At 42.7% G+C, this 110,841-nt stretch overlaps 1 protein-coding gene across 3 annotated transcripts; it reads left to right on the forward strand.

Moving 5' to 3' along the window:
- The first annotated feature begins 13,388 nt into the window (after positions 1-13,388).
- On the forward strand, positions 13,389-80,893 carry RNASEH2B (ribonuclease H2 subunit B). 3 transcript variants are annotated; one of them, XM_068984535.1, is made up of 11 exons: positions 13,389-13,515; positions 42,820-42,891; positions 44,814-44,921; positions 47,413-47,489; positions 51,628-51,751; positions 60,317-60,381; positions 62,181-62,286; positions 64,982-65,063; positions 66,504-66,546; positions 78,009-78,089; positions 80,502-80,893. In XM_068984535.1, the coding sequence occupies exons 1-11, from the start codon at positions 13,452-13,454 to the stop codon at positions 80,607-80,609; spliced, it is 930 nt and encodes a 309-aa protein (XP_068840636.1). In that variant the 5' UTR covers positions 13,389-13,451; the 3' UTR covers positions 80,610-80,893. The 3 variants fall into 3 exon arrangements, with proteins under 3 accessions (XP_068840636.1, XP_068840634.1, XP_068840635.1); XM_068984533.1 differs by having other exon boundaries at positions 13,410-13,515; positions 51,637-51,751; XM_068984534.1 differs by having other exon boundaries at positions 13,471-13,515; positions 44,800-44,921; positions 51,637-51,751.
- The last annotated feature ends 29,948 nt before the right edge of the window (positions 80,894-110,841 follow it).

The following is a 110,841-nucleotide window of genomic DNA, read 5'->3' on the forward strand; positions in this document are numbered from 1 at the left end:
CTCAAATTTGACTGTACACATTTTAAGAATAAGCAATGATGGTATTCTTTCCTATATTCACTCTGCAGAGCACCTTATACAGTATGGAATGTGAATGATCCTCTACAGATGCTTGTTGATGATGGAAAGAAATAAACTGGAATACAGGTGAAGAGGCACCTTCCCCTGCATCACTGGCCCCCAGAGCCTTGGCTGCCTTGGTCCTGCTCAGGTACCACTAGCATCTGTTATAAGCTCTTATGAGGACTGACGGCCAAGCTTTCTTGTTCTCTTCCTCAGTGTCCTTCTTTCTTTGTTGCATATTCTGAGTAGATCAGTAAAGATCAGTAAAGAGTAGATCATAAAGATCAGATCTATAGAGTTGGCGGACAGAATCTCAAATTTCAGAGGACATCTGTGACATTGGTAATCCCTTCTGGTTCCAAGTAGGCTAGAATCTAAGCTGTTTCAGCAAATCTCTTATTCTCAAAATCCCCAGGCAGTCCTGAAAGTCTTACAGAGATCTGAAATTATTTCTTATGTCTAATCTAAATCTCTCTGACTTCAACAGTTTGTTGAAGTTTATTTCCTTCAACATAGAAACATTCCAAAGCCTGTTTCCTTTATCACAACCCTAAGGATTGATAGAAATAGAGACGAGGGCTTTCTTTGCTGAAAACCATGTCCACACCCTAAAACTGATTTTTTTTTAATGTATTTATCAGGCTATCTTCTTTACAACATGAGCTGTACCTTTTCAGCCTTTACATAATATTTATAAATGCTATCTGTTTGGAATAGTGTAGCTGGAGACTTGAAGTGTGAACCCAGTGTGCAGTGTGCCCTGACTCGCTCCTTATTGGCATAGCTGAGAGGAGATCTGGAGGATGGATGAGAGGCATGGCCTCGGTGGACTTAATTTAGTAAATAATTTAATAACTAGCAGGAATTTGGGCACAGAAGATGAAAATCAATGAGTAGTCACTTCACCAAGACATTCTAAGAATTCATAGAGTATCAATAAATTCTTGATCCTTGAGAAATTGTAATTTGGACTCCATAGGTTGTCCTTGAAAAGTTTAAAACCTTTAGATAAAACTATCTTTATTAGTCAAAGGAAATCATAATTAATACTCACTGATGAATTTTCCTTTCATAATTATTCTACAGTAATTATTCTAATTTTTAGACTTCAAAAAATCTGCTTATTCATCCGCTAACAAGAATTTACTGAGCATTGATTATGCACCAGAGTCTGTGCTGTGAGGAAATAAGACAAGATAGATGGGTCCCTGCCCCCATGCACCTTATACACCTCAAGGAAATATGTCATCACAGGGACAAGTTTAATCTGTGCTGTGACAAGGGCCCTCCAGCACCCTCTTCCTCTTCTTCACACATGGGGCTCCTTTCTTCCCTCAGGGTCTCAGTGAAACTGTCATATTCTCCAAGAATCCTCTCCCCACCAGCGACTAGTCTCTGGTCCAGCTCAGAGCCCTGACTTAAGATGCTATCCCCACTTATTCTCGTTTGGGTGTTTTTAGACAGTCTGTCATCCTAACGAGACTAAGAGCTCCACAAGGACTCAGAGCCTGTCTCTTGTCCTGTCATCTTTGCTGACCCTCGCCAACATCTAGCGCAATGCCTGGCTCATAGATGGAACTCAACACACTTGCTAAATGAGTGAATGAACACATGAGCCAAGAAGAGGAGATCAAGGAAATGAGTTGGCTTTGTCCAGGAAAGAAGGACATGAGAGGAGTGTTGGATGGGAGTGGAAACAATTTCCTGGCAGAGGAAACACCCTGTGCCTGATTTTTGAGGCTGGAAGGAGCATGGCATGCTGCAGAGGCAGAAAGAAGACCAAGAGACTGGAGCTGCAGGGACCCAGTGGTGGGCAGTGGCTTCCCTCATGGCTCAGACAGTAAAGAATCTGCCTGCAGTGCAGGAGACCTGGGTTCAGTCTCTGGGTTGGGAAGATCCCCTGGAGGAGGGGATGGCAACTCTCTCCAGTATTCTTGCCTAGAGAATTCCATGGACAGAGGAGCCTGGCAGGCTACAGTCCATGGGGTCACAAAGAGCTATACGTGACTGAGCTACTAACACACACATACACAAACACAAACACACAAACACACACACACACATAGTGGTGGGCTGGGGTCGGTTTGTCTTGGTTTTGAATGCCAAGCTGAGGATTTTAAATTTTGAAACATTGTTGGAAACCGCTGAAGGGGTTTAGGCAAGGCAGTGATTTGTTCAGGTTCTCATACCATCCACATCAGTGCTCAAAAGCGTAAGTGGCTAGTGGCTACCCTAACAGAGAAAAACAGCTATAGAGCATTCCCATCATTGCAGAAAAATCCATTGGGTAACACTGTGGAAAAAATTGGCCACTCTTGCTCTGTGGCCAATGACAAATCTAAGAACTTTTTGCAGTGGCAAATATATATATATATTTAAAAGTACAACCTTGTTGAAAATGAATTCTGAGTTTTGAAAGGGCAATTTGACGGTTCAGAAAAGTACCAGTCCTTATGTATTCATAAAACCAAGCTGTTCTCAAACATTTTGAAAAACTTTAAAAAGATTTTTGAGATCTAGTTCTAAAGTTTGCACTGTTTTCTAAAACAACTATATCCAAACATTGAGATAATGAACAGAAATCTATTAGCAAATTTACTAATTAGGGTCATGTCTACACTTTTATGGAAACATTAAACATTTGTTTATTTGAAGTAAAGTCTCTTTAGTCAGCTACCATAAATATTGGCTGCCTGTCAGAAATGATGTGCCCAAATTTCACGTTTTACTTTTCCTAACAGTGACCCAGCACACACAAGATTTTTATATGACTACAACTGTCATGAAAGCAGAATATCTTATATATACATTGGCTTTTGATTAATGAGCTAACGGTGGTTCCCTGTTGAAAGTCATTAGGCCTTATGTGCGTTTAGCCAAATCTCACTCAGAGTTGACAAAGATGATGATTATGTCATCCACATGTTAGGGTGTAGCCAGAACGGTCACATTACCGATTAGCCGTGCTCTTTTAACTGTATATCACAACCCATTACTAGATTGTAAAATCAACTTAGTCATTGTTACCAGCATTGAATAAGGAAAAGAAACCCAATAGCCTAGATTCAGAGTCCACTGAACGTTGATGTATGTAAGTTTGGGTTTGTGTACCTTTTATTTGTATGTGTGCCTTTTGTGTGATTGTTGGGTCATGCTGTAAAATACGTTTCTTATGGTGGATGACAGTGGAAACATTTTGAGCAACACTGGGCTTTTCTGTCATGTTTTTAGTTGCAACTATTCTTGATTGTTCTCCCTTTTCCCCTTTTCTTCTCCTCTGTTACACTCTTTTAGCTTTCCTTGGTCAGCCCTCTGGAGAATCCCATTTTACCTCTTCCCATGGCATATAAGGGTTTCCCTGGTGGCTCACACGGTAAAGCCTCTGCCTGACCCAGGTTCGATCCCTGGATCGGGAAGATCCCCAGGAGGAGGAAATAGCAACCCGCTCCAGTACTCTTGCCTGGAAAATCCCATGGACGGAGGACCCTGGTAGGCTGCAGTCCATGGAGTCACAAAGAGTTGGATGTGACTGAGCAACTTCACTTTCTTTCTTTCTTTATGGCATATAAGGTCCTTACTTCTCCATACCTGTCTCCTGCTTCTCTTCCCCTTGCTCATTTTGGTCAAGCCACACAGCCTTGTTTGCTATCCTGTAATATGCCATAAGCTGTAGGCTGGAGGTTTTGCACTGGTTGTTCCCTGTGCCTCCCCTTCCCTCAGATATATACACACCTAACTTCCTTTTCTCCTTCAGGTCTTTGCTCAAAGTTTACCTTCTTAATGAGGCTGACACTGACCACTTTATTTAAAACTGCACCCCTCCTCGTCCTCATGAACCCCTTGCCCTGCTGTCCTTCTTTCCTACAGAGGACTAGCCCCCTTCTTTTGCACTATAAAATCTATTTATTATGTGTGTTGCTTGTCTGTCTCCCTCCACTAGATGTAAAATCCAGGAGGACCTGCATTTTAATTTATTTATTGATATAGCCCAAGGCACCAGAACAGTGTCTAAAACAGAGTGGGTATCAGTAATATTATAGAATTAATTTAGATTTGCCCATGCAGGGAGAGAGAGAGAGAGAGAGAATGAGAAGGAGCAAGCATCAAAGTAACCAGGAGACGGCATGCGTGCTTAGTTGCTCAGTCATGTCCAACACTTCTGCGACCCCATGGACTGTAGCTTGCCAGGCTCCTCTGTCCATGGCATTCTCCAAGCAAGAGTATTGGAGTGGGTAGCCATTCCCTTGTCCAGGGGGTCTTCCCAACCCAGGAATTGAACCCAGGTTTCCTGCATTGCAGGCGGATTCTTTACCATCTGAACCACTAGGGAAGCCCCTAACCAGGAGATTGTTGCATTATTAGGTCATTTCCTGCCTTTTATCAAAACTTTCTGAACGCTGAAGTTTGTAAGCACTTTTAAAGGACAATTGCTTTATGACACTCTTAAAGAACTGTTGTTTAGTCACTAAACAGATAAGTTGTTTCTGACTCTTTTGTGACTCCATGGACTGTAGCCCACCAGGCTCCTCGGCCAAAGGGATTTCCCAGGCAAGAGTACTGGAGTGGGTTACCATTTCCTTAAAGAATTAGGAATGCTTAATAAACTAATAAAGAAGACTCTAAGTTTTCAGGAACGTTACATGGTCAATTTAACTACTAAAGTCAGTATGAAATTGAATATTATTCTGTTGAAGATGCATCAGTTCTTCCTTAAATAGTCAACCATTACTTATTTTTTCTTTTGAAAAAAATCAGGTGGAATTCACATTACTAAGAACATTGTTAATCTTTTGCAACAGATCAGCCATATTTAGCAATTGCATTTCTTATTTTTTGCTAGTTTGACAGAATGAATTAATAAAGGATCACATTACTATTTGAAGAGTATTTTATTTGTAGGGAGAGAAGAGCAGAAATGTACTGCTTAGATGTTATAAATGAATGTGTATCTTTTTGATATTCAGTCGTTCAGTCGTGTCTGACTCTTTCTGACCCCATGGGCTGCAGCATGCCAGGCTTCCCTGTTCCTCACCATCTCCTGGAGCTTAAACTCATGTCCGTTGAGTCTGTGATGCCATCCAAGCATATCGTTCTCTGTTGTCCCCTTCTCCTCCTCCTGCCTTCAATCTTTCCCAGCACCAGGGTTTTTTCTAATGAGTAAACTCTTCACGTCCTGTGGCCAAAGTATTGGAGCTTCAGCTTCAGCATCAGTCCTTCCAATGAATATTCAGGATTGATTTCCATTAAGCCTCTTGATTATGAGATCATCAGTAAAAGTTATCAGAACTAACCACATGAGAACCAGAATGTTACTGTTTTAGTAGCTAGGAGGAAGCACAGAGTCTAAAAAAAAAAACAAATAGAAATGAATTATATTGCTATTATCAAATTTAAATTATTAACTGAACAATTTTTAAAAATATATCAAAGTAGAAAAAAATGATTAAAGGACAACTATGGTTAGATGTTAGTCACCAGTCTTTTATTTTTATCATTCTTCTTAGCTGTAATCATGCCCTCTATACAAAGTTTGTATCCTGCTTTTGAAAATAAATATTTACCTGAAAAAATAGCCAACATTTTGGCATTTCTCCATTTCTCCTGGTCAGATAACTCATAACTTAAAAGATACATCTCTGTACTATATAAAATATTAAAAGCACATATAAAAGCAAAGTGGGAATAAATAGAGCATCAAGTTACTGAAAGTTTCTGAAGTGATTGCTTAGGCTGTCAGGAAGCACAATATGTAATTATTTGACTGTCTGCTTCACTTGAGTAGGAAATGGCAACCCACTCCAGTGTTCTTGCCTGTAGAATCCTGTAGATGGAAGAGCCTGGCAGGCTACAGTCCATGGGCTCACAATGAGTCAGACACGACTGTGCAACTGACCTATTGCTTCACTTGAACGTGGCAGCCTAGCTCTATAGGCTGCAAAAGTACATTTTGGAGCTTAAATTGCCTGAATTTTCATACTACCTTAATTTTACGTAAATATATGTAAGGTTTATGACTGTACGCACACGCAGAGAGGAAATGTGTAAACACAGTGTCAAGCCCAAGTTTAGCCCAAGAACAACCTGCGCTTGATCAAGCAGATCCAATACTCAATTGCAGGAGGCGGAGCACAGGCCATGGGAAGTCAGGGCTTGTCGGGAGCCGCGTTAGGCATTACTGACAAAATAGGGGCACGGCCCTAAACCCTCTCCCTTTGCTCCGTAGGCACGGACCCGGAATGAGGGAGTTAGGTTTTGTGATTCTGACTTGTTTTTTCCTTTCCTCGGCTGAGTTGACTGAGGAGACTATTAAGGTACTTATTGTTTTTGAGAGGAGCAGGAGAAGGCATAAAGCCTTCTGCAGCTGTGCTCAAAGAATAATTCTTAAAGTTAATCACTGACATTTGTTCAAGGACTTTTACAAAAAAGTGTTGCAGGGTGAGCACAGAGGCCGCAGCTTGAGACCATGGGAGGGATTCCTATCTGAAGCCTATTTGTGAGAAAAGTGTTTATGGCCAAGGAGTTTGCTGAATTTAGGGCTTAGGAATAATTAAAATAGTTAGAAGCTAAAGATTTAAGGATGGCTGTAATGTTACAATATTCTACTACAGCTTATAAAAATTAGGAACTTTAGAGATATTATTTAGCTAGAAGCCCTTTCTAAGAAATAGTGAGCTTAGGATACTAGGGGCAAACAGGACTTAGAAAGATAAGAAATAAACTGAGGAATGCGGTATGCAGCCCAGACATTAGCGTGAGTTACAGTGTATTCACAAGGACACATGAGAAGAAGTAGATAAGAGAATCGCTGAGGAAGGAACTCCTTTTGAGGGGCAACAATGATTTTTGGAGAAAAATAAATCTGGGTCAACGGGAACTAAAAATATCAAATCTCTGACCTAATGCTTTTGTAAAAGTATAAAAGAGAATCATAAGCTTCAAATAAACAAGCAGTCCAAGAAAACTGAGAGGCTGCCTCAGTTTCTCTTGCCGACACCGCCCACCCCTTCAGGGTGAATCCCTGGCTGCTGGAGCTGGACTCTGGCAAGGGGTGTTGAGTAGGAGGGGGCTGGGAGGAAGCTTGGGAGGGTTGGGCTCTGGTTGGGTGACCTGGGGAGGGTCTAAGGACACAGGGATCCACCCTGGCTCTGGTGCTATGAGAAGGCAGGGCAGATCTACCATTGGTGTCTCCTCTACAAGGAGGGGAAGCTGGGGGAGGATGAAGCTGTAATTGCAAAGAAGTAGCAGTCACTCATTTCGGCTAGGAGAGGAGGTTTCAGTATTTTGCAGGTCAGCCAGTGACCTGTTTTTGTCTTTGCTTCACCCAAATCGTGAAGCGGCCTTACTCTCTCGTTTTATTGTGGTCTCGGGGCAGCCTTGTCTGAGGCTAGTATGGTCCTGGGAGAGTCATGGATTCCAGGGGGGCCAGGTTCTGAATGTCTGAGGCTGCTGTTCTTTCTCTCTCAATAGCTTCGATCATTCTTGTTCTATAACTTGCAGATCTCAGTTTTATATGTGGGTATTTGCATATAGGATATGCAGCCTTTTGCAACAAGTACGATCCTGTTGGGTTGGATAAGAGAGTGAATATAAGAGGAAATATTATCCCCAGAAAGAACAGCTCAGTACTACTCCTTGGTCTCCCATCTAAACAGTTGGCCCTTTCGAGAACTGATGCCCTTCTCCTCCCCATCTTTTGCTTGGGTACCACGTTGCCTTCCTTGATATCCCTAGATGAATGCTTGGCAACAGGACAAAAACACAGCAACAATCCTTTCTCAGGATAAGAGTGATGATAAACTAGGATTTTCATTCTCATTTTGTTTTGAAAGAAGGATTCTTGTGTTTAATAATTTATAAGAGGAAAAGAATTTTATTTCATTATCAGTTCAGACTCTGTGTTCTGATCATCATTAACCATTGCTAGAGGTCACTGGACTGTGAACTGTCTTTAAAATTTTTTTCCCCAGTTCTTTTTTTTCTTCTACTAGAAAATAAACATTTCTTATTTCTGGTATTTAGAAGAGGTTTTTTTTTTTTTTTTTCTTTCTACTCAGAGGTATTAATGTTGCTATTCCCTTCTTACTCCTTGGAGAATGACCTGTTGGTCTCTTTGTGTGTCAGTATAACTAGTACAAAAATTAATTTATGGAATATTTTATGATATACTAAATATAATCACTTTGTTCTTGCTTATGAAGCTTAGGAATGCCACACTGACTTTTACGATAACTGCCTATCTACCCACATGCATGTTTACTCAGAAAATATTTGTGGGGCATATGCTATGTGCCCATACAGCTTTGTTCCAGGCACTGGGACACTAAGAAGGGAGGGAGGGGAGGCCAAGAGTCCAATGTCTGGGTTGGAATTCCTGTTCTGCCACTGCTGGGTAATTAGTTGACCTCGTTAAAGTTTGCATTCTTTCTCTGTAAAATCTGGGGATCACACTGCTCCTTCCGCTTAAGACTGCTGGGAGGACTCAAAGAATCAGTCACATGTTCACTGCCATGCTTGTCACAGTTAGTGTGCAGTGAAAGTCATCTCCCGCTCTCTTTTTTTTGAGGATAAACTGTTGAATTATTAGATGCTGTCCCTCCTCAAGGAACTGACTGACAATCAGGCTCACTCCCTTGTAAGGAGGCATCTCACTCATTCATGGGGAGGGTGTTTGGAGAGAGGAAGGGGAGTGCTAATGAGAAGTGAGCCTGATGGGTGAGGGTCCAGGCTAAGTGGAGAGTGAGAGAAAAAGTGGAGTCGAGAGCTTAGTCCATAGTTGTGTGTGTGTGTGAGTGTGTTAGCCACTCAGTCATGTCCGACTCTTTGCGACCCCATGGACTGTAGCCTGCTAGGCTCCTCTGTCCATGGGATTTTCCAAGCAAGAATACTGGAGTGGGTTGCCATTTCCTTCTCCAGGGGATCTTCCCAACCCGGGGATTAAACCCGGGTCTCCCACATTGCGGGCAGACGCTTTACCATCTGAGCCACCAGGGAAGATTTAGTCCATAGTTGAGAGCGGTGCAGTTCCAACATTAGGGACACAGTGTCAAGTGCTGACAGACAGCAGTCTCTTAGGACCTGCCAGACTGTGGTCAAGGTGGGGAGGGAGGGAGGCAGTGGAAACTGACGGGAGAGGCACGTGAGGACCAGATCTCATGGGCCATGTATTCCAAGCTTAGGACCTTAGACTTTACCCTGAGGACAGTAGGAATCTGGAGCCCGTCTGGAACATCACCACTTCCAGGAAGGTCACCCAGTTGTGTCAGACTCTTCACCACCCCATGGACTGCGGCACACCAGGCCTCCCTCAGCACACAGAGTCTGAACGGATAATGTCCTTTGCATCCAACCATCTCATTTTCTGACGCCCTCTTCTTCTGCCCTCAGTCTTTCCCAGCATCAGGGTCTTTTCTAATGAGTCATCTCTTCGCATCAGGAGGCCAAATTAATGGAGCTTCAGCTTCAGCATCAGTCCTTCCAATGACTGGCATGTGAATGTGAAGTTGCTCAGTCGTGTCTGACTCTTTGCCGCCCAATGGACTCCAGCCTACCAGGCTCCTCCATCCATAGAATTTTCCAGGCAAGGGTACTAGAGTGGGTTGCCATTTCCTTCTCCAGGGGATCTTCCCAACCCAGGGACCAAACCCGGGTCTCCTGCATTGCGGGCAGACACTTTACCATCTGAGCCACCTCAGAATAATCCAATGATTATTCAGGGTTTATTTCCTTTAGGATTGACTGGTTTGATCTCCTTGTTATCCAAGACAGCAAGGGTTCCAAGAAGGTACTTAACTAATTTTTTGATGGATAAATGAAATTGCATAGAGATGTTTGTTTCAGCACATTAAAAAAGAAAGAAAGTTTTCATACTTGGACCTACAGTGAATTATATTCTCATTCACAGGACATAGTGACAGTCATCCACGTGCCCCTCCAACCCCTCTTTTGATATTTCTTGCCTTCTCATTCCTTATCCCATTCTTTTGTCGATTAAAGACACCCATTTCTTATGTGTTTGATATATAGCCTTAAATGTGCATGTATCCTTCTAAAAGATATGTTGTCTTATGTAGTTCTAATTTACCGATATTTTTTTCTGCCCTAAATCTTTTCCTACTTCTCTTTTTCCCTCTTGATAGAAAGCATCCACGTTGCCATGTGTACATTAGTTCACTATGTATACCTCTAATTCATTGCTTGGCTCAGTGGGTAAAGAATCTGCTTGCAGTGCAGGAGACTCAGGTTTGGTCCCTGAGTCAGGAAGATCTCCTGGAGGAGGGCATGGCAACCCACTCCGGTATTCTTGCCTGGAGAATCCCATGGATAGAGGAGCCTGGTGGACTATAGTCTATGGGGTCGCAAAGAGTTGGACACGACTGAAGTGACTGAGCACACACTCCTGCTGCATAGTCCATATATAGTATACAGAAAAGGAGCACGTCAAGGCTGTATACTGTCACCCTGCTTATTTAACTTATATGCAGAATACGTCATGAGAAACGCTGGGCTGGAAGAAACACAAGCTGGAATCAAGATTGCCAGGAGAAATATCAATAACCTCAGATATGCAAATGACACCACCCTTATGGCAGAAAGTGAAGAGGAACTAAAAAGCCTCTTGATGAAAGTGAAAGAGAAGAGTGAAAAAAGTTGGCTTAAAGCTCAACATTCAGTAAACGAAGATCATGGCATCCGGTCCCATCACTTCATGGGAAATAGATGGGGAAACAGTGGAAAGTGTCAGACTTTATTTTTTGGGGCTCCAAAATCACTGCAGATGGTGACTGCAGCCATGAAATTAAGAGACACTTACTCCTTGGAAGAAAAGTTATGACTGACCTAGATAGCATATTCAAAAGCAGAGACATTACTTTGCCAACTAAGGTCCGTCTAGTCAAGGCTATGGTTTTTCCTGTGGTCATATATGGATGTGAGAGTTGGACTGTGAAGAAGGCTGAGCGCCAAAGAATTGATGCTTTTGAAGTGTGGTGTTGGAGAAGACTCTTGAGAGTCCCTTGGAATGCAAGGAGATCCAACCAGTCCATTCTGAAGAAGACCAGCCCTGGGCTGTCCTTGGAAGGAATGATGCTAAAGCTGAAACTCCAGTACTTTGGCCACCTCATGCAAAGAGTTGACTCATTGGAAAATACTCTGATGCTGGGAGGGATTGGGGGCAGGAGGAGAAGGGGACGACAGAAGATGAGATGGCTGGATGGCATCACTGACTCAATGGACGTGAGTCTGAGTTGGTGATGGACAGGGAGGCCTGGCGTGCTGTGATTCATGGGGTTGCAAAGAGTCCGACACGACTAAGCAACTGAATTGAACTGAACTGAACTGATAGCATTGTTTGATGGTGTCCCTGGTGGCTCAGAGGTTAAAGCATCTGCCTCCAATGCGGGAGAACCAGGTTCGATCCCTGTGTCAGGAAGATCCCCTGGAGAAGGAAATGGTAACCCACTCCAGTATTCTTGCCTGGAGAATCCCATGGACAGAAGAGCCTGGCAGGCTACAGTCCAAGGGGTCGCAAAGAGTCAGACACGACTGAGCTACTTCACTTCATAGCATTGTTTAGAATAACTGTTTGAAATAACCTAAATATTGCAGGTTAAGGAATGGGTGAGTAACCATGGTACATTAGCAGTGTGAAATAGCCTGTCTCCAATGATGGTTCTGGATGCCATGGGAAAGGTATTTATGGCAATCTTAACGGAGAAAAGCAGACAAAAATAGTTTTGCACTGTCTATTCTAAAGGAGATCAGTCCTGGGTGTTCTTGGGAAGGACAGATGCTAAAGCTGAAACTCCAATACTTTGGCCACCTCATGCGAAGAGTTGACTCATTGGAAAAGACTCTGATGCTGGGAGGGATTGGGGGCAGGAGAAGAAGGGGATGACAGAGGATGAGATGGCTGCATGGCATCACCGACGTGAGTTTGAGTGAACTCTGGGAGTTGGTGATGGACAGGGAGGCCTGGCATGCTGCGATTCATGGGGTCGAAAAGAGTCGGACGCGGCTGAGCAGCTGAACTGAACTGAACTGACTGTGAAAACAACCACATAAAAACACATATTCAAACAGCCAATGGCTGGGAATGTTCAGAGAAAGATGAAAATAGCTCTAGAGCAATACCTCTCTGCGGCCTGCCCCAGAGCTGGCCTCTGGGTGCCCCTCCTCTACCAGAAAGGCTTCCTCTCTGCCAGGTGCTTCCTGCAGTCACCTTCAGTTGCATTTGTCTGCCCTGGTGGGAAGTAGGATGGAAACAGAGAATCTTTTCAGAAGGCCGAGATGATCTAGTGCTGCAGCATTTACCTATCTTCAAGATTAAACAAAAACCGATAAGTGCCTTAAGAGTTATGCATATTACTCTTTCATTTGTGCAAAATAAGAGTAAGACACAGGAGCTTGTTTGTGAATGGAAAAATTCTGGAAGAACAGATAAGAGACTGATAACAGTAACTACCCTGGGGGAGGGGGATTGGGGGTCTGGGGTAGCAGGGTGTCAAACTTATTCTTAAGTAGGAGACACACACTTGGTACCTTTTCTAAAACCGTGTACAATTAAAATTTTATTTTTGAGAAGTTTAAATACGTAAATATCATGACTCTGACTTTGTAAACATCGCTTTTAAAAAGTCTTGACTTGTTACAAATCAACGTCTTCCAAAACAACAAATGTATATTTTGGGCCTCAAACTGTGCCCCTCTTTGGAGTAATGAGGACTAACCCCAATTTGAGGTCTGCTTTGCATGCATTTTGTCATGAATCACAAAGCACACCAGATTCTGGCATTAATTCCAACGCAGAATGCAAGCGCTATCCAGAAACGTTGACGAGGAACAGCGGCATGAGGATTCGGGTGTGACGGTTCTCGTCCTCAGGAGGAATTTGCGCCAGGCTTTGCGTCCGGCCAGGTGTGCGCGCGTCCGCCAGCCTACTGGGGCGGCGAGCGTCAAGCCTCCGGGGGCCCCATGGCCCGGGACCCGGCCTCGCCGCGATCTCCCCGGGCCGCGCGCGCGGACCGCCGCTGGGAGCGCGGACCCGGAGCCTCCGGGCCCAGGCGACCCCGCCCCCGGGCCGCGTCACGGGGCGCCGCGGGTGAGCAGCTACCATTGGCCGAGCCGCGGAGGGGGGAGAGGCCGCGACCCTTCCCTGCCGGCGGGCGACGAGCCAGGGGGCCGGCAGCCTGGGCCCGGCGCTCAATTTAAACTCTGAAATCTGGGCCGCTGGCGGACTCCGGAAACGAGACGACGTTCGCCCGGCCGGCCGCGCGCCCCGGGCCCCGCCGCATTCCCGGAATCGACCCTTCTCCCGCCATTTGCCACCCGCGTCTCGCCGAGCCCGCGCTCCGAGGGCTGAGGCCCGCGGCCGCCGGGAGCGGACGAGTGGCATGGCGCGCGGCGCGGACGGCGGGGACGGGGCTCGCGTCTGGCAGCACGTGTTCCTGCTCCCAGGTAACCACGCCGGCCCCGGGGCGGCGGCGCGCGGGCGCGGCCCGGGCTCCTGCCCTGGGCGGCCCGGCCCGAGAGCGCGCCGGGCGGGTTCTCGGCGACGGGGCGCGCCCCCTCCGGCCCGCGGTCCCTCGCGCGCGCGCGAACCCTGACTGTTTGCGAGTCAGCGCCGAGTCTAGGGGCTGCCGACCCCGGCCCTGCCCCCGCGGCCGCGCGTGGGGGACTCGAGTGTCACCCGGAACACGTGGTTCCTCCTCTTGGTCACAGTGCCCTCGGTTTCGCTTTTTTTTTTTTAAACCTGAGCCGGAAGCGCAGAAGCAGACCGAGTGGATTTTCCCCGTTCGGATTCTTTGTGGATCGGGTGGCCTGGAGGGAGCGGCGCAGGCTTGGGGAGGGCCGCGCGGGTTCAGGACCTGGGGGCCAGCGGCGAGGCCTGGAGGTGTCTGCTCTTGGGGTGTAATTTGGTATGTCCTAGTCGACAGTTGTCTTAGCGTCTGAGCCCTACTAGATCGGAACCTAGAATCCAATAGGTTCGCATTGACCTGAAGGCTGTGCTGTCTTAACACTTTCCCTCCACTGGACATGCCTTGATTTGTGAGGCTGCATGGTGGTGGGGGTTAGGACAAGGGTGATTCGGAGAGATTCAGGCAGGTAGCTAAGGATTGGAGTCAGCCTTGTCACCTCCCCGGGATGGTGACCACATCCAGGCCTGCAGGGGCTAGAGATGATGGACGTCAGTTGCCACCTATGATGGCATGAAGTGGCAGAATAAATGGAGTTTGGGACCAGGGAGTGCAAGCCAGAAAGTTTTGGCCTTTTCAAAGGAGGATACATTGATTTGATGGCGTAATTGAATATAGGAAAGCCCATTCTTCTCTGTATCTAATTTTGAGATGTAGCTCAGCAAATGCAGTATTTTTGCAGTAAATGATACTCTGATGTCAGATGTAGTTGCCCAGTAATTTAGATTTTTATGTGTTCTTAGTTGCTCAGTCATGTCTGACTCTGTGATCCCTTGGACTATAGCCCGCTAGGCTCCTCTGTCCATGGGGTTTTTCAGGCAAGAATACTAGAGTGGGTAGTCATTTCCTTCTTCAGGGGATCTTCCTGACCCAGGGATGAAACCTGAATCTCTTACGTCTCCTACATTGGAGGCTGATTCTTTACCTTCTGAGCCATCAGGGAAGATTTTTATGATAGATATTGAAAATTATTACAGGATAATCTGTCAAGGATATTTTGTGTGTGTTTAACTTTTCTTCTCTTTGTAGAGAAGTATACATATCGTTGTCCCTTTATAAAGAAATATAACATATATATTGTTGTTTAATCATTTGGTCATGACCGGTCCGACTCTTTGTGACCCCATGAACTGTAGCCTGCCAGGCTCCTCTGTCCATGGGATTTCCCAGACGAGAATACTGGAGTGGGTTGCCATTTCCTCCTCTAGGGGATCTTCCCGACCCAGACCCAGATCATACCTGCCTCTCCTGCACTGGCAGGCAGATTCTTTACTGCTGAGCCACCTGGGAAACCCATGTACATATAGTAAAGTGTAAAAGTTTTAAGTGTGCAAGTCCATGAACTTTTCATATGTGTACACCCGTGTCACCATTCCACACATCAAGACCTAGAACTTATCCTGTGAGCTCCTCTTGCCTGTTCTAGATGGCCTCAGTAACCTCTATGCTGACCTCTGTCACCAGGTATTTGCTCTGCCTGTTTGGTCAAGCACGTGATTCTTAACCCCTTGCATCTTTTACTCAGCGTTACGTCTGTGAGGCTCATCTGTAGTCTGTAGCAGTGGTCAGGATTGTTGGTTCATTTGTGTTTTCCTTGCTGTGTCTATTTTATTGTATGCAGAGTCATATTATTTTTTTCCACTACTGAGGATGGATATTTGGATTATTTTTTCCTGATTGTAACTATTACGAGTTGCTGCTACTGCTGCTAAGTCACTTCAGTCACGTCTGACTCTGTGCGACCCCATAGATGGCAGCCCATCAGGCTCCTCCATCCCTGGGATTCTCCAGGCAAGAGCACTGGAGTGGGTTGCCATATCCTTCTCCAGTGCATGAAAGTGAAAAGTGAAAGGGAAGTCGCTCAGTCGTGTCCGACTCTTTTTGACCTCATGGACTGCAGCCCACCAGGCTCCTCCATCCATGGGATTTTCCAGGCAAGAGTACTGGAGTGGGGTGCCATTGCCTTCTCCATATTAGGAGTTACACTTCTACGAACACTTTTATGAGGCTTTAAGTAGCAGGATGTAATCATTTCTCTGTGGTGCAAACCCAGGAGTAGAATTGCTGGCCCTGGATATTGTGTTTAGCTTTGGTGGACACTGCTCAACAGTTTTCCAAAGTGGTTGTACCGATTTATTTGCCCAGCTGTGTGAGAGTTCCCGTTGCTCCACATCCTCACTGGAGATGTTTGTAGTTTGTGTAAGGCAAATTAATGCAAAATTCAGGGTTTTCATAGAGTCTAGTAAATAGTAAAGGGATGCCTGATACCCGAGATTTTAATGGTGGGAACTCTAATCATTCAGAGTGCATAAAAATAATTCAGATACACATAATGGCTGAGAATAATTTGAATTTCTTGTTCTATTTAATAAGTATTGAAATTTTCATTCTTCAAGTATGTTTGTATCCTCATAGTATTAAACACAAAATCTTTAAGATAATTAAATATTGATTGCATCCCTGAAATTCATAGGGTCAATATTTCTTCTTTCGGACCACAAGAATTTCAGTCCAGTTCCTGTTCAAAGCTGGGACGTACCGTGACCTTCAAACTCATTGGAGGAGGCTGAGCCAGCTGTTAAGAAACTGTTGAACAGGGTGGTCAGGCAGGCTGGCTCTGGAACACTTAGAACTTGAGCCTCTAGTGCCTGTAATTCTTCTAACTGGCCTTTACTGCCACCTGCAGGCTCTGGGAATTACAGATGCCGGTGGTGTGATAGTTACCTCTGTGCAACTGTACTTCTCAAACTTGGGGGCATCAGTCACCTGGGGAACTGAGCCTTGGAGAGTCTCTGACTCAGTAGGTCTGGGGGCAGAATGCGCATTTCTAACAAGGTACCCAGTGATGCCAGTGGTGCTGGTCAGAGGTTCCACTAGGAACCACTGCATAGGCCAGCCCTAGGGAGCTGGACTGGGAGATAGAAACAGCCAGCCTCAGGTTTAGCTGTCTTTATCTTTATGGTGGGTCAGAATTCCCACAGTCACGGGAGTACATGTAAGTACAGGGTATGAGGCCCATCTTCACAGACTTCTTGTTTTTCTTCCAGTAGATGAAAAGTCTGCCCCAGTAAGTTATGCATTTGAGTGGAGGAGAACCGTACCCTACCGCTGTTGTTTGCTTGGTTGCTAAGTCGTGTTCAACTCTTTGTGACTCCATGGACTGTAGCCTACCAGGCTCCTCTGTCCATAGGGTTCTCCAGGCAAGAATACTGGGGCGAGTTGCCTTTCCCTTCTCCAGGGGACCTGACCCAGGGATCAAACCCATGGCTCCTACCGAATCTCCTGCATTGCAGGTGGATTCTTTCCTGCTGAATCAGTGGGGAAGCCCATACCTTGCCATACAACTGTATTATATCTTAAAGGACACAGTAAAGGACGTATTAAAAAGTACTAGTTAGGTCTCTCTGCTGCTAGTTTTCAGTTTGTCTGAGAAGTCCAATATCCCAGAAAAACAAGAGCTGAAACTTGGAAGGGACACTTGTGAGGTAGTCAGACGTGGGGCCTTGATTTTTATAGGCCAGTGGAAACAGAACGGCCTCCCGTTTCAGCAAGGTAAGCGTTTCTTGCAGTTTGGGTTGGTCTTCAACATTTCTCCCACATGGCCTGGAACACTAGCTGGTTTGCACTTTTAGTTGCTACAAGAGACCGTGAACATCTCTACTTTTTGGAATAAGGTAGAAGTTTCCAGCTCTCTTTGCTGCCCTAAAAGTAAATGTTTTAAGTTATATTTTTAATATTTTTCTCTAGTCCAAGTTTTGTATGCTTGTCGGTCCTAATAAGTTGGAGTGGATGCCAGCAGGAACGGATTCAGTGAATGCAGGAGCGAAGACTGGGTAGACTGCTCCTGTGGCTGAACTCTGTTACTTAGCCATCCCCAAGGAAACATGGAAGGGTTGGGAAACCCTAACGTTATGTGAGGGAAAAATAAAGTACAGAAATGATCTCAGGGATCACGCTGAAATCTTGCCTTAGTCAGCTGCTGCCTGATTGGAGAGTCCAGGTCAAACTAGGGCTTCCCTGGTAGTTCAGATGGTGAAGAATCTGCCTATAATGTGGGAGACCTGGGTTTGATCTTTGGGCCAGGAAGATCCCCTGGAGAAGGGAATGGCAACCCACTCCAGTATTCTTCCCTGGAAAATCCTATGGACAGAGGAGCCTGGCAGGCTACAGTCCATGGAGTTATAAAGAGTCAGACATGACTGAGCGACTAACACTTTCCCTTTCAGGTCAAACTGGATTAAACATCTTCAGCTGTAGACAAATTCTGCAATAAAGTTATTTCCCTTTACTTTATGGAAATACACATTTTAAAGTATTTTAGGTATTTGGTATTTTTCCCTCACAGATCGCATTAGCAATGCCAGCTTTTGGAGGCGGAGTGCAGATGGAGTGCTGTCTGGGAGATTATTCCAGGCCTGCCTGCCTTAGACATTCCAAGTACAGAAACGACCCTTGCGTGTGAGGTGCCGTGTTAATCACACATAATAATATCAGATTTGTCTCTCAAGAAGAAACACAAAAATAGATTTGTATGACTGCAAGCTTTAAAGCTATATTCTAATTAATGGATTAAAAAAGATTAAATTAAAAAGGAAAAACGAATTTCTTATTTAATAATAGACAAAAATTTATATTAATGTTACATTTGATTAGAGACTCATAGCTATTTTTTCATAGACCCACAAGAAACACCTCTTGTTTGAAAAGTAAAAGTTTAATGTGGCAAAGAAAGAATTACTATAGACCCAAATGACTTTTCAATGACCCTAAAAAAATAAAACTTTCTTCCTCTTTTTACCTGAAGGCATATGGCTAGCCTCAGAAGAGTGTAAGCAGGTTATTTTGTTCTTTGTCAATACCGTTTGCATGTATGTGTGTCTGTACTTAGAATTACACCTTGTGGGCTGGAAGCTTCTCTGCTTCCAGAAGAGCTTGATCACCTGGGGGTAACCTGCGTTAAGTTGGACAGAGACAGGGAACCTGGCGGGTTCATGTGCTGACTTTCCACAACTCCGAATCATTCAGCTCAGCTTCCTGGAAGATGTGTCATTTACCGAATAGTAAGGCTGATGGCCGAGAGGGAGTCTCTGAGTTTTCCAGCAGAGTGTTTTTCACATGTTCCATACAAATCCTCAATCTGGTTTTGTCTTTATGAAACGTTTTTGGAGTTAACCTGGCTGACCTTTCTCCGATGACCGCTCACTGGACACGCTCCCCTTGCTCTCTGAGCACGTTCTGGAGTGAATGGACCCCATCAGTTGCCAGTCAGTATAATCCGGCGGTTTCCAGAGCTTGATCCGGTCCTGCTAGCAATTGTTCCAAAAGGCCTTGGATGTTTGTAAGTCAGGACTCAAGATTCCCACATATTTATCCTCCAGGGCAGAAAAGAATTCATAAAAGGAAAGTAAGACATGCTCATGATTTTTTTTTTTTCCACTTGAATAGCAGAATAGGGACTGCTTGGTTCTCCCCCCACCCCCGCCACGCTCTGAGCGTTAACCATGATGTTTTAAGAAACAAACAGCTCATCAACGTTCTCAAAAGCCTGGCAATAATAAAAACACACCTAAAAAGTAGATGTATACTATTTATGAGCTCTGTGTCCTTGGAAAAGCTGCTCGTTGTAAAGCCTCCATTTCCTCATCTCTGCAGTGGGGAGAATAGTACTGGTCTCACGGGGTTGTTGTCTGTTGGCTTGAATTAAATGTCAGCCCCCTCCTGGACCCCAGCCTCTTAGCTCCCAGACCTGGGACAGAGGAGGCGTGCAATGAGCATTTGCTGAAGAACAAATGCCTCTCATTCTATTTCTCCCCACAGCCTTTGTCTTTGCTCATACTGTCCTTTTTCTTCCCTTTCCCCTTCCATCCAAATTCTACCCTTGATTCAAGGCTTGGTTCGCCTTTGTCTTGCCATTTGTATGTATCACAAAATGAATTCCAGTGTTCTCTTTTCTGTCTCTGCGTTGATTTCACTATTACTCTTACTGTCTATTTACTGGATTCCTCAGTGAGATACTTAGCACTACTTTGGGGTTACACAGCTTCCCTTTCTTTGAGTGCCCATGACTTGTGCCTGCCTGGACCCCTGCACACTCTTTTCGACATACTTTGCTTGGCAAAGAAATGTTGAAGAACTCTTATCTCTAACCCAGCGCAGGTGTCACCTCCTGCAGGAAGCCTGCCTTCGGGGCCGCTCCCACTGTTAGTGTGCGACTTAGCCACACCTCTCCCACCACCTACACGTTTCATCACGGTTGTTCAGTTCGTTGTCGTTTATATATGAGTGTGTGTTGGATGCCCAGTGCGTGCCTGAAGCTGGGGAGGATCCCGGCACTTTCTCCCCGGTGGCCCCATTAGTTCCTCAGTGGTAGGCTCGCCTCTGAAAGCATACATGCCACCAGACCCTTCCAGCGTTTTTTGTTCTGAGGTCCTCCATATGTCCTTTTAAAATACCTTTAAAAGGAAGGGCCTTTCTGTTCTAGGTGTGGCTGTTTGCTGAAGTGGAGTGAGCCCTCTGGTGAAAGGTTCTGACCTGCTCTGAGCCCATTTTCTACCTCCTGAACCTGCAAGGATCCGGGCCACTGAAGGCTCTCCAGCCAGAGTCAATCCCCCTGTGAGGGTTTGATGTCCCCACAGCTTTTGACAGGGCTCTCTGCCATCTCCAGCTGCTCATTTAACCTCGGTTTTGACCATTTAACTGTTTATTTAACCACATTGTTCTCCAGTGTTTTTTTTCAGTAACATTTTTTAAGTTAGGACGGTACATAGTGCAGAAATTTTAGTAATGCAGAAAAATATACAGAAAAAAGAGATTTGCCCATCATCCAGCCACTTAAAAATAACAATTTTAGGAATATTTTTTCTAACCTTTTTGTGTTTTTGGTGTTGTAGAATAAATCCCAGTGGCATTTTTTTTCCTCATTTTTCTATTCCTGCTTTTATTTCACTGTTTACTCTTATTTGCTAGAACAGTGACTAAAACACTGAGGGACATTGAGGTTACACAAGAGTACTGTGTGGCTCTGTGTGCTATACTTCTACACAGAATTAGGGAAGGATGGCTAGACTGATTTAATGCAGAGCTGTGTGTGTGCTGAGTCATTTCAGTCGTGTCTGACTCTCTGACTCTCTGTGACCCTGTGGACTATAGCCCACCAGGCTCCTCTGTCCATGGGATTCTCCAGGCAAGAATACTGAAGTGGGTTGCCATTCTCTTCTCCATGGCATCTTCTAGGGGGCCAAAATTTTTTTCTCCTTTTTTTTGAGAAAGACAGAAACTCCATGACATGAATAAGCTGACAAAGAGAATCTGTAGGTCATACTTTGAGCATTGAAGAGGCTTGTGACGAGCCAAAATCAGATGGTGACTGCAGCCATGAAATTAAAAGACGCTTACTCCTTGGAAGAAAAGTTATGACCAACCTAGATAGTGTATTCAAAAGCAGAGACATTACTTTGCTGACTAAGGTCCGTCTCGTCAAGGCTATGGTTTTTCCTGTGGTCATGTATGGATGTGAGAGTTGGACTGTGAAGAAGGCTGAGCACCGAAGAATTGATATTTTTGAACTGTGGTGTTGGAGAAGACTTGAGTGTCCCTTGGACTGCAAGGAGATCCAGCCAGTCCATTCTGAAGGAGATCAACCCTGGGATTTCTTTGGAAGGAATGATGCTAAAGCTGAAGCTCCAGTACTTTGGCCACCTCATGCGAAGAGTTGACTCATTGGAAAAGACTGATGCTGGGAGGGATTAGGGGCAGGAGGAGAAGGGGACGACCGAGGATGAGATGGCTGGATGGCATCACGGACTCGATGGACGTGAGTCTGAGTGAACTCTGGGAGATGGTGATGGACAGGGAGGCCTGGCGTGCTGTGATTCATGGGGTCACAGAGTCGGACACGACTGAGCGACTGAACTGAACTGAACTGTGACTAGTTTATTTATACTGTGAGAAATCAACCAAATAAGAATTGTCACTTCGCAGGGTGCTGCTGCTGCTGCTAAGTCATGTCAGTTGTGTCCGACTCTGTGTGACCCCACAGACGGCAGCCCACCAGGCTCCCCCGTTCTTGGGATTCTCCAGGCAAGAACACTGGAGTGTGTTGCCATTTCCTTCTCCAATGCATGAAAGTGAAAAGGGAAAGTGAAGTCTCTCAGTCGTGTCCGACCCTTAGTGACCTCGTGGACTGCAGCCTACCAGGCTCCTCCATCCACGGGATTTTCCAGGCAAGAGTACTGGAGTGGAGTGCCATTGCCTTCTCTGGCTTCACAGGGTAGGCAGTACATATTAGGAATGGCTTATCTTTACGAGTGGACAAAGAGAGAAAATTCAGTCAGATGCCAGAAGGGTGAAGATAAATTCATAGACCCATAGTGAACGTACAGCCAGGCTAGGATGTTTTGGAAGCCATTTGAGCTTGAATTTTTGAAGACAAGTGTGGTTTCCTGCAAGCGACCCTGGCACATTTGCCATAAGTAGGATGCTTGTTTGAATGGACCATGGGTCTACCTTAGTCTGGAAATCACTCTTTCTTTCATGTGGGACCAACACATCCTGATGGTGTGTTAGAAAACCTGACTGTGCTTCTTCAGGACTTCCTTAGCAGGGCCATGTGTGCTTGGCAAAGGCTAGCTGTGTGGGGCAGGGTGGCGGGGTGGTGGAGAGCTCTGAGACCTCGGGAGTAGGGCGCCCCAGCACCCGGAGGTCCAGGGTGTGTTCCTGTCTCAGTGGTCACTTCGTCTTTTTAAACCAATTTCCTCCAGTCAGTATGAAACAGGCTGCATACACCCTGCACCCAGGCCTCAAACCTCCTGGTGTCTGCTGGCAGAAGCTGCCCCCTTCTCTTAGCTGTCTGTCTTCAAGACAGCCTTCTGACTGGTTCCCTGTGACTGCTTGTAACCCAGCCTCCACCCCCCGTGAGCTGTAACGGAGGAGCTGTGAGCTCCATGAGCAGCGTAGGTGGGAGAGGAGGACCACAGAGGGTGCTGAGGGCGTCCCCTTTGTCCAGAAGAAGGAAAAAGTGCAGGGCGGATGGCCCAAGAGCCAGCCCCTGCTTTCACTCAGCCGTGAGACCCAGCTCCAGCCAGGAGCCTCAGCCACACGTGACCTGGCCTGTCCTGGTAATTGGTAGTCTTTGAATGGCATAGAGGTACGGCAGTGCCTGTGTGCCCAGTCACTTTAGTTGTGTCCAACTCTCCTTGCTTTGCCAAGGTTTATATCATTTTTAGGAAACCCACCTGCTAGGCCCGTATCTTCCATCTCTTACACTGTTATAGTACACGCTGGCATATGTTATTGTATTTGACCCTCACGGCAACCATGGGAAGTAGTCCACAGAGGCTTTCCCCATTTTAAAGACTTCAAGAAGTCAAATAATCTGCCCAACGCTCAATAGGAGTTAAGGGGCAGAGACCGCCAGCTCTCCCAGGTCTTCCAGGCCCTCTGCTCTGTGTGCAAGGCCACTCTGCCTGCAGCTGATGGTCCTCTCCCCCATGGGGGCAGTGGGAGGGCCAGGCTGCGTGCCCTCCGTTGTCAGTGTGATGACCGGGAGCCAGACTCACCTCCTTTCCATGAACCAGCGCTGTTATTGGACATCCCAGCCAGGTCTATCCTTTCTACCTCTCTAGGATTCTCCTGCGTCCCACGTATTTCAAGGCCTCGGCTCCATCTCCTTATGTTGCTGACCTTTGTGGCTTTGAGTGGTTGCAAACCTGGAGTTCTGCATTAGTTTAGTGCACAAGCCATTCCTAGAAACATGGCCACTGATAGGTCAGCCTTAAAAGAAAAGAGATTTTATCTCCTGTGGTCTTGGCTCAGGAGGTCTTGGCACTTTTATTTTTTCTTCGAAACTTCAAAATGAAAAGATATTCTTAGAGGAACCCGTTACTGGGAAATTGTTTTCCCTAGTCCATGCCACTCCAGCTTTTCTTGGTTTGCCTCCTGTAGTGGTTGAGCAAGCTGAGAGCTTCAAAGCAGGGAAAATGACCCAGATCTCTTTGATAATAGTGCTGACATCTTGGGAAGGGAAGGCGTATAGTTGTTACTGAAATTAGCATTCCTGGAAGCGGCAAGTAGCTTGAAAACTGTGCTGATTTGTCTTGCATGCCTTATACTTGTGTCCTAGCAAAGCCTTCCCAAGGAGATATCCCTGGCTATCAGGCAGAAGGAACCAGCGGATCTGAGTATATTCTAATGACTAGAGTCTAAAAACGAACTGAGACCTATTTTAGAGCACAGCATTACATGAGCATGAGAGTGATAATCTTTTTTTTTTTTCCCCTGCTGGGTCTTCTTAAGAAACCTGAATAGCCTTGATATGGTATCTAAAAATAAAATGAGTGGTGCTTTGATGTCTGTTCCTTCTTCTCCATGTAACAGTGGGTGTGTGTTTCTCAGCGCTTATCTGCTATGTGCCAAAAATCAGACAGGGTCAGGAACAAATGCGCATGGCTTCCAAGTCATGAGAACACTTGGCAAAAAGGTGGCTCTTCTCTTTTCCCCTGTTTCGTATCTTTGAACGGTATGAAGAAACTTGTCTTAACCAGGAGAGGGATAAGAAACAGCTGCCAGGTTTAAAAACTAGTTGATAAATATCTGCAGATGAAAAATAATGTTCCATTTTGGCTTGTGTAGTACTTTCCAAGTAACCTTTCAAAATTACTGAATGGTTTTATTACAGATTAAATATTTAGAGAGGAACATAATCGTGTAACTGAAAAATACCTTGATTTGATACATTGAACTATTTTATATTTTGTATTTGCTGTTATCTACTGAATTTGCTTTCACTTATTTAAAGCAATGTCAGTTACCACTTGTAAATATTGAACTTTGTTTTCTTCCTAATGAACATGTTTTGTCATGTACTATTCTTTTCTTACCCTCTGAAATCACCATCTACACATATTCATTAAAAATTACTGAATGTTAAGTCTGTGCTTTTGATTATGTGCTGTACCCTCATTTTTAAGCATTAAAATGTCATAGATAATTGGGGGCAGGGCTGTATACAGCTGTGCATAGGATATTGTAATAGGAAGATCAGTTTCTTTTCTTTTTTTTTTTTTACCAAACTTCACTTACCTGTTTTTATCACCAGTGTTTCTTGTATCTCACAATAGATTTCTCTCATCCTTCTTTTATATATTTTCTGATCCTGTCTTTTTCTCTTTCTCCCTTTCCTCAGCTCCCCCTCCTTCCTCTTCCTTTCACTTCACCCCTGGCATTGTGGGGTACGGGCTGGCTTGGAGTGAGGGCAGCTGTTTCAGCAAGAAGACTCTAAGAAGGACAGGATAGGGCTTTGAGGTGTTAGTGTCACAGGAGAGCAGTTATACCAAGATAATTATTGTGCTTCAGAGCTTCCTTCTCATTTCCTGAGTTAAGAAGGAAGAGTCTTCAGATTAAGAGTTTCTCTAAAGGATCATAGTTTAAAAATGTTGCCTGATTTAAATATTGGCTCCCTGTATAGCTGAATAGCTCTATGACCTTGGACAGGTTTCTTAACTTCAGTCAAATTTTTCATTAAAAAATTGTAAGTTAAAATTGTACCTCCCTCATGGAGGTATATTACGTATATGTATATGTGCGTATGCATATCTGCGTGCTCAAGTCGCTTCAGTCGTGTCCGATTTTCTTCGTGACCCCGTGGACTGTAGCCTGCCAGACTCCTCTGTCCATGAGATTCTTCAGGCAAGAATACTGGAGTGGGTTGCCATGCCCTCCTCTGGGGGATCTTCCCCACCCAGGGATTGAAATGGCAGCTCCTGCAGCTCCTGCATTGCAGGCGGATTCTTGACTGCTGAGCCACCAGGGAAGCCTATGTTTATTGTATATGTATATAAAGGTCTAAATGCTATATACAAATGAGCTATTATTTTACGTTTACTGTACACAGTTGTCTCTGTGTCATTGTATGTTTTCTTTAAAGTTCACGTGTCAGGAAAGTAGCAATCAGAGTTCCCTCTTTGTTGAGGGGTTCAGATCGGGATGGTAAACAGATGGAAGGTTTGCCTGTAGGGTTGATGGCGACCAGTAAGACATAAGGTTGGATCTTTACAGGGAAGACGGAGACCATAAGGAAACTATGTGGAATTGGTTAGACACAAGAAACTTAAGTGGCAGGGCTTGAGATAATGGGGAAGTTTAAGATACTATTGAATCTAAAGTGGCACAAAAGACTCAGTACCCGCTTCTGATTTGTCTGAATTTTTTGTTTTTGTGAAAACAGTTTTAGCCAGCATAGCTTATGATGTCACCTCTTATGTAAGAGAAAACAGTCAAAAAAAAAAAAGAAAGAGTAAAGCTTACTTTTAAAAAAATATAATGTGAAGTCTTATTTTACTCAGCATGGTTTTAGAAGGTGTTCCACATGAGTAAATATTCCATATAAATGAAGTTTGGCTCATTAAATATAAAAAGTTTCCTTTATCATTTCTTACTGAGAAATTTTTCTAAAAATCAAACAACACATTCATGTAACATTTATCAAGCACATTGAATGTGCCAGAAACTGCTGAGTATTTAATATATGTTATCCTAATTTTTGCACATAAAATGCTTTGCGTTCTGGTTTCTTGAATATGTTTTTGTTGTTTAGTTGCTAAGTTGTGTCCAACTCTTTTGCGACCCCACATACTGTAGTCTGCCAGGCTCCTCTGTCCGTGGAGTTCTCCAGGCAAGAATACTGAAGTGGGTTGCCATTTCCTTCTCCAGGGGATCTTCCCCACCCAGGGATTGAACCTGCATCTCCTGTGTCTCCTGCATTTGCAGGCAGATTCTTTACCACTAAGCCAGCAGCAAAGACTATACAGGCATAATTTTATTGTGTTTTGCTTTCTGTGCTTTGCAGTTACTGCATTTCTTTTCTTTCTTTTTTTTTTTTAATTAACAGTTTGTGGCAACTCTGCTTTGGGTAAGTCTATTGGTACCATTTTTCCAACAACATTTGTTCAGTTCATGCTTCTGTGTCACATTTGGTAATTTTTAGAGTATTTCACACTTTTTCATTATTGTTATATTTGTTGATCAGTGATCTTTGATATTACTATTGCAAAAAGATTATGACTGAAAGAGCAAATGATAGCTTTTTTAGCAATAAAATATTTTTAAATTATACTTTTTTAGGCATAATGCTATTATACACTTAATAGACATAACTTTTATGTGCACTGGGAAACCAAAAAGTTTGTGTGACTCACTTAATTGCAATATTCACGTTGTTACAGTGGTCTAGGACTGAACCCACAATATCTCTTAAGATGTGCCTCCACTGGTACTGATTTAGCCTCCTCTTGGAAAGCTAATTGTTAGGCCCTTTGGTCAATTCTGTGCATGGATTCTTGACTTTTATATTTTGACCTGAATATTTCTAGCACACTCTTAATGTTTCCACAGAGTTAAGAGCAAGGAAACTGATTCTTAACTGAGTGCTTATTGCATGTTCTAGGCACTTTCACATTGAGTTAAGCCTAACAAAAACCTATAAATTAATTATTGTGCCCATTTTGTAAATGAAATAAGTGAGGTACAAGAGATTGAATATCTTGCCCAAGGCTGCAGTGCTGAGTAAGAAGAGGAGCTGGGAATAGATTATGGATCTGTCTGACTTAAGACCTTATGTTCTTTCTGTGCTGACCTGATTAAAGAAATAGATATCAATTAAAAATAGTTTATAGAGGAAAACCCTTCTTAACACTCCTACTTTTCTGATTCTTTCCGACTAGTCTAAAAGCAGACTTTTTTCTTCCTTAATTAATTTAGCTGTCTTTCAGCTGTGCTGAAGGTACACAGAAAAGTTAAAGGAAAAAACGGAGATTTCAAGCTTGATAGGTAAGGGACTAGCCCAAGGGATGACCCAGGATTTTCCTAATTTAAATGAGAAATTTTAAACTCTGTATCTTTGACAGAGCCTTTAGTTTAGAGTCAAAACTAACCTTATGTGCTTCAGGCACACACAAAATTATCAACTAAGCATTGTAGCAATAAGAGTTGTTTTTTCATACCAAGCCTTCACAATCTGATGGTGGTAGATTCATCCCTCCTTAAAAGCAGTGAAAACATTGGCAGAGATGGCCAAAATCAGCTATTTCAGAACTCTTGAAATTTGCCAAAGGCTTCCAACAATTGAGGAGTATTTATTCAAGAAAAACTGCTGAATCTCATTGAGCAGGGTTTGTGGCATTGCAACTTGAACTGCGCTCATCTCTCTTTGCTCAGGTCTGCAGTAACCTTGAAAACCAGCAGGCTTGCAACCACTGGATGGGCAGGGCTTGTTTGGGGCGCCTCAAAAAAAAAAAAGACCTATTCCGAAAGCATTGTCCCTATTTGACCTGTTGTCCAGCTCCCTGGAAAAGCCCTGTTTCATTGTCACTTGACCTGACGGGAGCTCAGAACTTGATCTTCAGGAAAACCCTGTCCTCAGGGCCTTGGTCAAAAACAATCAGTGGCAGCTGATACTCAGCTGCTGAGGGGTCAGTAGCAGTTGTGGAAATAAGAACCTGACCCAAAACTTAAGAGGAGGATATGAGAGTTAAACCTCCATAAGACTTCGAAAAGCCGTTAGTATAGCCACTTCAGCTGTCCTTGCCCATCAGCAGAGACTCCTGCAGGTGGTAAATGTATTAAACATTCCTATTAAAAAGGTGGAGACTGACAGGATGGAGAGGGAGGAACGTGATCCAACTGTGTGCTATCTACAGGTCACACACTGGAGAGTCAAAGACACAAACAAGTTGAAAGTAAACGGATAAAAAAGATACACTGTGGAAATGGTAACCACCAGAGAACTGAAGTGGCTGTACTAATATCAGATGATATAGACTTTAAAGCGTTGTTACTGGACAGAAAGAGGGATGCATTGTAATGATAATTAGGAAGCTATAACAGTTATAAACATATGACCTAATGACAGAGCCCCAAAATGCACGAACCAAAACCTGACGGAGTTGAAGGGTGATAGGGAAATTTGAACAGTAATAGTGGGGGATTTCAATCATCCATTTCAATATGGACAAAACAACTAGGAGGAAGATCATTGAGGAAATAGAAGACTTGGCAGTCTATAAACCAGTAGGACCTAAGAGACATCTATAGAATGCTCATTCAAGAACATTCTCCACAACAGACCGTATTCAAGACCATAAAACAAACCTCAATAAATGTCAAAGGACTGAAATTGTACAACGTGTGCTCTCTAAAGATAGTGAAGTGACATAGGCAATTACTAGAAGAAAATGTGGGGAATTCACAAATATGTGGAAATTTTAAGTTTGCATGCTTCTAAAAATCAGTGAATCAAGGGAGAAATTACAAAGGAAGCTAGAAAGTACTTTGAAATGAAAGAAAATGAAGCACAGTGACATAGGAATGCAAGTAAAGCAGTGTTCAGAGCAAAATGTTTAGCTGTACATGCCTATATTAAAAAAGAAGAAGGATCTCAAGTCAGTAACCTAATCTTTCATCCCAAGAAACTAGGAAAAGAAGAACAAACTGACACCGAAGCATTCAGTTCAGTTCAGTCGCTCAGTCATGTCCAGCTCTTTGCAATCCTATGAACCACCGCACGCCAGGCCTCCCTGTCCATCACCAACTCCTGGAGTCCACTGAAACCCATGTCCATTGAGTCAGTGATGCCATCCAACCATCTCATCCTCCATCATCCCCTTCTCCTCCTGCCCTCAGTCTTTCCCAGCATCAAAGTCTTTTCAATTGAGTCAGCTCTTCGCATCAGGTAGCCAAAGTAATAGAGGGGAAGAAATAAAGATTAGAGAAAAACAACACAGAAAAGAAAAAAAATCAATGAAAACAAAAGTGGCCCTTTTGAAAAGACCAGCAAAATTTTGCAAATCTTTAGCTAGACTGAAAATTAAAATTACTGTTTATCAGTAAAATCAGGAATGAAAGACAGTGCACCATTACTAATCTTATAGAAATTTAAAAAAGGAACATAAGGGAATACTGTGAACAACCAACAAAGTAGGTAATTTAGATGAAATAGGTAAATTCCCAGAAAATCATAAACTACAAAAGCGGACTCAAGAAGAAATAGACGATTTGAACAGACCCGTAGCAGATAAAGGCTTCCCAGGCGGTGCTAGTGGTAGAGAATCACCTGCCAGCGCAGAAGATGCAAGTGACGTGGGCTCGGTCCCTGAGTCGGGAAGACCCCCTGGAATAAGAAATGGCACCCCACTCCACTGTCCTTGCCTGGAGAATCCCATGGACAGAGGAGCCTGGTGGGCTACAGTCCATGGGGTCACAAAGAGTCCGACACAGCTGAGCGGCTGAGCACACAGAGCAGGTGAAGGTGCTTCCCAGGTGGCGCTACTGGTAGAGAACCCACCTGCCAGTGCAGACACGGCAGAGAGACGACGTAATCGCTGGGTCGGGAAGATCCGCTGGAGGAGGGCATGGCAGCCCACTCCTGTGTTCTTGCCTGGAGAATCCCATGGACAGAGGAACCTCGTGGGCTATGGTCCATAAGGTCGCCAAAAGTTGGGCATGACTAAAGTGACATTACATACACACACACACACACAGAGCAGGTAAAGAGATTAGATTAGTAAATTAAAACTCTTCCATAGAAAAAAACCCCAGTCCCAGAGTGCTTCACTGGTAAAACCTAAACACTGAACAAATTAAAACCAACTCTTTACAAGCTTTTCTCCAAAGACAAATAAAGAGAGACTACTTCTCAATTCACTCTGTGAGGCCAGTATTACCCTCATACCAAAACCAGACAAGGATGTCATAAGAAAACTACAGACTATCCCTTATGAACATAGATGCAAAAATTCTCAAAAAGTAACAAATCGAATCCAGGAGTGTGTAAAAAGGATTATACATCATGACCAAGTAGGATTTGTCCTAGGAATATAAGGTTGGTTCAACATACCAAAATCACTTAATGTAACATACTATTTCAGAAAAAAAAAAAAGACCCCAAACCACATAATCATCTCAGTAGCCATAGGAAAAATATTCAAGAAAATACTCTTCATGGTTACAAACACTCAAAAAATTAGGAATAGGAAACTTTCTTGGTCTGTTAAAGGGCATCCATAAAAAATCCCCACAGCTAACATATATCATATTTTTTATGTATTGAAGTAAAGATCCTTTAGATACATTGGGTTAAATATATCACTGAAAATTTATTTTACATATTTTAATGTGACTTCTAGAGAATTTTTAATTGCATTTGTGACTCATGTTTGTGGGATGCATTTTATTTGTGTTTGACAGTGCATTTCTGGACACGGGGCCTGTCAGATCTGAGTCCTACTCCCTGCCCTGTAGGACTGGATTATGAGACACAGGGCAGAGGCTTGAGGGACTCAGGTGAAGAAGCAGCGGTCAGAAAGATGAAGGGGCGTCTGAAATGCAGTTTTTCTCAGAGGGGTTTGTTTTATTCACGGCTCTATCCTCAGTGCCTCGGATAGTCAAACTGGTAATAGAGTGGGTTTTGATAAGAGGATAGTATTCATTACTAAATGGTTATTTAGTCAGCATCTGATCTTTGCTGTAGGTACCTAGAAAATGAGAATAGTGCAGTTTAGTGAGCACAGACGTGGCTTTTGATAAGCATCCAGCCATGAGATGAGTGTACAGACGCCTTGGAGGACGCAGGGAAACTAGACAGTGGTAGCTGCCATTTAACAAAATCTTTGTTGCCAGGTGTTTTGATAGTCCAAGGCAAAATCTTTGCCTAATAATTTTTTTTTCAGTATTTAGGGAGACTATATCTGATGTAAAATTAACTGATTTCCAAATATTGGCACCTAATTCAATTTTTTTTTAATGTGTATATCAAACAAAACCTGCCTGTACACTGGATTTGGCCCAAAAGCCAACGGAATGTCTGACTGGTAAAGTGAATATATAGTTCCTTTGAACTCTTAGGCATCAAAGCAAAGGACTCAACCAGTGCTACACACAGGAAGCCTTCCTTCCCAGACCTCCTTATCTGTATTATATCCTGTCCCAGATCTCATAGTCCATGTATTTCTTCTTCTCAGCAGTTGTTACGTTTGATGTCTACATTTGTGTGATTATTTGATTCTAAGATATGTCTCTTCCATAGGACATCCAAACACTCCTCATGGGCAGGACCTGGGTCTGTTTTTACTAACCAGTAATTAACAAATAAATGAATAAATTGAACAGGAGAGATGAATTTTGAAATGCATTCTGTATTTTAGTTAAAGAGTATAGCATCTTACTTGGAATTCTGTGTTGAAAGATTACATCCAATAACAAGTTGTTTTGTTGGCTCTGTATGAGAAAAGATGACTTTTTTCCCCATTACACGGACATTTCACTGTTATCTACATTATTATATCTTAAAGCATATTTCAGAGCACTCTGGCATTTGCAGCAGAACACATTAATGTCAGTATTTATTTGTACTTAGTAATTCCAGAGTTCTTATAGTCTGACATGTTAGGCTATAGCTAATCCTCTGGACTTACTGCTCTTCCTGGGAAAAATAGAAACACTGCTTCCCTTGAATGGTTATTACAAATATCTTTTTAAGATTTTGGATATTTGTAAAGTTTGATTATTTTAAGCTCTGGGAGGGGAAGGGAAGGGTGGGAACTGGCAGGCATCACTAGAAGCACAGTTTTCAATTGAAAAACAGAAAGAAACAAGAATCAATAATAATCTGCCACGTTCAAGTTGAAATATTTACTGTCATACCAAAATAAAATAAAGTCTGTCTTGCTGAAAAAGAGAGGTCACCTTTTCTCTGCCTTAAGACAGAATGAAGGAATGTGACTCTGGGGAAGTGAGAAACAGCAGGCAGGAGGGGGAAGGAGAGGAGACCGCAACCGGCTGCAGTCTCCTGGAATCGTCGTTAACAGTGCTAACCCTTATCCTTTATGTTTTTGTAAGCTGCAGAAAAGAAAGCCTTAAAAGATTTCTTAGAATTGAGTCTGTATGGTTCCGTTTACATAGCATTCTCAAAATGACAGCATTTTCGAGACGGAGAACGGATTAGCGGTTGCCCAGGATTAGAGGTAGGGCAAACGGTTCTGTCAGTTTCTGCTCTGTGTATCTTAAAGCTCTCTGTGTGTGTAACTGGAAACATCTAGGGTATCCTCCTGATCCATCATTATGAAATAGCCTTCTTTATCCCTGGCCATATCTTTTGTCCGTTATTAACAGAGCCATTGCATCTCTTCTTTAATTAGTTTAGCATGATAACCACACTCATTCTTCCTCCTTTCAGTCAACATGTGTCTTTAGATATAAAACGTGTTTCTTATAGGGTGCATATAATTTTATCTTACTTGTTTACCTGGTCTGACAATTTCTGCCCTTTCAATGGAATGTTCACTCCGTTTACCTTGAATGTGATTACCGATGTGGTTAGGTTTGAGCCTTTTATTTTGCTATTTGTTTTCATTTGTTTCATCTGTTCTTTGTACTGCTTTAACTCCCTTTCTGCCTTCTTTTGAATTCAGTGCTTTTCATGATTCTGTTTCATCTCCATTGTTGTCTTTTTAGTGATACCATTTTTGTTTTGTTTTGTAGTTTTTACTGGCGCTTTTGGGTTTACTGTCCACATATTTAAATGATTACATCTACCTTCAAGTGATGTAACACCACCCCACATATAGTACAAAAAAACGTTCAATGGTGTGTTTTCATTTCTCCCGTCCTGGTCTTTATGCTATTATTGTCGTATATTTCATTTATGCATAGATTATAAACCCTGCTGCACGAAATTGTTATTTTTGTTTAGCCAGTGATCTTTAAAGAGGTTTAAATAATAAAAAAAAGTTATTTACCTCTGCAGTCACCATTACCAGTGTTTCTCATTCCTTTGTTTAGATTCCTGTTTTCCTGGGGTTTCCTGTTCCTTCTAGCAGAACTTCCCTTAGCATTCCTTGTTGTGTGGGTCCATTGATGATTATTTTTTCCAGCCTTTGTATGTCTGAAAGAATCTGTTGACCACCTCCACTTTTCAAGGGTATTTTCTGTGATTTCATCATGTGTTCTTTTAGTATTTTTTTTTTTGAAGCTTCTAGTTCATCTTTATTTATTTAATCTTTCACTTCTTTTTTTTTTTCTTTTTTTTTAATTTTAAAATCTTTAATTTTTACATGTGTTCCCAAACATGAACCCCCCTCCCACCTCCCTCCCCATAATATCTCAGTGAGTCATCCCCATGCACCAACCCCAAGCATGCTGTATCCTGCGTCAGACATAGACTGGCAATTCAATTCTTACATGATAGTATACATGATAGAATGCCATTCTCCAAAATCATCCCACCCTCTCCCTCTCCCTCTGAGTCCAAAAGTCCGTTATACACCACTGTGTCTTTTTTCCTGTCTTGCATACAGGGTCGTCATTGCCATCTTTCTAAATTCCATATATATGTGTTAGTATACTGTATTGGTGTTTTTCTTTCTGGCTTACTTCACTCTGTATAATCGGCTCCAGTTTCATCCATCTCATCAGAACTGAGTCAAATGTATTCTTTTTAATGGCTGAGTAATACTCCATTGTGTATATGTACCACAGCTTTCTTATCCATTCATCTGCTGATGGACATCTAGGTTGTTTCCATGTCCTGGCTATTATAAACAGTGCTGCGATGAACATTGGGGTACATGTGTCTCTCAATTCTGGTTTCCTCGGTGTGTATGCCCAGCAGTGGGATTGCTGCTGTTCTATTTGCAATTTTTTAAGGAATCTCCACACTGTTCTCCATAGTGGCTGTACTAGTTTGCATTCCCACCAACAGTGTAGGAGGGTTCCCTTTTCTCCACACCCTCTCCAGCATTTATTGCTTGCAGATTTTTGGATCGCAGCCATTCTGACTGGTGTGAAGTGGTACCTCATTGTGGTTTTGATTTGCATTTCTCTGATAATGAGTGATGTTGAGCATCTTTTCATGTGTTTGTTAGCCATCTGTATGTCTTCTTTGGAGAAATGTCTATTTAGTTCTTTGGCCCATTTTTTGATTGGGTCGTTTATTTTTCTGGAATTGAGCTGCATAAGTTGCTTGTATATTTTTGAGATTAGTTGTTTGTCAGTTGCTTCATTTGCTATTATTTTCTCCCATTCAGAAGGCTGTCTTTTCACCTTGCTTATAGTTTCCTTTGTTGTGCAGAAGCTTTTAATTTTAATTAGATCCCATTTGTTTATTTTTGCTTTTATTTCCAGAATTCTGGGAGGTGGATCATAGAGGATCCTGCTGTGATGTATGTCTGAGAGTGTTTTGCCTATGTTCTCCTCTAGGAGTTTTATAGTTTCTGGTCTTACATTTAGATCTTTAATCCATTTTGAGTTTATTTTTGTGTGCGGTGTTAGAAAGTGATCTAGTTTCATTCTTTTACAAGTGGTTGACCAGTTTTCCCAGCACCACTTGTTAAAGAGATTGTCTTTACTCCATTGTATATTCTTGCCTCCTTTGTCAAAGATAAGGTGTCCATATGTGTGTGGATTTATCTCTGGGCTTTCTATTTTGTTCCATTGATCTATATGTCTGTCTTTATGCCAGTACCATACTGTTTTGATGACTGTGGCTTTGTAGTATAGCCTGAAGTCAGGCAAGTTGATTCCTCCAGTTCCATTCTTCTTTCTCAAGATTGCTTTGGCAATTCGAGGTTTTTTGTATTTCCATACAAATCTTGAAATTATTTGTTCTAGTTCTGTGAAAAATATGGCTGGTAGCTTGATAGGGATTGCATTGAATTTGTAAATTGCTTTGGGTAGTATACTCATTTTCACTATATTGATTCTTCCAATCCATGAACATGGTATATTTCTCCATCTATTAGTGTCCTCTTTGATTTCTTTCATCAGTGTTTTATAGTTTTCTATATATAGGTCTTTAGTTTCTTTGGGTAGATATATTCCTAAGTATTTTATTCTTTTCATTGCAATGGTGAATGGAATTGTTTCCTTAATTTCTTTTTCTACTTTCTCATTATTAGTGTATAGGAATGCAAGGGATTTCTGTGTGTTGATTTTATATCCTGCAACTTTACTATATTCATTGATGAGCTCTAGTAATTTTCTGGTGGAGTCTTTAGGGTTTTCCATGTAGAGGATCATGTCGTCTGCAAACAGTGAGAGTTTTACTTCTTCTTTTCCAATTTGGATTCCTTTGATTTCTTTTTCTGCTCTGATTGCTGTGGCCAAAACTTCCAGAACTATGTTGAATAGTAGCGGTGAAAGTGGACACCCTTGTCTTGTTCCTGACTTTAGGGGAAATGCTTTCAATTTTTCACCATTGAGGATAATGTTTGCTGTGGGTTTGTCATATATAGCTTTTATTATGTTGAGGTATGTTCCTTCTATTCCTGCTTTCTGGAGAGTTTTTATCATAAATGGATGTTGAATTTTGTCAAAGGCCTTCTCTGCATCTATTGAGATAATCATATGGTTTTTATTTTTCAATTTGTTAATGTGGTGAATTACATTGATTGATTTGCGGATATTGAAGAATCCTTGCATCCCTGGGATAAAGCCCACTTGGTCATGGTGTATGATCTTTTTAATGTGTTGTTGGATTCTGATTGCTAGAATTTTGTTGAGGATTTTTGCATCTATGTTCATCAGTGATATTGGCCTGTAGTTTTCTTTTTTTGTGACATCTTTGTCAGGTTTTGGTATTAGGGTGATGGTGGCCTCATAGAATGAGTTTGGAAGTTTACCTTCCTCTGCAATTTTCTGGAAGAGTTTGAGTAGGATAGGTGTTAGCTCTTCTCGAAATTTTTGGTAGAATTCAGCTGTGAAGCCGTCTGGACCTGGGCTTTTGTTTGCTGGAAGATTTCTGATTACAGTTTCAATTTCCGTGCTTGTGATGGGTCTGTTAAGATTTTCTATTTCTTCCTGGTTCAGTTTTGGAAAATTGTACTTTTCTAAGAATTTGTCCATTTCTTCCACGTTGTCCATTTTATTGGCATACAACTGCTGATAGTAGTCTCTTATGATCCTTTGTATTTCTGTGTTGTCTGTTGTGATCTCTCCATTTTCATTTCTAATTTTATTGATTTGATTTTTCTCTCTTTGCTTCTTGATGAGTCTGGCTAGTGGTTTGTCAATTTTATTTATCCTTTCAAAGAACCAGCTTTTGGCTTTGTTGATTTTTGCTATGGTCTCTTTTGTTTCTTTAGCATTTATTTCTGCCCTAATTTTTAAGATTTCTTTCCTTCTACTAACTCTGGGGTTCTCCAATTCTTCCTTTTCTAGTTGCTTTAGTTGTAGAGTTAGGTTATTTATTTGACTTTTTTCTTGTTTCTTGAGGTATGCCTGTATTGCTATGAACTTTCCTCTTAGCACTGCTTTTATAGTGTCCCACAGGTTTTGGGTTGTTGTGTTTTCATTTTCATTAGTTTCTATGCATATTTTGATTTCTTTTTTGATTTCTTCTGTGATTTGTTGGTTATTCAGAAGTGTGTTGTTCAACCTCCATATGTTGGAATTTTTAGTAGTTTTTCTCCTGTAATTGAGATCTAATCTTAATGCATTATGGTCAGAAAAGATGCTTGGAATGATTTCGATGTTTTTGAATTTATCAAGTTTAGATTTGTGGCCCAGGATGTGATCTATCCTGGAGAAGGTTCCATGAGCACTTGAAAAAAAGGTGAAATTCGTTGTTTTGGGGTGAAATGTCCTATAGACATTAGACATATCAATTAGGTCTAACTGATCTAATGTATCATTTAAAGTTTGCGTTTCTTTGTTAATTTTCTGTTTAGTTGATCTGTCCATAGGTGTGAGTGGGGTATTAAAGTCTCCCACTATTATTGTGTTATTGTTGATTTCCCCTTTCATACTTGTTAGCATTTGTCTTACATATTGCGGTGCTCCTATATTGGGTGCATATATATTTATAATTGTTATATCTTCTTCTTGGATTGATCCTTTGATCATTATGTAGTGGCCTTCTTTGTCTCTTTTCACAGCCTTTGTTTTAAAGTCTATTTTATCGGATATGAGTATTGCCACTCCTGCTTTCTTTTGGTCTCTATTTGCGTGGTATATCTTTTTCCAGCCCTTCACTTTCAGTCTGTATGTGTCCCTTGTTTTGAGGTGGGTCTCTTGTAAGCAGCATATAGAGGGGTCTTGTTTTTGTATCCATTCGGCCAGTCTTTGCCTTTTGGTTGGGGCGTTCAACCCATTTACGTTTAAGGTAATTATTGATAAGTATGATCCAGTTACCATTTACTTTATTGTTTTGGGTTCGGGTTTATACACCCTTTTCGTGTTTCCTGTCTAGAGAATATCCTTTAGAATTTGTTGGAGAGCTGGTTTGGTGTTGCTGAATTCTCTCAGCTTTTGCTTGTCTGTAAAGCTTTTGATTTCTCCTTCATATTTGAATGAGATCCTTGCTGGGTACAGTAATCTGGGCTGTAGGTTATTGTCTTTCATCACTTTAAGTATGTCTTGCCATTCCCTCCTGGCCTGAAGAGTTTCTATTGAAAGATCAGCTGTTATCCTTATGGGAATCCCCTTGTGTGTTATATGTTGTTTTTCCCTTGCTGCTTTTAATATTTGTTCTTTGTGTTTGATCTTTGTTAATTTGATTAATATGTGTCTTGGGGTGTTTCGCCTTGGGTTTATCCTGTTTGGAACTCTCTGTGTTTCTTGGACTTGGGAGATTATTTCCTTCCCCATTTTAGGGAAGTTTTCAACTATTATCTCCTCAAGGATTTTCTCATGATCTTTCTTTCTGTCTTCTTCTTCTGGGACTCCTATAATTCGAATGTTGGAGCGTTTCATGTTGTCCTGGAGGTCTCTGAGATTGTCCTCATTTCTTTTAATTCGTTTTTCTTGTTTCCTCTCTGAATCATTTATTTCTACCATTCTATCTTCTATTTCACTAATCCTATCTTCTGCCTCCGTTATTCTACTATTTGTTGCCTCCAGAGTGTTTCTGATCTCATTTATTGCGTTATTCATTATATTTTGACTCTTTTTTATTTCTTCTAGGTCCTTGTTAAACCTTTCTTGCATCTTCTCAATCCTTGTCTCTAGGCTATTTATCTGTGATTCCATTTTGATTTCAAGATTTTGGATCATTTTCACTATCAATATTCGGAATTCCTTCTCAGGTAGATTCCCGACTTCTTCCTCTTTGGTTTGGTTTGGTGGGCAACTCTCCTGTTCCTTTACCTGCTGAGTATTCCTCTGTCTCTTCATCTTGGTTATATTGCTGCGTTTGGGGTGGCCTTTTTATATTCTGGTAATTTGTGGAGTTCCCTTTATTATGGAGCTTCCGCACTGTGGGTGGGGTTCTATCAGTGGCTTGTCAAGGTTTCCTGGTTAGGGAGGCTTGTGTTGGAGTTCTGGTGGGTGTAGCTGGGTTTCTTCTCTCTGGAGTGCAGTGGAGTGACCAGTAATGGGTTATGAGACATCAAAGGTTTTGGAATAATTTTGAGCTGCCTATATATTGAAGCTCAGGGGAGTGTTCCTGTGTTGCTGGAGAATTTGAGCGGTATGTCTTGTTTTGGAACTTGTTGGCCCTTGGGTGGAGCTTGGTTTCAGTGTAGGTATGAAGGCATGTGATGAGCTCCTATTGCTTAATGTTCCGTGAATTCAAGAGTTCTCTAATGTTTTCAGGCTTTGGATTTAAGCCTCCTGCTTCTGGTCTTCAGTTTTATTTTTACAGTAGCCTCTAGACTTCTCCATCTATACAGCACCGATGATAAAACATCTAGGTTAAAGACGAAAAGTTTCTCCGCATTGAGGGACGCTCATAGAGGTTCACTCTTTGGAGCACTTCCTCATGGCTATCTGAGAGGTTGCCTTCCAGCCTTAAGGCCTCAGAAAGTCGAGGGGGGAGAGATGAGACGGTGGGACAGGGCAGCGCCGGGGCTGCCTTGGGGTTTCGGCTGCGGCTTCCTTCCACCCCTGGCTACCGAGTTGCAGAGAACTTCTTTTAGTATTTTAAAGACATTTCTCCATTATCTTCTGCTTTACATTGTTTCCAATAAGAAATTTGCTCATTTTAAACTTTGTGTTTCAATACATAGTGTCATTGTTTTCTCTCTGCTTTTAAGATGTTTTCTTTAGTACTGGTTTTGAACTGTTGATTCTGATGCATAGTTTTATTCCCGTTTCTTGTGCTTTGGGTTTATTGAACTTCTTGAATGTTTAGGTTTATAGTTTTCATCAAATTCAAAAATATTCTGCCGTACTTTCTCCCAAGTTTCTTGTTTCTCCCCCCTTCTCTTTCAGGAGCTCCAATTGCACATATATTATTAGGATGCTTGAACTTGTCCTACAGTTTGCTAATATTTTATTTTTAGTTCTTTTTTTTTTTTCTGTGTTTTCATTTTAGATAGTTTCTGTTGCTGTGTCTTCAAGTTTATTAACCTTTTCTTATGCCATTAATTGCATCTGGTATATTTTTCATCTCAACTTGGGTCTTAAAAAAATCTTCTATGTCTCTAGTTTTTTAGTACCTGAGGAATACTGTTTTTAATTCTTTTATCTCTACAAGTTTAACATCTGTATCTAATGTCAGTACCCCCTCTCAGTAATTGATTTATTTATTTTCTCATTGTGGGTCACATTTCTTTGCTTCTTTGAATGCCTAGTAATATTTGATTAGACACCAGACATTGTGACTTTTACCTTTTTGCCAGATGAATGTATTTGTATTCCTTAAATAACCTCAAGCTTCGTTCTGGGACACAGTGGAGGTACTTGAAATAGTTGGTTCTCTTAGGTCCTGCTTTTAGAATTCGTTCGGCGGGACTGGCAGCATTTCGTCAAGGGCCGTTGGCCCCTTACCACCGAGGCAGGACCCTTTTGAGTGCTGTGCCCAGTGTCTTCTGAATTATAAGGTTTTCCAGTCTGCCTGGGAACAGGCCCAGTGCAGGGCCCCGTGTGAACCTCGGGCACTGTTCCCTCTAATCTCTTTGGCCGGTTTTTCTCCCACCCTTTGGCAGATCCGTGCACGCACTGAGCAGTACTCTGCTGAATGTTCGAGCTGTGTACCCTTTACAGGTCTCCGGGGTTTTCTCTGCTGTAGCTCGCTCCTTTGCTGACTTGGGAATTCTAGCCGTGGCGCCCTGAGAACTCTCCTCTCCGTCTCTTCAGCTCAGGGAGTCCGCCAGGCTTCAGCCGGGATCTCCCATTCTGCACCGTGGGCGTGGGAGCTCTCTCATGGCAGTAAGCTGGGGCGACAGGGCTCCCCTCATTTGTTTCTCATCTCTCAGACGTCACTCTCCTGTATCGCTTCATCCTCAGTGTACTGAAAATAGTTGTTTTGCCTATTTTTGTCCTTTTCATTTTTGTTTTTGGTCGTTAAATTGGGTTTCTTTTATTCCATTTGGTTGCAAGTAAAAGTCTCAAAATTAGGAGTTTTTTGTTGTTGTTGTTGTTTGTATATTTGTCACTATTGAGAAAAATGTTGTATTTAGACCATTTATGCGTAAGCCAGTTTCTAAACATGTTTGCTATGTTTAAGTTTATGAAGATCTGAAGTGCAATAAAGAGGGGGCTGTAGAAAGTAAACATGACTGTGAGTCCCTCTCCTTCCCCACAGCTCTCTGATTTACTCTTTGGCAGGTTATTGCTCCCTTGTTAATCAGGGTCCCTTGGAGGGTCCCTGGAGAGAGGGTCCTGGTCCAGGGTCTTCTGGAGAGAGATTCTTTCAATGGGTTTAAATACGCCACTGAAAATATGTGAGAATGCTATAAATAAAATTGTCATGGTTTTTATGTTTTAATCTAAGTGATTTAAACTTTAAAATATTGTAGAGAAAGCAATGAGAGGATTTAGCTCAACAGATGTTAAAATGTCTTTTAAAGCTATAGTAATTAAGATATTGAAATACTAATGCTAATACAGCCGTAGACTCGTGGGTCAAAGTACAGTGTCCACAAACAGACTTATAAATGTGTCTTAAACATTTAACTTAGGTTATTCAGTGGATGTGAGGAGGGCATGGCCACCTACTCTGGACTGTTGTATTCTTACCTGGAAAATCCCATGGAAGAGGAGCCCTGGTGGGCTACAGTCCATGAGGGTCCCAAAGAGTCAGACACGATTGAAGCCACTTAGCACGTGCGCACTCAGTAGATGATGTGGAAACAAGTGGACAGCTCACTACAAAAGTGAAAATTGGAAATCTCCTCCTCTTATTTTATAGGGGATGTATTCCAAATAGGTTAAATATAATTTAAAAGCATTAGAAGAAAATAAGGGCAATTCAGATAGTCTTGAGGAAGAGAAGGACTTTCTAAGTAGGACACAAAAGGGATAATCATGAAGGAAAATATTGATAAGATTACGCAAAGATTTTTTTATCTCCTAAGTGGCAAAATAATCATTAAAAACAGGGAGCTCCCTGATGGCCTACTGGCTAGGATTGGAGACTTTTGCTGCTCTGGCCCAGGTCAAATCCCTGGTCAGGGAACAGATCTTGCAAGCCCCACCACACAAGCCCCTTCCCCTGCCCCCTGAAAAAAATCACTAAAAAATGAGTTTATATCCTTACTGTATAAAGACTCCTAATAAGGTAGTAAATATAAATGTCCTACTAAAAAAATGGACAGAGAACATGAGTTAGGTAATCATAATTACGGGCAAAAAACATAAATTTATAGGAAATATTTATCTTTTAAATGTTCTATTTCATAATAATAGTAACAATAAAATAATTAAAGTAATAAAAGCTATCATTTATTTTGGGTTTCTGTTTGTCTGAGTACGTTAAGAACTTTCAACAGATTAGCTCATTTAATCCTTTGAAAGGCAGGTATCCGTCCATCGTCATCATTTTATAAATGTGACACCTGAGACAGGACATGAGGAATCTTGCCTGAGGTGACAGAGCAGTCAGGTGGCTGAGCCAAGGTTTAAGCCGGCCATCTGAGTCCTGCTCCTCGTCACTTCTCCAAGAAGTAAACTAAAACTACCTTAGATTCCACTGCACTTCTCAGAGAAATTGGTAATTTGCACAACATCACATAGTTTATAAGCAGTAGAACAGAGCTAAGATTTTTAGAAAGAAAAATCATATAAAGAGAAGAAGGAAAAAGAGCCAAGTGAGCAACAAAGCAGCGGTCTTCTAATTTTACAACGTATTTCTTTCCAGAATATTTGAAGGATGCTTCAAAGAAGATGAAAAGTGGGCTTGTGTTTGTAAAACTGGCTAACCCATGTTCAGGTAAGTGCCCCTCTCCTCCCTTCTCCCCTGATAACTTGAACATTTTTAAAACGTTGTGGCTGAAAAGTGTGTACATTTATTTGTCTTCTCATGTTTTTTCTCCCTGTCTAGCTTTTAAAGGTAAAACATATTACGTGATGACAAAAGCGAGCTGATGACATAACCAGTCTTCTAAGATAATTCACTTGACCTGAACGTTTTTTTAAATTTCTTCATAATTTTAATCCATAGAACTGTTTATTCATCAGAAATGCTGGCAAAACAAAAAAGCATAGCATGTTTGATTTCTCTCTGAAAACAGATGAGTTTTCCTTGGCCTTTTAAAGCCAGCTTTTCTTAAAGTAGCTATCCAATATGATTCCATTTATACTCATGTTATAAAGTAAAATAAATAACCCAAGTTTAAACAAGGGGCAGGGGAGGCTTTTACTGGACATGCCAAGGTTTTGAATACTTTCATTTTTAGCTGTACTTCCCTTATTTTGTTCAGACCAAAAAGTAGTATATATATATTTCCTGTCAAGGGTGATTTTTTTTTTTTGCATTAAAAAACATTGTATTTTGAGGAAATACACATCTTATCAGGAATAATTTTAACTCTACACTCAGTGTATTTTCCTTTGTCTTATCATTTTCTGGCAAAAGTATTAAAATATACTAAATATATGGTGATATTGATGACATTATTTATCTTTGTGAAATTGTTTTTCCATCAGTTTATTTTACGAGATTTATAAGGTTCTTATTAATTTTACAAAGTTTTAAATAGCTGTCTGATATTTAGCAGACTAGGTCGTCCTCCTGGGGATTGTCATACTGAATAGTGACAGCAAGAGGCATCAGCGGGCAGTGCCGCGTTGTTACTGTTGTTGGAAGGACACGTAAATAGAAGTAGCAAGAGAGGCAGAAATTCATTCCAGTTTCCTTTTCCTCATAATGAAATTGGATGTAATCAGTCAGCTACATTATTTGGAATTCCTTAGTATGCATAAATGTAAGATGAGGTGTGAAGTGTTTTTGCAAGAGAAATCTTAGATAACCAGTAAAGCATTTAACAAAGGTAAAATACAAATAAAAGCCAGGCTTCCTGGAAAATTCTAAATGTCCATGGACAACACTGCTGTACTGACTATGGAAAGATAAAGGCTAACCTTTGCTAAGCACTAACTAATGTGCTGTGCTAGGAGCTTTACGTGTCCATATTCTCTTTTTAATCCTTAAAAAATCTCTGGTGAGGCAGTTCGGTATCGCACGTTACAGGCGTGGAAACAGGTACAGAAAGGGTGGTAGCGCTTCCCCAAGGGCACACGCCCAGATGTAGTTGAGATAGATTCTAGGGCCCCGACTCTGCTGTTTGGAAGGAAATTCCTGCATTGAAGGGATTCACGCAGATGAGTGCAGTCCTCACCCCTTCTACTGGTCCTTTTTTTGGGAACTCTGAGGAAAGGGAGATTTTCATCTAGTTGGGCATGGCTCTCCTGACTCCTCACGGCTGAAAGTATGCTGCTGTTGTGGGCCCTGGCCTTCCTCCCGGGGGCCTCCCCTCTAGGGTGTGCAGACCCCCGTCTTGTCCCTCGGTGTGGGAGGCTGCAACCCCTTGACAGGCCAACTCAGTTAATCTGACCGAGCCATTTGGGTTTGAGTGGCTTAGGAGTGATGGAGGACTCAATGAGAGGCTTTGGAGCAGTTAAGATAAATGATTTGCCCTTTTGTATTTATTGGTCTAAGTTCAGTGAGGATTACAGAGTTGGGAAACAAGCATTTGTGTGTAATAGCTACGAGCTTTCCTTGGAGTAACTGTGTATAGACTGTGTATGTATGTTTATGTTCATATTAGGAACATTTCTCAGAACTATTAGTCTTTTGAGTGTGTGTGTGTGTGTGTGAAAACTTACAAATGAAAAACAGATTTGTCTTAACAGGGGAAGGAGCCATTTACTTGATCAACATGTGTCTACCGCAGCTGTTTGAAATAAAAGTTTTCAAGGAAAAAAACCATTCTTGGTTTATAAATGAATCAGTTCAATCAGGTAAGTGACTAGTGTATATATTTCCATTAACTAAACACATACGCTGACATTGCCATCCTTCACGCATGAAGTCTTGAGACAGTCTGCCTGGCTCGGAGTCCAGTCCATAATTGTTTTTTTTGTTGTTGTTGCTGGCATCAGAGTAGGGTTTAATCAAGGAGAAAGGAAAGATGGTTTGAACAAGTTTAGATCAACAACTTTGTGTCTTAGGTGTCAGGAAATTTTTAGCTATTAATAACAACTCTGATTTTTTTTCTCCTAAAACACTGTCACACCCTGAGTCAGAAGTAAGATGACTTTTGTACTATGGAGTACACACTGTGTTGACTAAAACTCTTTGCTCTTCTTTTAGCTCCTTTTGCGAGTCTTCAAATTTTTTAACATCTTGTTTCCATTGTAAATGGATACTGCTATAGCTTCTATCAATAAAGTAGAATAGAATAGAACAAAGATATTTTTGAATGCTTTGTCATACAAATTACCATTGCAAGCCCCCACCTCCCCTATCCTCTGGGCTTCCCTTGTGGCTCAGCTGGTAAAGAATCCACCTGCAATGTGGGAGACCTGGGTTCAGTCCCTGGTTTGGGAAGATCCCAGGAGAAAGGAAAGGCTACCCATTTCAGTATTCTGGCCTGGAGAATTCCATGGACTGTATAGTCCAGGGGGTCACAAAGAGTCAGGCAAGACTGAATGACTCTCACTTTCACCCTACACCCCAACACACACACCCAACACCCAGTTTCTCTCCATTTTCCTTTGTTTTGGGTCATCGTGGACTCTGAAGGAGACAGGATACCAAATGTAGCCCTGCCAGTTCTGAGGTGCCAGGGGTGGGGTGGAGGGGTATCCTGGGGTGGTTGAGGCCATCTCAGTTCCCGCTGTTCCTTTGTCTTGTTTCTGTTGCTTCCTAAGCCCCTGCCTTCTGTCGAGTGTCTAAGCCGCCACCTAGCACTAAGGTTGAAAGACCTCTTGACCTTTCTTGTAAGGCATCCAGAAGAAGGGTTTATTGCTGGTGGTGAATTTCATATACCTGTGTGCATGAGAACATTTGAAGTGGTTTTCAGTTGCCAAAAGGCAATGGTAGACTGTGGTAGGTGCCAAGTATACTTTCCTTTTTATTGTTCCCTTTTATTTTTCATTTGCTAGTACATAAGAGTTCCAACTTCTAGTGTAGTGTACTTGCCTTTGGGTTTAGCTGCATAGACACAGTAATATCCAGATGAAACTGGAAAACATTCAGAGGCAGTGACCAGCTCTTCTGAACTGTCTGAGTTGGTACCTGCTTTTTTTTTTAATAGACTTTTTTTTTTTTGTTTGTTTAGTTTTTGGTTCTCAGCAAAGGTGCCTGTTTTTTTTTCATAGTCTTCTTTTTAAACATAACCTTGAAGAAGGAGCTGTTTTTAAGAATGGCCACTAGGATATTGTTTTCAGGTTGAGAAACCTGTTTCTAATTTCTGAATATAGTAGATGTCTCATATGTAAACTGGGCTTAGAGTTTCTGATAGATTTGTTTTCATAAACTTCCTTCTACTTTAAAAAAAAAAATCATTAAGTAGGGTCATCATATAAAATTATGCGCTTAATTTTTTCTTAAACATACTATGAAATGTATTCACGTATATAACTTAGGGTTAGAATTTCTTGGCTGTATAGTTGGGTTGCACTGTTAGAGAATAAAAATCAGTACCTGTTTCCTGAAACCAAATTGGTAAGTATGGAGATAAATGAATTGCTTATTGCTCTTCTGTGTCACTTCCATGGAAGGATTCTGGGATGTTTGGAGGGGATGTGATAGACTAAAGAAAAGTAAGGTCCAGGAGGCCTAGTTAGTTTGATTTGCCTGTTTTCCTTTCAGCCTGGTGAGCATCACTCATCTGACTGCAGAGATCCCAGTTTCCTATGCTCAGTCTTGTTAGACACCTACCCACCTGCATTTTTCCTTTGGGGGATGGTTAGGATCTGGGGTGGGTAACAACCTCTGAGCTTTGAGTCATTGACCGCGAGCCCAGAACACATAGAAGGAGCCATGTACAGAGGGAATAAAACCACTTTCCCATGGCTTCATCCTCAAAAGCACAGGAAAGTACATTTGACTGCAGCTCTGTAGATGGACTTACAGTGGTTTCCTAATATTTGCCTGGTTCACATTCTGTCCTCTCTCCCCCCAACCCTGCTATTTTTGGGGGGTGAGGGAAGAATGGGAGGTGGGGAGAGGAGGACCTCTGTTAAAAATGATTTCTGAAGAAGAAATGGAAAGTTGAAGATCCAGTTGAGTGTCTTGGCTCCCCTCTCTGCACCAGGATTTGAAGCTCTTTGGAGTAGAACCTCAGGGACCACATTCTGCCCTTGAGAGATTCTTGGGCCTGAATAGGGGGAGCTTTTGAATTTGGAGTTTCACATATATTTTTCAGTGGATGGTTTCCACATTAGGATTAAGATGAAATGACTCAGTTGTCTTTCCAGAACATTGAATTCTCTTTTTAATCTATAGGAGGTCTTCTTCACTTTGCCACACCTGTGGACCCTCTGTTTCTGCTTCTCCACTACCTTATAAAGGCCGATAAAGAGGTGAGTTTCCCAGGTTGAGATATTGACAGTGGGGAAATAGAATAGCTTTTTTTGTTGTTTAACTTCCTCTCTGTCCTTACAGTGGTCCCAGTGTAGATCCCCCACAGTTGAGATGTAACTTGGTTGGTGTTGTACACCTGCATCGTGTGTGCCAGTGTGGATTGGAGCACTGGTCGGCAGGCCTGAGACACTGCACCGTGACCTCTGGACTGGTTCACCAGAGACTTCTGAGAACCGCCTACCCCTCTGTGTTTCCTCCCTTCCTTGTTTGACACAGTCTAACAATGAAAACCTCATTCGTTTTGAAATACAGTGCAGATGTTAAGACCTCAATCCTTAAGAGCAGAAAGTAGATTTATTGTCTTTCATTTTCTTTGTGAGAGACTGTGAAATAGGTACACTGGAGTGTGTGTCCAGCAAAAAGCTCATTAATGGGGAAGCTATAGCCGAGACTTAAGAAATCCCAGACAGTAAAATTTACCTTTGTAATATAAAGACAGAGTTTATTAATAGTAATAGTTCCAAACAGAGGTTGTGAAATACTTTGGTCCTAGGATACCGTTACACTTAACAATTATTAAGGATCCCAAGGAGCTTTTTGTTCCTGTGTGTTTTATCTATCAATATCGACTACATTGGGCTTCCCAGGGGCCTCAGATGGTAAAGAATCCACGCGCAGTGCTGGAGACCCAGGTTCAATCCCTGGGTCAGGAAGACCCGCTGGAAAAGGATTAGCAACCCACTACAATATTCTTGCCTGGAGAATTCCATGGACAGAGCACTCTGGTGGGCTATAGTTTATGGGGTCACGAAGAGTCAGACACAACTGAGTGATTAACAGTACAGTTTCATTGACTACATCAGAAATTAAAACTGAGAAATTTAAAAATAGTCTTATTTATTTATTTTGAAAATAAAAATCATAAGCCCATATGGAAAATATTGTCTCACTGAATTTTTCAGGTCTTCCAAATGTCCACAGAACACATGCACGCATGCACACACACACACCTTTGTTAATTTAATATTACTGGAGGAACGGAAGAGCCTCCTGATGAAAGTGAAACAGGAGAGTGAAAAAACTGGCTTAAAACTCAACATTCAAAAAAAAAACCTAAGATCATGGCAACTGTTCCCATCACTTCATGGCAAATAGGTGGGGAAACAGTGGAAACAGTGACAGACTATTTTTTTGGGCTCCAAAATCACTGCAGATGGTGACTGCAGCCATGAAATTAAAAGATGCTTGCTCCTTGGAAAAAAAAACTTTGACCAACCTAGACAGCGTATTAAAAAGCAGAGACACTACTTTGCTGACAAAGGTCCATCTAGTCAAAGCTATGGTTTTTCCAGTAGTCATGTATGGATGTAAGAGTTGGACTATAAAGAAAGCAGGGCACTGAAGAATTGATGCATTTGAACTGTGATGTTGGAGAAGACTCTTGAGAGTCCCTTGGACTGCAAGGAGATCCAACCAGTCAATCCTAAATTAAATCAGTCCTGAATATTCATTGGAAGGACTGATGTTGAAGCTGAAGCTCCAATCCTTTGGCCACCTGATGCGAAGAACTGACTCATTGGAAAAGACCCTGATGCTGGGAAAGATTGAAGGCAGGAGGAGAAGGGGATGACAGGATGAGATGGTTGGATGGCAACACCAACTCAATGGACATGAGTTTGAGTGAGCTCCAGGAGTTGGTGATGGACAGGGAAGCCTGGTGTCCTCCAGTCCATGGGGCCACAAAGAGTCGGGCACGACTGAGCAACTGAACTGAACTGAACTGAGTGATCTCTTTAGAAAACTCTTTGAATGCTGGGAAGCATGTCATAGAGACAGATACAAATTTTCTGCAATTCTAATTTTTGTTTAAAGTTCAAATTTTTTCATTGGCTACAATACTGTCAGTCTTTCCCTTTAAGTGACAGTTTCACTGCATTGATGTTCTGTCAGATACTCAAGTCTGAATAACCATAGTCCATAGTGATGTTTTCAGGTGAAAATCTGAGTAAAGGGTAGCTAGTTCTGCTCACAACTCAGATAGTTACACAGTGCATTTCCTTGAGCCTCAGCAACAGCAGAAGTGCTTTAGCCACGCTTCACTTTCATCACACAGAACATTGAACCGACTTGCACTCAGGGTCAAAATTTAAATAAAAATAATTGTTTTGCTGCTTGGTCCAGGAAATCCTTAAGTAAACTGACGTTTTTATAACTGCTTGTCCATGCAGTGAAGAACACAGTGACCACTGGGCAGTTCGCCGGCACCATCGTGACTGGTGCTGAAAAGCCAGCAGTTTTCCCCAGCTTTGCACTGGAGTCGTCAGTGCAGATGTTAGCACAGTGAAAATGCAGACAACATGATCGCATTATTATGAAAGTAGTTTGAAGTTTGTGGACCCCCTGCAAGGGTACTGGGGCTTCCCAGGGGCCACCAACCACAGCTTGAAAACCTTCGGAATAACAACATCGAGGAATAGTGTTATTTAAACACTTAGCCACATCTTGTTTTTGCACTCGACATGTTTCCCAATAGTTTAAGAGCTGATGGGTTCTCATTGAGTGCTTAGGCCCATTTTCCAAAACTCCTGTTTTGTATTTATATCAATTTAATTTGCGATAAACACTGAATAATGAAACTGACTTAAAATTCGAAATTGTGCTTTCTCCTCATGTACCTTGTTTTCTCATATTCTCCCCCTGTCCTGAATCTTTACTCTGTTTTCTAGTGTGGTTTAGTGAAGTTTTGTTCCTTAGTTTAATCATGTTTCCCCTTATCTGGAAGCTGCTGTGATAACCAGTATAATTAGGGCATGAGAGCAGTGAGGCTACTAAGCCATGTATATCTGAGGAGCAGAAATGGTTCTAGTCACCCCCAGGAAGGCCCTGGAAGTGTTCAGGGAAGAAGATGGCAACTCCAGGGGCCTTCCACTCCTGGTGTTTTCTAGGGTATACCAGCAAGGAGGAAGCCACCGACCAGCCTCAGTACCTGAGCTGATGCAAGGCCTTCCCCCCATTTAGGGCGACTGTTCCCCTGTTTCCCATTAAGAACCTGACTTGACTGGTGAATTAATCCTCACCTTGGCCCTCTGGGAGGCTCTGGGGGTGCTATGACTGGCTCAGGTTGGCAGATGTAGAATGAAGCTCGTGGTGGTGGTTGGCTTTCATTGTAAACTGTTTTGCTGTCTCTTCTCAAATACTTTAAGTGCCCCTTGAAATAGCCCATGAGGCACTCAGATATTCCTCCCCTATATTTTAGATATGATCTTTCTCTATTTAATTAAGAAAAATAGCACTGAGCAACTAACATTTTCACTTGGGACTTCCCTGGTGGCTCAGACGGTAAAGAAACTGCCTGCAGTGCAAGAGATTCAGGTTCGATCCCTGGGTCAGGAAGATTCCCCTGGAGAAGGAAATGGCAACCCACTCTAATATTCTTGCCTGGAGAATTCTGTGGACAGAGGAGCCCGGTGGGTGACAGTCACAGGGGTCACAAAGAGTCGGACACAATTAAGTGAACAGCACTTTGACTTTCATTCACTTTTGAAATGGTGACCTATTTTTTTTTAAATATACAATTTATTTTACGATCAGTAAAAAATAATTCTTCTGTCTAGCTCTCCCAGCTGTTACTGACTTTATGTTCAAACAAACTTCTTATTTCAGAACCTTTTTGTGTATACATGGTAAAGAAAAGGAGAATGAAACAGTAGTTTATTATGAAATGATTCTGTCATGACTGCATAGTTCATTACATATAAGTAAATCATTGTTTTAAAGTAGTTAAATATTTAACACTTCGGGTGATCACAGAAGAAAATAGACTAAGCTAGGAATCTGAAGACAGTGAGACTTGGGAAGCCTGTGGATTATTCTTACTATCTAGGAAAAAGAGAATATTTAAACTGAAGCCTTTCTTGCCACTTGTCAATGGATCCCCAGTGCTTTCAAGAGCTTTCTAAAGGGAGCTGAGAGTCAGTTCTGGAGCTTGTCCCCATAGAGGGAGTTCTTGGGGGGAACAAATGGCTTGGAACTTAGTTTAAAGTTCCAGCTATGAAATTATATATCTTTTTCTCTCTTTTTTTAAAAATAATGTATGAGTCTGTTGACTGGAGTGCTTGCCTCCTGACTGACTTACAGTCTTTTCAGGGGAAGTTTCAGCCCCTGGATCAAGTTGTGATGGATGACATGTTCCCGGATTGCATCTTGTTGCTGAAACTTCCTGAACTTGAGAAGTTACTTCGACACGTGACAGAGGAGAAAGGTATAGCATGTGGCCTGTGAAGTCAGGCTGATGGCTGCTGGGGAAGCTAGCCGGTCACAGCAGCTGGAAGGCCCGCGGAATGTGATGCTTATTCCTGTGGGTTATAGCAAGGGTTCTGGTTCAGATTCCCTTCCATTTGTCGGTATTCTTCCTCTACTGCACTGCTTGTTCCGTCTGCGAAGTTTGGACCAGTGAAATATGGTGGCCTGTGTCCTGCAGGGCCAGGGTTCATGAGGCTCGGGCTTTAGTTCCGTTCTTTGAACGAGGCTGTGACTTTGCCTAAGTCCCTCAACTGCTTTTTGCCTTGGGTTTCCATGTGTAAAACTTGCATAAAATCTTTGCCTTTATTGATTCAGGAAACATTTACTGAGCACCTACTAAGACACATATATGAAGCGCTAGAGCCAGGCTCTAGGGATAGTCATAAGTAAAATACTGGCCTTCATCTTACTTTGCTTTGACTCTGATGGAGACAAATGACAAGTTAGGGGAACAGCAGTAGAGTGTAAGGGAAGTGAAAACTGGGTTTTGCAGGGATGCACTGTATAGAAGTTTATGATATATCTGCTTTGAAAATGAAAATACATGGTCAGGTGAAGCAATTTTTTGATTGAAAAATTTAAAAATAATGGAAAACTCAGAGTAAAAAACTACAAATACTGTTTGTCCCCAACCCTAATAATCAACCACTCTTAATATTTTGTTATATTTGCTTTAAATCTCAGGGAAATAATTTCTTTAGGAAAAACCTGGTAATCTGATTGCAGGATCTGATGGCCTACAAGAAAAATTAAAAATGTATTTGCTACATAGTTTTGAGTAAATCATTCAAACTTTTCAGCATCCATAATGTGCCAGATGAAGGGTTTGAAGGGTTAAGAGTACTCCTCATATTCTACTATACATTATAATTAGTCCCCTTCAAAATTGTTCTAAGTCATAAAATGAAGCTTTCCTTCTCTTAGCTTTAGAGTGTTGAGATCTCTGATGACCAGCATATGAACATTGTTTAGGTATTACAATTTAATAGTTTCTACCACAAAGAGGTACTTCAGGAATTAAATGAAATAATACAAGTAAATCAGTGCCCAGAGAGTGCTGGGTGCACAGTAAATGTTAGTATCATTAAGGCTTCTAACTAGAGAGTTTTAATTCTTTCCTAATGTTTAAGTACTGCTGCTGCTGCTGCTAAGTCGCTTCAGTCGTGTCTGACTCTGTGCGACCCCGTAGACAGCAGCCCACCAGGCTCCCCCGTCCCTGGGATTCTCCAGGCAAGAACACTGCTTCCCAGGTGGCTCAGATGGTAAATAATCTGTCTGTAGTTTAGGAGATCTGGGTTCCATCCCTGGGTTGGGCATATCTGTTAGAGAAGGACATGGCAACTCATTCCAGTGTTCTTGCCTGGAGAATTCCATGTACAGAGGAGCTTGGCAGGCTACAGTCCATGGGATGACAAAGAGTCTGACACAACTGAGCAACTGAGCATGCACGCTCACATATAGTAAATAACCAGTACACACTTGTTTGATGGTCCATTGATTAATATATAGTCAAGTAGTTTGAGTAGGAGAATGAGGATAATCAGACAATAATAAAAATGTCTGAAAATGAAGGTGTTAGTGTCCCGGTTGTGTCCAACTTGCCTGGTGGCTCAGACAGTAAAGAATCTGCCTAAAATGCAGGAAACCTGAGTTCAGTCCCTGAGTTGGGAAGATCCCCTGGAGGAGGGAATAGTCTACTCCAGTATTCTTGCCTGGAGAATTCTGCCAACAGAAGAGCATGGTGAGCAACAGTCATGAGATGCAAAAAGTCAGACATGAACTGAGCAACTAACACTTAAGCCTGCTAGGTTTATGAGAACCTTCACCCCTTGCCTTCTCCCCACTGGATAAACCCAGCCCCAGTTGCTTGTATCCTGAATGGTGATGGTGGTGGCTTTAGTTAGTGCTGTTCACTTTATTAGTGAAGGAAATGATGTGTCTCTGCTAGCTCTGGGGCTCAACATGTTTCTTGCCAAAAAAGCTCCCATTCAGTGGAGAGTTGACAGGGGAAAGGACTAATAACGGGTTATGAACTTCGTCTTGAGTGTAATGCTCTGTTTCATATTGCAAGCAAAGGCTGCTCTGCATTGTCAGATAGGATTAACAGGAAGAGCCAGGAAAACTTACCTGATTAAAATAACCCAAGCACCGTTGCCAAGTTTCTATTCCCAGAAGGCAAGAGGAAAAAAAAAGAGACCATATGAGTTTCTCAGTTGTGGAAAACATTCAGAAAGTAGATGTGAAAATGTGCTCCAGGCAGTTTGTTCAACAATACATCAGGGAAATTCAAGTTTGAGAACCGATTACCCAATTGCTGAACATGTTATTTGATTGTGGACTCCTTTTTATTCCATCTTTATTTCGTAAACCCAGTCTTTCCAGATGTTCAAGACCAGTTTTACAGGCACCGGACATATTAGGGAAAGAAACCTTTCCAGCATATGTACGTGTTATCTAACTCACAAACTCTTGCAAATATTAAGTTTAGGATACAATAGAATAGAAGGAGAAGATAATAAGAAGAGGTGGCAAGAATACACAGAAGAACTATACAAAAAAGATGTTCATGACCTAGATAACCATGATGGTGTGATCACTCACCTAGAGCCAGACATCTTGGAATGCAAGGTCAAGTGAGCCTTAGGAAACATCACTACGAACAAAGCTAGTGGAGGTGATGGAATTCCAACTGAGCTATTTCAAATCCTAAAAGATGATGCTATGAAAGTGCTGCACTCAATATGCCAGCAAATATGGGAAACTCAGCAGTGGCCACAGGACTGGGAAAGGTCAGTTTTCATTCCAATCCCAAAGAAAGGCAATGCCAAAGAATGCTCAAACTACTGCACAATTGCATTCATCTCACGTGCCAGCAAAGTAATGCTCAAAATTCTCCAAGCCAAGCTTCAACAGTATGTGAACCGTGAACTTCCAGATGTTCAAGCTGGTTTTAGAAAGGGCAGCGGAACCAGAGATCAAATTGCCAACATCTGTTGAATCATCGAAAAAGCAAGAGAGTTCCAGAAATACATCTGCTTTATTGACTACACCAAAGCCTTTGACTGTGTGGATCAGAATAAACTGTGGAAAATTCTGAAAGAGTTGGGAATACCAGACCACTTGACCTGCCTCCTGAGAAATCTGTATGCAGGTCAAGAAGCAACAGTTAGAACTGGACCACAGACTGGTTCAAAATCGGGAAAGGAGTACATCAAGGCTGCATATTGTCACCCTGCTTATTTAACTTATATACAGAGTACATCATGCGAAATGCCTGGCTGGATAAAGTACAAGATGGAATCAAGATTGCTGGGAGAAATATCCATAACCTCAGATATGCTGATGACACCATTCTTGAAGAAGAACTAAAGAGCCTCTTGATGAACGTGACAGAGGAGAGTGAAAAAGTGTCTCAGAAAACTAAGATCATGGCATCCAGTGCAATCACTTCATGGCAAATAGATGGGGAAAACAGTGGAAACAGTGACAGACTTTATTTTCTTGGGCTCCAAAATCACTGCAGATGGTGACTGCAGCCATGAAATTAAAAGACCCTTGCTCCTTGGAAGGAAAGCTGTGATCAACCTAGAGAGCATATTAAAAAGCAGAGACATTACTTTGCCAACAAGTGTCTGTCTAGTCAAAGCTATGGTTTTTCCAGAAGTCATGTATGGATGTGAGTGTTGGACTGTAAAGAAAGCTGAGTGCCAAAGAATTGATGCTTTTGAACTGTGGTGTTGAAGAAGACTCTTGAGAGTCCCTTGGACTGCAAGGAGATACACCAGTCCATCCTAAAGGGAATCAGTCCTGAATACTCATTGAAGGGACTGATGCTGAAGCTGAAGCTCCAATACTTTGGTCACCTGATGCAAAGAACTGACTCATTGAAAAAGACCTTGATGCTGGGAAAGATTGAAGGCAGGAGGAGAAGGGGATGACAGAGGATGAGATGGTTGGATGGCATCACTAACTTGATGGACATGAGTTTGAATAAACTCCGGGAGTTGGTGATGGACAGGGAGGCCTGGCGTGCTTCAGTCCACGGGGTCCCAAAGAGTCAGACGTGACTGAAGGACTGAACTGAACTGACAGAACATGCTGTGGTAATTTTCATAATCGTGGATAATCTGTGGCCTTCATGAATATTTTAAACCACTTTGCTTATCAAAATAGGTAAATTTTAAAATTAAGTGGTAGTTTATGTACTTCGTCCTTGTATAGCATTCTGGGGTATTCAGGTTGGATATTTCTTAATGATCATCTTGTCCAGGGAATGTTTAATTCAAAATAAATTTGCAGTTTAAAAACTTAGGAAAAAAAAAAACTCTAGCCCCACCTGGCTTCATTAAGTGAATTCTACGATACTTGAAGGAAAAAATAATACTCAAAAGAAATAATGATACCTAGATTATTTTAGAAATTAAATGAGAAAGGCATATTTCCCAACTAATTTTATGAAATCAGAGTGGCTAAAAGAAAACTATAATTTAGTATTCTTTATGATCATAGACTGAAAAATACTTTAAAAATATAGCAAATTAACTGTGTAAAAAGGACAGTATGTTAAAACCAAGTGAGGTTTATCATAGGAGTGCAGAGTTGGTTGAACATTAGAAAATCAATCAGTATGATTCACCATATTTATGCATAACAAAAGAAAAACTGTATGATCATCTCAATAGATGTAGAAAAAACCCTTAACAAAATTCAGTCATTATATAAATTCTCAGCAGATTAGAGATAGAAAGGAACCTCCTCATTCTTTTAAAGGACATCCATGATAAACCTAAGCTAATATCATACTTCACTGTGAAAGACTGAACGCACTTTTTCCCCAAGATTGGGACAAGATAAGGATGTCAGTCCTCTCCTGTCTACTCACCAACGTGGTGGACGTCCTATCAGTTTTGATAAGAACAAAATTAAAGGTATATAGCTTAGAAAGTAGTAGTGAATTGTCTTTTTGCATCAGCAATAAGGGTCATGTATATAAAAAGCTCAAAAGAATTTACCAAAAAAAAAAAAATCACTAGAACCAATAAACAAGTTCCCAGGATATAAGGTCAATATACAGAAATCAATTCTGTTTCTGTATATTAGCAGTGAACAATTGGACAGTGGAATAAAAGCATGCCATTTGTAATATTAAAAAATCATGAGGTTGTAGGGATAAAGGTAGCATAATATATGCAAGACCAGTACACTGAACAGTGTAAAACATTGCAAAGAAAAATTAAAGAATTAAATAAATAGAGAGATATACCATGTTCATGAGTTGGAAGACTCAGTATTGTTAAGATGACCATCTTCTCCAAAGTCATCTCTAGATTTAATGCAATGCCTCTCAGGGTTGTTGTGGGTTTTTTTGTGGTTTTTTTTTTTTTTTTTTGTAAAAATTGATAAGCTGATTCTAGAATTTATAAAACTGTGCAGAGAATCTGTAGTAGTCAAAACAATTTTGAAAAAGAAGAACAAGTTGGAAAACTTATACAACCTGATTTCAAGACTTACTGTAAAACTACAACAGACAAGAAAGTATGGCATTGGTACAAGGATAAAGAGATAGTTACATGGAACCAAACAGAATAGAAATGGACCAACATTTATGTAGCCAGTTGTTTTTTTCAGTGGTGTCAAGACAATTCAATGGGAGAAAAGATAATCTTTTCAACATATGACCTGGAAAAATTGGATATCCATGTGAAAAACAACATTGACTCTTACCTCAGAATCATACACAAAAATTAACTTGAAATGGATTAATAACTTAAATGCAAAAAATGAAAACTACTGAATTTCTAGAAAAAGCCATAGAAGAAAACCTTTGTGACCTTGAGGACAGGCAAAGATTTCATAGCACACAAAAGCCACTAACCATTAAAAAAATTGTAGATTACATTTCAGTAAAATTAATATCTTCTCTTTTCTGAAAGATACCATTAAGAAAAAAAAAAGACAAACTACAGTTGAAAGAAAATAGTTACATAACAAAAATCTGATAGTGTATGTGTGTATATATGTGTGTGTGTATCCCAAGTGTATAAAGACCTCTTAACACACTGATAAAATGATATCCTGGCTTCCCAGGTGACTCTAGTGGCAAAGAACCTACCTGCCAGTGCAGGAGATGTGAGAGACATGGGTTTGATCCCCAGGTTGGGAAGATCCCCTGGAGGAGGGCATGGCAACCCACTCCAGTATTCTTGCCTGGAGAATCCCATGGACAGAGGAGCCTGACAGTCTGCAGTCCATAAGGTCACAATGAACACCAAATCCATGGCTTCTCATTCACCATCCAGGTTGAGAAGGAATCCAGTGCTCCTGTTTACCAATTCAGTGACTTTGGACAATTTATTTTAAATTCACTCAAACCTAGTTTTTAAAGGTGGAGACAAATAGTAGTTTCCACCTGAGATTCATTCTGAGCATTCAGTGAGAAAACGTGTGAAGAACTTAGCGCAGGCTTGAAGATGTGATGTTATTATCACTAATGAGCTATTTCATTTTTTCTTAAATAACATGAAGGACTTGCCGTGTGCCAGATGTTGTGCATCCCCTCATTTGATCGGTGACTGGGGGTATAGGAGCCCCAGCAGTACCGCTCAGAGCCTGGTCTCCTCTTCTGAACCAGCATTTCTAGAGGGAAGGGGGCTGCAAGGGGCTCAGACAGTGAGCAAGAGGAAGGAAAGCTGTGGCAGGTTGTAGATCATCCTTTCACGAAATTTGGAGGCAGAGGAAAGAGACGAGCGAGCGGCAGAGTCAAGGTGGGATTCTTGGATGGGAGCCTCTAGGGAGATTGTCTCAGGCAACGGTCGGAAGGTCTGAGAGTCAGCAGCACACGTGTTCTGAGTGGTGGCCGTGTGCGCTTAGAAGAGGCCCTCCTTTTGTAAAGAAATACTGCATCAGCTCCAGGGAGGCTGAGTCTAGCCTCACCTGCCTTGGTTCCCCAGCAGGCCATTTGCAGCCCCTCCTTTTCATTATTCCAGTAGCACGTCCTGCGGACATGGGTGCAGAGGGCCAGCCCTGACTCTGTCCGCCTCCTAGTTAGTGCCCGCAGTGTTGACCACCACAGGCTGAGATGGGGAGGACACAGCAAGAGCTGGCTGAGGCCAGCCCCTCCCCGTACACACCGTCTCACTGAAACTCCAGCAGTTTAACCGTCTGCAGAAAACCACCCCTGCGTAAGCAGTTTCCGTTTCCCACCATGATTACGGAGGAAAGTGAAAGCGTCATTACAGAGGAAAGAAAAAGGCGAGCTTGCATCTGGCCTTAGGAATCCCAGTGGTCCTGAAGCTAACTCCTGTGTGGAGGCGGGAGGGAAGAGCTGCCCTTGCTGATGGCACAGAAAGCAAGAAACCCCGTGAACGAGGTGTTACCGAGGAAATAACGGCTTAATGTCATATACCATATATATGCTATACGTGACATTAAGCCGTTAGATTACATAAAGCTAGCTGGATTGTGAGAAGAGGAAGTATAATTTATAGGAGATGAAACTTTTATCCCCATAAAGGGCCAAATTGAACCTATCATAAATCGAAATTCCCCTGAAATAGCTATGGCTATATTGGTAATACATTAAAAGATAAATCTTTTCTTCTTTCTCCACCAGTCCCACCAGAACAGTTCTAAGTAGTTAACACAATTCTTTTCCTGAATGTATGCAATGAACTTCTTAGGCACCTGCATTTAGCTTCCGTTTTCTTGGGATTTCCATTTTTATTTTAGAAAAGAAATCTTTCATTGAAAACATTGGGGTGATCTTGAAATTATTCAGAAAAATGAAGATGGCTTAGTGTGTTAAGTTGCTGAGTTTTTAAAATGACCTTTTCAGACAATAACTAGATTTACTGTGGTGACCATTTCAGAGTATGTGTAAATATCAAATCACTATACCTGAAACCAATACAGTATTGTATGTTAATTATATTCAGTTAAAAAGTTACCTTTCCTCCAGATTTATCGGTACAGTTGTTTTCAGTTTTATTAAGAAATAATTGACATACGTCACTGTGTAGGTTTATATTGTACAGAATGATAGTTTGATTTACATATATTTTGAAATGACTATCACAGTAGATTTAGTTAACATCCACCATCTCATATAGATACAATGAAGAGAAAAAAGTTTCTCCTTGTGATGAGAACTATTTGTATAATTTGATAATTTTCTTTAATTCTCACTCATTTAATGTGAGTGAGAACCTGAGGTGTCCCAGTTCTGTTTAGGAATTTTTTTTTTTTCCAGTGTCTGAAGAATGCTCTCAGGGTTATTAATTGAGTTTTTTAAGAATATAAAGTGTTACTTATTTTTTGGCTGCACCTTGCAACTTGTGGAATCTTAACTTCCCCAACCGGGGATTGAACCAGGGCCCTCACAATGAAAGCACGGAGTCCTCATCACTGGACCACCAGGGAATTCCTTGAAATTTTTAAACTGTTATCTTGTATATGAAATAGCCTTTTGAGTTTATTTTTTGCTTAACCTACTGCACTGTCTTTTTTTTCTTTTAATTTAATGCAGAAGTAGACAAGAAGAAGTATTACAAGTACAGCAAAGAGAAGACATTAAAATGGCTAGAAAAAAAGGTACAGTACCTCTCAGTGCCTTGTGGCAGAAAGAGTTTAATGTTCCTTTTTAAAAATGTTTAGAGAGAAGGTAGTAAGCCTGACCCCAAAAACCATCTTGAAAGTCCACCTACAAGAGAGAAGCTATACAAAAATCTCCCAAGTGCAAGAAGAATCTGACTTTCCACTTTTCCTAACTCAGGTAGCTCTGGACTTAGCTTGATGTGCTTGCTCCCATTTCCCCGTGATGCTCACCACTGAATAAAGAAGTCCTTGCTAGTTGCTGGTATAGACTTGAGTCTTCCAAGCCAGGTAATAGCAGGGCCACGTGTACTCTCTGTCAGTCCTGCAGCCATCTCAAAGGTGACATTGCTCACACACGACCTGCAGGGGAGCAGGCAGACGGGGTTCGGGTTTAGCGTCTAGATGCTGAAGACGGGTCTTATTCCAGGCAAGCCCTACTCAATATAAGATCCCTTGCAGTGTTTTTCCAATCAATTTAGTGGATCACAACCAGTATTTCTCTTGGAATGGAATGGAATAGAATGGGCTAGGATAGACTAGGATGAATTAAAAGGAAAGTTGGATTGAGAGTTTGGGATTACCAGATGCAAAGTGGTATATATAGAATGGGTAAACAGTGAGGTCCCACTGTATAGCACAGGAAACTATATTCAATATCCTTTGAAAAACCATAATGGAAAAGAATTTGCAAAAGAAAAAACTGAGATTGTTGCATATAATCAAATATATATCCTTATATTGTTTTTAAAAAAGCGCAAGATAAGGGCAAGTGTTAAGTATGACTCTGTAACATATTTATATATGTTTTGGCCTATTTGGTTGCTGAGTATTTCTTACTGTGCATACAGTGAAGAAACAAAAAAGCCCCTGGTCTAAGGATATCGCTTACTTTCGCAGTGATAAAGAATCTCAGCAGACTAGATCTGTGGATGACAAAGGTTTTGCAAGTTTTGTGGATATCAGTTCTAGCAGTGATTCCGAAGACTCTCTTCTGTCTTGTACATGAAAACGATTTTTGTCACGTCGTGTTAATGGGCACATTGGGAGTCTGGGAACAGGAAAGGAACCTTGCGGTATTAATCAGGCTCCTTTGTGCGAAGTAGGGAAAAGGTTTAAAAAGTGCATGTGTTTCACTCTTCATTTGCATCATCAGTAGTCTTTGCATTTGTGGGATTCTGTATAGATGAAGCATGAGAAGTGCTGAGCAGAAACTGGGCATTTAGCTTTTGCTCTTAGCAAATGATAATGACATGAAATAGAGAAGTGAAGTTTATATTTATTGTGTTTCCTTTCTTAAATTCCTTTCTTAAATTTATAAACTTCCTAAAGTGAGAAATTTATATTATTTATTCTCCTTAGAAAGTCATAAAATACAAGTGTTGTGCCATCTTCTGTCCTAAGGGCCTAACATCCATTAACTCATTTAGTCCTCACAGCAGTCCTGTGAGATCGGCGCTATCTTTCTTTCCCTTTCACAGGTGGAGGCACAGAGAGGTTCAGTAAGCAGTCTGTGGTCACAGAGCAAACCCAAGCAGCCTGCCTCCAGAATCAGTGCTCTCGCACGGTGTAGGCCTTAGGCAGTCCCCGTACTGAGCTCAGCCTGCAGTGTAGTCACCACCCCTCACCTATCTCCAAATATGAAGCCATCTCTTATCTTTTGAAGATATATCTAGATCTGGACTACTTCTTCCTGGACCTTAAATGGATTGAAATCATGGGTTTAGAAAGTCTGGAAAGTCAGGGTGTCTAAAGTTAGTTGAAAATATCCTGATATTCCCCCTTTGGTTATTTCGTAGGTTAATCAGACTATGGCAGCATTAAAAACCAGTAAGGTAAATGTCAGTGCCCGGGTACAGTCTGCTTCATTTTTCGCTGGTGGCCAGGTTTCCAGTGACAAGGACGGTAAGTGAATCATTTTTTGTTTTGTTTTGTCTGGAGTGAGTCGCCAATGTGTAAATGCCCATCTTAGGATTTAAAAACCTTAATGTCTCAGAAACTTCACATTCTTGCCGATGTGTTCACTTAGATCTCATGGCAGGTGTGCATTTTATTTCAAAACCAAGTAGTACTTCTGCTATAGATCACTTCTATCACTAATTGATACTTAAGTCATTCATTCACAAAATCTATATCTTGCACTAATAGTAATAACAACCCTTGCTATCATTTATTGAGGGTGTGTTGTGTGCCATGCCATTTACTAAGTTGCCAGCATGCACATACTTGCTCATCTGAGCCCCCCTCCAAGTTTCACTTTACAGCGAGTTTCGAGGCGGTGTGCAGAGTCACACAGCTAGTAAATGGCAGAGCTGAACTACTGATGGAGCTCGCCTGGCACTTAAGCCCACACTCGTAACCTTTTTGTTGCACTGTTATTGGGGGCGAGGATTTCCAGAGCTGTATCTGTTTGCATCTTACTCTCCAGAAGCGTAAGTCCTACTGCAGGTCTCAATATTTTGATTTTGATGAAAATTTATTCACTGGACAATTAATTCTTTAAGACACATTCTTTTGCCTTTCTCATTGTAGTGTCCTCTTACCTTTATATGTGTAGTTGAATAACAACAGCTATCTGATACAATTTACTTTCTGAAATGGTAGGACAGTAACTATCCTGACTTTAAACTCTTAATTCAGTGTTCCCCTGTTCTAAATATACGACTCCAAAACATCTGAGTTTCGTCATTTAAAAAACAAGTACCAAGCAGCCTGTTGGTGATTGGCTATGATGCAGGCAGGCTTTAATGCAGAAACCCACCTCACAGTGCCTTGCACACCCAGATGGTGGCTGGCTCCTGCCATTCTGGGAGTGGGGCACTGCCCTTGCCATCTGAGTTAACTAGCTGTCAGTGTCTCTGATAGGCTCTAACGGAAGGAGAGGGAGACTGAGTCAAATGGCTGGCTGGCCAGATAGATGGATAGATCATGGATGATGGATGGGTGGATAAAACCATGGATTTTCAGTAAAGCAGGAGAAGAGATGTTAGTGGTTATTTAGACAGATGTTCTCATCTTAAAAATGAAAACCTGTGTTCTCCGAGAAATAGATCACTTACTCAGGGTCACCCATCCTAGCTAGCAGACCAGGTCGTCTACTCTGAGTCTGGTGTTTTTACCAAACCAGTATCTAAATCTAAGGGTCTGGGCTTTGCTGTATTGCCATTTAGTGTTCTAGCCATAAAGTAAGCTTTATACTCTTTACATTCTTGCCTTTTTTAGACCTTTAGCTTGATATGTGCCAGAGGAAGCAAACAGATATGTTGGCTTTCTTATTTGCTGTATGACTCAGGAAACTCAAACAGGGGCCCTGTATCAATCTAGAGGGGTGGGGTGGGGCGGGAGATCGGAGGGAGGTTCAACAAGAAGGGGATATATGTATACCTATGGCTGGTTCATGTTCAGGTTTGATGGAAAACAGCAAAAGTCTGTAAAGCAATTATCCTTCAATAAAAAAATTAATTTTTTTAAAAAAGAAGGGTCCAGTGATAACTTTCAGTTCTGAATGTTGGCAGTGAAAGTCTCTTACTAAACACTTTGAGATCAGGTCATCCAGGCAGCAGTCCCTTTCTAACTGTTGATAATACTGAGGCAGATTGTTATCCTGATGTCAAATGTAGAAAAGGGAAAAAAGATGGAAATGAATATCCCAGCAGCAAGCCTGGGATAATGCTTTTGGTAGTTTATATCCCCTTGTGATTATCCCATCTATTGAGTTTGATTATCCCCTAGTATTCTACAAAAAAAAATACTGAATTGAGGAAGAGGGCTTTAAAACAGATTTTCTCTTTTGTAACTGTATTTAATTGATACCAGAGCTTCATTTTAACACTGAAAATCCAGATGCTGTAGACGTCATGATTATACACTCTGCTGAGTTTTGTTTTTTACATTTTTAAGGCGTTTTACTAGTTTGGGATTCCCTGGTGGCTCAGACGGTAAAGCGTCTTCCTGCAGTGTGGGAAACCTGAGTTCAGTCCCTGGGTTGGGAAGATCCCCTGGAGAAGGCAATGGCAACCCACTCCATTACTGTTGCCTGGAAAATCCCACTGACAGAGGAGCCTGGTAGGCTACAGTCCATGTAGTTACAAAAAGATGGACATGACTGAGCAACTTCACCCCATTAGTTTGGGGTTATATGTAACATTCAGCAAGTGCTTAATAGAGACACATTATATATTATTTCTCTTAAATGAGCATACTCATTACTGTTCAGTAATTAGATTTATTTTATATTGAAACCAACCTAGAAAAGATGGCTGTTTCATATTGTTACATCTGATGTTTCAACTTTATTTGTATTCAAGGGCCTCAACTAAGAGAAGAACCCTGAATTTGTATCTGTTATTTAGTGGGCCTCTATTGTATTACACTTTATTATCTCATCATATCTTCAGTGTCATTGTATATGATATCTCATACCTCATATCCCCCCACCACTCTGACAGATAGATATGAGCATCCCCATTTCACACACACACAAAAGAAGCTTAAGTGACTCTCCAAACCTAGATAGTGCCAGAATTTGAACTCCAGTCAGTTTGACTGTGAAGCAACCATAATTATTACTAAATTTTTTTCTCCATTCTGTTTCTTTCAGAGGATTATGTTTGTTATGCCCATGGTCTGATATCTGATTACATCCCTAAACAATTAAGTGATGACTTATCTAAATATTTAAAGTAAGTATGGTCCATCATTAGTTGTAATTAAGCATAATTGTGCTTGGTTGCCTAGAGATAGGGTTTCATTATGGCTTATATAAGGTTTCCCAGATGACTCAAGTGGTAAAGAATCTGCCTGCCAGTGCAGGAGCCACAGGAGACGTGGGTTCCGTGCCTGGGAAGATCCCCTGGAGGAGGAAATAGCAGCCCAGTGCAGTGTTCTCGCCTGGAGAATCCCATGGACAGAGGAGCCTGGCGGGCTACAGTCCATGGGATCTCAAAGAATCAGACACGTCTGAGCGCACAAGCAAGTATGGCTTGTCATGTCACTTTTTCTGATAAGAGGTTATTCTTGAGTTGCGTCGCAGACTCTATGGTTTGGAGGCGATTTTTAATGGACAGTTTTTTGATTGGAACAAATTAATTTAATGGATACGGGTTTCAAGAACCCCTGAGTATTACAATTAGAATTAAGGGTTGTTAAAATGTTAGAGGATAAATTGTGTTAAAATTTTATCCCCAGCCAGACTTAACTAATTTGGTTGATGGGATGCAAAGAGTAGATGGCAGAGTAAAATATTTTTGAAAGTTACATTTAAAGATTGTGTACCATTTTTGTTATTTTATTATTATAATCATTAGCTGTTCCCTAGGTATTTTTATTATGCCCAGCACTTGAAACTCTACTTGAGGCTGAAAAAGATGTGTTTATTTTCTATATTTTAGCAACTACTGTTAAAATTTCATATATGTGATGATCTAATAGCTTTTCCTGATTCTTAGAATAATTTTCTCCTCTGATACATGGGAATAAAATGACTTTTTAATAGCTATAGTTGCATTTTTAGCAAATTGTATTTTTGGTCCTACTTAAAGAACAGTTAGTGGAATCTGGTTTCTGTAGTATAATATAGTACATTGAAAGCTTGCCCTGAATTGATAAAGATACCCTTCTGTTTATTATTTTCCTGAGTCTCTTTGTACCTGCTTATCTTGTTAAAGACTTGATATCTTTGTATTCCATTATTTTTTTAGATTCTTCTCTGCTGAAATTTTAAAGTTTCAGTTAAAGACTTGAGAGAAGGATGTGTCAGTTAAACTTTTCTTTAATAGAAAAGTAAAGTTCCTGTGACTTTTTGTCAGTAGAATAATTTTCACTTTTAAATATATGCTAGATTCATCATTTATGGTGAAAAAATACATACCAGAATACATATTTATAGAGACTAAAGGAAAGCAATTCCATTGCAACCAGAATTCCAATACAGAGAATTAAATAGCTAAATGCACATTTTTTTCACTTAGAAAAATTTCACTCTTTATAACGAGGTGATCGAACAGTAAGATATATGGAGGTGAAACTATTAGATGAAATCAGGACTTACTAAGTCTTAAGTTGGCCCGGTCATTCTGTTTGCTTGTCTATGAAAAATCACATTTTTACTTTTCACTCCTCAGGCTTCCAGAACCTCCAGCTTCAGTGCGAAACCCTCCATCAAAGGTAAGAAACTGTGACTAAAATATCTTTGGAGCACCTGGAAAAATAGTATACTTTTGCCACATACATTTAGTTTAGTATATGTTAAAGCATCTTAATTCACCTTATGTGGAATCAAGATTATACTGCTCTCCATCAGTATTTTTATTTTCATGGATTCTAGGTGAATCATAAATAAGGTGCTATGAAAATCAAGAAAGAGTTGGTTCTAACTCAATATCTACACTGACATATTAGAGAATCTAATTAAAATTAAGTCTTCTTGCGTGAGCTAGATCCTATAATTAACTTCATTAATCATTAGGAAAACTCTATAAATAAAACTCACTTTGCCAAATATAATTGTCATAGGCACAGAGGTACATAGAGCATGATTTTTGCAACACAGAATTCTTTGAGCAAGGATGACCACACTTTACTGTCTATACTCGAAATGATCAACGCAGTTTGTGAATCAGTGAAAAACCTTTCCTCTGCCAGATGTTCTCAAATTGCCACCCACAGCTCCTCTGCCCTGTGGACTCTCAGATACAGGGAGTAGAGAAGCCATTCACAGACCACACCCGAGAGCAAAGAGTAGCATCCCTAAGTCCGGGCCTGATTGCAAACTAGTAAGTGCTGCTCAGACACAAGGAAATAAACACACGCACCAGCTTATCCGTGAGGCCACCATTCTCCAGCAGGCAAAATGATGAGTACCTTGTGAATGAATGTAACACGGATGCTAAAGAACTTTCCTTCTTCCCTGCCTTCTAGGTGGCCAACATTCTCAGGATTTTTTGTTGTTGTTGTTTTTCATTTGTATACTGTTTAGGTGATGATGGTTCTAAAAACATTCAATACTTTGACTTTTAGGAAAGGGCATCAAATTTAAAGTTCACCATTGTTAGTTGGGGACCGTTTTTAGCAAATTGTCCAAGGAGGTTCATCTTTTCCTCACTGGAGGAAGCAGTTGATGTAAGATCTTTATCTTTAGATCTGGGACAGACCCACAGCAGCACCAGGGGACATAAATATAGCTGTCTTGTTCTAACTAAGGTAACAGGCATATTTGTTTCTTTCTTCTTTTTCTCCTTCCAAAAGCGAGGCATATTTCTTTCTCTCAAATATCTGTCTTCCTTAGTAACAGAGAGATCTAAAACTGCCCTTGAAGGATTTAGCCTTCGATGCAGTTACTGGAAGGTAGGTTCTTTTTCTGTTGCACAAAGAGTTCACAGATGAGATTCGAGGTGAAGTAAGCTCTGTGGGAGAGGGACAGGGTGGGATGATTTGGGAGAATGGCATTGAAACATGTATACTATCATGTAAGAAATGAATCGCTAGTCTAGGTTCGATACAGAATACAGGATGCTTGGGGCTGGTACACTGGGATGACCCAGAGAGATGATATGGGGAGGGTGGTGGGAGCGGGGTTCAAAGTTGGGAACTCATGTACACCTGTGGTGGATTCATGTCAATGTATGGCAAAACCAATACAGTATTGTAAAGTAAAAAAATTTTAAAAAAAGCAAAGGGTTTATTGAGCGACCGTGCACTGTCAGGAGGGAGGGAGCCTGGGCAGGCTCAGAGGAGCTGCAGCGAGGCCCTTTTGGCAAGCTGGTTATATGGGCTGTGAAGGACTGGGTGGAATATTCACCCAGGGGGAGGGGGTGAGGGGTTGATTTCCTGGTTTTCGTCCCAGCTCCACCTTGCAGAGAGGAGGAGGAGTTTCTGCCCTTCTGTGGTCTTGCTCGGATCTGTCGTGGCACCGGTACATGGTGGGCACTGCTCTGTGCAATGCTAATTCTGTTGTAACGTGGGCATAGTGAGCAAAAGGTTACATTCGGACCAGAGGTTCCCGTATTTCTTTGTTTGCTGCTAGGTCCCTTGTCATCACAAGACTTATGATCTGTCAGCTCAGAGGTTCCCACTTTTCTGTTTGCCCCCTTGCACCCCTGCCATTGTAAGATGTTTGTGGTCACCCGACCCATGCCTCGCACCCTTCAAATCTTTTAAGGATCAGAGGGTCCATGATCTGTCTTCTGGAGCTGCCTCAAGCTGAGCAGGGGCATTGTGCCTGCCTGTGGGGCCCAGATCACCTTGCCCTCTGTCAGAGATGAGGTCTCGGGGTCCTTGACAGTGGCAGAGACAGAGAGTGGGGAGTAGACAGAGGCTGCAGCCCTGTCCCACAGATGTTGGTGGTCCCCATTGTCATGAAAAGAAAAGAAAGTGAAGTTGCTCAGTCGTGTCCAACTCTTTGCGACCCCATGGACTGTAGCCTACCAGGTTCCTCCATCCTTGGGGTTTTTTAAGCAAGAATACTGGAGTGGGTTGCCATGGGTTGAAATTCCTGGTGTATCATCATCTGTAGGTGACACTGTTGTAACCTGAAGAAACGAGCTTAACAAGCAGGTTAAAAGGGACAGGGCCAAAAGTCAATAGAAGTATGATTGCAATCAGAGGTCCAAGCAGGGGCAGGAACCAGGTTGTATTTGATAACACCCCTCTGACTGCAGGCCAGAAGGGGGCACAGGGGTCACCCTTCCTGAAAGTGTGTAGCTTTGGGGCCTGTTCGTGTGTGCTTTGGGCACCTTCTTCCACCCGGCCAGGGGTGTTGATGTCGGTGCAGCACAGTTTTTTGACTACTGCACAGACGCTCCCTGTTCAGCTGGGAGATAGTCCAGGGCTATCTGTTCTCCATCACTACATCTGCTAGGAAATAAAGGGATCCCCCGTGATCCTGGTCAGAGTCGATAGAATATCTGACAGGTTACAGAGCATTGCCTCAAGGGAGGCAAAGCTGCCCCCATCCCCTGCCATGGGGACACACCAAACCAATAGCAGCCCCAGTGCCTTCCGGTGTGTGGTCTGTATTGATGGTTACACCTGGGTTCCTCTGATTACTTGGTTGGCTGAGTGTGCCACAAACAAGGCAATATCTATACAAGGAAAATGAAAGTTGCTCAGTCATGTTTGAGTCTGTGCAACCCCATGGACTATATAGTCCAGGGAATTCTCCAGGCCAGAATACTGGAGTGGGTAGCCTCTTCCTTCTCCAGGGGATCTTCCCAACCCAGGGATCGAACCCAGGTCTCCCGCATTGTGGGCAAATTCTTTACCACCTGAGCCGCCTGGGAAGCCCGTACGTACAAGGAAAGGTCACAGCCGATCCCAGGGAGAGGCAGAGGAGTTGGGGTTGTTCTGAGGGCGGAAGTGGCTTATGTTTCAGCCACAAAGGGACCAATATCTGGAGGAAGCGCATGCCCGGCGCACTTCAGAGGAGTTGAAAAACTCCTTAAGTGGTTTGTCCGAGAAGGGTACCCATGAAGCTTGGAGAGGGAGGCCCAGCATTATGAGAGCAATTATGGGGTGTGAAGACGCGGTAGGACACGGGTCACGGGACTCTGAGACCGGCAGGGTTGCCACGTGGCCGCTGCCTCCACATTGGCCAAGGTTGGCAGGACTAGGTGCCTATAGCCAGTCCTGACAGAGGGGCCCCTTATGGGCCCCCGAATGGTAGTGCTCCTCTCTTTTACAGGAGCCCTCTCCCTGAAGGTTCACGGGAAGCCTCCTCTCCATCCCCGAGGATTCACCCCTGGGGTGCATTTTCATTCACGGGGACAAGTTTTTAAAACAGGAAAAGCTCATCTTTTGTAATACTGCTGGGCCCCAGTGTAAACTTGAGGACAAGAAAGTCTGGCTGGAAAATGGAAGCCTCAACTATAATACCATCCTATGATTAGGTTTTGCAAAAGGCAGGGAAATTGGATAGAGTTTCCTAATGTTTATGACCCTAAGAGAGAATCCAGAGCTATGCATGTCCTGTGTTGGGGAAGCTTGTCAGTTGGGACTGGTTCAGATTATATAAAAACCCTCTCTGGTAGCATCTCTGGAGGAAAAGAAATCTTGGACAGAAGCACCTACGTCCTGATACTCTTTCACCGTCTTCACCCCTCCAGCACCGTGTAATCCTCTTTATTCTCCCGTGCAAGAAGTGCAGCAGAGTGCCCTTGCCCCCTCACCCCCGACCCCTGAGAAGCAGTAGGCAGACCTCAGGGAGATACCAGAGTCCGTACCCCTTTCCTTTGTCTGGCCTCAGCCAGCGCCGCCCTCACTTAGGCTGGGGCCCATTCACCGAAGGATTCTGGGAGCTAACTCTTTCCTTGCACCTTACTTGAAAGGACCCTGAATGTTGTCATTTCCCACTGCTGTGCCCCTGAGGAAAAGACCCCTATCTGGGCACAGCCTCAAGCATTTGATGATGAATTATGTATCATCTAACCCACTTACTGCCCCATGGGCATGACAGCAATGCCACTGATTGATCCCAAGTGGGACTATGAACCAGGCCAACTTGGTGTCCCTAGAAGAGCACGCACAACCCTTTGCTTCATTGAAGGGCCGAGATGGTGCACAGTTAAACCTGTCAGCTGTGATAGGGTTGAAGAGGTCACCCAAGATCAGAATGAACCCTGTTTCCCACCCGGTTGGTAGATGCCTCAGAAAGTATACGGATGTGGACCAGACACTTCCGAGGGATGTGTTGTGCTTGCAACTTACTTCACTTACCAGTTGGTCCCCGACATCCATTGGAAACTTCAACAGCTCGCCTTGGGGTCCCATACCCCTCTCAGCCTTTTTGATGATGCAGCCTCCAGTGTCTTTGACAGTAGAGTCCAGGCTGAGGAAGAGAGGAAGCAGCAGCTTGACTTAAGAAGGGCCCGTTGGCAGGCCAGACCTCCAGCAGCCGTCAGGGCGAGACGTAACCCTCCTCCTGATCACCGCAGAGGTGCTCCCAGAAGACCCCCGCCAGGTAAAGGAACCTGTTTCAGCAGTGGGAACTCTAAACCCTGGAGCGGGGAACGCCCAGGAAATAGGTCCTGGCCTCTACCCGAGGCTCACTCTGTAGGAAGATGGGCCATGGGACAAGAGGAAGCCCTCAGCTCTGAAGGAAGCGAGGAACTCGCCCACGTCAGTCACGGCCGTGGTTGACTGACGAGATCCAGGACTTCCCAGGGCCCCTCAGAATACAGCCACCATCACATGGGAGGGATGTGGGGGACCACCGACGGGACAGGTACTCTTGTCCAGTTTCCAGCGGACACAGAAGCCGCATACTCCATCCTCGCTTCTCATGCTGGGCGTCTTGTCCCTGAAACCTGCTCTGTTGTTGGGGTAGAAGGAAGGCCGAAAGGAAAACGGTTGACCCCCACTCTGACTTGTGCCTGGGGAGAGACCATCGTAGCTCATAAGTCTCTTGTCGTGCCTGAGTGCCCTAGCCCATTATTGGGAAGAGACTTTCTCTCAGCCTTGGGGGCAACTTTTGCTCTGCCTGAAAATGAAAATCAGGGCCTATTTCTGGCTGAACTATGCGTCATACAAGACTCAGACAGTCCAGCCCATATTTTCCCCAGAAATTGGAAAATGCACAGATCCACAGACCTCAGACCAAAGAATCCCAGGATGGGCAAGATTTGCCACCTCGTTAAAAATCACCGCTAAGGAAGCTGGGATCTTCTTGCCTTCTAGGTGTCAGTTCCCCATAAAGCCAGAGGCTCAACAGGGCCTCAGACCCTGATCTCAAAATTCATCAAATGTGGGCATTTGGTATGATGCCAGTCTCCTTGTAATACTCCAGCCCTGCCTGTCCTCAAACGAAATGGGGCATATAGAACGGTGTAAGGTGTTCGACTCATCAGTGAAGTTGTGATTGCTCTCCATCTAATCATCCCAGTCTGTACTCCATCCTTTCTCAGATCCCGGAGGACGCGGCCTGGTTTATAGCCCTTGACCTTAAAGATGCCTCCTTCTCTATACCTGTTCAGTCTGATTCTCAGTACCTCTCTCCCTTTGAATGGACCGATCCAGACACCAGTGTGACCCGACAGTATACCTGAACTGTCCTTCCCCAGAGATTCCGGGACAGCTGACACCTACTTGGCAGAGCCCTAGTGAAGTAACTGCAGGCATTTAAATTAGAGATGGGGGCATTATTACAATACATAGTTGGCCTCGTTATTTGCAGTCCCTTGAAGGAAGCCTCAGATCAAACCACTGCACAGATCCTCAGTTTCCTGGCTTCAGAGGATATCCCCATAGAAGGCCCAAATTTCCTCCCAGAGAGTCACCTTCCTGGGACATGTTCTAAGCACAGGAGAGTGCACCTTTAACAGCAGTCCTCCACCTACAACCACCGCATTCAGAGGGACAGCTCAGAATCGTCTTAGAAGTGGCTGGATTTTGAAGGATTTGGGTCCCTGGGTTTTGTCTCACACCATGCAATAATGCTGGAGACCCCAGTTCGATTCCTGGGTCAGGAAGATCTGCTGAGGGGATAGGCTATCCACTCCAGTATTCTTGGGCTTCTCTGGGGGCTCAGCTGGTAAAGAATCTGCCTGCAATGTGGGAGACCTGGGTTCGATACCTGTGTTCGATACCTGTGTTGGGAAGATCCCCTAGAGAAGGAAAGAACTACCCGCTCCAGGATTCTGGGCTGGAGAGTTCCATGGACTGTATAGTCCATGGGTTCGCAAAGAGTCAGACATGACTGAGCGACTTTCACTTTCTTTAGGGGCTTCCCTGGTGGCTCAGACTGTAAAGTGTCTGCCTGCAGTGCAGGAGACCTGGGTTCAATCCCTGAGTCAGGAAGATCCTCCGGAGAAGGAAATGGCAACCCACTCCAGTACTCTTGCCCAGAAAATTCCATGGACAGAGGGGCCTGGTAGGCTACAGTCCATGGGGTCACAGAGTTGCACACGAGTGAGCAACTGCGCTTAAGCCGTTATGTGAGGACTTGAAGGGACTAGACCCAGAACCTGTAGTCTGGGTGGTCAGTTTACAGGAGCATTTGATCAGATTAGTTAACCTTAAAAGTGCCTTCCAGTATACTCTCAGTTCAGTCACTCAGTCATGTCTGACACTGTGACCCCATGGACTGCAGCACGCCAGGCTTCCCTGTCCACCAACTCCCGGAGCTTGCTCAAACTCACCTCCGTTGAGTTGCTAATGCCATCAAATCATGTTATCCTCTGTCATCCCCTTCTCCTCCTGCTTTCAATCTTGCCCAGCATCAGGGTCTTTTCAAATGAGTCAATTCTTCCCATCAGGTGGCCAAAGTATTAGAGCTTCAGCTTCAGCATCAGTCCTTCCTGTGAATATTCAGGACTGATTTCCTTTAGGATTGACTAGTTGGATCTCCTTGCAGTTCAAAGGACTCTCAACAGTCTTCTCCAACACCACAGTTCAAAAGCATCAGTTCTTCAGCACTCAGCTTTCTTTATAGTCCAACTCTCACATCCATACATGACTACTGAAAAACCATAGCTTTGACTAGACAGACCTTTGTTGGCAAAGTAATGTCTCTGCTTTTTAATATGTACCAATATACTTTAGGTGCAGACAAATGCTGTTTGATTCCATTTACATGAGGTACCTAGAATAGTCAAATTCATCGGGTCAGAAAGTACATTGGTAGATGCCAGGGGGTGGAGGGGGTGGGGAAGGGGAATGGGGAGTTGGTGTTTAATGGAGACCAAGTTTTCATTTAGAGAGATGAATTTGGGAGCTGGATAATGGAGAGAATGTGAATGTACTTAGTGCCACTGAGCTGTACAGAGATTAAATATGGTTAGAATAGTATGTTCTATATTATGTGACTTGTACCACAAAAAAAAGAAAATGTTTTTAATGGCTCTGACTAATGCCCCAGCCCTAGAGATTCCAGATCTAAACAAGCTCTTTACTCTGTTTTCCCCAGAAAAACAGGGAATTAGCCCTGGGAATTCTTGCCCCAAAGGTGGGACCAGTCCCATGGCTGATGGCATCTCTCTCCAAGCAGTTGGGCCCAGTGGCCTCCGGCTGCCTCACATTTTGGGAGGGGGGCCTCCAGTCAGCCAGTGGTATCCCCTAATTTCTACCAGCTGGGTAGAAGCCTTTCCAACTAAGACTGAGGGAGCCCAGGAGGTAATAAAGGCATCACTTAAGGAAATAACTCCTCAGTTGAGACTTCCACGGTCTTTACAGAGTGGCCACAGTCCCTCTTTTGTGGCTCAGGTCACCCAACTAGTCTCTCCAGCCCTGGGCACTTGCCTGGAGGCCTCGAGGCCTCAGTCGTCAAGGAAAGTGGAAGAGGCAAATCAAACTTTAAAAAGAACCCTGGCTAAACTTTGTCAAGAGACGTCGGAACCGTGGACAAAGCTTTTACCCACAGCCCTCCTGAGAATCAGGGCAGCACCCAAAACAGGGCTATGGCTCAGCCCCTTTGGAATGACTGGCCGCAGGTAGGCCCTTTGTTCCTTCCGATATTTTGGTGGACACCAGAACTGGTGAGCTCACTAAGTAACTAACTAATTGGGGCCAAACTCAACAGGCGATTTCATGGGGGGATGGGGGGCAGGTTACCTACCTTGGGGCAGCACTTTGTAACCTGTCAGATATTCTATCTACTCTGGCCAGGATCACGGGGGATCCCTTAATTCCATAGCAGATGTAGTGATGGAGAACAGATAGCCCTGGACTATCTCCCAGCTGAACAGGGAGCGTCTGTGCAGCAATCAGTAAACTGTGCTGCACCGACATCAACACCCCTGGCCGGGTGGAAGAAGGTGCCCAAAGCACACACGAACAGGCCCAAAGCTACACACTTTCAGGAAGGGTGACCCCTGTGCCACCCCCTTCTGGCCTGCAGTCAGAGGGGTGTTACCAAATACAACCTGGTTCCTGCCCCTGCTTGGACCTCTGATCACAATAATGGGTTTGCTGATTTGGGGGCCCATCCCTTTTTAACTTACTTGTTAAGTTCGTTTCTTCTGGTTAAAACTGTGTCACCTACAGATGATGATACACCAGGGATTTCAACTCATTTTTCATGACAGTGGGGATCACCAACATCCGTGGGACAGAGCTGTAGCCTCCGTCTACCCCGCACTCTCTGTCTCTGCCACTGTCAAGGACCCCGAGACCTCATCTCTGATAGAGGGCAAGGTGATCTGGGCCCCGCAGGCAGGCACAAATACCCCTGCTCAGCTTGAGGCAGCTCCAGAAGACGGATCATGGACCCTCTTAAAAATATCTGAAGGGCTCAGATTCCTTGAAAAGGGAAATGTTAGAGCAGGCCGTTAGCCAGACGTGAGCAGAGAAGGAGGCATGGGTCAGGTGACCGTAATATATCTTGCAATGACAGGGGTCCTGGAGCAAACACAGAAAAGTGGGACCCTCCGAGCCAACAGGAAGCCATACATCTTGTGAGAACAAGGTCCCAGAGGCAAAGAAAGAAATGCAGGAACCTCTGGTCTGAATGTAACCTTTCGCTCACTGTGCCCACATTACAACAGAATTAGCATTGCACAGAGCAGTGCCCACCATGCACCGGTGCCATGACATATCCGAGCAAGACCACAGAAGGGCAGAAACTCCTCCTCCTCTCTGCAAGGTGGAGCTGGGACAATAACCCAGAAATTACCCCCCAAACTCCTTCCTCCCAGTCCTGCACACCCCATATAACCAGCTTGCCAAAAGGACCTCGCTGTGTCCCCTGAGCCTGCCCACATGCCCTCCTGAGAGGGTACTGTCACTCAATACATCTCGGCTTACTTGGCCTCCGAGTCTCATCTCCCAAAGTCTTTCTGCAACAAAACAAGAACCTACCCTCTGGCCACACAAAGACGGCCACAGACAATTCATAAATGAACCAGTACAGCTGTATTCCAGTAAATCTTCACTTGTAAAAACAGACAGGTGGCCTGTGGGCAGTACTTTGCTAAGCCCAGATTTCTCCTACATCTCAGCTTCATCTTCTGGATGATTTTAGTTGCTTTCTAAGGTGTCCTGCTCTATTGTGTCTTCCTGGGGCTCTAGCGTTTACATCGCAAACTGCACCAAATGATGTACCGTAGTTTAAACAAGAGTAGGATAATGTCTATTAATTTCCCATCTATGTCCAGGACTTGCTTGATTCTTACAGAAATATAGTTGATCATTTGCAGAAAATCACATTCCAGTGGCCATTAGGTATCTTTGCATCTCTTTTGCCTTAATATGGTTCACATTATTTTATAACTCTTAAGTTTGCCTATTTTGAGGCCAGCTTCCAAACCTCACTTCTTCTGTCTTTTGACTTTGCCAGTGTCAGCTCACAGAGCTGAATACAGTCAGTGGATGTGGGAGTGTGGCTGAGTTTTCTTTGCAAATCACTTGTAGGAATGATAAGACCAACCTCAGCACTAATTCCTGTGTTGTCTACTATCTGCCCTTCTCTTTCCAGAGCTGTACCCATTTAGTCAGATGCGTTGTTGCTGTCTTTGTGAACCACTTTTCTATTTCTTCTGAAGCAGTCCCCTAAATCTACAGTGATTCAGTCTTTTAAATAACAGAAATTTAAGGTGTTACAGGTGATATGCTTTCCCAGCATATTCACTGGTATGCTGGTGAAGAATTTCAGGATGTGTCATTTTGCCCACTCATGCTATATATGCGCTGTGGCATCTTCTAGCTCCGACTTTACAGTTCTTTGTTTAGTGAAGGCTTGGTGAGAAAAGTGGAGCTGGGAACAAGCCTGCATTTCCTAGTGTGGGTCTATGTTGGATCATATCAGTGTCTCCACAAAGAGCTTGAAAATCTGTAGAGAGTCCCAGCTGTGATCCCAGTGCAGTCAGCTCCCCATGTTATACATCAAGACTCACCTGCCTGCCATGTGCCTTCTATGAAATAAGCATGTCGCGATTCCTGCTATACTATGAACATAAAGGCCACAGTCTAGCTCTTGACCTGATTCTCACATGTGTTGATTGCAAAATGCTGATGTGAAAGGTGAAAGCAGGAGGTAACAGCTGACTTTATTGCATTGGGTCCCATGCAAAGAGCACCTGTAACAAAATGTGAGATCTCAAGTCCTCCGCTAGGCGACCTTGAGCCTGTTCACGTAACCGCTGTGCTTCCCTCTGCTGCCTGCTTGCTTTGCAAGGTTGTTCTTACGTGGATAAAATGAGATAAACTGAAAGGACACAAAGATGGTAATAATAAGAATACTGTTCCCATACTCCTAGATGGACATCACACTGGTCCTGCAGGTGAATAAAGGGGGTTCTGGCTGGACCCCTGGCCACCATAAAGGAAATTCTCTTCTTTGATCTGTGTGTCTGTATGCGCCCCCTTACGCTGTCCTGGAAGTCAGCGTTCATCTAGATGCCCCCCGTCCCTGTAGTATGTGATCATACTGCTAGACAACCTCAGGACTGGGTCATGGGCTTGCCTGCTCACACCCTCTCACCACCAAAGCTGCTTCTCGGAAGGGTCATCTGGCTTAGAACGTTCCTAGAAAAGTGGCAAAAAGTGAAGGGACTTGTAAAGAATCAGCGCTCCGCAGAGTCTGCAGCTCCATTCGGCCGCCACAGGGGTCCAAACTGTTCACGTTTGGTGGTGTGTTGTTTTTTTTTAATGGGTTGATGTGTCAAAGTGACATTTGACAGTTCACTGCTCTAACATTGCAGAAAGCAAAGTTATCAGATGAGCCCGTAAACGCAAAAGAAGATTACACTAAGTTTAACTCCAAAGATTTCAAGACTGTAAAGGTACGTGTCCGGGTGTTAGTGGCATACTCCTGAATCCCATGGCTGATGCTGCTGCGTGGGGACTTCCAGGAACGATTGCATGCTTGACTGTGATTTTATCGTTTTAACCATGAAGAATTATAAACTTGAGTTTCAGTGACTTTAGAACTATTTCAAAATTGTGAGTGACAATGAAAGTATCAAGCAAGGAAGACCTTTTTACAGATAAAGAAAGGCAGAGTTATGAGCAAGAGTGTGCCTAAGCTTCGTAATATAGTATATCCAGAGTGGTAGGGTGGGGCAGAGAAACAGGCTTCAAAGGTAATGTTTTGTCAACTCAACTGCCTAGTAGCTTCCCAGAAATTATGATAATAACAATTATTAACACATAACTCAGCAATCACCCAGCAAATATTTTCATAACATTCCTTACTAAGCTTTATCCTTCACATCATTATGAATACATATGTAGCTTTCAGAATTGGCATACATATGTATTGGAGTTGTGCCCTTTTCATTTAGCTCTGTATTGTAAAAATATTGATGTCATTAAGCTTTCTTTGAAAAATTATAAATGGTCTCATGATATTCAGTCACTGTTATTTTATTTCACCATGTAGAATATAATCTATTTAATTCCCCTATTTTTGGACACATGTTATTCTGCTTCTTTTTGTCTAAATGAAGTGATAAAACATTCTTACTTACAGTCTGCATCTCTGTTTCATTAGACACAATTTAAAACTAAGAGTAAAGGCTTAGAAAACATGAGCTCTTTCCATGATTACTGACACACATACATAGCTAAGAAGCTTTCCAAAAAGGTAGCAGAAATTTATCCTCCCAGCCATTACTGCTGATGAGTGTTCATCTCACAGTCTTGACAGCATTGGGTATTGGTTTTATTCTTAAAAATTTTGCCTGTCTAATTAGGTTACATTTCTTTGGGTAGAAAGGTTGTTTTTCCAAATGATTATTGCCTGTCTGCAGTTTTGCTAGTTTTCAGTTCATGTCTCTTGCCTAAATTTACATTAGGATAGTAATGTTTTTCTTGTTGATTTGTAAGAGCTCGATCTAAATTAAGGCTATTAACACTTTTCATGACATATCAAGTACAAATCATTTTCCAGTTTTTTTAGCCTTTTCATTCAACTTTTGAACTGTTTTTTAAGCTTTTCTGAGGATTAAATATCGAAGTTTTTTTTTAATGATTTTCTCATCTTTTTTAGGTTTAGACCTTGCCTGCCCCAAGATAAATTAATTCTACTTAGATTTTAGCAATACTTGCTCTCCCTTAGGTTTTATGGTTTCTAAAAATTGTATTCTTTACACGTAATTTATCTAGGCATAGCATATCAGGGAATAATCCAACTTGAGATCTGACTAAATAGCTGGTTATGTCAGTGCTTTCTGTGAGCAGGGATGTTTCTGAGTTTCTCCGTGAGGAATATTTCTGCCCCACCCTTCTAAGTGCTGTTTCCCAGTGTGTCACCTTGGGCACAGCACCAGTGAACTAAGAGGTTGAACCAGGATGTGAGTGAAGTGCAGGGGACAGAGGATAACTTGTCTCAGAGAAAGTGTCCCTCTTCGCCATCCAGCCAAAACATAAGCCTAGTAAGTTATAAGAGACAGAATGTAAGAAGCAAGTTTCCAGGGATCATATACTGACTGTGCCCTTAAAAGATCCTTTGGCAGTGACTTTGTCTCACAGCTCGCGGGAGACAGATGATTTCTTTTTTGCTGATTCCCATCACTTACGCTTCTGTTGAACGCTGAAGTACATGCAGTCAGCTGCTGTTTCCCTTCTGCCAGTGCTTTGTTATAGGACATGCATGGCAAAACAAAACCAAACAAAAACAGTGACCAGGAAGAAACAGAGTTTTAAAAGGCAGTTATTTGGAGTCAGCTTTTCGGAAGGTACTTTTCGTGGTTGGAGGAAAAGGGACCGCTATCCTGCTGGTCCTGGTGCAGCACAGGTTATCTTGTGAATGTAACCGCTCTGTCCTTGGTGTCCCAGAGAGCCTCTGAATGAAGTCAGATGGTAGCAGGCTGTGAATTATTCATCACGTGGTAATACAAGGCTATAATTCCTCCCTCTGACAATCGCTGCCTGTGTCAGCTCCATTGTTTGTGTTATTGCACTTAATGCACCCTCCAGAATTTTCTCCCCACAAGTAAACCATCAGTTGTAACATTCCACTCCTTAGAAGGCAGCAGTTTTATCTCCTGCCTGTTGACGTACTTTGTCTCAGGTATGAATTCTGAGCAGAAATCAGAACTTTTATAAAGAGTCACTCCTGATGAGGCATGTTTTTAGCAGCATGCTTACCTCCCTGAACGAACCTTGAGACATGCATGGTCTTGTCTGATTTGCATGTGTGATTTGTAAGTGTTACATTTGTAATGATTTTTCTCTCTTATTTTCATTAACAGAAAAATAGCAAAATGACCGCAGCTCAGAAGGCTTTGGCTAAAGTTGACAAGAGTGGAATGAAAAGTATTGATTCCTTTTTTGGTGCAAAACATGTTAAAAAAAAATAGGAAAGATCTGAACCTTTGAAAGTGAAATTGAGCAAAAATACCTGCCTTCTTCATGTCCCACTTTCATCCTTCCTCCTTGCTACTGTACTTCCAAACCCTTAATTACCACCTTTTGAAAAAAGGTAGGATGAGGCCAATTTTCAGATTCACTTGAACATTTCTTTGTATTTGAATTTTGTGTTTCCTGAACAAAATATGGGAAAGTAATTGTGAAACATCATGGCTTATAGCCTTTGGAGTTTTATTTGACACCATGAAGAACAATCAAGTGAGTAGAATTAACCTTTAGCATCACAGATTCCTCAATAAACTGACATGTGACAATGTTTGGGTGTGTGCTTGTTATTTTATGCCACTTTGCACATGGTAGCTATGGCAATATGGTTTTCAGTATACAGATAGAGATCGATAACACGACTATCAGATTAACTACTAATTTTTGGTAAATCTTTTGTTTAATATATTCTTTTTTATGAATATATGTTCTTTGTAGAAAATAGATAAAACTATAAAATAGAAAATATAATCTCCTAACTATTTATTACCTGAAGATAATATGATGTATTTTCTTCTATAATAATTTTTAAATGAATTATAGTAGTAATTTTATAACCTTTCTTCTTGATGTCATTTGATGAGCATTTTCCTAGACTACTGTTCTTCATAAATATACTTTTTAATGACAGTAATTTTTAATTATTTGAGTGTTTCACTATTTAATAATCATGGCCCTCTTTTTTTTAAGATGTAGGCTTGCTGATTCATAACTAAGTTTTTCAAATATATACTTGTGGGACTATATTTCACAGAAAGGTTATAGGATCTTGCACTCTAACAAATGATGGTATGAGTTCTTATCTTATTAGCTTTGAACAGTATCTTTGCAAGTTAGTGGAGGAAAAAAAGGCATGTTAGTGTGACTTTTAACTTATATCTTCCTGATTAGTAATGTCAGTTGAAGAAAAACCCACACAACCTACAAGTTGAGAATTACGTTTTATTCGAGGCCCTTACGGTTTACCTTGTGTATCCTCTTGATTAGATTACCTTTTGAGCACCCACAGAAGTAATGCTGTGTCTTTCTTAATGCACCATGTCAAGTCAAGAGTCACATGACACGATACTAGAGATGTTAACTTTAATCACTTAATTAAGGTGGTGTCCACCAGGGTCATTCACCATAATGTTATTTTTCTCTTTGCAGTTAATAAGTAATTTGTGGGCAAATACTCTGGGACTTAGAAGTATTCTATTCCTCATCCTACACTCACTTACCTGTTTTAAAATAAACCTGCTAACAGTTTTTCCAACTCCATCATTTCTTCCATATTTATTCCTTTTACATTTAGTTGGCACTCCATTTATTTATTCATTTATGAATTAATATCAATATGGACTTGTAGGTTATTTTATCCAGTGAGTTAAATTACAATATTCTGTTCCTCATAGTGTCCCAGAAGGATCACTGAGAGTCCCTTCAAGCTGGCCTCTGTATCTTTTTGCTATGTTTCCATCATTTTTAAATACTTCATTATTTCTTTTGCAAGAGGGTATCCCAGGCTCTTTGTGTATTTTCCCTAACCAACCCCTGGAATCAGCCTCTTTCCTAAGGAGTCAGGGTTCCTTTTAGAAAAGAATGGTGTTTAGAAACCAAGATCCAGGCGAGAGGTGTGCTCGTCACGCTGAAGAAGTTCTCTTCTGTTCACTGAGAACAGAATCATGAACGGGTATTGAATTTTGTCAAATAATCTTTCATCATCTATTAGTGATCATACAATGTTCCTTTAGTAAAGGAATATCTTTCCATAGGGCTACCCAGGTGGAAAAGAACCTGCGTGCCAATGCAGGAGACGCAGGAGAATGTGAATTCCATACCTGGGTCAAGGAAGACCTCCTGGAGGAAGAAATGGCAGCCAATTCCAGTATTCTTGCTTGGGAAATCCCAAGAACAGAGGAGCCTGCCCATGGTGAAGAGGAACTAAAGAGCCTCTTGATGAGTGTGAAAGAGGAGAGTGAAAAAGCTGGCTTAAAACTCAACATTCAGAAAACTAAAGTCCCATTACTTCATGGCAAACAGAAGGGGGAAAAGTGGAAACTTTAACAGATTTTATTTTCTTGTGCTCCAAAATCACTGTGTGTGGTGACTGCAGCCAAGAAATTAAAAGACGCTTGCTCCTTGGAAGAAAAGCTACGACAAACCGAGACAGCCTATTAAAAAGCAGAGACATCACTTTGCCAACAAAGGTCCACCTAGTCAAAGCTATGGTTTTCCCATTGGTCGTGTATGGATGTGAAAGTTGGGTCATGAAGACTGAGTACTACAGAATTGATGCTTTCAAATTGTGCTGGAGAAAACTCTTGAGAGTCCCTTGGACAACAAGAAGACCAAACCAGTCAATCCTAAAGGAAATCAGCCTTCAATATTCATTGGATGGACTGATGCTAAAAGCTGAAGCTCCAATACTTTGGCCTCTTGATGGGAAGAGCCAACTCATTGGAAAAGACCCTGATACTGGGAAAGATTGAAGGCAGGAGACGGGAGCCACAGGATGAGATGGTTGGATGGCATCACCAACTCAGTGGACGTGAATTTGAGCAAAATCCAGGAGATAGTGAAGGACAGGGAAGTCTGGTGTGCTGCAGTCCATGGGGTCAGGGTCAGACACAACTAAACAACTGAACAACAACAACATCTTTCAATATGTGAAATATAATGATTGATTTTTGAATGCTGACTTTACATTCCTGGGATAAACTCTACTTGGTCTTCTCATGTTTAGTATTGTGTTTTACTGCCCAATATTTTGTTAAGGATTTTTGTATCTCTGTTCCTGAGGGATATTGGTCTAGTTTTCCTTATTTGTAATGATTTTGTTTAGTTTTGGTACCAGAGTAATAGTAGCTTTATTAAATGAGTTGGGGAGTATTATCTCATCACCTGTTTTCTGAAAACGTTGTGAGATTAGTATTGTTTTTATGTTGAACATCATTCACCAATAAAGCCATTTGGCCTGTGATTTTTATTTTTTCTGAGAAAATTTTTTAATTACTAGTTCAATTTCTATACTAGACATAGAACTATTCTAATTTTCTCCTTTTTCATGTGCCAGTTTTAGTAATTTATGTTTTTCACGAAAGATATCTATTTCATTTAGTGTCAGATTCATTGGCATAAGTTGCTTTTTATATTTTTATGTCTGTGAACCTGTAGTGATAGTCCTTCTTTCGTACCTGCTTTGGTTATCTGTGGCTCTGTTTTCTTGATTATTCTCATCAAATTGGGAAAATTTCTAGCCAGTATTTCTTTAAACACTATTCTGATCTTCACCTGTGCCCCTTCTTCTCTTCACCCCCTTGGTTTTTGGGACTCCAATCACAGGTATGCTAAACTACTTGATGCCCCATAGATCCTTTCCTTGATTTTTCTTCATTTTCAATTTTACTTTGTCTTTAGCCTTTCATCTGCTATTAACGTCAGCTAGTGAATTTGTATTTCACATATTGGAATTTCTTCTCTCGATGTTCCCTTTTTTTGTATCTTCCCATCTCTCTCCTCATTGTGTTTTCTTTCAGATAGTTTGTTATAGTTACAATACGTGTGTGCTAAGTCACTTCAGTCATGTACAACTGTGTGTGATCCTGTGGACTGCAGCCTGCCAGGCTCCTCTGTCCATGGGATTCTCCAGGCAAGAATACTGGAGTGAGTTGCCATGTCCTCCTCCAGGGGATCTTCACAACCCAGGGATCAAACCTGTGTCTCTTATATATCATACATTGGCAATAGCTGCTTAAATCGATGACATTTCTGTGTTTATTTCTTTCTTCTCTTTTGTCTTTATCTTTTGAAATAATTTTAGACTTATAGAAAAGTTGCAGAAAAGTAGAGAATTTACATATTCCCTTTACCCAGCTTCCTCTAACCATAACATCCTATGTAACCAGTACAGTTAAAAACAGGATCCTTACAGTAATACAGTTCAGTCACTTAGTCATGTCTGACTCTTTGCGATCCCATGGACCGCAGCACGCCAGGCCTCCCTGTCCATCACCAACTCCCAGAGTTTACCCAAACCCACGTCCATTGTGTCGGTGATGCCATCCAACCATCTCATCCTCTTTCGTCCGCTTCTTCTCCTGCCGTCAATCTTTCCCGGCATCGGGGTCTTTTCCAATGAGTCAGCTCTTCACATCAGGTGGCCAAAGTATTGGACTTTCAGCTTCAACATCAGTCCTTCCAATGAACACTCAGGACTGATCTCCTTTAGGATGGACTGGATGGATCTCCTTGCAGTCCAAGGGACTCTCAAGAGTCTTCTCCAACACCACAGTTCAAAGGCATCAGTTCTTTGGCACTCAGCTTTCTTTATATTCCAACTCTCACATCCATACATGACTATTGGAAAAACCATAGCTTTGATTAGAAGGACCTTGTTGCAAAGTAATGTCTCTGCTTTTTAATATGCTGTCTAGGTTGGTCATTACTTTCCTTCCAAGGAGTAAGCGTCTTTTAATTTCATGGCTGCAGTCACCATCTGCAGTGATTTGGGAGCCCAGAAAAATAAAGTCAGCTGCTGTTTCCACTATTTCCCCATCTATTTGCCATGAAGTGATGGGACCAGATGCCATGATCTTAGTTTTCTAAATGTTGAGCTTTAAGCCAACTTTTTCACTCTCCACTTTCACTTTCATCAAGAGGCTTTTTAGCTCCTCTTCACTTTCTGCCATAAGGGTGGTGTCATCTGCATATCTGAGGTTATTGATATTTCTCCCGGCAATCTTGATTCCACCTTGTGCTTCCTCCAGCCCAGCATTTTGCATGATCTACTCTGCATATAAGTTAAATAAGCAGGGTGACAGTATGCAGCCTTGACGTACTCCATTTTCTATTTGGAATCAGTCTTGTTCCATGTCCTGTTCTAACTGTTGCTTCCTGACCTGCATACAGATTTCTCAAGAGGCAGGTCAGGTGGTCTGGTATTCTCATCTCTTGAAGAATTTTCCACAATTTATTGTGATCCATACAAAGGCTTTGGCATAGTCAATATAGCAGAAATAGATGTTTTTCTGGAACTCTGTTGCTTTTTCGATGATCCAGCAGATGTTGGCAATTTGATTTCTGGTTCCTCTGCCTTTTCTAAAACCAGCTTGAACATCTGGAAGTTCATGTTTCACATATTGCCAAAGCCTGGCTTGTAGAATTTTGAGCATTACTTTACTAGCGTGTGAGATGAGTGCAATTTGTGTGGTAGTTTGAGCGTTCTTTGGCATTGCCTTCTTTTTGGGATTGGAATGAATACACCTTTTTCAGTCCTGTGGCCACTGCTGAGTTGTCCAAATTTGCTGGCATATTGAGTGCAGCACTTTCACAGCATCATCTTTCAGGATTTGAAATAACTCAACTGGAATTCCATCACCTCCACTAGCTTTGTTCATAGTGATGCTTCCTAAGCCCCACTTGACTTCACATTCCAGGATGTCTGGCTCTAGGTGAGTGATCACACGATCGTGATTATCTGGGTCGTGAAGATCTTTTTTGTACAATTCTTCCGTGTATTCTTGCCACCTCTTAATATTTTCTGTTTCTGTTAGGTCCCTACCATTTCTGTCCTTTATTGAGCCCATCTTTGTATGAAATGTTCCCTTGGTATCTTTAATTTTCTTGAAGAGATCTCTAGTCTTTCCCATTCTGTTTTTTTCCTCTGCTTCTTTGCACTGATCACTGAGGAAGGCTTTCTTGTCTGTCCTTGCTATTCTTTGGAACTCTGCATTCAAATGCTTATATCTTTCCTTTTCTCCTTCGCTTTTTGCTTCTCTTCTTTCACAGCTATTTGTAAGGCCTCCTCAGACAGCCATTTTGCTTTTTTGCATTTCTTTTTCTTGGGGATGGTCTTGATCCCTGCCTCCTATGCAGTGTCATAAACCTCCATCCATAGTTCATCAGGCACTGTGTCTATCAGATCTAGTCTCTTAAATCTATTTCTCACTTCCACTGTATAATCATAAGGGATTTGATTTAGGTCATACCTGAATGGTCTAGTGGTTTTCCCTACTTTCTTCAATTTAAGTCTGAATTTGGCAATAAGGAGTTCATGATCTGAGCCACAGTCAGCTCCCAGTCTTGTTTTTGCTGACTGTATAAAGCTTCTCCATCTTTGGCTGCAAAGAATATAATCAGTCTGATTTTGGTGTTGGCCATCTGGTGATGTCTATGTGTAGAGTCTTCTCTTAGGTTGTTGGAAGAGGGTGTTTGCTATGATCAGTACATTCTCTTTGCAGAACTCTTGTTAGTAATACCATATTACTAACTAACCTCCTACCTTATTTAAGTTTCACCTATTTTTACACTAATATTGTTTTTCTATTCCAGAATCCAGTCCGTCCTTCCACATTGCATTTAGTGAGCATATCCCTTCTTTTTTTATAATGTATCTCTCAGTCTTTGTCTTTCAATGACCTTAACACTTTAATAGCACTAGTCTATTGTTTTCTGACATTCCTCTTAATTTTTGAGATACCTTGAAATTGTCCTGATTCTCGTGATCATTTCATAATACTAGTAATTAATGATACTAACAACAACAAATACTGTGTAGCTTTTATGTGTTTGATACTGTTCTGAGCCTTTTACAAATAATAACATTTAATCCCCACAGCGTCTATAGTTGTAAGGCAGGGTACCATAGGAGCCAAAGGGCAAAGGTTGAGAGAAAGGCTACTTAAACTCCTGGATTATCAGCCCTGCTGTAGGTAAGCTCCTTAAGAGCAGGAACTCTGCACTGTTCACATTTGGGTTTTTCCATAACATTTTATGGAAAAATCCAAACTTTGGGGCCAACCCAATACATGATAGGTGGGCAGGTTGAGTAATCTAACCAGTGTCCTCACTAATTGAGACTTAACTTTTTCCCCCCAAGGCTCAAAGTCATGATCTTGGTGTGTGGGGGTCTTTTAAAATGCCTAAGTTATTATATGGCCTTCTGTTTGGTCCTTCAACGTGCCACACTGTCCCACATCAGTGCCTTTGTGTGACCAGTTCATCTTGTATACCCTGCCTCCAGATCTTCACATGATTGCTCCCATCATGTCATTACTTCTTATCTCAGGCATCATTTTTTCAGAGACCCAGTTCCTGGCCTTCCTCCCTTGCTGCCAACCCTCCTACTTGTCACTCTCCACCCCGTCTTCCTCCTCACCCTCCACAGAGCCTTGCCTGACCAGGTCACAGTCAATGTCCAAAGCACCTCGCATGGGGCAGCACAGAGTAGGCCGTCTATAAAGGCATGAGATAATCAGTTGATCAATTAATCAGTGTGAACTGAACACCTCCGAAAATGATCTGCTGTACAACATTGGGTTCCTTGACATGTTATGGCTGAACTTTGAAATTCAAGCTTGATTCTGATTCGTTTTCGGTGGCGTGCTTAAATTTGAAGTCTAAGGACATACTCACAAACTCCTTGTGTAGGCTTAGAAATGCGCGTGCTCTCTCAGTTGTGTCCACCTCTTTGTGACCCCATGGACTGCAGCCCACCAGGCTCCCCTGTCCATGGAATTCAGGCAAGAATACTGGAGTGGGTAGCCAATCCCTTCTCCAGGGTGTAATAGAAATAAATAGGTATAATCGTTAATCTCTGGATAAAGGGCTGTGAATTTTCTTCTGTCAGTTGATTAAACTGCTCTTACTGTAATCATTTTATCTGTCAGAATATCCACAGTTAGAATATATTGTTTATATCTGTGTTAGTGTTAATGAATTTGCCTTTACATGACATTTAGAAATTATTCATATAAAGCCCATAATCTAAGTTATTGAAGTTTGAGAATATATGTGGTCTGCATACTCCTGTCTTCACAGAAGTTTTTTTTTTCAGCTTTATTGAGGTATAACTGACAAATTTATGTTATATATTTAAAGTGTACAATGTGATAACTCTAATACACATGTACATTGTGAAATGATAACCACAACCAAGCTAAGTAACGTATTTATTACATCACATGTTTACCTGCGTGATGAGAACCCTAAAGGTCTGTTTTCTCAGCAAATTTCAAGTATATAATACAGTGCTATTAACTGTAGTCACTATGCTGTGCATTAGATTCCAGGAGCTTTAGATAAATGCTCACATCATGACTTAGCTGTCGATTAAATGAGAATTTGTGAAATCATCAACTTTGTCTTCCATATTTGAATTTACCTTTAATGTCAAGATGAAGATTCTTACTTGCAGTGTTGACTAGGCGTTGACTAGTAATTGAAAAGTGAAATACTGAAGGGGTTACACATGCCACATGCTCTTTGGGGGAATAATATGAGAAACAAATCAGTGTGGGCTTATGTAAGCATGCCAATACACACAAATAGACACGCTTATGCACACACCAGACTTATATACACATATATAGCCTATCCTTCTTTTGAGTGTAAAGAGACTTTTTAGACTTTATTACTCAAACATTGGGGTTCCATACCTTCTTCAAATCCTTTGGCGCTTTGCTTCTCTTACCTACCTCATTTATCTTTTTTATTAATGTGCCGAGTTTGGAGAAAGCTTCGAAAAATTTCAGCCAACTGTAAAACCACTTGTGTACACACACAAGAGCCTCTATTGTTTTCATCAACCATATGCATTTCTGAAACTGATCTCAGATTAGCAGCATTCTCTCCTTTTTTGTGCCTGATTTACCTTCAGTTTAAATTTTCCTTGTGCTCTGGCCCTCAGGCTCTCTCGTCTTCCAGGTTTGTGCCTCTCTGGTTCTGACTCCCAAGGAGATTCCCCTCCATCAGGTTTCACATGGATGCCAAGTGGGACTGTGTTTCATTGGTTTGGGTCTGTTTTTATTGTGCCACAGTCCATGGCCAGGATCCTATTTCTCTTTTGGGGTGCCTTAGCTAGACACCAAGGCAATATGGAAATGAGAAACTAAAATGTACCCATTTACTTACTAAATGCACAGTGTCTATACTGCATGCAAACTTACAACAATAACAGTAAACAGATGGAAGTGAGTGAAGTGAAAAATGACCAGCTGAGTTTCAAATTAAGAAGTTTGCTTTTAAAAAAGTAAAATAATTGGTCTGAAAAGACCAATTAATTTAAAAGAACTGGGTTTATATTCTTAATTCTGCCTCAACGCTGACCTGTGTGGACAAGCTACTAGCCGGGCTGGCCCTCAGTGGTGTCTTCCGTGTGAGATGAGACTAGGCCACTGGGTTGTTTGATGTTCTGCCTTGTGGTCGCTGGCTGCTCCGGAAGCCTCTTCTCCATACTCTTAGATGAGCATTCGTCTCAGGCTCACTAAGCATCAGGCCCTCCTCTGAGCTCCTTGGGTGGATTATCTCATCTGTTTAGCTGGAAGGAAATACACCAGCGTGCTCGCTCTGGCTGTTGTGTTCCTGGCATAGATTTGTTTCTTGTCTTCATTTTCCATAGATTACATTACTTTGCAGTGGAAAGAAAGAAAGCAAATTCTTGGAAAGTAATAATAAAGATCGACCACGTGTTTTGCCCTTGTAAGCACTTCTCACGTGCATTTATGTTTTTAAAATCCTTCCAGAAACCATGTGGCAGTTGGTATTATTTCCCCCGTTTTACAGTTGAGAAAGTAAGGTCACCTTATTAGCCAGAGTCGCATGGCTAATAAATGGGCCAGAAGCTAAACTTAGGACTTCTGGCCCCCAAACCCTCCACACCAAATTAATTCCCTTTCCCCTAACTTTGACTTTTGTTATATCCTGAGAAGTCACCCCTTCACCAGATTTGAAAGACAACCTCTTCACATAGGTTAAGATTGACTTTCTCGGTTCTTGCAGTTGGTTGAACTTAACTAGCTGCCTTGTATCACGTTTTTTTGTTGTTGTTGTTTTTTGGTGTTTTGTTTCTTTTTGCCCAAACAGTCCTTTCTCCAGGACTAACCCACAATTTGGAGCTCTCCAGATATCACTGCATTATACAGTTGGAGAAGAAAATGGCAATCCACTCCAGCACTCTTGCCTGGAAAATCCCATGGACAGAGGAGCCTGATAGGCTACAGTCCGAGGGGTCGCAAAGAGTCGGACACGACTGAGCGACTTCACTTTCACTTTCACTTTATACAGTTGAACCTCTTGGTGAAAAACAAGCAGCTCTGAGTCTAGGAAGGCAGGTGAAAGGCTGTTTTTAGTGTCCTTGGAAGATGCCCACAGGGTTTGACCTCATCTTATTAAGGAAGAAACGGTTAGATTCATACACCTTTTTAAACAGATTTATATACTCCTTGGGGTCATTAGACTGATGAAAAGTACCTTATGTTTAATAGTTTTACAGGTTTTACAGCAACCCGGTATCAGTTAAATTCTTTACCACAACCGTCTAAGGCAGACCAGAAAGGGGGTGCATCCCTGTTTTATAGACGGTCAAAGTGAAGTCACCCAGACTGAGTGGCCACACCAGGCACTGTTCTTCCATTCTTGAGCCCAGCCCTCTCTCTTTTTTGCCTCCACAAGGTTTTTGTCATTTTATGTACAGCTTTATGGCCATTTATCCTTCAGTATCTGAAGTAGGAAATGGCAACCCACTCCAGTATTCTTGCCAGGAGAATCCCATAGACAGAGGGGCCTGGCGGGCTATAATCTTTGGGGTCACAAAGAGTCAGACATGACTGAGCACAGATCCCTCAGGAGTCTGTTTTAATTGTGAATTTTGTCCTAAGAAAGGAAAATCAGATTTAATCCTGCTTCTGTTCCTAGTGAATTCTCCAGGTCACTTTATCCTCAGCAGCGCTGAGCCAGAATTCAAGTAAAGCTTCCACTTAGCCTATGCATTTGCATGTCAAGTCTCTAATTCAGCTGTCAGCTTTCTAGCAGTTACTGTACTTTGGTTAATAAATGTTTGTGATGGTCTCACACTAATCAAGGGTATTTGAGGCAGGGAGGGGGCGGAGGGAAGCACCAAATTTACAGATAATCAGAGCCTCTTCACAATGTTAAGGGAACTGCTGCCTTACACATGTGTTTTGATCAGAATGTGTAAAATTAAAGTTAGTCAAGTTCTTAGTTCTTTCAAAAGAAAAAAGGAGCCAAGGAATAGGGCTTAGATTCATTTATTCTTTTAAGAGCCCCCAGCTTTGTGCCAGTGTTGTCTGGGCACTGGAAATGCAGCTGTCCACATGGCAGACAAAAATACCTGCCTTCAAGAAGTTTCTGCTCTAGGGAGGTGGAGAGAGGGGCTGTCAGGCATTGCCGGGGGCTGTGGAAGATGCTGGACTGGGAGGTGGCCAGAGTCCTGGTGAGGTCGGTGGTCAGGAAAGGTCACACCTCTGCCCCATCTTATCCATATTATGGCATAGAAACTTGGCTTCCATCAACATCTTTTTTGATAACATAGCTCCACAATAATTATGTTTGAAGTTTAGTCCTCAGAAACCAGCTTTCAGCAGTCGCGCTTGTTCCATGGCATTCTTCAGGGGGATATTAAGGACGACTACTTCCACCAGCAAGTCAGTATTCATTTCTTTTATACATTGAATCTGCATGAGGAAAAGAGAAAAATGATTTAAGAATTATCCATCTTAGAACTTTTTTCATGTGTTTCTTGAATTTTCTTTTTTTTCCCCTAAAATGAGGGTGTCCATTCCCTGACTATGGGCAACCTGAATGTTATTTTGTATTTCACTCTCTTTGAATGCTGGAAGGAATACTGGGTCTCACCCACCTCCTGCAGTCTAACATTGACCCTAGAATGAGGTTGTTAGATGGAAATCCCTTCCTTTGTCTGAAGGCTTCTCTCTTTTTACTTACCGTCTGAGCCACCAGGGTAGTCCATTTGTATGCGTATATGTATATGTATATATGTGTATATATATGTGTATATATATGTATATATATATATGAGGAGGAAATGGCAACCCACTCCAGTATTCTTGCCTGGAGAATTCCATGGACAGAGGAGCCTGGTGGGCTATAGTCTGTGAGATCATGAAGAGTCGGACACGACTGAGCAACCATCACTCAATATATTTTATTTGTTTTTTGGCTGTGCTGCATCTTAGTTGCTGCGTGAGCTTTCTGTAGTTGCAGCGAGTGGCGGCTACTGTTTGTTGTGGTGCGCTGGCTTCTCACTGCAGTGGCATCTCTTGCGATGGTACACAGGCTCAGTAGTTGGGGCTCCCGGGCTGTCTAGCACAGGCTTAGTAGTTGGGGCTCCCGGGCTGTCTAGCGCAGGCTCAGTAGTTGGGGCTCCCGGGCTTAGTTGCCCCTCAGCATGTGGGATCTTTCCGGGTCAGGGGACAAACCCTCCTCTCCTTCACTGGCAGGCAGATTCTCTACCATTGAGCCACCAGGGAAGCTCTGAGGTCTTCTCTTTGAAGCCCAAGTGCACAGCCGCTGGTCTCAGGATTGGACCCGCCAACCTCGCTTGCCTGTTGTGAAGGTGCAGACGGTCCCCGGGGTTGCAGGTGACTGCGTCTCCTCACCAGGATACGTCTGCTTTCCTTTTCTCCCTAGGTGGCAGCACGAAGACAGAAAAGGGACAAGTGACAGCAGATCCACGCAAGGCTCTCCTGCTTCTCCTGTGACTTAAGACTCTCCCAAAGGGCTACATACAACTTCTTCTGCACTTGCTAGAAAATCACCAGATGCCAAAGGAAACATTTTAAAGGACTAACCAGGAATGCTTTATTTCTATGAGCAATACCACTAGTCCCTTCGACTAGTGGCAACTCCCTGTGGAGGCGACTGTCATGGAACTAGAAAGCACCCCAAATGTGAACCTGCCCTGAGGAATTCAGGCCACATCAGTGCTCTGCTGATCTACCTGCCATAAAGCTGTGGATATTTACAGCCTGGCGCTTCAGATTGCAACACATCGGGAAGAGACGGCTCATTGTGAGTTTCAGGTCATTTCTTATGCCGGACCCCACTGACCTGCTCTGCTTTCCTGGGGTTAAGAGAGCACTTTTAGGTTGGCATGTGGTGACTGTAAGTACTAGGTTCCACACCAGAACCTTTGACAAACCAAGTTTCTAGACTTATTTAAGAAAAGAAAGAAAAAGCAGGGGTGGGGGGATTTCCCTGGCAGTCCAGGGGTTAGAACTTGGAGTTTTCATTGCTGTTCCCCGGGCTCAATCCCTGGTCAGGAAACTAGGATCCTGCAAGCCGTTCAGTGTGGTTAAAAAAAAAAGTGCCTGACCTTTCTTTACTCCTTATCAATTTTGGCAGCTTCTAATTCATAACAGTACCTGAACATGTGCATTTTATGATCTGCTGGGGTTGTAAACTTTGCTTCATTTTTAAAAGACTTGTCCAATATGTGCATTATTATTACTATTTACAGTGAGGGCATAAGATACGGGGGAAAGTTAGAAGTAGATGCCAAAAAGTAATTTGGCCGAGAATTCTGTGCATAGTGAGTATGATTAAGGGGTGGCCGGAGGTTTTGTGCAAACAGGTCAGGGAGTTCATGAACCTGGTGAGCTTGCTCTGCAAGAGCTGGAAGCCACACGGGTGATCTTCATGCCTCAGACAGGACCCCAAACCTCTTCAGGAAATACTTTTGCTTCTGATTGTCTTCCTCCATCAGGTAAGTAGGTTCTGGAAAGTACGCTGTAATTTTTTATAGACTTCTTTCACACAGGAATCTTCAACACTCCCAGACTTCTGGAGCTGATGCTGTGTGGTATTTGTAGGAAATCTGCACCTCCAGGGGCTTCCCTCAGAGCTCAGTCGGTAATGGGTCTGCCTGCAACATAGGAGACCCGGGTTCGATTGCTGGGTCAGGAAGATCCCCTGGAGAAGGAAATGGCAACCCACTCCAATATTCTTGGCCTGGAAAATCCCATGGACCGAAGAGCCTGGCAGGCTAAAGCCTATGGGGTCGCAAGTGTCAGACATAGCTGAGCAATTAAGCACACACACACACTCATCTCTAAAAACCCAGTTCCAGAAGTCCGTTGTGGAATTCAGGATGTATGTACCACAGGCTTCCAAGAGGGGGCGCACAATAGAACTCATCTATTTGATAAGCCAGACCATGTGGATAAGAGTCAAGAGCCTAACATATAGTTTAATACACAGTTGTGGAGTTAAAATCCAGCTTTTCTGCCCTCTCCTTGCACAATCCGAAACTCTGTTCTTGGAGGTAGGTGGCAATATATTTTGGCCCCAAGTTTCCTTCTCTAGCAGACGGTAACCAAATGACTCTCCTCTCTGGTGGGAACTGAAGTCCCCCATCCCACATGCCTGACCTCCAGCTCTGTGGTGTGTGCTAAGCTTTCCTTCCAGGCCTCGGAACTTGGGGACGTGCTGGCCAGGGGGTGCCCACGTGCCCAGCCCCCCAATAAAGACCTGAGCCCAGAGTCTCCGGTGGGCTCCCAAGCGGTCACCATGCGCCTGTGGCCGCACTTGGCTGTGGGGTGCACTCTCAGGGGAGCGAGTGACCCCTCTCTGGGGAGACAAGCCCGAGGAAGCCGGCACCCGATTCCTCCCACTCCGCCTGTTCTTTTTGCTTGCGACTCGGCTCTGTGTCCTTACACCGCTGCATAAATCTCCGCTGTGAGGACAGTTGCAGGACTCCTGTGAGTCTGCACAGCAAATATTCAAATGTCAGAATGGTTTTGTTCAACACACCATGGTAACCCAGAACCCTGCACAGTACCTGACACCTCATAGATGATGAACTGGGCTTTCCTGGTGGCTTGGACAGTAAAGAATCTGCCTGCAATGCCGGAGACCCAGGTTCCGTCCCTGGGTTGGGAAGATCCCCTGGAGAAGGAAATGGCAGTCCACTCCAGTATTCTTGCCTGGAGAATCCCATGAACAGAGGAGCCTGGCGGGCTCCCTAGGGGAAAGTTAAGTCCATGGGGTCTCAAAGAGTCGGACTCGACTGAGTGACTAAATACTTTCACTTTTTCAAATGATTTACTACCTATTTTTTGAAACAAAAATGACCTCAGAAGCCAAGGGCTAAGTCTGTCCCAAGAAAATTCTCAAAAGAACTAAGAAATATAAGTTATCAACTACATTCTAATGACCCAAAGAAAGTACACACTTCTGAAAAAGGAAGAATAAAAAATGGTTCAGGAAATTTAGCAGCATCAAAGCCTGTCAGAATGTCTTTCTCATGAAGATGAATGTTCTTTCTTTGTGATGGGGGTGGGGGAGCCCTGGGCCAGGACCTGCGGCCCCCCCGCCCCCGCCCCCCGCCCCGGGGCAGTTTCCAGCTTCCCTGTCCCCTCCCTCCCTCACCATGTCTGTACATTGTCAGCCAATTTGATCAGGCAGAGTGAAACTCGGTATTGGGCTCAGTGCAACTTTGGAATCATCTGGAAGCTTTACAAAAGACATGCTGGGCTGCAGCCCTAGAGATCTGGGTATAATTAGTGGGCAGCCCCTCCTTATACCTCTACTCCCCTTTCTTTCCTGCCTCCCCCCTATCTCCACCTTGACAATCACATTTCCCAAGGTCCAGGCTCACACTCAGGGCCAACCGATTCTTATTTTTGGAGGATTTCTTATAATTTCTGTTTTCTGGTCTTCTAGCTCACAGCCAACAGGCAGGCACAGGGATCAGAGGGAGAAATAAGTCCTTTTATCTTAATAGCACCCGGAGGGAGCCGCTAGGGCAAGCAGGAGAACTCAAAACTGTAAAAATCAGATCCGTGCCAGTGGGTCACAACTAAGGACATCTTGACAGTGCAGAACAAAGTCATTCCTGGGAACGGTGTTTCTAATGGTTCATGGCTGTCCCCCCGCCCCCCCCCCCATGCATGCTTCACTGACCTATGAAATGAAGTTCATTAATTTTATTTTGAATTTTTGATAAGAGCTCATTGTCCATGATGAGGGTGTACATGTCATTTACTGTCTCAAGAAAGTGCTTTCGTCCAGTGAATGTAAACCCATCCCTTGCCAGTCCTTCACTCTTCTCTGTGAAAGACAGCCAACCCTGAGATGTGTCAGTGCTAATCGGCAAAGCTGTGACTTCTCTCTTCTTTGTAACATCCAGCAGGGCTGCTTAGGGAGCCCAGTGGGGAATAAACTGGGTGAGGAAGGTTGTCCGGGGTCTTGAAAGTCAGCAGAAGAGTTTGGCTTGTCAGTGGATGGAAATGTAGGTTCTTGAACAGAAGAGAGAAGCTATAAAAAGATGGAGGGCTCCATGGAGAAGCTAGACCTGGGATGGAATGATTGGATTTAGGCAGGCATAGCCTAAGGCCAGGCTCACAGGAGCAGAGAGAATTAACAGTGAATGCACCTACTGTGTGGGCTTCCAGTAGGTGGCGCTATTGGTAAAGAACCCGCCTGCCAATGCAGGAAACCTGAGACAGGTTCGATCCCTGGGTTGGGAAGATCCCCTGAAAAAGGAATGGCAACCCACTCAGATATTCTTGCCTGGAGAATCCCCATGGATGGAGGAGCCTGGGGGGCTTCAGTCCATAGGGTTGCACAGAGTTGGACATGACCGAAGTGACTTAGCACACACACACACACCTACTGTGCACCCACCTGCCCTTTGCTCAGATGGAAAAGTGGAAATCCCTTCAGAATATGATTTCACTTTTCTGCTGGATGCTGTGGCCTAAAGGTGGAAATGCCAAGGTAGGTTGTGGTCATGACCTCTGCCCTGGAAGAGTCCGCAAAGGCTACTGAGGAGGCCTGGGAGGACATGGCCTGTCCAGGGGCCCTGGGGCCAGGCAACCCAGGTGGGACAGAAGCAAAGTCAGGAGACCTCATTTACTCAGGTGCCAAGAAAGGCTGACCTTTCAAAGCCCTCCAGTCGCTTTTACATTTTAACAAGGAGGGCAGAGGTGACAAATGATTGAGCAGGCACTAATCATTTTGTGGCTCATTTATCTCCCCGGCGAATACTTTTCAACACAAGCGTTTACATTTCCAGAGAATAAAAACTTGTAAAAAGACTGTTGGGAGTTTATAGCTGCAGGAAACTGGCTCCCAGTTTGCTCTGCTGACAAGTTTATAAGGTCAAAGAAGTTCATAAGGTAAAATGAATTTCTAAGTAAATGTATTTTTAGGAAATGAATCTTTTACCTTTTTTTAAAAAAAAATATCAAACTTACTTGCATTGATTTCATCAGTGAACAAATGAAAAGTGGTCAAAATGCAGTGTCTTATTTCCTTTAACATGTTCAAAAGCACCAGTGGGTTTGTGTCTTCTTTTGTAAGAAATGATCTGGGTAAAATATACCTTGTGTCTTCAAAGGTATCTATTTGGTCTAGTTTTTAAACAGATGATTTGTCTAAATAATTGGGTAAAGTGTTTGTAAATGAACACCCTGTTGTTTATTTTTTTAACTTTATTGGGTATGGGGATATAGCCAATTAACAACGCTGTGTTAGTTTCAGGTGAACAGAGAAGGGACTCAGCCATGCATATACACGTAACACGTATCCAGTCCTCCCCAAATGCCCCGCCCATCCAGGCTGCCATATAACACTGAGCAGAGTTCCATGTGCTGTACAGTAAGTCCTTGCTGGTTATCCATTTTAAATACAGCAGTGTGTACATGTCCATCCAAACTCCCTAACTATCCCTTCCTCCATCCTTCCCCTCTGGCAACCATAAGTTGGTTCTCTAAGCCTATGAATCTGTCTCTATTTTGTAAATAAGTTCATTTCTACCCTTTCTTTTTAGAGTCCACATATAAGGGATGTCATACGATATTTCTCCTCTGCCTGACTTCACTCGATTACCCTATTGTTTAGAGCACAGTTTCCAGAGCACCGGCCTGAATAACCAGAACCCGTTCACCTTAACACAGTCTGGATCTACTCATCAAGGGACCAGAAGCAGAGGGGATCTTGTTATTTTGGTTGCATTTGGGATTAGAAGCTAAGTCAATACATATTTAAAGTATGAAAAGGCCTGGTTTTTAAATAACTGCCATGGAGATGAGAAGGAAGGCAGGAAGCAAGGGTCCCGGAGCCTGAGAATGTTCCCTCAGCCCATGCATGTCTTTACAGGGTTTACATACCTGTGAGAGTTGCTCTGGGAAGAACATTTGGCCATTTCAATCCTGGTTCTGCCATTGTAAATAAGTTCTCTAACCCCTTGTGTCCCTGTTATCATGCCTCTAAAATGGAGCTGGAAACAATATGTGCTCCCAGGAACATATCTAAAGCTCCTAGCCCAGAGCCAGGTCCTAGCAACTTCTCTCCACAAGTTAAGTTCTCTGCTTTCCACTTCAGAGCCCCAAGCTGCTCCCGCATCCAAGTAGCCTGGAGCCTAGACTCCACCGCTCAAGATTCGTGTCTTGCTGTTAAACCTTGGGTTGTCCATCCTGTCTGAAGTTTTTAGAGAGCCCTTCCCCTCACTGGAAAAATGAGGTCCAAAGGATAAGTTAAGAAAATACCCTAAATATCTTAACCCTGAAACCGTGTAATCATCCGTTAATCCATTTCACCTGTAACCCGTCTTCATCCATCAAGGTGGTTTTAATTGTTGCTACAAGACTTGCATGTCCTCCAAGAAGTGTGGCGCCTAAACAAGGTTTGCCCAAGAGTTGTCTTCCAGAAACTTGGCTTCACCTGTGTCTAGTTGGAGCCAAGCCAGTTAAGACTGGCTGGGACCACCAACTCTCCAACAGGGCATATGCGAGTGTCCTCTAGGTGACCTTTTGACGTCAGAGGGCCAAGAACCCCACGTTCAGATCGCTCCAAGTGCCTACATTTTTGAACTTGTGGAACGTGTAGCTTAGTTGTAGTTCCCCACCTTTTACCAATCACCTTGTCGCGAGCTCCCCACGCCCCAGACCGCCCAGCTTCTTTATTCTTTATCCCATAAGTCTCTGCGCCCCGAGCCTTTGACAGTCAAATTGGAGACCTCTTTTCTCAGTTGCTGCTCTGCTGCTGCTGCTATGTCGCTACAGTCGTGTCCGACTCTGTGCGACCCCATAGACAGCACCCCACCCGGCTCCCCCGTCCCTGGGATTCTCCAGGCAAGAACACTGGAGTGGGCTGCCATTTCCTTCTCCGGCCTCTCTGCTGCAGGCCTCGGCATCTCAGCGTTTTGGTTTGCTGGGCAACAGGAAAATGAACCTGGCTCAGCAACAAATCTACCTGAGGCTTCAAGATGTCTATATACCCTGGACAGATGAATCCTCTGTCCTTTTCTTTTTCTTTAAAAGATGTTGAGAGTTAGCTGCTTCAGGCCTTGAGGCTTTTCATGCCAGAGTTTGCAAGATTAAGATCTATGTAGTTTTCTGGTTTAAGATGAGGAGGGGAGCTGTCTTTCTTCTTTGAAGTTGTAAAAGGCAAAAGGAAAACAAGAAATGAAGATTAAGTTTCCATTTTCAGGAAAAAGTAGGAGGGAGTTAAAAAAACCAAAGCAGGTGGATGGGCTAGAAGAAGCATGGAGCAGTTAGGAGGGAGAGGCGAGGCGAATGCCTGGCTGCAGGTATCAGGAGCAGTCAGCAAAACGCCTTTGTAAAAGAGGTGAGAGACAGAATCAGCCTCCTGTTTACAGGAGAGGGACACGTACAAGCAGGGCGGCAGAAACTCCCCTGGACTCAGTTTGGTTGTGTAAAGTAGAGGCGATGGGGTTTTAAAAATCACACATTTGCAGGGAACGCCCTGCTTAGATGCAGCAGGGGAAAGGATGGATGCTTTTTGACATAGGGAACAAGCAGACTTGTGGACACAGCAGGTGAAGGAGAGAGCGGGACAAACACATTGCCGCATATTCACTGCCGTGTGTGAAGCAGCTAGTGCGAAACCAGTGTATAGAACAGGGCGTTCAGCCTGGCACTCGGCCACCGAGGGGGTGGGGGAAGGGAGGTTGAGGAAAATCGGGGTGTATGAGGCATTGGAAGGGACAGGGGTGTGGGTGGGAGGTTCACGAGGGAGGGAATGTATGTATACTTACAGCTGGTTCACGTTGTTGTAGAGTAAACCAACATAACACTGCAAAGCAGTTATCCTCCAGTTTAAAATACATTAAAAAAAAAAAAAAAAGATGCTTTTTGAGAAACCCCATAGCTGCTTATCTTCACTGGCTGGGGAGAAGACATTAGTATCTATAGCCAGCATAAGGCCTTGGTTCATAACGACAATTCCTACTAGGCTAGGAGGTGATCTGCAAATTTCTGGTTCAAGAAAAACTCACTTGCCTCAAACGTGAGACATCAAAAAGAACAAACCCAGCTTATTTCAAAGACATAAAACCAGAAAAGATCAGGAAAAGTAAATGGCAGATAAAATATTGCCAGAGAGCCGATGAAAAACACTGTAAAATATTTTACTACAAATGTAAAATATTTAATGAAGCAGTTACCGCTACAAAAGCTGGGCACAAAACACAGACACAAGTCTATTGGCGGTGATAACAAGACGAGACAGTGTGTGAACTGGCAGGGTCCAGGGTAGAAATGGGAGGAAAAGAAAGAAACAAGGGTGAACTGGAAGGAAAAAGAGACGAAAAGAAAAGTTTAAGTAAGGAACTTAGAGAATCAAAATGAGAAAAACCAAGCAAAATGAAATGGATATGAGTATAGAAAATATTTATTAAATAGGACACAAAAGGTAGGCATAATAGTGATATAAAAACCTGGTAATGTGTACAATTGAAAAAAAAACTTAAACTGATGCAAAAATATGATCAAAATATTACCAAACGTGAGACTTCCCTGGCGGTCCAGTGGTTAAGACTCCATGCTCCCAATACAGGGGCCTAAGTTCGGTCCCTGGTTGGGAAACTAGGATCCCACATGCCTTGGGTGCCCTGCCTGCCAAATGATAAAAAAAAAAATTTTTTTTTAATTACCAAATAGACTCCAGCAACTCTGAAGAATTAATGCAATGTGACAAAGTGGGGTTTTTGTCAGTGCAAAGGTAGTTCTGTTACCAAAAGTGGGGTCGGGCTGCTCGCCACTCACAAGCTAAAAAAGAGGCAAGGTTGGTGGAAAGGAAAGTTTGCTTTATTTCGGAGGCTGGTGACCAGTTGGGGTGAGGGGGCGGGGTGGGGAACTCCTGGTCAAGGGCCGACTCCCCCCCATATAGACAGAACAAAGGGAGGGGGCTCCAAGCAGAAGCAGCGGTCAGCTCTCGCAGTCATCAGCAGTCTGACCAGTGTCACCGTGATTGTTTTAAGTACAGTTGCAGGGTTGGTTCGTTCCCATTTCCTTGAGGCTAATTCTTAGAATTGTGACAGCGTCTGTCTCGGCTCCAGCCTGGCCATCCGTGTCGTTAACTTCTTCCATCTGGTAGGGGTTTCAGTCTCCACAAGACAGCTCACAGTGGCTCAGAATATTCGCGCTAGCCCTCGAGAAGGAAGGTCCTTGACTTCGCTTACAGACTAAACTATTACTCTTTGGTCCTGTTTGACCGCTTCTCTTTATTTCTGCATTTTCTTACTTCTCTGATTAAACTTTATTCTTTGGCTAAATTTTTCCCACAGACAAAAGGCAGGCTGAGGACATAGCGGAAGTAGACAGGGAAGGACCACAGGGCCCTGCTCTGTTTCAGTTCAGTATTAGGGAGTCTAGTTATATGAATTCACCGTATTAATGATCAAAGAAAAATATGTAGTAATCTCTTTAGATGCTTAACAGTGAAATTCAGTGTCAATTATTGATGTAAATTCAGCAATTAGGAACAGATGTGTTCTTCCCTAACACAAACCAAATTGAGAGCGTGTTTAAAGGAGAAATACCAATAGCATTCCTATTAAAGTCAGGAATAAGATTTAAATGTTATAAACAGTTAGCAAAGAGAGAAATTAGGCATATAAAAATTGAAAAGTAATCATAATTTTTATACTTGGATAACTCAAAGGGATCATCTGAAGAAAATTATAGTAAGATTTCAGCAAGGTGGCTTAATAGAAAATCAATATACAATTTTTAAAGGCTTTCATGCATTTAAACAACTTGTTGGAAGATGTAACCCAAGAAAAGACTTTTTTATACTTACAGTAAGGACCAAAAAAAGTTAAAGTAACTGAGACTAAACCTAAGAAGTGTTCCAGTATGTGTGCTGAGTCTTGTCCAACCCTGCGACCCCATGGACTGTAGCCCACCAGGCTCCCCTGTCCATGGAATTTTCCAGGCAAGAGTACTGGCATGGGTTGCCAAAACGTTCCAGATCTATATGAAAAAAGCTTTTTAAATCGATCCTGAAAGATACAAAAGCAGACTTAAACAAACGCAGAGGTACACCATATTCTTGAATAAAAGGAGTGAATTTCATAAAGATGTCAAATCTCCCTAAATTAAATGTCGCTGTGTATAATACTACCAAGATAATTTTGTAACTACATGTATGCATAAGAACAAATTCCAAGTGGATCAAAGATTAAATACTAAAAGTAACAGAAATTTGGAAGACAAAATTCTTTATTGCAAAAATCAACATAAAGTTCAAAGACAAGTGGGAAAAAATACATGCATCATATCACATAGAAGTGATTTTCTAGAAACTGAGACGTAAAAGAAAAAGCCAATAGAAAAATGGGCAAGGAAATGGACACTAAATGAATAGAAATAAAGCAGATTGCAAATGCATTTTTTGACTCAGTTTCAGCTCTGGGAAATTACATACTTGCAACAGCATAAAAAGATATACAGGCAACAAGATTAACCATTACATCTTTGGTTGAACATTCAGGTTGTTGCCAGTCTTTTATTTCATCTATGAGGGGTTAATTAAATAAATCACATGTACCTGCATATTGTATTCAGTTTACCAACCGCTATGTGACAAAGGACCTCAAAATATAGAAGTTAGAACAACAATGTCTTCTTTCAGCCCCAGGGGTTGATGGGGCTCAGCTGGGAAATCTCACTTAGGAACTGTCATGGAGAACAGCTGGTAGTTGAGCTGGAATCATGAGTTCTGCAGTTTTCCCTGCCCTGTCTGAGGTGTGAGCCAGCATGGCTGAACTAGCTGGGGACCAGCCAAGCATCTCTGTTCAAGGTCCCTCCACATGGCTAGCTTGGGCTGCCTCACAGCATGCAGGTTTCAGGGGCATCAGACTTCTCCCCGGGGACTCCTGACTCAAGTGACGGGAGGCAAGAACAGACAGCTTCTTCACTCCTGACCTGCAAACAGCCTCACTTGCACTGTATTCTGTTGGCCAAAGGAGTCACTAAGGCCACCACATATTCAAGAATTCACCTATCAATGAGACAGACAATTGGGGACCATCTTTAACATGCCACATGATGAAATCATGCATGCCTGCTAAGTCACTTCAGAGTCCAACTCTTTGCGACCGCAGGACTGTAGCCCCCGGGCTCCTTCATCCATGGAATTCTGCAGGCAAGAATGCTGGAGTGGGTAGCCATGCCCTCCTCCAGGGGATCTTCCAGACCCAGGGATTGAACTCGCATCTTCTGCATCTCCTGCAAATGCATTCTTTACTCACTGAGCCACCTAGGAAAGCATATGCAGTTATAAATCCTCTATATACCAACATGGAAACACTCTGGGTTTTGTTGTTGAGTGAAAAAAGCTAAGTGGAGAACGGCGTAAATAGTATCTTTTTAGTAACACAGGAAGTGGTGGGGAGTACAAATGCCTCTGTGTTTACTTCTGTTAAAGCAATAAAATAATGAGAACAATGGATGCGCAGGGGTGGAGACAGAAGAGAGACCTCGTAATATACGCCCTCTATATTATTTCGACTTTTGAAGTGAATTGACAAATAAAATACTTGGATCTTAAATCCAAAGCTGCTCAACCTTGCTGCTTACAGCGCTGGAGCTACATGGGAAAGTAACATCCGGGCCTACTTGTTTTATAATCCTAGATATTTTCAAGGAATCTTCTCTTTTAGTTACCTCCACAATAATTAAAATCAACTCAGAAAATAGTGCATCAGTTATGGCTAGTTACAGCTGGTAATATTGCCTACAAACTGTCATACTTGCAGTGGCCTGAGGTTATGACCCTTGTCCTTCATTGTCAACCCCAAACTATCCTTTAAAGTGCAATTTAAAATGTTAACATTGTCAAAGTGGAAGATAGCTAGTGGTGTGCTGGCTCATGAAAGCCATTCGTTAAATATTCACCGTTTCACAAGCCATTTGTTAAAAACAATTGGTAACTTAACATCAACATGATGGCTGATTCCAGTATATAAAGAAATGAGTTTCAGGTTGCATTGAGTGTTATGAGTTAAAAACACAGGGAAGCGTATCAGAGAAGGAACTGGAGGGAGTGCTCACTTATACCTGGAAATCAGGCAATGTGGCACATGAAAATAACACAGTCTTCATCAGTGAGACAGGATTTCCACTTTTTTCCTGTTTTTGTAAGAAACCATACAGACAGGGGCTGGACACGATTGTTTTGAAAAAGTTAACTTTATGGCATAGTTAATGTGCATGGCCCTGTGTTAGCATTATCTTGCTAGCATTATCTTGCTAAAGATCATAACTGTTTGATGTAGGCAGTGTGATGGTTGCCATTCTTCAGAGAGAAAACTGAGCGTCAGTGAGCAGCAGAACCAGAATCCAAATCTGGTGGCCTGGCTCCATTCCCCCTCACTTCAATATCTCACTGAAAGCCCATTACATTATAATTTGGAAAACTCAAACACATAAAGGAGAAGAACAAAGTCACCCATAATTCTTGTTCCTAACGATGACCACTCTTGACATTTGATCTAAATCAGAGGCTTCCAACCGTTTCTCCACCCTGATCCATGTGAGAACTGTGACACTTCCATGAGTAACCGTGGCTCAGTCTAAATAGATTTTCTCCAGGGTACGAAGACTGAAATCTGAAAAATCCCACATTTGGTTTTTATGTGGTCTGCCCCGTCTCATTTTATTTCTTTCAATAAAGGGCATGGTTTTTCAAAGTTCACATTGCCCATGATCACATGTGAAGAAGTTTGATATGTTTTTATTAGGATGGTTAATGGAAAGCTTTCCTGCACTGTTGCAGGCAAGTACTGATTTATCGGTACTTTCATTGGCCAGCAATTTGCTTTACTTCTCTTAAGATGCTAAGGTGGGGACTTCCTGGTGGTCTGGTGGCTAGGACTCCACGCTCCCAAAGCAGGGAGCCTGGGTTCAATCCCTGGTCAGGGAACTAGATCCCACATGCTGCAATTAAGACCCAGCACAGCCAAAAAGAGCGGTAATAGAATATACACATACATAGAGTCACCATACATACGTTACCTGAGAGTTTGCTTAATATATAAATACACACACACATTTTTTGGAAGAGCTGGGTCAAAACCAGTTCTGATTTTGCCAATCACAATCACTTTGAAATAGTCGCAATCACAAGATTATAATATTTTCAAGTGTGTTAAAGAGAAGGAAAGGTAAAACCAATTCCTTTTTAATCAGAGGGTTTTGAATTGTTTTCTATCATCAGTTGATGGCCACAAATTTTGAATGGTTTTCTAAATGTGTTTTGATATTTGGGAAGCTAAACTGACTAATGATTTTATGCATGTGTGTAAATTTCTGATGCTCATTAATCGCAGGCAAATTCATAGACTATTCAGGTTCAATTAATTATCCCTGGAAATTTGGGCGTCTTGACCTTTCAAAATGGCACTTGTTGAACCTGAGAAAGTGTTAGAGGCTTCTCTGTAAACTGATAGTTCTTTTGGTCAAATGCTTAATTTAAAAAAACTTCTTGATGTGTGAAGAACTTATAATGGCAGTTTTCTTTGTGGAAGGATAAACTAATAATTAACCACAGACGTTAACCAGTTAAATCACATTAGTTATGACAATATATTTTGAGGCAACCTGTTGATTTACTTCCTGATTTAAAATTTTTGAAGTTCCTTATTTTTAATAGGTTTTCCCATTTTCTTTGCTCTGATTTTTTTCCTTTTAGTTTGTTAGTGCTCATCAGGCCTTCCTGTGATGGGGGTGGTTCAGTCTGGCCGGTTCCACCCACAAGATGATATTCTCCTTGCTTTGTTGAGCTCCTGAGAGGTCCATTTCTTGAATAATTTGTGACTTGGGTCTCCTTTTTGCTTGTCAGTCATGTTTTCAACCCTTTTAAATTCAGGCCTTTATTGAAGCAGATACTTTAATGATGTTTTTCATTCCTGCAATGCAAGTTTAAAAGAGTATTTCCAAACAAATGTGTTCAATAGAGATGAAGAAAGTCAAACTAGCTTTTCTGTAAGCGGAAATTTTTTCCTGACGAAGCTAATGCTCTAAATGATTTCGGATCTCCTTAAAAGTTTTTCTACCCTTGAATAAGATAAAACAAGTCACGATTGGACTGGTGTTTATTAGTCGTTGGCAAACTAGTGGACATTTCTGGACACGGCCTGCTTTATTTGATTGATATATTCTTTCTATCATAGGACCTCATTGGCATTTGTTGATCTGAGAAAGCATTAGAGATTCCCACATAAACCTATTTTATTTATTTTATCTTATGCTTAGTTTACAAAATGCCTTTTATAGAAGATAAAATGTCCTTCCTTTTTCTCAGTTCCAGTTGGCATCAGCCTCGCCTAGTCCAAAGGTCATGACGTAGTGGGGGAACTCACAGGCTGTGAAGTCCAGAGCCTCAGACCAAAGCCTGCTCTGAGTTTTTTCCTCCAGGACACTGAAGAGAAGCTAGGATTTGGGGACACCTGACTTTTTGGTAATATGGTTCATTCCAATCTGGTCTGGGACACATTGAGCAGTAAATCTTACTGCATGTTTCAGGCTCCAAACTAACCATTTGTTTAAACAGCTGGATATTTTAGGGGGGAAATTCAACTTCTTTTTTTTTTAGGTCTCTCCTGTGTGTGTATGTGTGCGTGTTAGTCACTCTGTCATGTCTGACTCTTTGCAACCCCATGGACTGTAGTCCGCCAGGCTCCTCTGTCCCTAGGATTCTCCAAGAAAGAAGACCGGAGTCAGTCACTCCAACTCTATGCGTGTGACTTAGGTGCTTTCTAAGGGTGCACGAGCTATTGTGTGTCTGATGCATTAGGAAGGTACAAACCACTGGCCAAGAGCCAAGACCAGAGTCGGGCAGGGCCAGAACTGAAGCCCAGTTCTTAACTCTGTGCCCATTTCCCCATCTGTAAAATGTGGGTAATCGTGGACCTACCTCACACACACAGGATCGTACTGGTGCCCAGCAGTAGCAATTACTGGCCCAGCAGCCACCACGATGATGTTACCACCATAGTTTCCTGCATAAGTGCCTGTGTTTAACGCTGCCCATTGACCAGAAGCTGCTCCATCAGGTAGACGCCAGGCCACGACCAGCCCCTCTTCTCCTTAAGCCCGCTACAGCCCTCTGTACACGGGAAGCCAAACAAGAGAAAATACTGCAAGGCTTTGCACTTGGAAGCTGGAAAACAGATGTGCAGAGCAGCTCCTCTGTTTCAATTGCACATGTGACGGGTGGGCTGATGGCGCCTTTACAAGGATGAGTTAAGTGGTTCGTTGACATATCATTATCACATTTTGAAGTTAAACCGCCACGGGATCCATGAACTCTCATCATGCAGTTAATTATTCCTGGATTTCTCTGTGCTCTTGAAACATATTCTGTTTATTTAACCATCCCCTGGGAGCGCGGGCTGCCTTTGTCCCCATGACACAGCCAGTGGTGTAAAACCCCTGCATCTGTCAGAATTCTGTGTGTGCAGCGTAATTGCCTGATTTCCATTTGAAAGTACAGCCCTGACGTTACTACCGCATAGACCCACCAATGATCACAGTGATGTCCTGACACCTACAAGGGGACAGGGGTGTGGGGGTGGAGGGGGTGGCGCCTGATGCCATAACAAATGTGCACCAGATGAATGCTCGCCTTCAGATGGACCAGGTCTGAGTTTACAGCTGCAGATGAAGTGTGCCTTGGGAACAACAACAAAAAAAGAAAAGACTAAAGAAAAAGAAACCAGCAGATTAGCATCAGCGTGAGTCTGGTGGAGCCAGATGGCTCTCTGTGGAAACGGATCTTTCCCGCCCTATTCCAGTAACCCCGACCAGCAGACAGTGAGCGTGCTAAGAGGAGAGAAAAATGATCTCACGCCTCAGCCAGGCACACGATTCGCCTTCTTTCTCTCACATACAACTCAAGCTGAAGGAAAGTTGGAAAAGAAGAAGGGATGAAAAAAGAAGAGAGGGCGGGGGGTGCGGTGGTGGTGGTTGGGTTGCACTGAAGAATAAGCTGGTCAGAGCCCAGAGGAGGGTGAGGTGCCAGCTCCCTGGCCAGGCCGGGGCTTCGGAAAGGCAGGCTCAGATGTCCACAGAGGAGACAGCCACGCCAAGGTGTGGGAGGTGGGAGAGACCCCTGGCACATTGTTAGCCCCTCTGCACACACCCACCAACTTGTCCACAGGGGCGTGGTGTGTAAGAGGCTGGAGGTGGGTTTAAAAGCGGTGGGATTAAGCTGTGTGCTCCCTTGGGAAGGACAGTGGATGGTGTTTTCAAATTTTTGCAAAGTCACTTCAGTCGTATCCAACTCTTTGCGACTCTCTGGACTGTAGCCCACTGGCCAGGCTCCTCTGTCCAAGGCATGAAGACCAGAATGGGTTGCCATGCCCTCATATCCACCTCTCTCTGAGGGCTGGAGGCCAGACTTTGTAATAGTCCTTGACCTGCTGGACGAGGTCGAGGAGAGCTGGATCGGAGACCTGGGATTGCAGTCCATGGCATCCTGGGAAAGGGGCTGGAAAACCAGACAGGGTTACTGTGGAAAAGGAACCTTTCACAGGTTGTGGGTGTGGGAGGGGGGCCTCCAGAGTCACTCCACCTCCCCGGCTGAGCAGAGCATTCGCTGCTCATAAACAGAAGTCTGTTACCTGCAGTGACAACCAGACCTCGGACTGCTGGCCACGAGGCAGGCCACCAGCTGTTGGTGCCCACACACAGTCCTGGCAGGGGCCAGTGGGTGCAGGCATCCCGCCAGCTAATCTAATGTGCCCTCTGAGCAAGTGTCCACACACCCCCAGCCTGGCACCAAGGGCTCCAACCCAGAAAGAATGCTCCCCTGGGAGTAGCAGGGGCTCACAGTCAGCCTGGCGAGGTTTCCTGGGCACCCGAAGTTTGTCTCCACCAGTGTTCACTCCGAAGAATAAATAGTGGGCTTCAGGAGAAGCCAAATGCAGGCTGTAGTCATTCGGTTACAGCTGGAGAAGATTACCTTGATCATAATAAACATGGAACAAAATCCACCCCATTTTCATCCAGGGCTGGGACACCTGCTTTGCCATTGCTGGCAGCCTTCGGTGGAGCTGAGCATTAAACTGGCATAGTCTGTCTGGGCCAAGGGGGCAAAGCGAGCTGCCAGCTGGGAGCTGGGGCTGCAGGCTCCAGCTTTTCTCCTTCCAAAAACAAAACAAAAAACCACTACTCAACCGAGCAACCGTTTTGCCCTTCATCTCTCAGGCAGTGCTACCACCTAACCATGTTCCTAGTTCTAGGCGGGTTTCTCTCCCTCACAACTGGGCTGAAGGATTTTGAAAAGAAAGCACACAGGGAAAGTCACAGGAATCACAAGGTGGATCCGCTCTCCTTGGCCCCACTTGAGCAAGAAGACCACTCAACAGGAGAACATTTTAAAAATAACATTTACAGAGGGGCAACTAAATGTCAGTAACTTTGAGTGCTTTGTGGATATGTCATTAATCCTCATGACACCCCTACAATGCAGGTCCTCTGATTACCCCCATTTTACAGATGGAAACTTCAGGCACAGAGATGTTAAGCAACTTTCCCCCAACACATGCAGCTGCCAAATGGTAGAGCAAGGATTCAAACTGGGCTCTACCTGGCTCCAGGGTCCACATCCCGGCTATTCTGCCTTTTTGACCTTATAGTAACACTGGAATGTGTCCCACTCAGCCAGTGCCAGCACTGTGGGCTACTGAGTCTCCCGGAGTTGACTTCCTCATCTGTCAATCAGGGACTGGAAACCCTGGCTGCTTATGGGGTTGTTGCCAAGAGCAGAAGTAACGAGTCACATACGTGCAAGGCCAGTGCCTAGCATTTGATCGAAGGTCTATAACATGTTAGTAGTTACTGTTGTTGTGAATATCAAGGGCAGCTTTGTGCTCTTGCAGTTCACTGTGAGCTCAGTGGAGCAGCTGCCACTAACCCCATTTTACAGGTGGTGAAATTGAGGTACCAAGACATCCAGCAGCAGAGTCTGGACAAGAACCCACATCTCTCAAAGCTGCATTCGGTCTAATCCTGACTCGCTGTGAACTACAGGCTGCACCCCCTATTTCTAGAAACAAGATACCGCTGTCATCTAGAAGGACAGCAGAGCAAGGAATTCAGCTCTTGTCACCTCTTCCCCTCCTGC

Source organism: Capricornis sumatraensis, chromosome 12, assembly GCF_032405125.1.
Source record: "Capricornis sumatraensis isolate serow.1 chromosome 12, serow.2, whole genome shotgun sequence".
In the NCBI taxonomy this organism is placed as follows: domain Eukaryota; kingdom Metazoa; phylum Chordata; class Mammalia; order Artiodactyla; family Bovidae; genus Capricornis; species Capricornis sumatraensis.

Bases quoted from the DNA above. Each gene is read 5' to 3' on its own strand.
- RNASEH2B (XM_068984535.1), top strand. From the start codon at position 13,452: ATGGCGCGCGGCGCGGACGGCGGGGACGGGGCTCGCGTCTGGCAGCAC. The intron at 13,516-42,819 runs GTAACCACGCCG...ATTTCTTTCCAG, and splicing joins GCACGTGTTCCTGCTCCCAG to AATATTTGAAGGATGCTTCA. The intron at 42,892-44,813 runs GTAAGTGCCCCT...TTGTCTTAACAG, and splicing joins ACTGGCTAACCCATGTTCAG to GGGAAGGAGCCATTTACTTG.